General features: G+C 34.7%; 1 protein-coding gene and 2 pseudogenes across 1 annotated transcript; 1 reads left to right on the top strand and 2 right to left on the bottom strand.

Annotated features, from left to right (window-relative positions):
- Positions 1-30448: 30448 nt before the first annotated feature.
- LOC141511937 (membrane cofactor protein-like) lies at positions 30449-137664 on the bottom strand. Its single transcript, XM_074220903.1, has 14 exons — positions 137614-137664; positions 115511-115790; positions 111439-111633; positions 109831-109930; positions 95925-96013; positions 89545-89742; positions 84139-84321; positions 80021-80083; positions 73662-73679; positions 55735-55794; positions 45575-45637; positions 39183-39200; positions 36380-36397; positions 30449-30900 (listed from the first exon to the last, which is right to left on the bottom strand). Exons 1-14 carry the CDS (start codon positions 137662-137664, stop codon positions 30758-30760), a joined length of 1479 nt encoding a protein of 492 aa, XP_074077004.1. The 3' UTR covers positions 30449-30757.
- Positions 111796-112813, top strand: LOC141510842 (spindle and kinetochore-associated protein 3 pseudogene; annotated as a pseudogene).
- LOC141511936 (E3 ubiquitin-protein ligase RNF138 pseudogene) lies at positions 136333-138538 on the bottom strand (annotated as a pseudogene).
- Positions 138539-144179: the final 5641 nt, after the last annotated feature.

Genomic DNA, 144179 nt, shown 5'->3' with positions numbered 1-144179 from the left:
CCTCCAGGGCCAGTGTTCTATCCATTGTGCCAACTAGCTGCTCCTTAATGAATACTTTTGATTGGGTTGATCTGTTTTTTTTATTTTGGTAAGGATGAATTATTTTACAGCTTTTAAAAATGTTTACAGATATATACATACACACACACACACACACACACTCAATTTCTACCTTCTGACCACAGATTTAATCACTATCTTATCACCTTCACCCCCTTTCCAGTATTGAGATGTCCTCATTTGTCTTCCTTTCCTCTTTACTATTTACTCTTGTAGTTTCAAAGTTATTCTAAACTTCTTTGAATAGGTATATCTTAAAATTAAACCAAGAATTAAATGGCCACTTTTCCTGCGAAAGACTTTTCATTATATTCTAATCTTATTTCCCTTTATATTGTTAGAAATCAGGATTTATAACCAGTCAATATGTTGGGGTACAGGATCGTTGCCTGGCTATGTGAGTTGGAGTAGTGAATGAATTCATAGTCTCACAGTCAGTCATTCAGCTAAGCAGACAAGTTTATTAGACACTTACAAGTAGTGACTAGAGAGAGAAGAGTCTTGTAGCTATTCAGCTATAAGTCCGTTCTGACTTTTACAAGCACATACATACAAGTCCTGATTCCTTGTGCCCTATGCTGACGTGGCATCTACTTGGTGGTTATGCAAAAGTCTTGGAACAAATGCTCCTCAGAATGAGTTGATACAATATTTAATATTTTTAGTTAAAGCTAGCTTATACAATATTTGACATTTCTAGTGTAAAGTAACTGAAAACAATATTTGATAAAATTTGCTTACTGATAGAATATTTAGTAATTTTTGCTTGCATTGTAAAAAGGTATCAGTGCACTGCACAAAGGTGTTCTAGTCTCATCCTTTCCCTCCTTACAAATAAGAAAATGAAATTCTTTTCTGGTGGCCAGGAGCAAAGGTCATTCTTCTGAAAATGCTCCAGGCTCAGAATAGTCTCCCCATAAATGTTAAGAGTTTAAAAGATTTGACAGACTTTACCTAGGTGGGTAGTGCTATCAGAGATTTTTAAGGGGACTGGATTTGCTTGTGTCAGGTAAATAAGGAAACTAAGGAATTAAGGTAAGGGGTACAAAGGAGGGTAACTAATAAGAGGCATAAGGGGACAACTAAAGGGACAAATAAGTAAACAATCTATGTCTTCCAAGGGCAAGGGCTGGTGGTGTCATCTTTCCTTTGTTTAGAATTGTATTTGGCTTGATTGATTTATATAGAAAACATAGGTACCACCTTGGGCAGCAGTAAGGACATTCTGCAAAACTACAGCAGCAAGACTTGCTGTTGGAAGTCTGAAATCTTAAGACTAGGAATCAAGTAGTCATTGACTTGCATAATATGGATAGATAGTTCTGCATATGAGAATTGTGTGGGGATCAGTTTCCCAAGGACCCTACCCTGCCAGGGTAGTAAAGTCAGCAAAAAGGGGAAGAAGAGGAAGATCCTATTGCTCTCTATGGATAGACCTGAGACTATAAGATGGCAAGGGGACAGTAATGGAGGTGTTAAAGGTAGATAAAGGGAGCAGAAGATGCACAAGGGTACAGATAGCAGTCCAGAAGAAATATTCATTATAGGTTAGATTCACAGAGAAAGAACACTCCAGAAGACTGAGGTTGGGAAATAGAGCAAGAGAGTGAGACTTAATAGGGATCTTCTGACTGAGTCTGGTTCCATTCAAACTGGCAGTGGGACATTTATAATGCCATTGGGGGGTTTGGAGAAGGGTTGGGTCAATTATGGATAGAGATAAAGGAAATGTTTTCAAAGGCCCACTACCTTATTTGGAATTCCAGACCTTTATGTTTGAGAAAGTTTTTATAAACTTATAACCATTCAGGAGATTAGGAGTTCTATAGGTAGTAAAAGGAGATAAAGGTCAGCATGGGGTCCATTGGGGTATCCAGCACAACATATCCCCCTGTCCATTTGATTTGGGGCATCAAGCATGAAAAAACCAAGAGCAACCTTCATCTGACTATTCCCATCACTTTGCATAGGGGCAGGAGACATAGTAGTGAGGGTGATAGTGTGTTGGCACTAGGGTGAAGTTACAGATTCCTATTAGAGATCCTGAGGTATTGGTCATGTAGCAAAAAGATGAAGTCAGATTATAGAGAAAGATATAATTGTATCAAAAGGACCTGAAAAAATGAAGATGGTCTTAAGAAAATGCCAGTCTTCTGTAATGCAGAGGCAGGGGTGTAGGAGTAGCAATCAAGGGTTTTATGACAGAATTCTTCTAAGGATTCAAAGACATGGAGCACAATGTTGCTCTACTCCTCAGGAGTAGCTGAAACAAACAGGATTGTCCAAAGTTTTGGGGCATAGCTGACAAAATGAAAGATTAAAGAGCTTAATGGTAAGGTTGGCCACTGGAAGGTAGGGATGAGAAATCAAGGAGATGATAGAGTGAAAATAATAAAATGGGGAAAATGTCTTAGCATCTAGAGCAAAGGACGTGGCTCCATCCTGTGGGCAAGAGGCAAAGACCATAAAAAATGAAAGATGACCATGAAAAAACTGAAGGCAAATAGTCAGAGGAAACAAAGGAGCTCACTTCTTTCCATCAGACTCATCGTGGAAGAGAAATAACTCCTGGTTAACAGGAGTAAGTCTGTCCTAGAATAGAAAGATCCTGAGGATTAATAAACTTGATTACAGGAATATGGATCCAGCTAGGTTAGCCCTCAATTTTGACTGCTATAGGTATAGTGAGAATGACTTTAAAGGAGCCCTTCTTCCATTTTGGTTTAAGCTGATCTTCAGCAGCATTCTGCCAGCATTCTATTTTGAGATAGACCAGATCACCAGGATTGACCACAAAATTCAAAGGGAAGTCTCCCTCAAGGTTTAGGGAAATCTTCATTAGCATCTTCTTGAGGGGTAGTGATGATCACAACTGGAGTGCAAACTGGGAGAGGACATTTATCTCAAGATCCAGGATGGCAAAGGTTAGGAAGGGTCTCCTATACAAAAGTTTGACGGGGTTGAGCTTGATGTTCTTGCAAAAGTCCAGTAGGAAACATTTTTACTCAATCCTGTTGTGTTACCTGACAGAGCTATTTAGGGTCCTTTTGAGAGTTTGACTCGCTTTTTCTATCTTACCAGAGGACTGGGGTGCCAGGCTGAGTGTAAATGATAACAACTATTTAGGACCAGAGTTACATCTTGGGTGATCTGGGAGTTGAAAGAGGTACTGCTGTTGCTTTGGAGTAATTTTGGAAACCCAAAGCATAGTATGATTTCCTTAAGTAAGACTTTCACAACCTCCATAACTTTTTCCATTCTAAAGAGAAGGCTTCCTCACAACTGGTTAAAGTGTTCACCAACACTGGGAAGTATTTGAAACTGCAAGAGGGACACACATATATATATAAAAATCAAGCTGCCAGTCCTCACCAGGATAGGAACTTCTTCCCCGGGATAGTTTTAAGAGGAGAGGTTGATGGGTGCACCTTCAGGGTTTACTTGGGCATGGGTAGGACTTGTAGTTCCATTGTGCAGTTTCAGTGTTTCATTTAGCTGTAAGTAATGGCTTAATAAAAGGCATTTTTTCTCAAAATGGATCAAGTTTATAGCTCAGACAAGAATTTCCATTAGCTGTTTGCTGAAACAAAGAGTCTGCCAGATAAGTATTTTAGACACCTGATGGGGTTGGGAACAAAGCCTTTTTCTTCAGTCTCCCACATCTCAGACTCTGTGTAAGTTGCCTGTGGATTGTCAAGTAGTTGGTGAAGTAAAAGCATGGCAAGTGTTGCCACCATAACTGTAATTGGAGGGTGGTTTGTTTAGCAGCGAGGTCAGCAAGATGGTTACCTTTAGAATGAGGAGTACCAGGTAATGGTACTACAATGGATGACAGACACTTCCTTGGATTCATACACAGCTTGGAGAAGTGCTAAAGCTTCTTTGCTCTGTTTGATAGGGAAAATATGGGAAATTAGGTAGCTTCTTTCTCACCAAAATGTTCCATGTGCATGAAGAACATGGAAGGCATACTTAGGATCAATATAAATATTGAGGCATCTCCCTTTTTCTAGTTCTAGAGCTCTGGTGATGAGTTCAGTCTTCTGGGTGAAGGCAGAAGAGAGCAATGGTCTGGCCTCAATGGTTGAGGGAAGTAAAACATGCAATGTATGGATTTTCAGATTCCATTCTCACTAAATTAGACCCAATCATCTATAATTTTTTCATCAAGGTTTTCTAGGGCCTCATCCCTGAGATCTACTCTACTAGAATCCATTACTGGATCTGCAAGATCTATTACTTTATCACAGTCATACTAGAGAGAGCCAGGGTCTGAAGAGGAAAGTAGTGTGACAGATGTGGTTGAGGTTTCAATACATCTGAAGGATCAAATCAAGGATGTCAAGGAGTAAGACTTGATATTTAGTGAGATGGTCTTTAGAAAGCCACTTCCCCTTGGACCCTAATATATCCTGGCATGATGGTGAGTACAGACAGAGGTTAGCCAAGGGTTAATTTGGGGATTCATCAATTAACAGAATGGTAGTTGCCACAGCTTGCAAGCACAAAGGTCAGCTAGAGGCCAAAGAGTTCAGGGCTTTAGAGAAGTAGGTTACTTCTCTAAAGTAGGCTACAGACTGGAGGTCAGGGCCAAGAGTTTGAGTGAGGATGCCTAGTGCTTATCCTCAGTTTTAACACATAGGGTAAAAGGTTTGTACAGGTTAGGCCAGAGCAGGAAGAGATGTAAGAAGGATCTTGAGGCACTTGTAATTCTGAACCCCATTCTAAAGGAAGTGAGTCTGGGCCACATGTGGCATCATAAAGTAATTTAGCTATTACTCCAAAGTTTGGTATTCAAATATGACAGAACCTAGCCTTCTCAAGGAAGGCCAGAGCTCTTTCTTGGTGATGCAGAAATGGAAAGAACGGTTTACTTCTTTTCAGTGGTTAGAGAGACAGATGAGGAGGTAAAGGAATGGCCCAAATATGTAACAACTGAGAAACATATTGCACTTCTGTAGGAGAAACTTTATACCCAGATTCCTTTAGTGGAATAATGGCCTTAAAGGATGAGGCTTGAGAAGGGATGCAAATGAGTCATCCATATATTGAATCAGAGTGGCCTCTTCTTGGGAGAGGTCATTCCTGTAAATTGTGAGAGTCTCTGGGCCAAAAAGATGGGGGCTTTCCCTGAAGCTCTGAGGCAAAGACTGTTCAGGTATATTGGCCAGGGATAGTGTCTCCAGCCAAACATTCAAAGGCTAGAATAAACTGGTATTTAGGGTATATGGGAATACAAAAGAAAGGTCAATGTCAGAGAATCCTTAAGGTCAATGACAGAATCATTGAGAATTTGTGCTAAAATGATAGAAGGGGTTTGGAATAACAGGGTAAATTAGTATAACAGTTTTATGAGCTTCTTGGAGTTCTGAACCATTTCCAATGAACTTTTGAACAAGGAGAATAGGGGTGTTACACAGGGATTGACAAGAAATTAAAAGATCATGTTTAAGAATATTTTCTATGGTGGGTTGGAGTCCTAGTTTAATCTGATTTAATGGGGTATTGTTGCTGATGGGGAAAGAAACAGAGATCCTTAAGGTGAACCACCACCAGATGGATATTGGTTGCTCTTCTAGGGGTGACATCTTCCCAGATCTGGGAGGTCCAACTTGGAGCCAAGGATGAGGGAAGGAGAGGATGGAATGATAAAACAATCATTTAAAACCCAGCAGGTGAGAGCAGCAGAAAACAGCCTAGCTTACCCACCAAATCTCATCCTAGTAAAGGCATAGGACAATTGAAAAAAATAAGAAACTGGTGGGTAAAAAGGCCATTGTTCTGACAATTAAGAAAGTAGTTTCCCAACCTGTTCATGGTTTGCCATCTGTTCCTATGAGGAACTGACTAGAGGTTTGAGTCAGGCTGGAGAAATGGGCAAAGGCAGAGTGACTCCTGTGTCTATGATAAAGTTAGCAGGCTTACCTGCTACATCAATTGTCACCCTTGGCTTGGACAAAAAGATGTTCAAGGAGGAAGCCAGGGCTTTTCTGAGGATCCAACAGTCCAAATCCTGAGATACTGGTCTAGCTGGAAGTTGGGAGACTGGCAGTAGACCTCCTGCCCTACTACGTTGGAGGCAGATGCACTGCCAATATTCTTCTTGGGGACAAAATGGGCAGGGACTTGTGCACTTATGTCAGGAGCTCGGCTTCTGGGTGGGGGGCATTCTTGGGACCAATGACTTGGTTTCTTACACTTGAAACATGTGCCAGAGCCTGCCTGAGGTTCCAATGCCAAGTGGCCAATGCTTAGGTCTTCACTTTAGCCCTCTAGTCCTTCTCTTCCTCCATGGTCCTGTCCGTATTGTTAAAAACCTTAAAAGCAATTTCAAGTAACTCATGAAGAAGAGTTTGAAGACCTTTTCCAATTTTTGAAGTTATCTGCACATATCAGGGACTGATTGACTAATGAAATGCATGCTCAGAACTATAGCCTTGGCCAGGTGATTCATGTTCCAGGTCAGTATATGTCCATAAAGTATCAAATAATCTATCATGGAAAAGAGCCAAATTTTCATCTGGATCTTGACTTATATTGGTCCATTTTTATATTATTATTTCTTGAGAGCCTTCATGATACTCTTCATGATTCAGTTTAGCATGTGGTCTTTTCATTCTCTGTCCCTATCATTATAATAATCCCACCTGGGATCTGCAAGTGGGACAATGACTTCTCTAGTAGAATATCTTAGTTCCAGGAAGTGCCAAACCATTTCATCCCCATATTCGTTTGCTAAATCCCACACCTTCCTCTTTTTTTGTGGTTGTATAGCAAGTGGACATTGTAAGGTAGAGGTTGCCTCAAGATAAATCAAATTGAAGGGGGATCTGTTGGAAAGCTTCCCAAAATTTTGAGAATCTTCCAAATTTTTTCTTGAACTGGAACAGGTTGATGACAGCACTCTTTACAGAGTTTGAAATCAGGATTTTTAACTGGTCATTATGCTAAAGGACAGGCAGGATCTGCCAGACTGTGTGGGGTTGGAATTGGATGAATTCATAGGCACACAGTCGTTCCATCAGGAAGGCAAGTTCATTGGGCACTGACAAGGGGTGGACTAGAGAAAGAAAAGTCTAGCAGCTAAGCAGGGAAAGCTCTACTATATTCATAGCATGAAATAATTAAGTCTGTTCTGGCTTTGCAAGCATATCCCATGCATATCCCAGTTCCTTTTCTCCTATACTAATGTGATATCTATTTGGTGGTAATGCAAGGATCTGGGATCATATGTTCTTCAAAATGAGCTGACATAATATTTACTATTTTTAGTTAAAGATAGCTGACACAATATTTGATATTTATAGTTTAACCTAGTTTATACAATATCTGACAGACTTATTGATACAATTTTTGCTTGAACTATATAAAGGTCTCATTACGTTTTGGGGCTAGTTGTTCTAGCCTCATCAAGTACAATAGAAAGAGTGCAACATTGAAATCAGAAAGAAATGTATTCAAATTCTAGTGTTGCTACGAAAAATCTCCTTAATTGAAAAAATGAAATGATTAGATTAAATAATCTTCATTGCAGAAATTTATTGTACATGTTATTTCCTTTCTTCTGTTTATTTTACTGTGTCAGTTCTTAAAGTTTTCCATGTGTTTCTTTTTAAAAAAATATTTTTCATTCTGAATGTTAACACCAAAATTTGCATATTTGAAAGCACAAGATATGTATCAGCAGTAAGGGAAACTCATAATAGATAGCTGCTGCCTTTCTTCATAGGTCCAACTGCTCCCACCCTCCTAAATTTCTGAGTCCCTATTTCTTTTTTTCTTGGTTTTTCATAGGGTTGGAGTGTAGGAAAGGAAGGTTTAGCAATAGTGATAGAAAAAAATGACAATTGTAACTTTTTAAAAAAAATACAAAGAAGAGTATAGAGGGAAAAACAAAAAATAGAGTTTTGAAGAGAGTGTGTAGAAGTTATTAGGTACTTTTTACAAAAAAGCAAGTAATATGAAATAAATATTTGGGAATTCAGAGAGTTTATGGAAATTTTGGCATTGTGCAAAGCATTTTTTGCAAATATTTTCTCATGTGATGGTCACAAATTCTCCTCAGTGCCTGGGAGAAGAGTGCTACAAGTATGCAAATTCTCCCTTTGTGGTTAAACTCTTTGAGAACACTGTTTCCATTAGGTAGCTCTACTTTCCCTCCCCATGCTGCTTTTTTGTTGTTGTTTTTGTAAAGCAAAGGAGTTAAGTGACTTGCCCAAGGTCACATACCTAATTCAATATTAAGTGTCTGAGATCGGATTTGAACTCAGGTCTTCCTGATGCCAGAGTCAGTGCTCTATCTATTGTGCCAACTAACTACCTCCTTCCTTTCACTTCTTAAATTTCTACAATCTGACTTCTGATCTCCTGATTCAACCAAAACTATTTTCTTCAAAGTTATTGATATCTAAATTGCAAATCAAATGGCCTTTTCTTAATCCTCATTCTTTTTTTTTATATCTTTCAGCAGCTTTTGGTGCTATCATTCATCTTTTTGAGGCTCTCTTCTCTCCTAAGTTTTTATTACATTTCTGGTTCTCTTCTAACCTATCTGACTCCTCCTCAGTCTTCACTACTAAATCTTCATCCATATCATCATGCCCACTAATGGTGGAGGTCCCCAAAGACTTTATCCTGGGTTACCTTTTCCCTCTCTATTATTTCAACTCCTGTATTTTTGGATTCACTTGATACATAGAAAATTTTTTCATTCCCCTGACTTTTATTTCTGTATTTGTGTGCTTTTTAAGTGTGCTTCTTTTAAGCCCATCACTTCATATTATTGCAATTGTCTGATAGGTCTAACTACCTTAATTCTCTCTTCTCTCCAAAGAATCCACCTTCAGTTTCTTAAATAATTTTCCTAAAGCCTAGGTTTGAGTGTCGCATAAACATAACTCATATTTTCAATTCAATATATTCAAATGACATCCCATTGTCTTCAAGATAAAATATAATATGCTCTGTTTAAAACTCATTATAATCTAGCTCTCTTGTATATTTTCAGCCTTCTAATATCTTACCCCCCTCCACCCTTCCACTTTACATACTTTTTAATCCAGTGACAGTGGACTCCTGTCTATTAATGAAAACATTCCATCCTTTGGATCCAGGCATTTATCAACATTTCTGTTTAATTTTTTTCAACCTTATCTCCTAGTGTATATTTAAGCGGGGGGAATCTCATAATGACCTGTCTGTTGTTATTTGACTTTTGTTATTTTCCTTGCTTTCTGTATTTGTTTATCCTTCTTATATTTCTGTTCCTTGGGTATTTGAGAAATGTTCTAGAACATTTCTAGAAATGTTCTGAAACCATCTTTATGAAGAAACATTCATTATGTTTTTTGGTTATGGTTAGGGTTAGATTTTCTGAGAATATAATTTTGGACTTCATAAGCTTCAATGCTCTTTGGAACATACTATTCCATTCTTTCTTACATTATCTAATGGCTACAAAATAATCTTGTATTTTTTAATTTCCATTTTGCATTTGAAGTTATTTTTCTTAACAAAATGATTAAATTTGATCACTATGTATCCTGTTCTAGCCTTGTCTTTTGGTCCCTTATGGAGGTAATCTATGGATTCTTTCAATTGATAGTTTGTTTTCTGTTCTAGAAGTTCTAAGCAGTGTTCCTGTGTTATTGCTTGCACTATGGTATTTAAGTTTTTTATTTGTTGTAGTCTTCTGGGAGAGCTATAATCTTTAAATTGTTTCTATGCCTCCTTTCTTTGAGATCAATATGTTTTCTTTATATGAAGATTATTAAAAATTAAGTGACTTTAGTCTTGTTCAATTAACAAAGCCCAAACTCTCAATCATTTTGCATTGTAGGGGAAATTGTACAGTGATTTCCATCAAGTATATGATGTTTTTTAATATCTGCCTGAATACTGGGAAGTAACAGTTGAATAGATAAGGGAAAAGGTAAAGGATAAATGGAAAGATAGGATTAGTTATCCATTATAACTGTGAATATGAATAGAGTAAACTTACTCTGAAAATCTAAAAAGTTCATTAACCATCCAAACTATCATTAGTCATATAAAATACTCTAAATGACTAACAAGTAGGCAGAAGAAATTTAAAACAAATCTGAAGCATTACCTTAACTCACCAGATTGGAAAAATTGAAAAAAAAGAAAAATGACAACTGCTGCTAGATTATATGTATTTGTAATGGGTTGTTTTTCTTGCTTTCTCAATGAATAAGTTAAGTTTAGTTGAGAACAAGAGTATTTGGAACTGAAAATAATATAAAATTGATTTTGAACAAAAAATAGTCCATCTACAGCCATTTTGGTGACAAAAAGGGGAACAACAATCTTAATACACAGGAGAAATTTCATTTCAGAGGTATCATTATGATTTAGGATGAAACTTAGTGTGAACTATACCTCTGGATTGGCATGCCTTATTCAAAAGAAATGGAGTAGATAAAGGGAGTGATAATATTAATAAGGTATGCTATGTGAGAAAATCCAAGAATCATAGGAGTGAAACAAAATGGAGAATTTTTGAAAGAAGATCAAAAGGAGAAAAAAAAGTTTTCTTATTAGAGTAGACCAAATATTAGCAGTGTCAAACTCAAATAAAAATGGATCCCTATTCGTTGAATATTGACTTAGAAAACTATAAAATAGGATTATTGATGTTGTAGTTTTATTTATTTTGCTAAACATTTCCAACTTACATTTTAATCTAGTTCAAGTTAATGAGATTTAAAGGGGGTTTGAATTTGACACCTTGTATTGAGAATAGAAAAAATTATATTGTTCCCACTAAAAGTTGTCCAAATCTGAGCCTGAGTACATAAACAGGTTCAAAAATTTATTAGACTTGGGTAAAATTGACTATTCTCTCTAAGTATAAACATTCCCTTGAAGTATTTTCTGGCTGTCCAGTTCCTGGGATGCTGAAAACACTTGAAAACAGCATATCACAAAGACTTCTTTGGAGGCAGATTTAAGCTGGAGACCCAGGGGCCATTCTTTGGAATCTCACTAAGTATTGATGTATAACCCAGGAAACTTGTGTCCTTGAGACTCTGGAGGGATATTTCCAGGTCTCCCCAGCCATATGAATCCAGATGTTGCTTTTTACCTCACAAGTGAGGACTGATTGTGGTAAGAAAACTTTATTGCGACAGATTATTGTGATAAGCTGATTTTATTGTGATTTGTGATTTTATTGAGTTTTTTCCTTAACTGAAACATAATTTTAGCCACTTATTAAACCTAATAACTTTCATAATCTGAGACTGGTGGACATTTCGTTTTCAATCCAAACTGAAACTAAATTAAAGCTTCAGCTATGGGTTGCTTTGCAACATATACTTCTGCTACAGATCACCTATATATAGCACATACCTATTATAGATCAGAAAGGGGAAATACATGATGAATATGCTAAATAGATCAAAAGCTGGTACAGAGTATATAGTATTGATAGAGGACTACAGTTAGTCATTTACATTTTGGAGTTCTCTATCAAAAGCAGAATGGCTAATAACTTCATGATTTTCATTAGGGATAATTCATCTTTATTTTTGTAGCTAACTCTAATTTGCTGGTAGAACATCTTAGATTTCTACCAAGGGATAATGGTCAAAATGTGGATCTATCCTTTTTTTCTTTTTTTCTTTTTTTTTAAATTTTCTAAGGAAATGGGGTTAAGTGGCTTGCCCAAGGCCACATGGCTAGATAATTATTAAGTGTCTGAGGTCGGATTTGGACTCAGGTACTCCTGACTCCAAGGCCAGTACTCTATCCACTGTGCCACCTAGCCACCCCCTCTTTTTTTCTTTTTAAAAAATATTTTATTTATTTATTTTTCCAACTACATGAAAAGGTAGTTTTTAAGCAATCTCTTTTTTTTGCAAGGTTTTAAGGTTTACATTTTCTCCCTCCCTCCCTTCCCCTGCCCCCTGACAGAATGCAATTTAATATAGGCTCTACATTTAGGATGATAGGTTCTTATTGATCATATTAGGAGAGAAGAATCAAATCCAAATGGAGGAACAAAAACATTAGAGATGAAAAATGACATAATGCAAAGGAAAACTTTTAAAATTGTATTTAATAAACTTTGTTCTTCATTTAAATTCCATAGTTCCTTCTCTGGAAATGGATGGTATTTTATATCCCAAATGTTTTATCCTGACAATAATTCTATGATATTTGAATTGGGTTTTTTTTGACTGCCTGCAATATTTTTCCTTTACTTGAGAGTTCTGGAATTTGGCTATAATATTCCTGAGAGTTTGCATTTGGGGATATCTTTTCAGGAGGTGATTGGTGGATTCCCTCAATTTCTATTTTACCTTCTGCTTCTAGGATATCTGGGCAAATTTGCTGGAGAATTTCTTGAAAAATGAAGTATAGACTCTTCATAGTCATGTTAGCCCAATAATTTTTGAATTATCTCTTCTAGATCTGTTTTCCAGGCCAGTTTTTTTCCAATGAGATTTTTCACATTTTCTTCTAGTTTTTCATTTTATTGATTTTGTTTTATTGATTCTTGATTTCTCACAAAGTCATCAGCTTCCTTCAGCTCCATTCTAACATTTGAAGCAATCCTGCTTTTTTTAAGGCATTCTCTTCATTGACTTTTTAGACTGTTTTTTTCCATTTGACCTAAACTGGTTTTTAAGATTTTATTTTCTTCAGTATTTTTTTTTTGCATCTCCATCAGGCTGCTGACTTGCTTTTCATGATTTTACCACATTGCTCTCATTTGTCATTCCTCTACCTCCCCTACTTGATTTTCATAATCTTTTTTGAGCTCTTCCATAGCCTGAAACCAATTCATATTTTTTATGAAGCTTTGGATGTAGCTTTGACTTTGTCTTCTGAGTGTGTATTCTGAACCTCCATAGTACCAAATTAATTGTCTATGGTCAAATTTTTATACTTCTTGTATGCTCATTTCCCCAACCTATCACTTGATTTTAAGTCTTTGTTTAAGTGAGGCTCTCCTTTCAGGGTGGAGAATACACTGTCCCAAGTGTTTGTTTGTTTGTTTGTTTTTTAGGTTTTTGCAAGGCAAATAGGGTTAAGTGGCTTGCCCAAGACCACATAGCTAGGTAATTAAAAGTGTCTGAGGTTGGATTTGAACTCAGGTACTCCTAACTCCAGGACTGGTGCTCTATCCATTGTGCCACCTAGCCCCACTGTCTCAAGTTTTTGAGGGCTTTTGTAGTTGTCTTTAGGGACAGCCCCCAGGGACCTCAGTTCCTTCAAGTCTTATGAGTGGCTCCAACTGCTCTCCTGGCATTCATTCCCCTCTGCCCTGGAACTGTGATGAGTATCCCTGCTCCTCTGTGGCAGTAAAGCTCCTTTTCCTGAGACCAGCGCCCAGACTGTAGCCTGGATCTGAGAACAGGCAAAGCCACAGAATCCTGCCTCAGTGCTAGATAGCAGAGAGACCTCTGCAATCTCCCCTGACCCCCTTATCTTCTGTGGGTTGAGCACTCTGGAAGCAGTTGTCAGATGACTCCCTGCCAGGTAACTCCCTTCCAGGTGGCTCCCTACTGTGGTGGCTTCTCCCTACCTTCTGGGTGGCTCTCTATTGATAGCTCCCTGTTGGGTGGCTTTCTGCTGGGTGTCTCCCTGGGCCTGCTCCTAGTCCTGGGGGCTGAGTCTGCGCTGAGATCTGCACTGGACTAGGCTCCCCTCTCACTCTGGTATGGCAAAGCTATTCTGCTGACCTTTCAAGGTGTCCTTGGCAATCTCTGGTCTGAGAGATCTGGAAATCACTGCTGCCACCATGGACCAAGGCACCCCACAGGTTGTTCTTGGATTTCTGGAGCCATTTTGCTCCAGAGCAGCCTGGGCCATGCTGCAATCCTTTCTAACTCTGGTGTAACAGACCTTTCCTGTGCCTCTTCCAAGTGTCTTGGGCTGGGAAATTGCTTCACTGAGTATTTCCTCTGGGTTCCGCCATTCCAGAATTTGGTTACAGTCATTATTTAAAAATATTTGTAGTGGTCTGGGGGAGAGCTTCTGGGATTTCCTGTCTTCACTCCACCATCTTGGCTCTGCCCCATCCATCACAAGTCTTTTAAAATTGTCTTTGATTAAGGTAGTTTTCACTCCCATCCCTTCTTTCCCTCTATTGCAACAGGTCCTTTGCACCTCTTCACGTGACATAATTCACCCCATTTTACCTCCCCCTTCATCTTTTCTCTTTAGAGTTCCTCTCACTTTTTTAATATTGCATTTTTTAATGTCTTAATTTTATTTTATATCATCCCATCAAAGTCATGGACATACCATGGATGTTCATACCTTCAACCTAAGTATATTCCCTCTAATTCTCAAGAATTATGAGGATCTTCCTCCCAGGTAGGGATGTAACCAGTTTAATCTTATTAGATAGTCATCTTTTTCCTTTTCCCATTTGTCCATTCATGTATCTCCTGAATCTCCTATGAGAAGAACAACTTTTCTGTTCAACTCTTGTCTTTTCATTAGGAAAGTATGAAAGTTGCCTATTTCATTAAATGACCATCTTTTCCCTCAAAAGGGAAGGCTCAGCTTTTCTGAATGATTGATGCTTGGTTGTAATCCAAGCTCCCTTGCTCTCTAGAATATCAAATTCCAGGACCTTCAGTCCTTTAATGTTGATGCATTCGTCTAGTCTATATAATCCTGACTATGGCTCCTGGGTATTTGAATTGCTTCTTTCTGGCCACTTGCAGGATTTTCTCCTTGATATGATAATTCTGGTGTTTGGCCACAATATTCCTTGGTGCCCTCATTTTGGAATCCTGTGGGAACACAGGCTATTCTAACGGACTGCCACCTGGACAGTCTCAGGAGCTGGCATGCCACCCTGAGAGATAAGGTGCACTGGAGTCCTTGGGAGCTGGACATTCCGTCCCACAGACCAAGGGCACTAGACACAGCTGTGTTTTACCACCTCCCTACTAATGTACCCCCTTATCCTGTAATGCAATATGCTGCATGTACACCCCGCTTGTGTACCCCCCAATTACCTCATTTTCTTTGTTCTACCCCGGAAGACCTAACAGTATATATGTAAAAGCTAAGCAGTAATAAAATTGAACTGGATGCATAAGGCAGTGGTGGCTTGACTCCTTATTCTCAGCTCCCCTCCGGGAGGGAGGTCATCACTGTGGGCCCCAAGGTGAAGCAAGCCACAACAGAATCCCTTTCAGAAGGGGATCACTGGAGTCTTTCAATGATTATTTTGTTCTCTGGTTCTAGGATATCAGGAAAGTTTTCCTTCATTATTTCTTGAAGAATGCTGTCCAGGTTCTTTCTTATTTTTAATCATGAATTTCAAGTAGTCCTACAACTCATAAATTATCTCTTCTGGATCTATTTTCCAGGTTAGTTGTTTTACCAATGAGGTATTTTACATATTCTTCTTTTTGGGTTTTTTTAAAAATTTGTTTAACAGATTCTTTTTTTTTTTAATTTAAGGCAATGGGATTAAGTGATTTGCCCAAGGTAACACAGCTAGTTAATTAAGTGTCTGAGGCTGGATTTGAACTCAGATCCTCCTGACTCCAGGGCCAGTGCTCTATCCACTGTTCCACCTAGTTGCATCTGGGCCACACTGCAACCCAGGTGCTGGGTTAGGCTGCAGGGCTGGAAATGCAAGAGGTTCTCTCTGGATAATGCTAGCAAAGTCCACAGACCATCCTAGGCCTTTGGGGAAGGCCAGAACATCTGGGACTTTCTTTGTTCTTTGTACTGGGGAATGAGGAATGCCAGAGATTTAATGTTTTGGACAGTCCAGACCAACTGCACTGGCCAAATGGATGTCCTGGGAAGCCAGCTGGCGCTCTCCCAGTCTTCTCACTGTGCACACTGCAAAAGCTTCTGCCCCCACCATCCCCTGCCTCACCCTGCTGCTGGGTCTAGGGTCTCTGCTCTCTGTCCTGGGCATACCCACACTTGCCTAGTTTCAGACCCTGTGGAATATGTTCCCTTCTGTTCTTTTGTGGCTTCTGTGCTCCAAAATCTGTTGAGAGACTTTATTCATGTTGGCTCTGAGAGAAAGTCAGGAGAGCTTAAGACAGCGTTTGGCTTCTCTCTGCCAACTTGACTAAGTTGACTGGTAATTTCATCCTTTAAAAGATGGAGAAACCAAAAATGGCAAATTCTATTTTGGATTTGATAGAAGGGAATTAATTTCTCAGTGGAAATTATGGGAACCATGGAGTTGTGGGAGAATAAATATGCTATCTTAGATTTTATATTAGAAGAAATCTGGCCATGGTTTGTTATACAACCTAGATTTAGTTCTTTTAGAAAAAATTATAAGTGATTATTATCACTCTCTAATTTCCCCCCCAATGCATTATATAAAGATATGTCTAGTCTAACAAAACAAATTCTCATATTAACCATATTCAAAAATATATCTCATTCTGCATCAAAAAGTAGGCACCTTCTTAGTTTCAGGTTTTTAGCTACTATGAAAAGTTATTATTAATATTTTTGTATCTTTGAGGCCCCTTTTTTCTTTCCTTGATCTGTTTAGGGAATAGGCTTAGTAGTGGTACTGCTGGGTCAAAGTTCATATATTGTTTAGTAACGTTTTGGACATCATTTCCAGTTGCTTCCCAAAATGATGGGACCAGCTTCATCAACAGTATATTGCTATGCCTAGTATGGTAATGCCACATACTCTCCAACATTTATGATTTTCCCTTTTTGACTTATTTACCAATCTGATACATGTGAAATGGAACCTCAGAGTTCCTTTAACTTACTTTTCTCTATCTATCAGTGTTTTGGACATTTTTCCCCATATGGCTATTGATAGCATGGGTTTCCACCTTTGAAAACTGCTTGCTTATATCTTTTAACTATTATCTATTGAAGAATACTCAAAAGTCAATAAAAATTTATTAGGTATGTATCATGTGCTAGGCATCATGTACTAGGAACCATGTTAAGTGCTGAGGATACAAAGAAAGATATGACAACCCTTATCCTTAGGAATTTCACAATCTAATGTGATTGTGAAAGATACTGTATTTCCCTGTGTATAAGATGTACCCTTTTTTGAAGGTCTAAAAGGGGTCTAAAAACTGGGACTGCCTTATATGATGGTTGTAGATATTTTACTTGCATTTCCTGCTTTTTTGTGCTTCTTATCTTTGCACTTATTGTTTTCCATTTGTTACCAGTATATTAGGATATATTTTGCCACGTTCTTCCCAGAAATGGCTCAGAAAAGATTTTTGTCCAGTGCTGAATTCTAGTTTAAAGTGATTCAGGTTGCAAAAGTGAATGTAGACTTCCAGCCAAGATGCGGAGAGAAGACAGGCACAGTTCTAAAGTCTCCTGATCTTTCCCCATCTATCATATGAAGCAAACCACTTAACAGTCTGACACACAAAACCCAGAAAGAAAAGCCAGGAGAAAGAACATCTACCTCAGGATTTGTCTCCCTTAGCAGCATTGGATGAATTTGGGTGGGTGAGTCTGGGCACAGAGGGAGGATTGGCTCGGATCAGCCAGATTACTGGCTGAATTGGAGCTGGGGACTCTGAGAGCCCAAGAGACAGAACTGCTGGTTCAGTGGTGGGGCTAGAAGGTGGGAGCTTGAGTCAACTAGGGAGCAGAGGCACGCTGACCCTCTGGAGCTTGCCAACAGGGCTGGGGAGGAGAGTTCTTGTGCAGGAGAGCTGAGGACACCATCCCTGGGCTCCTGTGGTCTGAGGAACTCTGAGTCTGTGGGTACACAGGCTATTCTAACAGCCATGATACAAATCATCTCCAAGTAAACTGCCACCTGGACAATCTCTGGAGCTGGTAAGCCGCCCTTAGAGATAAAGGTGTGCCGGAGTCCTTGGGAGCTGGAGTCTTGGGAGTTGAACATTCCACCCCACCAACCAAGGGCACTAGACACAGCTGTGTTTTACCACCTCCCCCCAACATACCCCCTTATCCTGTAATGTAAGACGCTGCACGTAACCCCATTTTAATCCCCAATTACCTCATTATTTTTTGTTCTACCCCAGAAGACCTAACAGTATATATTATTACTGGCAAAGCCATAATAAAATGGAGCTGGAGGCATAAGGCAGTAGTGGCTTGACTCCTTATTCTCAGCTCCCCTCCGGGAGGGAGGTCATCGCTGTGGGCTGCAAGGAAGCAAGCCACCACATGAGTCCATGACTCCATTGTGGCTGAGGCCTCTACTTCTGCCTCAGGCACAAGTGTGTGAACAGAAGAATCAGCCCAGCTGACAATAGGGAGAGGAATGACCTCACCCCAGGGTAAAGCCCACCACTGACTGAAGGCAAAAGGATTCATTAGCTCCAACCCCTCCCTTCAAGCTAAGGGAGAAGGCTTCAATCAAGGTCACAGACACTCCAGAGAAAGCAACCAGCACCTTCTACTGGCCAGCCATAGAAATTTCACTAAATGAGTAAAGCTTCTAGTGATCCCAAGCCCCTGTGAACCAGCCCCTCCCCAACTCAAGGTCTTAGCAAAATGAAGAAGGGTCAGTGGAAGGTGGATCCATAGAAAAATTCTTGGAAGGGAAAGACCTTAACTCAAAAAGACCTAGAAACTCTGAGGAGAATACGATCTGGGCTTCAGCACAGAAAGACTTCCTTGAAGAAATAAGGAAGGAGTTTAAAAATCAACTGGAAAATTTGGGAGAGACAATTGATACCTTGCAACAAGTAAACAAATCCTTAGAAAATACAATTGGATAAATACAAAATGAGAATAATTCTCTCAGATCCTCAACTGGGCAAATGCAAAAAGAAAATAATTCTCTCAAAACCTCAATTGGTCAAATGGAAAGCTCTTTCAAAAGTAGAATTGACCAACTGGAAAAGGACTTGCAAAAGGTTAATGAAGAAAACTCCTCTATAAAAAAAATAATGGAGTCTGCAGGAACTAATGACTCCATGAGACAGCAAGAGCCAGTTAAACAAAATCAAATAATATAAAAAATAGAATAAAATGTAAAATACCTCATCAGCAACCACTGACCTCAAGAATAGGTCGAGGAGGGGCAACCTGAGAATTATTGGACTTCCTGAAAACATTGAAGAAAAAGCAAAGCCTGGACTTAATATTACAGGATCTAGTGATGGAAAACTTCCCTGATACCATGGGACCAGAGGGCAAAGCAGTTATTGAAAGAATACATTGATCCCCACCAGAAAAATATTATAAAATGAAAACACCAAGGAATGTTGTGGCCCAATTCCAGAACTATCAGATAAAAGAGAAAATCTTGCAAGCAGCCAGAAATAAACAATTTAACTATCAAGGAGCTGCAGTAAGGATTACACAGGAGCTGGCTGCATCAACATTAAGGTATCAAAGGGCCTGGAAGGAGATATTTTGAAGAGCAAGGGAGCTTGGAATGCAGCTAAGAATCCACTATCCAGCAAAGCTGAGCCTTCTCTTCCAGGGGAGAAGATGGATATTTAACAAAAATGGAAGAATTCCAAAAATTCCTGATGAAAATACCAGAGCTAAATAGAAAATTTGGACATCATACAGAAGGTTCAAGAGACACATGAATAGGTAAAAAAAGGGGGGGGTATTAAAAGAAAAAAAACCTGCTATTCAATAAGTAGAAACTGGCTATATTCCAGCATGGGGAAAAAAGATTCTCATAAATCTTGAGAATTGTAACTCTAACAGAGAATCTACCTAGCCAGAAGCGATGGACATTCATGACCTATCCATGAAACTGCCATCCAAAGGGATGTAACTGTCTTTAACCCCACTTGGGAGAAAAACTCTAACAACTCTCAAGAATTTTAACTCTCTTAGAATGTACTTAGCTAGAAGTGACAGACACTCAGAATTTTCTATGACTCAGATAGAATGATCTAAAAAAACAGTACCTCCTCAAAAAAGGGGGATAGGAAGGAGATGGGATAAGGGAGGGGATTAAATAGGGTAAATCTCATTACACTAAGAGGTACAAAATACCTATGGTAATAAAGGATAAGAAGGGAGGAGATGAATAACACCTGTATCTTCTTCTCATCGGACTTGGCTTAAAGTCAAATTATACATACTTAGTTAACTTAAAAAACATCTAACCTTAAAAATATTAAAAGGGGAAAAGGGGAGGGGGGATGGAGAAATGGAGGGGGAGTGGGGAAAGGGGGAAAATACAAACAAAGGGAAGAAAGCATGGAGGGCAATAAAGAATCAGGAATCATAACTTTGAATGTGAATGGGATGACCTCACCCTTAAAATGTAAGTGAATAGCACAATGGAGTAAAAACTAGAATCCTACAATATGCTGCTTAGAAGAAACTCATTTGAAGCAGAGAGACACATATAAAAGTAAAACGTTGGAGCAAAATATACTTTACTTCAGCTGAAGTAAGAAAAGGCAGGGGTAGGAATGCTTATCTCAGAAAAAGCAGTTGCAAAAATAGATAGCATTAAAAGAGATAAGGAAGGAACCTTTATCCTCCTAAAAGGTACCATAGACAATAAAGTTATTTCAATACTGAATATTTATATATATATATATATATATATATATATATATATATATATATATATATGTATGTATGTATATACATATGCAACAAATGGGACAGCATCCAAATTCTTAGAGGAGAAGCTGAAAGAACTAAAGGAAGACATAGACAGCAAAACTATACTAGTGGGAGACCTCAACCTCCTGCTCTCAGATCTAGATAAAGCAAATCATAAAATAAACAAGAAAGAAGTTAAGGAGGTAAATAGATTGTTAGAAAAATTAGATATGGTGGACTTATGGAGGAAACTGAATGGGGATAGAAAGGAATATACCTTTTTCTCTGCAGGACATGGAACTTATACAAAAATTGACCATGTACTAGGATATAAAAAACTAATGATCAACTCCAGAAAGGCAGAAATAGTGAATACATACTTCTCAGATCACAATGCAATAAAAGTCATATGCAATATTGGGGCAAGGAGATATATAGACCCAGAACCAATTGGAAACTGAATAACCTTATTTTAAAGAATGAGTGGACCAAAACAAATTATAGAAAGAATTAACCATTTTATCCTAGATAATGATAATACAGAAACAACATACCAAAACCTATTGGATTCACTCAAAGTGGCTTTCAGGGGATATATTATAGCTTTAAATGCTTACATGAATAAATTGGAGAAAGAGGAAATCAATGAACTAAACATGCAACTAAAAAAATTAGAGAAGGAACAAATTAAAAATCCTCAATTAAATACCAAATTAGAAATTCTAAAAAATTAAAGGAGAAATTGATAAAATTGAAAGCAAAAAACTATTGAATTAATAAATAAAACCAAAAGTTGGTATTATGAAAAAACCAATAAAATTTATGAACCTCTAGTCAATTTGATTTAAAAAAGAAGAAAATCAAATTGCTAGTATCAGAAATGAAAAGGGTGAACTTACCACCAATGAGGAGGAAATTAAAGTATTAATTCAAAATTAGTTTGCCCAACTCTATGACAATAACTTTGATAATCTGTGTTAAATGGATGAATATTTACAAAAACATAAGTTTCCCAGGTTAAATTAAGAGGAGATTAAATACCTAAACAACCCTATCTCAGAAAAAGAAATTCACCAAGCCATCATTGAACTCCGTAAGAAAAAATCTCCAGTGCCTGATGGATTCTCAAGTGAATTCTACCAAACATTTAAGGGAAGATTGGTGACAATTCTATATAAACTCTTTGGTAAAATAGGGAAATATGGAACTCTGCCTAACTCTTTCTATGAAACCCATATAGTGCTGTTACCTAAAGCAGGAAGAGTTAAAACAGAGAAAGAAAATTATAGACCTATAATATAGCAAAATGATTACAACAAGTTATCACTGGGATAATACATTATGATCAAGTAGGATTTATCCCAGGAATGCAGGGTTGGTTCAATATTAGGAAAACTGTTAGTATACTCAATTATATCAACAACAAATCTATCAGAAATTATATGATCATATCAAGAGATGCTAAAAAAGCTTTTGACAAAATACAGCATCCATTCCTACTAAAAACACTAGAGCATGTAGGAATAAATGGACTGTTCCTTAGAATAATTAGCAGTATCTATCTGAAACATGAACAAGCATTATATTCAATGGGGAGAGGATAGAGACATTCCCAATAAGATCAGGAGTGAAAAAAGCGTGCCCATTATCACCACTACTTTTCAATATGATATTAGAAATGTTAGCATCAGCAATTAGAGAAGAAAAACAAATTGAAGGAATTAGGATTGGGAAGGAAGAGACAAAACTCTCACTCTTTGCAGATGACATGATGGACTACCTAGAGAATCCCAAGAAATCATCCAAAAAACTACTGGAAACAATTAGCAATTTTAGCAAAGTTGCAAGTTATAAAATAAACCCTCATAAATCCTCAACATTTATATATATGTCTAGCAAGATACAGCAGGAAGAGCTAGAAAGAGAAATCATATTCAAAGTAACCTCAGACAATATAAAATACCCGGGAGTCTATTTACCAAGACAGACTTGGAAACTTTTTGAAAATAATTATAAAACACTTCTCACACAAATTAAATTAGATTTAAATAACTGAGAAAATATCAACTGCTCATGGATAGGTAGAGTTAATATGATAAAAATGACAATTCTGCCAAAACAAAACTTCCTGTTTAGTGCCCTACCAATCAAAATTCCAAAAAATTACTTTAATGAGTTAGAAAAAATTGTAAGTAAATTCATATGGAGAAATAAAAAGTCAAGAATTGCCAGGAGCTTAATGAAAAATGTGCAAAAGAAGGGGGCTTAGCCCTACCTGATCTAAAATAATATTATAAAGCATCAGTCACCAAAACTGTTTGGTATTGGCTAAGAAATAGAGTGGTGGACCAGTGGAATAGACTAGATGCAAAAGCAGGAGCCAATTATAATAATCTGCTGTTTGATAAACCCAGAGTCTAGCTATTGGGATAAAATCTCCCTTTTTGATAAAAACTGCTGGGAAAATTGGAAGTTAGTATGGAAGAAACTTAGATTAGAACAACACCTCACACCCTTTACCAAGATAAGATCCAAATGTTTACAGGATTTAGACATAAAAAACAATAGCATAAGCAAATTAGAAGATCAAGGACTAGTTTATCTGTCAGATCTATGGAAAGGGGAGCAGTTTATGACTAAGGAAGAGTTGGAGAACATCACCAAAAACCAACTAGATGATTTTGATTACATTAAAAAGCTTTTGCACAGATAAAACCATTGTAACCAAGAGCAAAGGAAATGTAGTAAAATGGGAAAAGATCTTTACAACTAATGATCCTGACAAAGGACTCATTTCTAAAACACACAGAGAATTGAGTCACATTTTTAAAACAAAAAGCCATTCCCCAGTTGACAAATGGTCAAAGGATAGACAAAGGCAATTTACAGATGAGGATATCAAAGCAATCCACAGCCATATGAAAAATTGCTCTAAACCATTAATTATTACAGAAATACAAATTAAAGCTTCTCTGAGGTACCACTTCACACCTCTCAGACTGGTCAATATGACCAGAAAGGATAATGATCATTGTAGAAAGGGTTGTGGGAAATCTGGAACACTATTCTATTGCTGGTGGAGCTGTGAACTCATCCAACCTTTCTGAAGATAAATTTGCACCTATGCCCAAAGGGAAACAAAAATGAGCATACCCTTTGACCCAGCAATACCACTACTGGGTCTATACCCTGAAGAGATGATGAAAAAAGGTTAAAACATCACTTGTACAAAAATAGTAATAGCAGCCCTGTTTCTGGTGACAAAGAATTGGAAATCAAGTAAATGTCCTTCAATTGGGGAATGGCTTAGCAAACTGTGGTATGTATATGTATGTCATGGAACACTATTGTTGTATTAGAAACCGGGAGAGATGGGATTTCAGGGAAGCCTGGAGGGATTTGAATGAACTAATGCTGAGTGAGATGAGCAGAAGGAGGAAAGCATTGTATACCCTAACAGCAACATGGGGGTGATGTTCAACCTTGTAGGACTCGCTCGTTCCATCAGTGCAACAATTGGAAACAATTTTGGGCTGTGTGCAAAGGAGTGTGCCATCTGTATCCAGATAAAGAGCCATGGAGTTTGAACAAAGTTCAAGGACTATTCCCTTTAATTTAGAAAAAAACAGATATCTTATTGTCTGATTTTGTTATCTCTTAGACTTTTTGTCTCTTCCTTAAGGATATGATTTCTCTCATCATACTCAATTTGGATCAATGTACAACATGGAAACAAAGTAAAGACCGACAGATTGCTTTCTGTAGGGGGTGAGGGAGGGAAGTAAGATGGGGCAAAATTGTAAAACTCAAATAATATCTTTAAAAAAATTTTTTTTATGTGAATGGAAGGGGCAGTAGGTGGTGCAGTGGATAGAACACCAGTCCTGGAGTCAGGAGTACCTGAGTTCAAATCTGGACTCAGACACTTAATAATTACCTAGCTATGTGGCCTTGGGTTAACCCCATTTGCCTTGCAAAAACCTAAAAAATAGTGAATGGAAACCATGCTGCTGAATATCAATTTGGGCCTCCTCCAACTGAGAAAATAATCCAAGACTGGCCATGGGTAAGAGAAACCCTGCTGAAAATGCCCTGGCAGAAAGTGGCCAAGAGAGGCAAGATAGTAGAATGACCAAGTTAGAGTGGAAATTAAAGGATGGAAGCGATGGAAGGGCAAAAGGCCTTGATTCAAATTCCTGTGTCCACAAAGGTGGTTCAGCACAAGGCAAGAAGGATTGCTGAGTTGGTGGCAGTGGATAGAGTACCTGCTCTGGAGTCAGGAAGATCTGAGTTCAAATCCAGTCTCAGACATTTAATAATTAACTACTTATGTAACCTTGGGCAATTCACTCAACCCCATTGTCTTGCAAAAAAGAATTGCTAATGAAAAAGAAGTTACTGGTTTGCAAGGAGGACAAAATTGATGCTTCAAGTTCATGAAATGGAATAGACTAGGAATCTCTCCACACACCACAGTTGCCCAAAAGATGCCTGAAGTCTGTGAGCAGAAGGTCCTTGAATTTCATGATGAATAAAACTTGAGTTCAATAACATGATACAATACAGGATTTTTCAAATTTTGGGCCCCAAAATTAAGGTGCATCTTATATATGAGGGAAATATGATATATAAACATATTTATGCACATATCATATAAAAAAGTTGAAAAGGGTGTGATATGAGAAAAAGATCTAGGGCTTTAATAAATTGTTAATTTCATTATTCTTTGCCAAATAGAAATGCTAATGAGATGTTGAGATACATAAGCAGCTTTAAGAATAGCATGTCCTGTGCGTAGTTCTGAGCAATCGAGTTTAGGAAAGACATTGATAAGCTGCAGACTGTTCAGAGGAGAACAACAAGCATGGTTAAAGGACTTTGAGTCCATGAAATATTATTCAGATCACAACATTATGAGGATAAGTTGAAGGAAATGAATTTATTTAGCTGGAGAAACAAAAATTCCATTTTTTTGGAGGTCTTCAAGCTGATATATGATTACCATGTGAACTTTCTTGTAGAGAAAGTTCTTGGTCAGATACTAGTTAGACTAGATGGTTTCTGAGGGTGATTCAGGTGCTGCATGATAAGCACAGGGGATGGTCTTGATTCCTTTCTTCTCAATATATACTCCCAAACAAGACAGCCTTGTCAGCTGTCTTCAAGTATTAGAATGGTTGTCTTGTGAATGAGGGATTAGACCTCTCCCAGAGGATAGAACTAGTAGAAGATTGGACTTCCCAGGAGATGATAAGGCCTTGCTCCTTGTAGGTCTTCCGAGAAAAGTTGAATGGGCATTACTTGTCAAGTATAATTTAGTGGAGGTTCCTTTCCATTATGAGTTGGACTAGATGGCCACTAAGGTCCTTTGATTTCTATGATTCTGTAGTACTAAGTCTCTCTTAATGTAGTCTCATTTTGCACTAGTTTTGGGGGCTGCCATATTACATTGTTTAATCATATTGAATTTATAGCTCATTTAAAGTCCAGATTCTTTTTCTCCTAAACTTCATTCTAATGCTTCCTCCATTTTGTACTTGTGAAGTTTAAAATTCAAAAATAAGACTTTAAATTATACATTTAATCATATTAGAGTTGGCCCATAATAGTGGTTTATTGAGGTATTTTTGGATCCTGAATTTCTCATCTGATTAGTTGTTGCTCCCAGTGTTACAATAATCTGGAAAATGAATTAGTATGCCTTCTATTCTTTTATACAGATTTTTTTTTTAGGTTTTTGCATGGCAATGGGGTTAAGTGGCTTTCCCAAGGCCACACAGCTAGATAATTATGAAGTGTCTGAAGTCAGATTTGAACTCCAGTACTCCTGACTCCAGGGCCAGTGCTCTATCCACTGTGCCACCTAGCTGCCCCTATACAGATATTTTCAACAGTGAATTCCACTGAAGTATTTATGCAAATGCAGATTGAATAAAATATCTCCCTTGATTTAAGATATATAATGACCATTGCTTGAACTCAAACACCAGAATACCCTTGTTTGTTCTCATAAGTTGTATAATATATGAAACTCTTATGTAACACTTGTTCTTGACTCAATTTCCCAGTGTATTCTTAGACAAAAGATTCAATTTGACATGAAAAATAATGATCTTCTCCAGTTCAGTGAGATTTCTAGCCATAGTATTCCATATGATCTTGAACTAGAATTCCTTGTGATTTAGAATGAACTGTCAGTTAAAAATGCTCAAGTAATGCTCCCCTGGGGATCATTTTCTGGGTTCTAAATTCACATAAATTACTATCGTCTGATCTACATGTCTTCATTTTGTTCAGAGGAACAACAGTAGGGACAAACTATTTAAAAGCTAGGCAAACAGTATCTACATCTCCCTAATATAAACTGTCAAAAAATGAAATTCATCTGATGTGAACTAATCCTAATGAAGCCATTGTTAAAGACTTGTGATTACCTTTATTTTTTTAATATGTTTCATTAGCCATTCTATTAAATACTGTTTTCAAGTTTCAGGAATGAAATTAATATTGTACTATACTAAATATTCATTTCTACCTTGAGTACTCCTCCTACCTTTCTTACCATTCACCATGCTTGTCCAGGTCCTCATTACTTTTATTTAGACTATCACAGTAATTCCTAATTTATTTCCCTGCCTCCAATTTTCACATGTTCATACAAATTATTGACTGATTAATCTTCCTAACACACAACCAACAGTTGCATTCAATTCCTCACGTTTACTGTTTCTATGTGAATGAATTTCCAGACTTTTCCTTTTTGACTTCAGTGTACAAAACTAGGAGTAAAAAGTGGACATTGCAGAAAGATATTTCATTTTCATTTAAGTTTTAAGTTTCTAAAAAATTAATGTTTATCACTTTTAAAAGTGAAATGAGCTGTCTCAGTAGGTAGTTGGTACAATTTCATTGGAGGTTTTCGATCAGAGGTAGGATTGCCACTTGTCAACTTTATTGTAGAGGAAGTTCTTGGTCAGATGCTAGTTAGACTAGATGGTTTTTGAGGCTGAATCTTAGATGCTGTGATAAACACAGGGGGTGGTATTATTTCTTTCTCACCAAGATATACTTGCTTCAATAATGGCTGTGGAGGGAGACTAGAAGAAAGGTTGTTGGCTTTTATAGTCACCAGTACTATTCTTCCTCAGTTTTAGGAGTGCTGATGAATCAGTGTTGCTCTCTTTAGAAAATACTTATGCACATTCATACTATATATAATCATATCAATAGGGAAGTTATTTCTCTATGATCATCTTTATGTATAAGTTGGTTCCCCTTTAGTTAGAATTTCACATAGAAGAAAAACAAACAACTCTATGAAATTTGTGATCTCTCATTCAGAAAAATAACACAATGATATTTCTGATATTTGCTAAATAATTTAAAAGACAATTACCAGTGATAATCTTTACCCATGACTCTTGGTAGACACTTTCATCTCTAAAGGTAGCCAAAACAGTCTCTTCTTCTTTCCTTAATAATAACTTCATAAAGTATCCATCTGGTTCCAGATAACCCTATAGTTGTATGAATGAAGTCTTACAGATGTTCCTTGTTAGCCTGCCTTGAATCAGATAATATTACATTTTTATACGTAGTTCTTCTTCAACCTACTGTTGTGTTCAAAGATGATAAAATGTAGACGAGAGCAAAGACAGTAGAGAACACTTGGAGTTCACTAGTTACCATCCTGGAATGTCCAAAAGGAAAAAAAATCTTAAAAAAAGCTGCCCCATCATCACCCCAATTTAGACAAAGATTTGGAGGACTTCCTCCCATTTATAATACATCTGACGTATGTCAGCTGTACAGAATATCCTTTATTAAATTTTTTGATGGAATATCTTGTGCTTGACTCTTTTCCCTTTCCTACTATTTGCATACTTTTGAATTTCCACTCAGTCACTCATTGTTAGAAACTTTTGTTAATAGATGTAGGAATTCACAGAGTCTATGAACCAAGTTATCAAATTAATTATTCCCATATAATCATCCTTTGAATAGTGAGAATTTAGAACAAGTTGTAGGATTGTAACTTATGGATATAACAAATGTTTCACTTGTAGAGAAAGAAAATAATTTTAACATAATTCCAGTGGTAACATTGATAATCTTTACCCAAATATGAAGGTAAAATATTTCTGCATATATTAATATTTTCTTAATACCACAAATTGCTGTATTCATTTCATCTAAAATCTTTTTAAAACAATATTTACTTGACATGTTGGATTTTTATATCAGCCTACATAGATAAGGTGTAATTCCAGTTATTTAATGCCAGGCATCTGGGGTGTCATCTACATCCACAGAGTCCTCTACTGCAATGATTTTCTAATTAATTCACAGCCTTGGAACTTCAGATAGAGCCCATCCTTGAGAAGACTGACTATAGAGAGGGTGTCTACTTTCCTTTTTTCCTTCTCGCTTTTTTTTAGTTTTTTTTTTACAAGGTAATGGGGTTAAGTGGCTTGCCCAAGGCCACACAGGTAGGTAATTATTAAGTGTCTGAGATCGGATTTGAACTCAGGTACTCCTGATTCTAGGGCCAATGCTCTATCCACTGAACCCCTTAGCCGCCCCCTGCTCTCTTTTGAAGTCTTTGCAGCCTAGCTTCTGACCTTATCATTCCACCCATATCTAGCACTCTAAGATCAACACTGATTTTTTCTGCTAAATCTAATGGCATCATCTCAGTTCTCATTCTTTTTTGTCTCTCTGCAGCCTTTGACACTTTTAAGCAGAGTGACCTTGATATTATCCTTGGCATTATCCTTTTCTGGTTCTCTCCTACTTGTCTGATTGGACCTTCTCTGTCTCCTTGCTTAGACACTCAGCCTTGTAATGCTTCTCAAGAGTTCAAGTTCCCCAGATCTTTATCTTGGGCCTTCTCTTTCAATTCTATTTCATTTAATGATCTCTTCAGCTCCCATGGTTTTATCTCTAGGCAGACAATTCTCACACTTACCTGTCCAGATCCAACCTCAATTCCAATCTTAGTCTCACATCTCTACCTTTTAGATATCTCAAATTGGATATTCCTTAGACATCTTTAACTCAGCATGTATATAAATGAACTCATTATCCTTTCCCAAAAATTTTCTTTTGTCTTAATTTTCCTATTAATATTGAGGGTACCACCATCTTCTTTCTTAAGATCAAAAATTTAGGCGTCATTCTTGACTCCTCTTTCTCATTCCCCAAAACCAATCAGTGGTCATAATATGTCATTTGTGCCTTAATGACACCTCTCATATATATGCTATTCTCTCCTATGACACATCCACCACTGTGAGTCAGGCCCTCATCACCTCCTGCCTGAACCATAGCTATAGCTATTTCAGTCTATCCTCAACTAAGCTGTCAAATTGATCTTCCTTTAAAAATGTAGCTCTGACCATATTTCTTCCTCTTAAATAAAATGTAGTGACTCCATATTGCCTCCAGTATCAAATATAAAATCCTCTGTTTGGCTTTCAAACAGCCTTTATAACCAAGTCCTTTCCAATCTTCTGATACTTTATTCCCCCTGTTCTTCCTCTTTGATCCAGTGACACAGGTCTCCTCACATTTTTTCTTTAATTTACATAAGACATCCCATCCCCTACCTCTGAGCATTTTTACTGGTAGGGTGTCCCTACTGCCCAGAATACTTTCCTCATCTTTGCCTCCTAGTTTCCTTGGCTACATTCAGATCTCAGCTAAGACTCCACCTGCTACAAGAAATCTTTCCTAGTCTCTATCAGTCTTAGTTCCTTCTCTTTTAGATACTCAAAACAGATCAGGATTTTAAGACCTAAGAAGAGACTTTGACAGAAGGGACAAAGAATGAAACTCAAATTAGTTATATGAAAGACATGTTTAATTTTAATTTACTGTCCCATTGAAGGAGAAAAGTTTAATGAGTAAAATAAACCATTCAAAGCTTCTTCAAATTAAAGAACAACAATAGAGTCCAGTTTGAAACCAAAAATATAATTTAATATTTTAGCATCTTGCCTGCTTTGTTTTCCCAGTTAGGGTGCAAGAATGCCTTTCTCTTTACCTAAGTTACCTTTAAGTTTTTTTAAATGATATAAATAGATAAATGGAAACACAAGTTAAAATACTTCATATATTAAAAAATTAACATCTTTATCCCTCCTGCAGAGGGATTCTCTGAAGTCATGAAATGTCGACACCATCAAAAGTCTGACGCTCTTATAAGGGCAATATGATCCATTCTCCTGAGTTCACCATTATAGGCAATTAGCAAATGATGAATTAAATACCTGATGTAGATTTGATTCTTGTATCTATAGATACTTAATTTTTCATGACCAACTTCTGAAAATGAAAACAAGAGTATAAAAATATTTAATGATGACTGGAGCAAGTCTTTAAATTAGAAATACATAATTTTTATATAACTTGCATGTATATTTTAATTGGGGATAGCCAGATAACACAGTGTTGGGTCTTAGAGTCAGGAGGACTCCTCTTTGAAAGTTCAATTCTGGCATTAGATACTAACTAGCTGTTGACCCTGGGCAAGCCACTAGACCTATTTGCCTCAGTTTCCTAACCTGTAAAGTGATCTAGAAAAGGAAATGCCAAACTGCTTCAGTATCATTGCCAAGAAAGACTCAAATGAAGAGTAGAATATTACTGAAATGGCTGAACATTAACAAATATAATTTAATATATTTAAATAAACCTTTATATAATTAACTTTTAGTTGTTCATATGTATATACATTTTATGTGGAACATATATTTCATATATTTAACTTTTATTAAAAATAACATAATTGAAGTGCATACTACCAATGAGACAATATTTGTAAAGCACTTTTAAACCCTCACAGTGCCATTATATTACAGTATTAAATGTTATCTGTTAAATTGTTTCATTTTATGAATAACTAATGTGGATAGTATTGTTCTTTTAACAAATAATATAAAAATTGTCAATGAGTAGCCATCTTCTAAAACCAAAGGTTGTTGAAAAGATGGAAATATACTTAGATGTATACACCAAAGGTCTTGGTCAGTACCCATAATCTTTCTCTCCTCTCCTGCTTCTACAAGCATTCTGGATACAGTTGTCTGAAGCAGGCAGTCCCTGTCTCTTCTAATCCCAAAGCGATTTTGAGATTATCAAAGTCTATATGCCTATATTAGGAAGGGTAGAAAGGACAAATGCAGAAAAGCTAAAGAACATTCTTGAACCTTTTGATGAATGAGAGAATTGAGTATTGATTCATTAAGAGGAAATATAGTGACTGAAGATAAGCTGGCAGTTCTAAATATAAATGTCCATGAAAAATGGAAAAGGAGAATATAAGAAGGTACTCAAAATTCAAAATGATACGCACAGGAACCTCAATTTTTCGATGACACCCCAGAGGCCTGGCATTAAATAACTGGAATTACATCTTATCTATGTAGGGTGATATAAAAATCTGACATGTCAAGTAAATATTGTTTTAAAAAGATTTTAGATGAAATAAATACAATAATTTGTGGTATTAAGAAAATGTTAATATATGCAGAAATAATTTACCTTCATATTTGGGTGAAGATTATCAATGCTATCACTGGAATTATGTTGTTAAGTTGATTTTCTTTCTCTACAAGTGAAACATTTGTTATATCCATAAGTTACAATGATTCACAATGGAAGTATTCTTTCTCGTCCCACAACTTGTTCTGAATTCTCACTATTCAAAGGATGATTATATTGGAATAATTAATTTGATGACTTGGTTCATGTTTCTTTAATTCTTCCCTTTATGGAGTCATAGTATGTAAAAAGCAAGAAGGTACATCATCTAGAGGAGCAGTTCTCAAATTTTAGAAAAAGGATTGCATACCCTAAAAAACTTTGGTTTATGTGAGTTATTTCTATCTATATCTGCTATGTTAGAAATTTAAATTGATAAATTTTATTAATTCATTTAAAAATTAAAAATAATAGATCAATTAGGAGTATTTAAATATATTTTCCAAAACAAGGAAATTACTAAGAAGCCTGGCATTGTTCTATGTATTTTTCAAATTTCTTTAATGACTGATTTAATAGAGGATATATTTATTCCCCTATTTCTACATTCATTCCTTTGTAATGTTATTTTATTTGAAGTCCATAAAGAAAATTCAGTTTCACATGAAGTTGACATGTAGTTGAAAAAAGATGTGTGAAGGTACATTTTAAATGTCAAATTACTTCCTAGTAGTATTAAGAAAATAATTTTGGCCTTTTGAGACCCCCTAGGACCCCTAGGAATCCATGAACCAAACCTGAATTTAATTCAGTTCTCTAACTAGAAACCATGTAGCCCAACATTATATAGATGGTAAAATAAAGAGCACGAAGGGAAGTTGGATTGCTTAATGTCAACATTAGAAGGTGAGTGGCAACATGGATATTCTTAAGTCAACTTCTTGACTCTGAAGTGTACTACTCTTTTCACTAAACTTCTGCTTCAGAAGCCTCAGTTTCTTCAGTCTGTGGAGGTCTATTTTTCCATTTTAGGGCAGACTAGGTTAAACAAGAAAAAATTGTAGAGTCAACATAAAACAACTTCTTAGAAACTCAAGAGAAGTAATATGAAGTTTGAATTTTGTACTCATTCATTTGTCTTTCCAAATCTAAGTCATTAATATATACATACCATTTTAAGAAGAATTTCTCATTGAGCCCATTAAACCTATATCTAAAAAAATAATTTGTTGATGGATTTATGATTTCTACCCCAACAGAGCAGATAGCAACCCATTCACAGCTTCTTATCCTTATTTAGAACCTAAAAATCAGAAGGCAGCTTTGAAGCTGCTGACCAGAAATCTCCTACATAATACAACTGATCAATAATAATTTAGCTTTTCCTTGAAGACCTCCAGTGAGTGGGCATTTAATATATAAATAGTTTAGGTAAAGTTGTCACTTTTATTATCTTGATCATGCCTACCCATGATCCGGTATACTTATATCTCTCTTCAAAAACTCTGTTAACTTATTTTTTTAACTTATTTTTTCTTTACATTACTTTTTAATGTTTTATGAGACAGTACTAGTTAATCTAGCATTCAAAGTATTTAAATATCAAACATATTCTAAACTAGTATTGTTTATGGCTAAAATATCTTTTCACATAGCAAGAAATGTTTGTTGAGTAGGACAATTTCGAGGCTCCTTTGTTCTCCTCATTATGGTAATTTATATCAGCTAAACTTCCCTAAGAAATAGTGATGCTAACAATGTCCTCTCAATTTCTAATTTTTCAGTGTCAGCTGCTTGTTTAAGTAGGTTATTCAATTATATACCATATCACCTTATTTTTTTCTTTAGTGTTTATTTTTATCTTTCTTCTAACAAGATGATGGCTTGAGTTTTATTGTTTTCTTAGTGCATAGCACACAATAAAACCTTACTGACTTGATAGATTTAAAATTGATTCTCACTTGGGTTACTAGTTGTTTCCTGACTTAGAATATAGTAAGTTTAGTTGTGTTTTCATTGTTCATTACATCCCTTTCAATTTTTCTTGAAGCAAATATTCACCTTATACAAGGCTAATGTATGTTCTACAAATTTTTTCTTCTTTTATTTTTTATATCTGAATCATACTTTCCAATTTTCCCCACTGTCATCTATTTCATTAAAGTCTATTGCTTTAAAGTCACCAAATATTAAAACATATGATAACCTAATTTGTAAGTTCTTAAAATTCTTCTCATTCTTTGCAATAAATAAGTTTCATTACATAGTTATAGGAGTCATTTTTCAAATGCTTATTATGAGTAATCTTAAACAGATTAAGTATATTTCTTCTTGCTTTTAGATGTCAAATAGGAACAATCATTACAATTCTTTTACTTGTATCTCTAAGGAGAAACTAAAAGCCATTCTTCCAATTATCATTTCATTCCAAATATTCATAGTGAAAATTTCAAAATTGATGTGATTCAGTTCTTTCAATCTTTTCAAGATTGATGTGATTTCAGTTGTATGTCATTCACTGGTCACTGAACAAAAGATCTTCATTTAGAGAACAAATAGCTTTGTGGTCTAAAACTGTGTTTCTTGGTTCTCTTTGCCTCTTTTCTGTTACTCTTCTGTAATCAGTTTACAAGTAGAATGATGTCACACAGGACAGAGGACTATTTTATGTTTTTGTTATTTTATGGATTGCCACAAAATTTTTTCCAAGCTATCAATCTCCTTCTTTAAGTCTTTCTTTGTATTTAGCTAACCTGAGCTTCAAAACTATATGATCTGTAGTCAAAACCATGCTTGAAGCATTTTCATCATGAAATAATCTAAGCAAGTGTGTACTTTGCTGGCATAATCCTCAAAACCCAGTGTTAGTTACTCAAATACTGTAAAGTAGTTTCAAAGTGAGACATTTTGGAGGGACAATAACATAGAAAAAATAAAAGGAAAAAATTACAATCCTAGAAAAAATAATAGACAATTTTATCAGCAGAATAGGCAGATTGGAGAGACTAACAGACAATGGCATCAACTTTTAAACAAACCCAACAAAGGGATCTATAAAAGAAAATGTATTTTGTGACTACAAGATATGTCAATAAAACCTACATTGCTTCCAAGAGGGATGGGTATAAGCAATATGGGCCAGCACAATTTTTATAGGAACAAATTCTTCCACGATTTATGTGTTTGGAAAGAGCATACTAAATTCATGAAATGACCTCAAACAAATTCTATATTAATAATTAATAATCCAAGATGACCTTTCTAATTAAAAAACACTGGAAAAAGGCAATTTATTTAGACAGATGTAGTTTAAGAGCAGGACAGGTAGGTGGATAGAATGTTGTACCTGGAGTCAGGAAGACTCATCTTCCTTAGATCAAATCTGGTCTCAGCCATTAGTTATGTAACTCTGAGCAAGTCATTTAATGCTGTTTGCCTCAGTTTCCTCATCTGTAAAATGAACTAGAGAAGGAAATGGCTCTAGTATCTTTACCAAGAATAGTCCAAATGGAGTCCTGAAGAGTTTGATATGATTTTTTTCCCTTTAGGTTTTTTGCAAGGCTAAGGTTAATTGACTTTCCCAAGGCCACACAGCTAGGTAATTATTAAAGTGTCTGTCTGATGCTGGATTTGAACTCAGGTCCTCCTGACTCCAGGGCCAGTGCTCTATCTAACTGCGCCACCTAGCCACCCTGAGTTTGGCATGATTGAAAAATAATGGAATAATAACATTTTAAGGGTAATAGTCTATAGTTTAAATATGTTTACATTTTTTTTTTTAAAAATGATTCACTATCTCTATGTCACCCAAGCCACAAGTGTGGTGGCTGCTGACAGGTCCAATTTGACTGCTGATCAGTATAGGAGCTTTGATTTGTTCTGATTTTATATTAATTCTAGCAACCCTCCTTAGTCTGGGTCCTTGCTGCATTTCCCTTTTACCCCAGAGCTCCATATGTTAGTGCCACACTTTGTGCGGATCAGCTTAATATCTGATCAGCTTGGCAGATTGCAACTCGTAATTCCCAAGGTGAAAGGATTCACCACCTTCAAGATTCCTGAAACAACAGATTACAGGTCTGTGTGATCATGACCTAGCTTTTAATTTTTTGCAGATACTTTGTTTTGGTGGAGTTATAAATATTTGCTAACCTTTCATTAAAAACTTCCTAGCTAAAAGTAGTTAATATGAGAGGCAATTTCTAAATGATATAAACAAAATTTTCTCTTAGTGCTAACAAATATAAAGGAAAAAATTCTGTAATTGATTACTAAGAATAATTCTCATCAAATATGTTCTATACTTAATAGGAACACTTACCACTGGTAGAAGTAGGACCTGAGAAGAAAAAAAAATGGCAAAATAAAATATCACTTTTTTTTCCTAAGCACAAGTCAGTTATTTCTTAGTTTGTATTTTGTGGAGCAGTTGTGTGGAGCCATCACAATATGGCATCAGGGGACTTGCAACTGAAATAGCTTCTTTATCTGTGTGGGCTGCATCATCTATGATTTCTGTAAATTTCTCATGTGTACTTTTTGGGGAGAGTATTTTTTAAATTTTTAGGGGACATGTACTTTGAACAAGAATTGACTTGTTCAATTAATTACAATGGTTTGTTCATTTAAGTCAATAACATCTGATAACCTGTCTTATTTTCTAGAACAGGATGAAGAGGCATTATAATATTTGGGTCAATTTGGATTGCTTAGTTCATTATCTAGTGAAAAAGATAATGAAAATGAACTGCATAAGTCTGATTATCACTCCAGTAAAAATTTAGTATTTTGTGTCACATTAAGAAAACTATTTTAAAGTATATTAATTTAAAATTAAGTTAAATTACATTTTATTTTCTTTAGTTCGGTGAATAAAATATTTGTGATTGAATATTTATCAAATGTTCACAGTTAAAAAAAAACCCTACCTGGGTACACAGTCTAACAACACATATTATGAATGACTAGAAAGAATTCTGAAGGCTGACAACTACATTTGTGACCCTGGGAAACTCACTAAACACTGTTTGCTTCTGTTTTCCCATTTCCCCATCTGTAAAATGAGCTGGAGAATAAAATGGCAAAACACACTAGTATCTTTGCAACAAAAAACCCCAAAACCCAGATTGGGTCCAAAGAGTTGCACATGCCTGAAAAATGACTGAACAACAATTGCGATACTCCATAAGAATAGGATAAATTAGAAAGAGGAATTTTAATCAAGTATTGGAGACTAACTATAATAACTCTTAAATTATTAAAACAAAAACAAATGGAGAAGATTGTCAATTACCTCTTAATTATCTCTTAAAATGTTCTCTCTTTGTCTATGATTTAAACCTGGAATTTCGTAATAATATTTAGAGCTAGCTGTTTTAAGTAAGTATTCTATTTAAAGGTTAACTATCTTCATCTCAGGTAGAGCATGTCAACAGCTAAATTTTATTTTTTGCCCATTTGCCTATGAGACACAGCTATCATCTGTTGACAACACATCCTAATTGTGATACTTTTAATCGATGAAGAATGTGATGATAATAATAAAATTCTTAAAAGCTAAATCTGGAAACCTAATATATAAAGTTATAACAATAATCTCATAATTGCACAATCTAAGGAATAAATGGTGTATAAGCAGTGGTGAGATTCAGCTAATTTGCACCATTTCAGCAGAACTGATACCTAATTTTACGTTGAGTTCAGTGAAGCAGCTGTTAAAATAGCACTTGTAATCAAGGTTCTCTAAGGTGGGGTGCCTTGGCAGGCATCCAATATGAAAATCACAAGTTTACATCTCTTACTTTTTTTAATGTTTTCTAAGTGCCCATAGTAATGTTTATTCTATCCATGTGTGGAAAAAACTGATGGAACTATGCTTGTAATATTTATTTATTCATTTCTTAAAACTCTTTTTTACCTTTGATGAAATACTATATTTTAATTCCCTCATTTTTGTTACTTCAGTAAACAAGCATATAACATAAAGAGAAAAAAAATGGTAATTAACCAGGGGGCGACAAGCTGTTTGTTTCTGCTTTGTGTTAGGCCCAAAGGTCCCCCAAAATATTATGAGTGTGTTGATGAATCAAAAAAATTTAAATTTCAAGGGTTATTTTATTGCCCATTTGGAAGCCAGGTAAGGAGAAGAAAAAAAGAGAATAGGTAGAATGAGTTTGGGTTCTGCATGTGTTCCAAAATTGGCTGCTATAGTCATGTAGCTGCTTTTGCTCCATGAGGCTATATTTGCTTACTGTGAATAATATTACATAATCTAGTTTTGTGTACCTATTTTATTGTTCTTATTTATTATTAAATGAATAAAATATTAAACTACCTTTCATTTTATCTATTTTTTTTTTGGCAAGGCAAACGGGGTTAAGTGGCTTGCCCAAGGCCCCACAGCTAGGTAATTATTAAAGTGTCTGATGCTGGATTTGAACTCAGGTCCTCCTGACTCTAGGGCTGGTGCTCTATCTAACTGCGCCACCTAGCCACCCTGAGTTTGGCATGATTGAAAAATAATGGAACAATAACATTTTAAGGGTAATAGTCTATAGTTTAAATATGTTTAAATTTTTTTTAAAAAAATGATTCACTATCTCTATGTCACCCAAGCCACAAGTGTGGTGGCTGCTGACAGGTCCAATTTGACTGCTGATCAGTATAGGAGCTTTGATTTGTTCTGATTTTATATTAATTCTAGCAACCCTCCTTAGTCTGGGTCCTTGCTGCATTTCCCTTTTACCCCAGAGCTCCATATGTTAGTGCCACACTTTGTGCGGATCAGCTTAATATCTGATCAGCTTGGCAGATTGCAACTCGTAATTCCCAAGGTGAAAGGATTCACCACCTTCAAGATTCCTGAAACAACAGATTACAGGTCTGTGTGATCATGACCTAGCTTTTAATTTTTTGCAGATACTTTGTTTTGGTGGAGTTATAAATATTTGCTAACCTTTCATTAAAAACTTCCTAGCTAAAAGTAGTTAATATGAGAGGCAATTTCTAAATGATATAAACAAAAATTTCTTTTAGTGCTAACAAATATAAAGGAAAAAATTCTGTAATTGATTACTAAGAATAATTCTCATCAAATATGTTCTATACTTAATAGGAACACTTACCACTGATAGAAGTAGGACCTGAGAAGAAAAAAAAAGGCAAAATAAAATATCACTTTTTTTTCCCCAAGCACAAGTCAGTTATTTCTTAGTTTGTATTTTGTGGAGCAGTTGTGTGGAGCCATCACAATATGGCATCAGGGGACTTGCAACTGAAATAGCTTCTTTATCTGTGTGGGCTGCATCATCTATGATTTCTGTAAATTTCTCATGTGTACTTTTTGGGGAGAGTATTTTTGAAATTTTTAGGGGACATATTGTACTTTGAACAAGAATTGACTTGTTCAATTAATTACAATGGTTTGTTCATTTAAGTCAATAACATCTGATAACCTGTCTTATTTTCTAGAACAGGATGGAGAGGCATTATAATATTTGCATCAATTTGGATTGCTTAGTTCATTATCTAGTGAAAAAGATAATGAAAATGAACTGCATAAGTCTGATTATCACTCCAGTAAAAAATTTAGTATTTTGTGTCACATTAAGAAAACTATTTTAAAGTATATTAATTTAAAATTAAGTTAAATTACATTTTATTTTCTTTAGTTCGGTGAATAAAATATTTGTGATTGAATATTTATCAAATGTTCACAGTTAAAAAAAAAAACCCTACCTGGGTACACAGTCTAACAACACATATTATGAATGACTAGAAAGAATTCTGAAGGCTGACAACTACATTTGTGACCCTGGGAAACTCACTAAACACTGTTTGCTTCTGTTTTCCCATTTCCCCATCTGTAAAATGAGCTGGAGAATAAAATGGCAAACCACACTTGCAACAAAAAACCCCAAAACCCAGATTGGGTCCAAAGAGTTGCACATGCCTGAAAAATGACTGAACAACAATTGCGACACTCCATAAGAATAGGATAAATTAGAAAGAGGAATTTTAATCAAGTATTGGAGACTAACTATAATAACTCTTAAATTATTAAAACAAAAACAAATGGAAAAGATTGTCAATTACCTCTTAATTATCTCTTAAAATGTTCTCTCTATGTCTATGATTTAAACCTGGAATTTGGTAATAATATTTAGAGCTAGCTGTTTTAAGTAAGTATTCTATTTAAAGGTTAACTATCTTCATCTCAGGTAGAGCATGTCAACAGCTAAATTTTATTTTTTGCCCATTTGCCTATGAGACACAGCTATCATCTGTTGACAACACATCCTAATTGTGATACTTTTAATCGATGAAGAATGTGATGATAATAATAAAATTCTTAAAAGCTAAATCTGGAAACCTAATATATAAAGTTATAACAATAATCTCATAATTGCACAATCTAAGGAATAAATGGTGTATAAGCAGTGGTGAGATTCAGCTAATTTGCACCATTTCAGCAGAACTGATACCTAATTTTACGTTGAGTTCAGTGAAGCAGCTGTTAAAATAGCACTTGTAATCAAGGTTCTCTAAGGTGGGGTGCCTTGGCAGGCATCCAATATGAAAATCACAAGTTTACATCTCTTACTTTTTTTAATGTTTTCTAAGTGCCCATAGTAATGTTTATTCTGTCCATGCGTGGAAAAAACTGATGGAACTATGCTTGTAATATTTATTTATTCATTTCTTAAAACTCTTTTTTACCTTTGATGAAATACTATATTTTAATTCCCTCATTTTTGTTACTTCAGTAAACAAGCATATAACATAAAGAGAAAAAAAATGGTAATTAACCAGGGGGCGATAAGCTGTTTGTTTCCGCTTTGTGTTAGGCCCAAAGGTCCCCCAAAATATTATGAGTGTTGATGAATCAAAAGAAATATAAATTTCAAGGGTTATTTTATTGCCCATTTGGAAGCCAGGTAAGGAGAAGAAAAAAAGAGAATAGGTAGAATGAGTTTGGGTTCTACATGTGTTCCAAAATTGGCTGCTATAGTCATGTGGCTGCTTTTGCTCCATGAGGCTATATTTGCTTACTGTGAATAATATTACATAATCTAGTTTTGTGTACCTATTTTATTGTTCTTATTTAGTATTAAATGAATAAAATATTAAACTACCTTTCATTATATCTATTTTTTTTTGGCAAGGCAAATGGGGCTAAGTGGCTTGCCCAAGTCCACACAGATAGGTAATTATTAAGTGTCTGAGACCGGATTTGAACCCAGGTACTCCTGACTCCAAGGCCGGTGCGTTATCCACTACGCCACCTAGGCGCCCCATACCACCTCGTTGCCCCAGGTCATTTCTACTAATATGATATGTGAGGTAGAGCTGTTTTCATTTGCATTTTTAGTATTACTAGTGATCTGAAACATTTTCATGTTGTTGTTGATAGCTTATTTTTCTTCTTTTGAGAACTGCCTGTTCACATCCTTTGACCATTTATCTCTTAGGGTTCGTGTAGGCAGCCTACAAATGGGTTCGTGTAGGAAGCCTACAATTCTCAGGCTGTTATCAACTCTACTTGCCAACAGAAATGGATTGTTTTGTATTCCATTCTGACTTTCACGATAGTTCTATTGCACTCATACACGGTAGTGAGATTCAAATAAACAACTGGTTCTCTGCGTTAATGATTGTTTTAAGTATACAAAAAGATATACCGGGGGCGGCTAGGTGGCGTAGTGGATAAAGCACCGGCCTTGGAGTCAGGAGTACCTGGGTTCAAATCCGGTCTCAGACACTTAATAATTACCTAGCTGTGTGGACTTGGGCAAGCCACTTAACCCCATTTGCCTTGCCAAAAAAAAAAAAAACCTTAAAAAAATGACCCATGTGGGAGAGAATAGGAGCTAAATATTTATTGGCTCGCTGACACTAGTTTTGTAAGTAGTTATTTCATACACTGATTCATAGTAAACTTGGAAAAAACTCAAAAGGTTTTTTGTCAAGTAAGATATCCTTCATTTCAATTTCATGTAGCTCATTTAAAATATTATATATATATATATATATATATATATATATATATGTATATGTATACATATATATATGGAAGAGCAGAGTTCAAATATGACCTCAAATACTTATTACCTGTGTGACCTTGGGCAAATCACTTAGCCCCATTGCCTTGCAATATGTATCTCTCTCTCTCTCTCTCTCTCTCTCTCTCTCTCTCTCTCTCTCACACACACACACACACACACACACACACACACACACACAAGCACGCAAACAAACAGATCAAGGGGTTTTACATTTTTCTCAAAAAACCGAATCTTTTTATTCTTGCCTATTTTTAACTCTTAAACTCACCAAACCCTCAGGTTTTATCCTCTGAGAATGCAATTAGCTTATCTTCTATTTTTTTAGTCCAAATCATTGATACAAATGTTGAACATATAGGTCCAAGGAACGAATCCTTTGTGTTGCTTCAGTAAGCTCTCTCTCAACTCCCTCCACATTGATATTTATCCAATAGCCAATAGTCTCTGGAAATAGCCATTGATCCAGTTTTATATTCATCATTATCCATTATCATCCTTCAGGACATTTTTCTCTTCCTTGAATTGACATATTGAAAAAGTAATGTGGCAATTTTTATTTGGTAATGGAGCAGAGAAGGAAGGAGAATTAATGATTAGAAAGGGAACAAAGTCTCACAGAGAGCTACTGATTAGGGAATTAGAAGTATTATGTTAATTAATGATTTCTAGCACCTCGATAATTATCAATTGCTAATCCAAGAATGGGAGAGAGTCTCAGGGAAAACTGCTCCAATCCATAATCAAATACCTACCGGTGACCAGGATCCTGGACTTACTTAGCAAAGAAACACTTTAAGCCTTCTGTTCCCCACTGGAGATACTGAAGAGCAACAAGGAACAACAGAATTGTGATTCAAGATATAAAGATAGTAAGGAAACAGAATGACTACAAGGGATTGTGTTTCAATTGTATTTCTTTTGGAAGAAATCAACAGCTACATATTTAATAAATGTTAGTATCCCTGAAAATGGAAAAAGGAAAAGGCCTGAAGGAATACTTTCTGCCTTTCAGCATGTTGGAGAGGAAGAAAGGTTCCTATATAGAATTCAAGAAAAAATCTAAGAAAAATATTCCAAGGAGGCAGAGAAAAATCTGAATCTGTTTAAGAAATTAAACTGATGGAGAATTTGTTATAGAAGAAAATTCAAATTGTTAAATTTTTTATGTTATTGAAATGAAGAGTTGGAAAGTACCTAAGATAACATCATTCAATCTATCAACGAATTAAGTATTTGTCAGGTGCTCTATGCCAGCCCTGTAAGGTGCTGTGTTATTTATCCCAACCAACTAAGACAAATGATCTCTACTTAAAGATTTTCAATGAAAGCAAAAAGTTCTCTATCCCTAAGTAGCCATGTATTCCATATTTATAGAAGTTTTTTAAATGAGTCTCCTGTGCGTCCCTCTGCTAAAAATAAATACTTGATTTGGATTATTGATAAAGCATTGTCTAGATGTTAAAGGAAGTGAGAGGAGAAAATGCTGAAATTCTGTACTTCATTTTGACTAACTAAAAGTAACTGTGAATTTGCTGGAATAATACTAAAGGTAGAAAGTTTTTGTGAAAGTAGACATGAAATTAAAAAATTTTAAGTGATAAAGAAGAGGAAAGGCTCAACATAGTTTTCTGGGTATTCTAATTTTATGAGATTTTGTTTTAAAATTCAGGAAGAAGGTATATGTTATTCTATGAATCTGAAAGAGAACTCAGCTTAATAAGAATGAGAGACAGAGGAGTTATGACTGCATTGTGCCATCCTGTCTTGTATGATTGCATCATGAAATCAATCCTTTGTCTTCTTGTGTTGGTTATTATACCCCCCCCCCCAGTCCCTGGGGCAAATATCCACCAAATTGTCGCCCTTGCCCTTTTTCTCATGCTGATCTTACTTCCATAACTTTAGTTTATTCATGGATTTGATGCCAAATCTACATAGTTGGCCCAAATATTTCCCGAACTCCAGTCTCTAATTTGCCCCTACTTATTGGGTAACACCACTCAGATGTACCTCCCACACCTCAAATGCAATATATTTTTTGATGCTTTTGCTAAGAGCTACTGTGGCCCAAGTTCTTTGAAGAATTACTGTGACAATCTTCAGAGTTAAACAGTGGTCACTAGGGGGCAGCATGTTTTCATAAAGAACATGTCATTTCATATTATTTGTTCTCAAACAAGTCATTTAATAAGTATTTGTTAATTTGAATTTCAACAAGAATATTATACTGATAGCTAGATTTCAAAAAAGGTACCCAGATGATAAAGGTGGATCTGATGGTAGAACTGTTAGGTAGATACTTAATGGATTGGGAACAATACAAATAATGGAAATTCATTCATTTAACCTTGAAAGTAGGGGTCTGGTGTACTCTAATGGTTCTTTATGGCTCTTGTTTTATACAAAATTAAATTTTGTCATTGACTTATTTTAATTACAGATGATATTTTTATAAAAAATATGATGGTATGAAACCAGGAGGAATCTCTAGTATGTTGGAAAACAATCTCATCAATATGTACTGATTATCCGAATCAAAAAAATACATATAAACATTCCTCAATTATGATTAAAAAATTCTCAATGGGCAATACAGTTAAATAGAAATTCATTTCTACATTTTTTTATTTTTTCAAGGCAATGGGGTTAAGTGACTTGCCTAAGATCATACAACTAGGTGATTATTAAGTGTCTGAGGCCAAATTTGATCTCAGGTCCTCCTGACTCCAGAGAAATTCATTTCTATATAACTTCAGGGTTTTCGTGGTGACACGTACAATATAATTTGTAAGTATACTAGAAATCAAAATTTTGGTTATACTCTAAGGTCATATCAAGAAAAATATAATTTTATTGTACTCTGATGTTTCATTGGAAAATGGAAATGATCTCAAGTCTTTAACAATAGGGATTATCTTCTACCTCTCTTTGTATCTTCAACATTTAATGTAGCATCTGGCACATGGAAAGTAATTAATAAATGTTTATTGATTGAGTGAAAACTACTGCAGGAGACTAGAAGTTCTGGAAGTTCTAATTTGTCAAAACCAATTAGAATAAGAGTCTGGCAAAACACTTATCTGAGTACCAGTCTAAGTATGTTTGGAGAGACAAATCACACTCAAAAAAATTTTAGTTAGCCACAGGGTAATTTTTTTTGCCACTGTAGCTCAAAACCATTTACAAAGTTAGTATGCAACTGTTATTTGTGTTAATAGATGAAGATTTCACATTAGTGAAGTTTACAGCTATTCTGAATTATTGAAGATATATCTAGAATAAAGGCGGTTCTAGACCTATTGCATATTGTTCTAATTAGATCACATAAGACTATTCAGGTCTGGAGATCATCTAAAAGTTGGCAAGTATAATGACAAGGGCTCTGTGCAAAAATATCTGGAAGAGAAAAAAGAAAATTAAACTTGACATTTCATGACTTGTAAAATACTTACAAGTTTTTCTTCTTGTGGTGGAGGAGCTGGTGGTGGTGAAAGTGGAACTGGCAATGGTAAGCCCTAAGAGCAAAAATAAACTTAGTGAAAAATATGATATTTTATTCCTTCTCTGTATATATTCTACTTTGTTGATCTCATTTCATCCTATCACTTGTGTACAGATGGCCCCACAATCTACATAGTTTTTATCCATAAATTTTCCGGATCAGGAATTTTTAATGATGTTATTGAGAAAGAGGGTAAATTTCTTAGTTAATAAATCAAATTAATACATTAGTTAATAAATTAAAATGTGTTAAGTTAGTCCTAACAGTTTAATATTTAGGGGCCTCTCTTGAAAAGGTGACAGATGTAGCAAAGTCAGAAAACTTGTGTTTAAATCCTACAACAGACACATCAACTGGGTTACTGAGCAAATCACTTCACTAATTTGAGCCTCAGTTCCCTTATTTGTAAAACAGTCGTAGGAGAGCTGACCTTGATGGACTCTAAGAACCTTTCCATCTCTAAATTCATGATCCTGTGTTCTTCATGGGATTAAGTAGAAAAAAGAAATTGTGTTTTAGCAGTAAAATATACTAAATATAAGGAAGATGGAACAAAGATTGCCAAGACCCATAGTGAAGCACGACACTCATTTCAAAATATAGCGGTGAAAAATACAAGATGTATGCATTGCATGCATTAAATGGGGTAGATGTCAATGTACCTCTGACCATTCAGATTCTGATTCTCTGAAAATTAAAAGTATTATCATTTACATAAAAAGGATAGGCATTAGAAGGGAGAAAATAGAATCTTCAGAAAGCTTGGCCTGAGACCTGCAAAGTCAGATAAATCATCCTGGGAGCTTGGATGCTTCTTTGGTATCGAAAAAATATAAAAGAATCAAAGGAGGTCTATGAATTGTTGGATAGATTATATAAGATTTATGGAAGATATGAGGAAGCATCATGTAGGATGAGAAGGCATAAATTAATTGTAAAATAGTGGTAGTATATGTGGTACATGTGAATTCATGAATTTATTTAAGTATTAAAGTATATGCACATTCATGAGGAATGGTAGAGTTAGCTCCCTTATTAATAGTCCTCTATCACTAAATTATTGCCAGGAATTAGTTCATCAGAAAAACCTAGTCAACTTGAAAAGGCACCGAGAAGGGACAAAAAAAAGCAAAAATATTTCACTGGTGAGGTAAAAAAGTTAAGGGAATAAACTGAGTTACCAAGATGAGAAGGTGATCTGAACTTATGCTACTCAGTGAGGAATCTATCTTACCCTATGGAAAATGAGAGAGGAAAGGGACCAGAGAAGGGGGAGGTGATAGAAGAGAGGGCAGATTGGAGGAGGAGGTAGTCAGAGACAATTCCATTACAGTATTGGTTTATTTTACTGAAGTGTTTTTCTATTTTTCTCCCCTTTCTTTTGTTTGCAACAAGGGTTGGATTTCTGGGCAGATGATCTAAAAAAAACAGTACCTCCTTAAAAAAGGGAATAGGAAGGAGATGGGATGAGGGAGGGGATTAAATAGGGTAAATCTCATTACACTAAGAGGTACAAAATACCTATGGTAATAGAAGGGAAGAAGGGAGGAGATGAAAAACACCTGTATCTTCTTCTCATCAGATTGGCTTAAAGTCAACTTATACATACTAGGTTAACTTAAAAAACATCTAAGCTTTCAAATATTAAAAGGGGAAAAGGGGAGGGGGGAGTGGGGAAAGGGGGAAAATACAAACAGAGGGAAGAAAGCATGGAGGGCAATAAAGAATTAGGAATCATAACTTTGAATGTGAATGGGATAACCTCTCCCTTAAAATGTAAGTGAATAGTTCAATGGAGTAAAAACTAGAATCCTACAATATGCTGCTTAGAAGAAACTCATTTGAAGCAGAGAGATACATATAAAGGTAAAACGTTGGAGCAAAATATACTTTACTTCAGCTGAAGTAAGAAAAGGCAGGGGTAGGAATCCTTATCTCGGACAAAGCAGTTGCAAAAATAGATAGCATTAAAAGAGATAAGGAAGGAACCTTTATCCTCCTAAAAGGTACCATAGACAATAAAGTTATTTCAATACTGAATATATATATGTATATATATGTATATATATATGTGTACATATATATATATATATATACATATACATATACATATGAAACCAATGGGATAGCATCCAAATTCTTAGAGGAGAAGCTGAAAGACCTAAAGGAAGACATAGACAGCAAAACTATACTAGTGGGAGACCTCAACCTCCTGCTCTCAGATCTAGATAAAGCAAATTATAAAATAAACAAGAAAGAAGTTAAGGAGGTAAATAGATTGTTATAAATATTAGATATGGTGGACTTATGGAGGAAACTGAATGGGGAAAGAAAGGAATATACCTTTTTCTCTGCAGTACATAGAACTTATACAAAAATTGAGCATGTACTAGGACATAAAAAACTAATGATCAACTCCAGAAAGGCAGAAATAGTGAATACATCTTTCTCAGATCACAATGTAATAAAAGTCATATGCAATATTGGTCCAAGGAGATTTATAGACCCAGAAATAATTGGAAAACTGAATAACCTTATTTTAAAGAATGAGTGGACCAAAATGAATTATAGAAAGAATTAACCATTTTATCCTAGATAATGATAATACAGAAACAACATACCAAAACCTATTGGATTCACTCAAAGTAGCTTTCAGGGGATATATTATAGCTTTAAATGCTTACATGAATAAATTTGAGAAAGAGGAAATCAATGTACTAAACATGCAACTAAAAAAATTAGAGAAGGAACAAATTAAAAATCCTCAATTAAATACCAAATTAGAAATTCTAAAAATTAAAGGAGAAATTAATAAAATCGAAAGCAAAACACTATTGAATTAATAAATAAAATGAAAAGTTGGTATTATGAAAAAACCAATAAAATTTATGAACCTCTAGTCAATTTGATTTAAAAAAGAAGAAAATCAAATTGCTAGTATCAGAAATGAAAAGGGTGAACTTACCACCAATGAGGAGGAAATTAAAGTAATAATTCAAAATTATTTTTCCCAACTCTATGACAATAACTTTGATAATCTGTGTTAAATGGATGAATATTTACAAAAACATAAGTTTCCCAGGTTAAATTAAGAGGAGATTAAATACCTAAACAACCCTATCTCAGAAAAAGAAATTCACCAAGCCATCATTGAACTCCGTAAGAAAAAATCTCCAGTGCCTGATGGATTCTCAAGTGAATTCTACCAAACATTTAAGGGAAGATTGGTGACAATTCTATATAAACTCTTTGGTAAAATAGGGAAATATGGAACTCTGCCTAACTCTTTCTATGAAACCCATATAGTGCTGTTACCTAAAGCAGGAAGAGTTAAAACAGAGAAAGAAAATTATAGACCTATAATATAGCAAAATGATTACAACAAGTTATCACTGGGATAATACATTATGATCAAGTAGGATTTATCCCAGGAATGCAGGGTTGGTTCAATATTAGGAAAACTGTTAGTATACTCAATTATATCAACAACAAATCTATCAGAAATTATATGATCATATCAAGAGATGCTAAAAAAGCTTTTGACAAAATACAGCATCCATTCCTACTAAAAACACTAGAGAATGTAGGAATAAATGGACTGTTCCTTAGAATAATTAGCAGTATCTATCTGAAACCATCAACAAGCATTATATTCAATGGGGAGAGGATAGAGGCATTCCCAATAAGATCAGGGGTGAAAAAAGCGTGCCCATTATCACCACTATTTTTCAGTATCATATTAGAAATGTTAACTTCAGCAATTAGAGAAGAAAAACAAATTGAAGGAATTAGAATTGGGTAGGAAGAGACAAAACTCTCACTCTTTGCAGATGACATGATGGACTACCTAGAGAATCCCAAGAAATCATCCAAAAAACTACTGGAAACAATTAGCAATTTTAGCAAAGTTGGAAGTTATAAAATAAACCCTCATAAATCCTCAACTTTTCTATATATGTCTAGCATGATACAGCAGGAAAAGCTAGAAAGAGAAATCCTATTCAAAGTAACCTCAGACAATATAAAATACCCGGGAGTCTATTTGCCAAGACAGACTTGGAAACTTTTTGAAAATAATTATAAAATACTTCTCACACAAATTAAATCAGATTTAAATAACTGGGAAAATATCAACTGCTCATGGATAGGTAGAGTTAATATGATAAAAATGACAATTCTACCAAAACGAAACTTCCTGTTTAGTGCCCTACCAATCAAAATTCCAAAAAATTACTTTAATGAGTTAGAAAAAATTGTAAGTAAATTCATATGGAGAAATAAAAAGTCAAGAATTGCCAGGAGCTTAATGAAAAAAAGTGCAAAAGAAGGGGGCTTAGCCCTACCTGATCTAAAATTATATTATAAAGCATCAGTCATCAAAACTGTTTGATATTGGCTAAGAAATAGAGTGGTGGACCAGTGGAATAGACTAGATGCAAAAGCAGGAGCCAATTATAATAATCTGCTGTTTGATAAACCCAAAGAGTCCAGATATTGGGATAAAAACTCCCTTTTTGATAAAAACTGCTGGGAAAATTGGAAGTTAGTATGGAAGAAATTTAGATTAGAACAACACCTGACACCCTTTATGAAGATAAGATCCAAATGTTTACAGGATTTAGACTTAAAAAACAATAGCATAAGCAAATTAGAAGATCAAGGACTAGTTTACCAGTCAGATCTATGGAAAGGGGAGCAGTTTATGACTAAGGAAGAGTTGGAGAACATCACCAAAAACCAACTAGATGATTTTGATTACATTAAATTAAAAAGCTTTTGCACAGATAAAACCATTGTAACCAAGAGCAAAGGAAATGTAGTAAAATGGGAAAAGATCTTTACAACTAATGATCCTGACAAAGGACTCATTTCTAAAACACACAGAGAATTGAGTCATATTTTTAAAACAAAAAGCCATTCCCCAGTTCACAAATAGTCAAAGGATACACAAAGGCAAATTACAGATGAGGAGATCAAAGCAATCCATAACCATATGAAAAATTGCTCTAAATCATTAATTATTACAGAAATACAAATTAAAGCTTCTCTGTGGTACCACTTCACACCTCTCAGACTGGTCAATATGACCAGAAAGGATAATGATCATTGTAGGAAGGGTTGTGGGAAATCTGGAACACTATTCCACTATTGGTGGAGCTGTGAACTCATCCAACCTTTCTGAAGATAAATTTGCACCTATGCCCAAAGGGCAACAAAAATGAGCATACCCTTTTGATCCAGCAATACCACTACTGGGCCTATACCCTGAAGAGATGATGAAAAAAGGTAAAAACATCACTTGTACAAAAATAATAATAGCAGCCTGTTTGTGGTTGCAAAGAATTGGAAATCAAGTAAATGTCCTTCAATTGGGGAATGGCTTAGCAAACTGTGGTATGTATATGTATGTCATGGAACACTATTGTTGTATTAGAAACCAGGAGGGATTGGATTTCAGGGAAGCCTGGAGGGATTTGAATGAACTGATGCTGAGTGAGATGAGCAGAACCAGGAATGTATTGTATACCCTAACAGCAACATGGGGTGATGTTCAACCTTGTAGGACTCACTCCTTCCATCAGTGCAACAATTGGGAACAATTTTGGGCTTTCTGCAAAGGAGAGTGCCATCTGTATCCAGATAAAGAGCCATGGAGTTTGAACAAAGTTCAAGGACTATTCCCTTTAATTTAGAAAAAAACAGATACCTTATTGTCTGATTTTGTTATCTCTTAGACTTTTTGTCTCTTCCTTAAGGATATGATTTCTCTCATCATACTCAATTTGGATCAATCTAAAACATGGAAACAAAGTAAAGACTGACAGATTGCTTTCTGTAGGGGGTGGGGAGGGAAGTAAGATGGGGGCAAAAATGTAAAACTCAAATAATATCTTAAATAAAAAAAAATTTTCTGTGAATGGAAGGGGCAGTGATAGAACACCAGCCCTGGAGTCAGGAGTACCTGAGTTCAAATCTGGACTCAGACAGTTAATAATTACCTAGCTATGTGGTCTTGGGCAAGCCACCTAACTCCATTTGCCTTGCAAAAACCTAAAAAAAAGTGAATGGAAATCATGCTGCTGAATATCAATTTGAGCCTCCTCCAACTGAGAAAATAATCTAAGACTGGCCATGGGTAGGAGAAACCCTACTGAAAACACCCTGGCAGAAAGTGGCCAAGAGAGGCAAGACAGCAGAATGACCAAGTTAGAGAGGGAACTGAAGGATGGAAGGGATGGAATAGCAAAAGGCCTTGATTGAAATTTCTGTGTCCACAAAGGTGGTTCAGCACAAGGCAAGAAGTATTGCTGAGATGGTGGCAGTGGACATAGTACCTGCCCTGGAGTCAGGAAGATCTGAGTTCAAATCCAGTCTCAGACACTTAATAATTACCTAGTTGTGTGGCCTTGGGCCAGCCACTTAACCTCATTTGCCTTGCCAAAAAAAAACCTAAAAAAAAATGACCCATGTGGGAGAGAATAGAAGCTAAATGTTTATTGGCTAGCTGACACTTGTTTTGTTAGTAGTTATTTCATACACTGATTCATAGTAAACTTGGAAAGAACTCAAAAGGTTTTTTGTCAAGTAAGATATCCTTCATTTCAATTTTATGTAGCTCATATAAAATATATAATATATATATATGTATATATATATATATATATGGAAGAGCAGAGTTCAAATATGACCTCAAACACTTATTACCTGTGTGACCTTGGGCAAATCACTTAGCCCCATTGCCTTGCAATATGTATCTGTCTCTGTTTCTGTCTCTGTCTCTGTCTCTGTCTCTGTCTCTGTCTCTCTCTCTCTCTCTCTCTCACACACACACACACACATATACACACACACAGATGAAGGGGTTTTACATTTTTCTCAAAAAACCGAATCTTGTTATTTTTGCCTATGTTTAACCCTTAATCTCACTGAACCCTCAAGTTTTATCCTCTGATAATGTGATTAGCATATCTTCTATTTTTTTAGTCCAAAGCATTGATACAAATGTTGAACATATAGGTCCAAGGAATGAATCCTTTGTGTTGCTTCAGTAAGCTCTCTCTCAACTCCCTCCAGATTGATATTTATCCAATAGCCAATAGTCTCTGGAAATAGCCATTGATCCAGTTTTATATTCATCATTATCCATTATCATCCTTCAGGACATTTTTCTCTTCCTTGAATTGACATATTGAAAAAGTAATGTGGCAATTTTTATTTGGTAATGGAGCAGAGAAGGAAGGAGAATTAATGATTAGAAAGGGAACAAAGTCTCACAGAGAGCTACTGATTAGGGAATTAGAAGTATTATGTTAATTAATGATTTCTAGCACCTCGATAATTATCAATTGCTAATCCAAGAATGGGAGAGAGTCTCAGGGAAAATTGCTCCAATCCATAATCAAATACCTACCGGTGACCAGGATCCTGGACTTACTTAGCAAACAAACACTTTAAGCCTTCTGTTCCCCACTGGAGATATTGAAGAGCAACAAGGAACAACAGAATTGTGATTCAAGATATAAAGATAGTAAGGAAACAGAATGACTACAAGGGATTGTGTTTCAGTTGTATTTCTTTTGGAAGAAATCAACAGCTACATATTTAATAAATGTTAGTATCCCTGAAAATGGAAAAAGGAAAAGGCCTGAAGGAATACTTTCTGCCTTTCAGCATGTTGGAGAGGAAGAAAGGTTCCTATACAGAATTCAAGAAATAATCTAAGAAAAATATTCCAAGGAGGCAGAGAAAAATCTGAATCAGTTTAAGAAGTTAAACTAATGGAGAATTTGTTATAGAAGAAAATTCAAATTGTTAAATTTTTTATGTTATTGAAATGAAGAGTTGGAAAGTACCTAAGATAACATCATTCAATCTATCAACCAATTAAGTATTTGTCAGATGCTCTATGCTAGCCCTGTAAGGTGCTGTGTTATTTATCCCAACCAACTAAGACAAATGATCTCTACTTAAAGACTTTCAATGAAAGAAAAAAGTTCTCTATCACTAAGTATCCATGCATACTTCCATATTTATAGCAGTTTTATAAATGAATCTCCAGTGAGTCTCTCTGCTAAAAATAAATACTTAATTTGGATTATTGATAAAGCATTGTCTAGATGTTAAAGGAAGTGAGAGGAGAAAATGCTGAAGTTCTGTACTTCATTTTGACTAACTAAAAGTAACTGTGAATTTGCTGAAATAATACTAAAGGTAGAAAGTTTGTGTGAAAGTAGACATCAAGTTAAAAAATTTTAAGTGATAAAGAAGAGGAAATGATAAACATAGTTTTCTGGGTATTCTAATTTTACAAATTTTTTTTTAAATTCAGGAACAAGGTATGTGGAATTCTATGAATCTGAAAGAGAAATCAGCTTAATAAGGATGAGAGATAGAGGAGTTATGACTGCATTGTGCCATCCTGTCTTGTATGATTGCATCATGAAATCAATCCTTTGTTTTCTTCTGTTGGTTATTATACCCCTCCCCAGTCCCTGGGGCAAATGTCCACCAAATTGTCACCCTTGCCCTTTTTCTCATGGTGATCTTACTTCTATAACTTTAGTTTATTCATGGATTTGATGCCAAATCTACATAGTTGGCCCAAATATTTCCCGAACTCCAGTCTCTAATTTGCCCCTACTTATTGGGTAACACCACTCAGATGTACCTCCCACACCTCAAATGCAATATATTTTTTGATGCTTTTGCTAAGAGCTACTGTGGCCCAAGTTCTTTGAAGAATTACTGCGACAATCTTCAGAGTTAAACAGTGGTCACTAGGGGGCAGCATGTTTTCATAAAGAACATGTCATTTCATATTATTTGTTCTCAAACAAGTCATTTAATAAGTATTTGTTAATTTGAATTTCAACAAGAATATTATTACTGATAGCTAGATTTCAAAAAGGTACCCAGATGATAAAGGTGGATCTGATGGTAGAACTGTTAGGTAGATTCTTAATGGATTGGGAACAATACAAATAATGGAAATTCATTCATTTAACCTTGAAAGTAGGGGTCTGGTGTACTCTAATGGTTCTTTATGGCTCTTGTTTTATACAAAATTAAATTTTGTCATTGACTTATTTTAATTACAGATGATATTTTTATAAAAAATATGATGGTATGAAACCAGGAGGAATCTCTAGTATGTTGGAAAACAATCTCATCAATATGTACTGATTATCCAAATCAAAAAAAGACATATAAAAAATCCTCAATTATGATTAAAAAATTCTCAATGGGCAATACAGTTAAATAGAAATTCATTTCTACATTTTTTTTTATTTTTTCAAGGCAATGGGGTTAAGTGACTTGCCTAAGATCATACAACTAGGTGATTATTAAGTGTCTGAGGCCACATTTGAACTTAGGTCCTCCTGACTCCAGAGAAATTCATTTCTATATAACTTCAGGGTTTTCATGGTGACAAGTACAATATAATTTGTAAGTATACTAGAAATCAAAATTTTGGTTATACTCTAACGTCATATCAAAAATAATATAATTTTATTGTACTCTGATGTTTCATTGGAAAATGTAGATGATCTCAAGTCTTTAACAGTAGGGATTATCTTCTACCTCTCTTTGTATCTTCAACATTTAATGTAGTATCTAGCACATGGCAAGTAATTAATAAATGTTTATTGATTGAGTGAAAACTACTGCAGGAGACTAGAAGTTCTGGAAGTTCTAATTTGTCAAAACCAATTAGAATAAGTGTCTGGCAAAACACTTATCTGAGTACCAGTCTAAGTATGTTTGGAGAGACAAATCACACACAAAAAATTTTAGTTAGCCATAGGGTAATTTTTTTTCCACTGTAGCTCAAAACCATTTACAAAGTTAGGATGCAACAGTTATTTGTGTTAATAGACGAAGATTTCACATTAGTGAAGTTTACAGCTATTCTGAATTACTAAAGATATATCTAGAATAAAGGCAGTTCTAGACCTATTGCATATTGTTCTAATTAGATCACATAAGACTCTTCAGGTCTGGAGATCATCTAAAAGTTGGCAAGTATGATGACAAGGTCTCTGTGCACAAATAACTGGAAGAGAAAAAAGAAAATTAAACTTGACATTTCATGACTGGTAAAATACTTACAAGTTCTTCTTTCGGTGGTGGACCTGGTGGTGGTGAAAGTGGAACTGGCAGTGGTAACTCCTAAGAGAAAAAATAAACTTAGTAAAAATATAATATTTTATTCCTTCTCTGTATATATTCTACTTTGTTGATCTCATTTCATCCTATCACTTGTGTACAGTTGGCTCCACAATCTACATAGTTTTTAGCCATAAATTTTCCGGATCAGGAATTTTTAATGATGTTATTGAGAAAGAGGGTAAATTTCTTAGTTAATAAATCAAATTAATACATTAGTTAATAAATTAAAATGTGTTAAGTTAGTCCTAACAGTTTAATATTTAGGGGCCTCTCTTGAAAAGGTAACAGATGTAGCAAAGTAAGAAAACTTGTGTTTAAATCCTACAACAGACACATCAACTGGGTGACTGAGCAAATCACTTCACCAATTTGAGCCTCAGTTCCCTTATTTGTAAAACAGTTGTAGGAGAGTTGAACTTCATGGACTCTCAGAACCTTTCCATCTCTAAATTCATGATCCTGTGTTCCTCATGGGATTAAGTAGGAAAAAGAAATTGTGTTTTAGCAGTAAAATATAATAAGTATAAGGATAGAACAAAGATTGCCGAGAACCATAGTGAAGCACCACACTCATTTCAAAATACAGAGGTGAAAAATACAAGATGTATACATTTCATGCATTAAATGGGATAGATGTCAATGTACCTCTGACCATTCAGATTCTGATTCTCTGAAAATTAAGAGTGTTATCATTTCATAAAAGGATAGGCATTAGAAGGGAGTAAATAGAATCTTCAGAAAGCTTGGCATGAGACCTCCAAAGTCAGATAAATCATCCTGGGAGCTTAGATGCTTCTTTGGTATCCAAAAAATATAAAAGAATCAAAGGAGGTCTATGAATTGTTGCATAGATTATATAAGATTTATGGAAGATATGAGGAAGCATTATGTAGGATGAGAAGGCATAAATTAATTGTAAAATAATGGTAGTGTGTATACATGTGAATTTTTGAATTTATTTAAGTATTAACTATATGCACATTCATGAGGAATGGTAGAGTTAGCTCCCTTATTAATTGTCCTCTATCACTAAATCGTTGCCAGGAATTAGTTTATCAGAAAAACCTAGTCAACTTGAAAAGGCACTGAGAAGGGACAAAAAAAAAAACCAAAAATATTTCACTGGTGAGGTAAAAATGTTAAGGGAATAAACTGAGTTACCAAGATGACAAGGTGATCTGAGCTTATGCTACTCAGTGAGAAATCTCTCTTACCCTATGGAAAACGGGAGAGGAAAGGGACCAGAGAAGGGGCAGGTGATAGAAGAGAGGGCAGATTGGGGGAGGAGGTAGTGAGAGACAATTCCATGACTGTAATGGTTTATTTTACTGAAGTGCTTTTCTATGTTTTTCCCTTTCTTTTGTTTGCAACAAGGGTTGGATTTCTGGGCAGATGATCTAAAAAAACAGTGCCTCCTTAAAAAAGGAGATAGGAAGGAGATGGGATGAGGGAGGGGATTAAATAGGGTAAATCTCATTACACTAAGAGGTACAAAATATCTATGGTAATAGAGGGGAAGAAGCGAGGAGATGAAAAACACCTGTATCTTCTTCTCATCAGACTTGGCTTAAAGTCAACTTATACATACTTAGTTAACTTAAAAATCATCTAACTTTACAAATATTAAAAGGGGAAAAGGGGAGGGGAGATAGAGAAAGGGAGGGGGAGTGGGGAAAGCAGGAAAATACAAATAGAGGGAAGAAAGCATGGAGGGCAATAAAGAATCAGGAAGCATAACTTTGAATGTGAATGGGATGACCTCTCCCTTAAAATGTAAGTGAATAGCACAATGGAGTAAAAACTAGTCCTACAATATGCTGCTTAGAAGAAACTCATTTGAAGCAGAGAGATACATATAAAGGTAAAATGTTGGAGCAAAATATACTTTACTTCAGCTGAAGGAAAAAAAGGCAGGGGTAGGAATCCTTATCTCAGACAAAGCAGTTGCAAAAATAGATAGCATTAAAAGAGATAAGGAAGGAACCTTTATCCTCCTAAAAGGTACGATAGGCAATAAAGTTATTTCAATACTGAATATATATATATATATATATATAAATATATATAAATATAAATATAAATATATATATATATGTATACATATGCAACCAAATGGGACAGCATGCAAATTTTTAATGAAACTGAAAGAACTAAAGGAAGACATAGACAGCAAAACTATACTAGTGGGAGACCTCAACCTCCTGCTCTCAGATCTAGATAAAACAAATCATAAAATAAACAAGGAAGAAGTTAAGGAGGTAAAGAGATTGCTATAAAAATTAGATATGGTGGACTTATGGAGGAAACTGAATGGGGATAGAAAGGAATATACCTTTTTCTCTGCAGTACATGGAACTTATACAAAAATTGAACACGTACTAGGACATAAAAAACTAATGATCAACTCCAGAAAGGCAGAAATAGTGAATACATCTTTCTCAGATCACAATGCAATAAAAGTCATATGCAATATTGGGCCAAGGAGATTTATAGACCCAGAACCAATTGGAAACTGAATAACCTTATTTTAAAGAATGAGTGGACCAAAACAAATTATAGAAAGAATTAACCATTTTATCCTAGATAATGATAATACAGAAACAACATACCAAAACCTATTGGATTCACTCAAAGTGGCTTTCAGGAAATTTATTATAGTTTTAAATGCTTACATGCATAAATTGTAGAAAGAGGAAATCAATGTACTAAACATGCAACTAAAAAAATTAGAGAAGGAACAAATTAAAAATCCTCAATTAAATACCAAATTAGAAATTCTAAAAATTAAAGGAGAAATTAATAAAATCGAAAGCAAAACACTATTGAATTAATAAATAAAATGAAAAGTTGGTATTATGAAAAAACCAATAAAATTTATGAACCTCTAGTCAATTTGATTTAAAAAAGAAGAAAATCAAATTGCTAGTATCAGAAATGAAAAGGGTGAACTTACCACCAAAGAGGAGGAAATTAAAGTAATAATTCAAAATTATTTTTCCCAACTCTATGACAATAACTTTGATAATCTGTGTTAAATGGATGAATATTTACAAAAACATAAGTTTCCCAGGTTAAATTAAGAGGAGATTAAATACCTAAACAACCCTATCTCAGAAAAAGAAATTCACCAAGCCATCATTGAACTCCGTAAGAAAAAATCTCCAGTGCCTGATGGATTCTCAAGTGAATTCTACCAAACATTTAAGGGAAGATTGGTGACAATTCTATATAAACTCTTTGGTAAAATAGGGAAATATGGAACTCTGCCTAACTCTTTCTATGAAACCCATATAGTGCTGTTACCTAAAGCAGGAAGAGTTAAAACAGAGAAAGAAAATTATAGACCTATAATATAGCAAAATGATTACAACAAGTTATCACTGGGATAATACATTATGATCAAGTAGGATTTATCCCAGGAATGCAGGGTTGGTTCAATATTAGGAAAACTGTTAGTATACTCAATTATATCAACAACAAATCTATCAGAAATTATATGATCATATCAAGAGATGCTAAAAAGGCTTTTGACAAAATACAGCATCCATTCCTTCTAAAACACTAGAGAATGTAGGAATAAATGGACTGTTCCTTAGAATAATTAGCAGTATCTATCTGAAACCATCAACAAGCATTATATTCAATGGGGAGAGGATAGAGGCATTCCCAGTAAGATCAGGGGTGAAAAAAGCGTGCCCATTATCACCACTACTTTTCAATATCATATTAGAAATGTTAGCTTCAGCAATTAGAGAAGAAAAACAAATTGAAGGAATTAGAATTGGGAAGGAAGAGACAAAACTCTCACTCTTTGCAGATGACATGATGGACTACCTAGAGAATCCCAAGAAATCATCCAAAAAACTACTGGAAACAATTAGCAATTTTAGCAAAGTTGCAAGTTATAAAATGAACCCTCATAAATCCTCAACTTTTCTATATATGTCTAGCAAGATACAGCAGGAAAAGCTAGAAAGAGAAATCCTATTCAATGTACCCTCAGACAATATAAAATACCTGGGAGTCTATTTGCCAAGACAAACTCGGAAACTTTTTGAAAATAATTATAAAATACTTCTCACACAAATTAAATCAGATTTAAATAACTGGGAAAATATCAACTGCTCATGGATAGGTAGAGCTAATATGATAAAAATGACAATTCTACCAAAACGAAACTTCCTGTTTAGTGCCCTACCAATCAAAATTCCAAAAAATTACTTTAATGAGTTAGAAAAAATTGTAAGTAAATTCATATGGAGAAATAAAAAGTCAAGAATTGCCAGGAGCTTAATGAAAAATGTGCAAAAGAAGGGGGCTTAGCCCTACCTGATCTAAAATTATATTATAAAGCATCAGTCACCAAAACTGTTTGGTATTGGCTAAGAAATAGAGTGGTGGACCAGTGGAATAGACTAGATGCAAAAGCAGGAGCCAATTATAATAATCTGCTGTTTGATAAACCCAGAGTCTAGCTATTGGGATAAAATCTCCCTTTTTGATAAAACCTGCTGGGAAAATTGGAAGTTAGTATGGAAGAAACTTAGATTAGAACAACACCTCACACCCTTTACCAAGATAAGATCCAAATGTTTACAGGATTTAGACATAAAAACAATAGCACAAGCAAATTAGAAGATCAAGGACTAGTTTATCTGTCAGATCTATGGAAAGGGGAGCAGTTTATGACTAAGGAAGAGTTGGAGAACATCACCAAAAACCAACTAGATGATTTTGATTACATTAAATTAAAAAGCTTTTGCACAGATAAAACCATTGTAACCAAGAGCAAAGGAAATGTAGTAAAATGGGAAATGATCTTTACAACTAATGATCCTGACAAAGGAATCATTTCTAAAACACACAGAGAATTGAGTTATATTTTTAAAACAAAAAGCCATTCCCCAGTTGACAAATGGTCAAAGGATACACAAAGGCAATTTACAGATGAGGAGATCAAAGCAATCCATAGCCATATGAAAAATTGCTCTAAATCATTATTACAGAAATACAAATTAAAGCTTCTCTGAGGAACCACTTCACACCTCTCAGACTGGTCAATATGACCAGAAAGGATAATGATCATTGTAGGAAGGGTTGTGGGAAATCTGGAACACTATTCCACTAATGGTGGAGCTGTGAACTCATCCAACCTTTCTGAAGATAAATTTGCACCTATGCCCAAAGGGCAACAAAAATGAGCATACCCTTTTGATCCAGCAGTACCACTACTGGGTCTATGCCCTGAAGAGATGATGAAAAAAGGTAAAAACATCACTTGTACAAAAATAATAATAGCAGCCCTGTTTGTGGTGGCAAAGAATTGGAAATCAACTAAATGTCCTTCAGTTGGTGAATGGCTTAGGAAATTGTGGTGTATATATGTATGTCATGGAACACTATTGTTGTATTAGAAACCGGGAGGGATGGGATTTCAGGGAAGCCTGGAGGGATTTGAATGAACTGATGCTGAGTGACATGAGCAGAACCAGGATAGTATTGTATACCCTAACAGCAACATGGGGGTGATGTTCAACCTTGTAGGACTCGCTCGTTCCATCAGTGCAACAATTGGGAACAATTTTGGGCTGTCTGCAAAGGAGCGTGCTATCTGTATCCAGATAAAGAGCCATGGAGTTTGAACAAAGTTCAAGGACTATTCCCTTTAATTTAGAAAAAAAACAGATATCTTATTGTCTGATTTTGCTATCTCTTAGACTTTTTGTCTCTTCCTTAAGGATATGATTTCTCTCATCATACTCAATTTGGATCAATGTACAACATGGAAACAAAGTAAAGACCGACAGATTGCTTTCTGTAGGGGGTGGGGAGGGAAGTAAGATGGGGGCAAAAATGTAAAACTCAAATAATATCTTTAATAAAAAAATTTTTTATGTCAATGGAAGGGGCAGTAGGTGGTACAGTGGATAGAACACCAGCCCTGGAGTCAGGAGTACCTGAGTTCAAATCTGGACTCAGACACTTAATAATTACCTAGCTATGTGGCCTTGGGCAAGCCACTTAACCCCATTTGCCTTGCAAAAACCTAAAAATAAGTGAAAGGAAATCATGCTGCTGAATATCAGTTTCGGCCTCCTTCAACTGAGAAAATAATCCAAGACTGGCCATGGGTAGGAGAAACCCTACTGAAAATGCCCTGGCAGAAAGTGGCCAAGAGAGGCAAGATAGTAGAATGACCAAATTAGAGAGGGAATTAAAGGATAGAAGTGATGGAAGGGCAAAAAGCCTTGATTGAAATTCCTGTGTCCACAAAGGTGTTTCAGCACAAGGCAAGAAGGATTGCTGAGTTGGTGGCAGTGGATAGAGTATCTGCCTTGGAGTCAGGAAGATCTGAGTTCAAATCCAGTCTCAGACATTTAATAATTAACTAGTTATGCAACCTTGGGCAATTCACTCAACCCCATTTCCTTGCAAAAAAGAATTGCTAATGAAAAAGAAGTTACTGGTTTGCACGGAGGACACAATTGATGCTTCAAGTTCATGAAATGGAATGAACTAGGCATCTGTCCACACAAGAGAGTTGACCAAAAGATGCCTGATGTCTGTGAGCAGAAGGTCCTTGAATTTCATGATGAATAAAACTTGAGTTCAATAACGTGATACAATACAGGATTTTTCAAATTTTGAGCCCCAAAATTAAGGTGCATCTTATATATGAGGGAAATATATATAAGCATATTTATGCACATATCATATAAAAAGTTGAAAAGGGTGTGATATGAGAAAAAGATCTAGGGCTTTAATAAATTGTTAATTTTATTATTCTGTGCCAACTAGAAATGCTAATGAGATGTTGAGATACATAAGCAGCTTTAAGAATAGCATGTCCTGTGCGTAGTTCTGAGCAACCGAGTTTAGGAAAGACATTGATAAGCTGCAGACTGTTCAGAGGAGAACAAGCATGGTGAAAGGACTTTGAGTCCATGAAATATTATGCAGATCACAACATTATGAGGATAAGTTGAAGGAAATTAATTTATTTAGCTGGAGAAACAAAAATTCCATTTTTTTGGAGGTCTTCAAGCTGATATATGATTACCATGTGAACTTACTTGTAGAGAAAGTTCTTGGTCAGATACTAGTTAGACTAGATGGTTTCTGAGGGTGATTCAGGTGCTGCATGATAAGCACAGGGGATGGTCTTGATTCCTTTCTTCTCAATATATACTCCCCAACAAGACAGCCTTGTCAGCTGTCTTCAAGTATTAGAATGGTTGTCTTGTGAATGAGGGATTAGACTTCTCCCAGAGGATAGAACTAGTAGAAGATTGGACTTCCCAGGAGATGATAAGGCCTTGCTCCTTGTAGGTCTTCTGAGAAAAGTTGAATGGGCATTACTTGTCAAGTATAATTTAGTGGAGGTTCCTTTCCATTATGAATTGGACTAGATGGCCACTAAGGTCCTTTGATTTCTATGATTCTGTAGTACTAAGTCTCTCTTAATGTAGTCTCATTTTGCACTAGTTTTGGGGGCTGCCATATTACATTGTTTAATCATATTGAATTTATAGCTCATTTAAAGTCCAGATTCTTTTTCTCCTAAACTTCATTCTAATGCTTCCTTCATTTTGTACTTGTGAAGTTTAAAATTCAAAAATAAGACTTTAAATTATACATTTAATCATATTAGAGTTGGCCCATAATAGTGGTTTATTGAGGTATTTTTGGATCCTGAATTTCTCATCTGATTAGTTGTTGCTCCCAGTGTTACAATAATCTGGAAGATGAATTAGTATGCCTTCTATTCTTTTATACAGATTTTTTTTAGGTTTTTGCATGGCAATGGGGTTAAGTGGCTTTCCCAAGGCCACACAGCTAGATAATTATTAAGTGTCTGAAGTCAGATTTGAACTCCAGTACTCCTGACTCCAGGGCCAGTGCTCTATCCACTGTGCCACCTAGCTGCCCCTATACAGATATTTTCAACAAGGAATTCCACTGAAGTATTTATGTAAATGCAGATTGAATAAAATATCTCCCTTGATTTAAGATATATAATGACCATTGCTTGAACTCAGACACCAGAATACCCTTGTTTGTTCTCATAAGTTGTATAATATATGAAACTCTTATGTAACACTTGTTCTTGACTCAATTTCCCAGTGTATTCTTAGACAAAAGATTCAATTTGACATGAAAAATAATGATCTTCTCCAGTTCAGTGAGATTTCTAGCCAAAGTATTCCATATGATCTTGAACTAGAATTCCTTGTGATTTAGAATGAACTGTCAGTTAAAAATGCTCAAGTAATGCTCCCCTGGGGATCATTTTCTGGGTTCTAAATTCACATAAATTACTATCGTCTGATCTACATGTCTTCATTTTGTTCAGAGGAACAACAGTAGGGACAAACTATTTAAAAGCTAGGCAAACAGTATCTACATCTCCCTAATATAAACTGTCAAAAAATGAAATTCATCTGATGTGAACTAATCCTAATGAAGCCATTGTTAAAGACTTGTGATTACCTTTATTTTTTAATATGTTCATTAACCATTCTATTAAATACTGTTTTCAAGTTTCAGGAATTGAAATATTATACTATACTAAATATTCATTTCTACCTTCAGTAATCCTCCTTTCGTACCATTCACCATGCTTGTCCAGGTCCTCATTACTTTTATTTAGACTATCACAGTAACTCCTAATTTATTTCCCTGCCTCCAATTTTCACATGTTCATACAAATTATTGACTGATTAATCTTCCTAACACACAACTGACAGTTGCATTCAATTCCTCACTTTTACTGTTTGTATGTGAATGAATTTCCAGACTTTTCCTTTTTGACTTCAGTGTACAAAACTAGGAGTAAAAAGTGGACATTGCAGAAAGATATTTCAATTTCATTTAAGTTTTAAGTTTCTAAAAAATTAATGTTTATCACTTTTAAAAGTGAAATGAGCTGTCTCAGTAGGTAGTTGGTACAATTTCATTGGAGGTTTTCGATCAGAGGTAGGATTGCCACTTGTCAACTTTATTGTAGAGGAAGATCTAGTTAGACTAGATGGTTTTTGAGGCTGACTCTTAGATGCTGTGATAAGCACAGGGGGTGGTATTATTTCTTTCTCACCAAGATATAGTTGCTTCAATAATGGTTGTGGAGGAAGACTAGAAGAAAGGTTGTTGGCTTTTATTGTCACCAGTACTATTCTTCCTCAGTTTTAGGAGTGTCGATGAATCAGTGTTGCTCTCTTTAGAAAATACTTATGCACATTCATACTATATATAATCATATCAATAGGGAAGTTATTTCTCTATGATGATCTTTGTGTATATGTTGGTTCCCCTTTAGTTAGAATTTCACATAGAAGAAAAACAAACAAACAACTCTATGAAATTTGTGATCTCTCATTCAAAAAAATAACACAATGATATTTCTGATATTTGCTAAATAATTTAAAAGACAATTACCAGTGATAATCTTTACCCGCGACACTTGGTAGACAATTTCATCTCTAAAGGTAGCCAAAACAGTCTCTTCTTCTTTTCTTAATAATAACTTCATAAAGTATCCATCTGGTTCCAGATAACCCTATAGTTTTATGAATGAAATCTTACAGATATTCCTTGTTAGCCTGCCTTGAATCAGAAAATATTGCATTTTTATACTTAGTTCTTCTTCAACCTATTGTTGTGTTCAAAGATGATAAAATGTAGACGAGAGCAAAGACAGTAGAGCACACTTGGAGTTCACTAGTTACCATCCTGGAATGTCCAAAAGGAAAAAAAAATCTTAAAAAAAGCTGCCCCATCATCACCCCAATTTAGACAAAGATTTGGAGGACTTCCTCCCATTTATAATACATCTGACGTATGTCAGCTGTACAGAATATCCTTTATTAAATTTTTTGATGGAATATCTTGTGCTTGACTCTTTTCCCTTTCCTACTATTTGCATACTTTTGAATTTCCACTCAGTCACTCATTGTTAGAAATTTTTGCTAATAGATGTAGGAATTCACAGAGTCCATGAACCAAGTTATCAAATTAATTATTCCCATATAATCATCCTTTGAATAGTGAGAATTTAGAACAAGTTGTAGGACAAAGAAGAATACTTCCATCATGAATCATTGTAACTTATGGATATAACAAATGTTTCACTTGTAGGGAAAGAAAATAATTTTAACATAATTCCAGTGATAACATTGATAATCTTTACCCAAATATGAAGGTAAAATATTTCTGCATATATTAATATTTTCTTAATACCACAAATTGCTGTATTCATTTCATCTAAAATCTTTTTAAAACAATATTTACTTGACATGTCGGATTTTTATATCAGCCTACATAGATAAGGTGTAATTCCAGTTATTTAATGCCAGGCATCTGGGGTGTCATCTACATCCACAGAGTCCTCTACTGCAATGATTTTCTAATTAATTCACTGCCTTGGAACTTCAGATAGAGCCCATCCTTGAGAAGACTGACTATAGAGAGGGTGTCTACTTTCCTTTTTTTCCTGCTCGCTTTTTTTTAGTTTTTTTTTTTACAAGGCAATGGGGTTATGTGGCTTGCCCAAGGCCACACAGCTAGGTAATTATTAAGTGTCTGAGATTGGATTTGAACTCAGGTACTCCTGACTCTGGGGCCAATGCTCTATCCACTGAACCCCTTAGCCGCCCCCTGCTCTCTTTTGAACTCTTTGCAGCCTAGCGTCTGACTTTATCATTCCACCCATATCTAGCACTCTAAGATCACCACTGATTTTTTTCTGCTAAATCTAATGGCATCATCTCAGTTCTCATTCTTTTTTGTCTCTCTGCAGCCTTTGACACTTTTAAGCAGAGTGTCCTTGATATTATCCTTGGCATTATCCTTTTCTGGTTCTCTCCTACTTGTCTGATTGGACCTTCTCTGTCTCCTTGCTTAGACACTCAGCCTTGTAATGCTTCTCAAGAATTCAAGTTCCCCAGATCTTTATCTTGGGCCTTCTCTTTCAATTCTATTTCATTTAATGATCTCTTCAGCTCCCATGGTTTTATCTCTAGGCAGACAATTCTTACACTTACCTGTCCAGATCCAACCTCACTTCCAATCTTAGTCTCACATCTCTACCTTTTAGATATCTCAAATTGGATATTCCTTAGACATCTTTAACTCAGCATGTATATAAATGAACTCATTATCCTTTCCCAAAAACTTTCTTTTGTCCTAATTTTCCTATTAATATTGAGGGTACCACCATCTTCTTTCTTAAGAACAAAAATTTAGGCGTCATTCTTGACTCCTCTTTCTCATTCCCCAAAAACCAATCAGTGGTCATGTCATTTGTGCCTTAATGACATTTCTCATATATATGCTATTCTCTCCTATGACACATCCACCACTGTGAGTCAGGCCCTCATTGCCTCCTGCCTGAACCATAGCTATAGCTATTTCAGTCTATCCTCAACTAAGCTGTCAAATTGATCTTCCTTTAAAAAATGTAGCTCTGACCATATTTCTTCCTCTTAAATAAAATGTAGTGACTCCATATTGCCTCCAGTATCAAATATAAAATCCTCTGTTTGGCTTTCAAACAGCCTTTATAACCAAGTCCTTTCCAATCTTCTGATACTTTATTCCCCCTCTTCTTCCTCTTTGATCCAGTGACAGAGGTCTCCTCACATTTTTTCTTTAATTTACGTAAGACATCCCATCCCCTACCTCTGAGCATTTTTACTGGTAGGGTGTCCCTACTGCCCAGAATACTTTCCTCATCTTTGCCTCCTAGTTTCCTTGGCTACATTCAGATCTCAGCTAAGACTCCACCTGCTATAAGAAATCTTTCCTAGTCTCTATCAGTCTTAGTTCCTTCTCTTTTAGATACTCAAAACAGATCAGGATTTTAAGACCTAAGAAGAGACTTTGACAGAAGGGACAAAGAATGAAACTCAAATTAGTTATATGAAAGACATTTTTAATTTTAATTTACTGTCCCATTGAAGGAGAAAAGTTTAATGAGTAAAACAAACCATTCAAAGCTTCTTCAAATTAAAGAACAACAATAGAGTCCAGTTTGAAACCAAAAATATAATTTAATATTTAGCATCTTGCCTGCTTTGTTTTCCCAGTTAGGGTGCAAGAATGCCTTTCTCTTTACCCAAGTTACCTTTAAGTTTTTTTAAATGATATAAATAGATAAATGGAAACACAAGTTAAAATACTTCATATATTAAAAAATTAACATCTTTATCCCTCCTGCAGAGGGATTCTCTGAAGTCATGAAATGTCGACACCATCAAAAGTCTGACGCTCTTATAAGGGCAATATGATCCATTCTGCTGAGTTCACCATTATAGGCAATTAGCAAATGATGAATTAAATACCTGATGTAGATTTGATTCTTGTATCTATAGATACTTAATTTTTCATGACCAACTTCTGAAAATGAAAACAAGAGTATAAAAATATTTAATGATGACTGGAGCAAGTCTTTAAATTAGAAATACATAATTTTTATATAACTTGCATGTATATTTTAATTGGGGATAGCCAGATAACACAGTGTTGGGTCTTAGAGTCAGGAGGACTCCTCTTTGAAAGTTCAATTCTGGCATTAGATACTAACTAGCTGTTGACCCTGGGCAAGCCACTAGACCTATTTGCCTCAGTTTCCTAACCTGTAAAGTGATCTAGAAAAGGAAATGCCAAACTGCTTCAGTATCATTGCCAAGAAAGACTCAAATGAAGAGTAGAATATTACTGAAATGGCTGAACATTAACAAATATAATTTAATATATTTAAATAAACCTTTATATAATTAACTTTTAGTTGTTCATATGTATATACATTTTATGTGGAACATATATTTCATATATTTAACTTTTATTAAAAATAACATAATTGAAGTGCATACTACCAATGAGACAATATTTGTAAAGCACTTTTAAACCCTCACAGTGCCATTATATTACAGTATTAAATGTTATCTGTTAAATTGTTTCATTTTATGGATAACTAATGTGGATAGTATTGTTCTTTTAACAAATAATATAAAAATTGTCAATGACTAGCCATCTTCTAAAACCAAAGGTTGTTGAAAAGATGGAAATATACTTAGATGTATACACCAAAGGTCTTGGTCAGTACCCATAATCTTTCTCTCCTCTCCTGCTTCTACAAGCATTCTGGATACAGTTGTCTGAAGCAGGCAGTCCCTGTCTCTTCTAATCCCAAAGCGATTTTGAGATTATCAAAGTCTATATGCCTATATTAGGAAGGGTAGAAAGGACAAATGCAGAAAAGCTAAAGAACATTCTTGAACCTTTTGATGAATGAGAGAATTGAGTATTGATTCATTAAGAGGAAATATAGTGACTGAAGGTAAGCTGGCAGTTCTAAATATAAATGAAAAATGGAAAAGGAGAATATAAGAAGGTACTCAAAATTCAAAATGATACCCACAGGAACCTCAATTTTTCGATGACACCCCAGATGCCTGGCATTAAATAACTGGAATTACATCTTATCTATGTAGGGTGATATAAAAATCTGACATGTCAAGTAAATATTGTTTTAAAAAGATTTTAGATGAAATAAATACAATAATTTGTGGTATTAAGAAAATGTTAATATATGCAGAAATAATTTACCTTCATATTTGGGTGAAGATTATCAATGCTATCACTGGAATTATGTTGTTAAGTTGATTTTCTTTCTCTACAAGTGAAACATTTGTTATATCCATAAGTTACAATGATTCACAATGGAAGTATTCTTTCTTGTCCCACAACTTGTTCTGAATTCTCACTATTCAAAGGATGATTATATTGGAATAATTAATTTGATGACTTGGTTCATGTTTCTTTAATTCTTCCCTTTATGGAGTCATAGTACGCAAAAAGCAAGAAGGTACATCATCTAGAGGAGCAGTTCTCAAATTTTAGAAAAAGGATTGCATACCCTAAAAAACTTTGGTTTATGTGAGTTATTTCTATCTATATCTGCTATGTTAGAAATTTAAATTGATAAATTTTATTAATTCATTTAAAAATTAAAAATAATAGATCAATTAGGAGTATTTAAATATATTTTCCAAAACAAGGAAATTACTAAGAAGCCTGGCATTGTTCTATGTATTTTTCAAATTTCTTTAATGACTGATTTAATAGAGGATATATTTGTTCCCCTATTTCTACATTCATTCCTTTGTAATGTTATTTTATTTGAAGTCCATAAAGAAAATTCAGTTTCACATGAAGTTGACATGTAGTTGAAAAAAATGTGTGAAGGTACATTTTAAATGTCAAATTACTTCCTAGTAGTATTAAGAAAATAATTTTGGCCTTTTGAGACCCCCTAGGACCCCTAGGAATCCATGAACCAAACCTGAGTTTAATTCAGTTCTCTAACTAGAAACCATGTAGCCCAACATTATATAGATGGTAAAATAAAGAGCACGAAGGGAAGTTGGATTGCTTAATGTCAACATTAGAAGGTGAGTGGCAACATGGATATTCTTAAGTCAACTTCTTGACTCTGAAGTATACTACTCTTTTCACTAAACTTCTGCTTCAGAAGCCTCAGTTTCTTCAGTCTGTGGAGGTCTATTTTTCCATTTTAGGGCAGACTAGGTTAAACAAGAAAAAATTATAGAGTCAACATAAAACAACTTCTTAGAAACTCAAGAGAAGTAATATGAAGTTTGAATTTTGTACTCATTCATTTGTCTTTCCAAATCTAAGTCATTAATATATACATACCATTTTAAGAAGAATTTCTCATTGAGCCCATTAAACCTATATCTAAAAAAATAATTTGTTGATGGATTTATGATTTCTACCCCAACAGAGCAGATAGCAACCCATTCACAGCTTCTTATCCTTATTTAGAACCTAAAAATCAGAAGGCAGCTTTGAAGCTGCTGACCAGAAATCTCCGACATAATACAACTGATCAATAATAATTTAGCTTTTCCTTGAAGACCTCCAGTGAGTGGGCATTTAATATATAAATAGTTTAGGTAAAGTTGTCACTTTTATTATCTTGATCATGCCTACCCATGATCCGGTATACTTATATCTCTCTTCAAAAACTCTGTTAACTTATTTTTTTAACTTATTTTTTCTTTACATTACTTTTTAATGTTTTATGAGACAGTACTAGTTAATCTAGCATTCAAAGTATTTAAATATCAAACATATTCTAAACTAGTATTGTTTATGGCTAAAATATCTTTTCACATAGCAAGAAATGTTTGTTGAGTAGGACAATTTCGAGGCTCCTTTGTTCTCCTCATTATGGTAATTTATATCAGCTAAACTTCCCTAAGAAATAGTGATGCTAACAATGTCCTCTCAATTTCTAATTTTTCAGTGTCAGCTGCTTGTTTAAGTAGGTTATTCAATTATATACCATATCACCTTGTTTTTTTTCTTTAGTGTTTATTTTTATCTTTCTTCTAACAAGATGATGGCTTGAGTTTTATTGTTTTCTTAGTGCATAGCACACAATAAAACCTTACTGACTTGATAGATTTAAAATTGATTCTCACTTGGGTTACTAGTTGTTTCCTGACTTAGAATATAGTAAGTTTAGTTGTGTTTTCATTGTTCACTACATCCCTTTCAATTTTTCTTGAAGCAAATATTCACCTTATACAAGGCTAATGTATGTTCTACAAATTTTTTCTTCTTTTATTTTTTATATCTGAATCATACTTTCCAATTTTTCCCCACTGTCATCTATTGCATTAAAGTCTATTGCTTTAAAGTCACCAAATATTAAAACATATGATAACCTAATTTGTAAGTTCTTAAAATTCTTCTCATTCTTTGCAATAAATAAGTTTCATTACATAGTTATAGGAGTCATTTTTCAAATGCTTATTATGAGTAATCTTAAACAGATTAAGTATATTTCTTCTTGCTTTTAGATGTCAAATAGGAACAATCATTACAATTCTTTTACTTGTATCTCTAAGGAGAAACTAAAAGCCATTCTTCCAATTATCATTTCATTCCAAATATTCATAGTGAAAATTTCAAAATTGATGTGATTCAGTTCTTTCAAACTTTTCAAGATTGATGTGATTTCAGTTGTATGTCATTCACTGGTCACTGAACAAAAGATCTTCATTTAGAGAACAAATAGCTTTGTGGTCTAAAACTGTGTTTCTTGGTTCTCTTTGCCTCTTTTCTGTTACTCTTCTGTAATCAGTTTACAAGTAGAATGATGTCACACAGGATAGAGGACTATTTTATGTTTTTGTTATTTTATGGATTGCCACAAAATTTTTTCCAAGCTATCAATCTCCTTCTTTAAGTCTTTCTTTGTATTTAGCTAACCTGAGCTTCAAAACTATATGATCTGTAGTCAAAACCATGCTTGAAGCATTTTCATCATGAAATAATCTAAGCAAGTGTGTACTTTGCTGGCATAATCCTCAAAACCCAGTGTTAGTTACTCAAATACTGTAAAGTAGTTTCAAAGTGAGACATTTTGGAGGGACAATAACATAGAAAAAATAAAAGGAAAAAATTACAATCCTAGAAAAAATAATAGACAATTTTATCAGCAGAATAGGCAGATTGGAGAGACTAACAGACAATGGCATCAACTTTTAAACAAACCCAACAAAGGGATCTATAAAAGAAAATGTATTTTGTGACTACAAGATATGTCAATAAAACCTACATTGCTTCCAAGAGGGATGGGTATAAGCAATATGGGCCAGCACAATTTTTATAGGAACAAATTCTTCCACAATTTATGTGTTTGGAAAGAGCATACTAAATTCATGAAATGACCTCAAACAAATTCTATATTAATAATTAATAATCCAAGATGACCTTTCTAATTAAAAAACACTGGAAAAAGGCAATTTATTTAGACAGATGTAGTTTAAGAGCAGGACAGGTAGGTGGATAGAATGTTGGACCTGGAGTCAGGAAGACTCATCTTCCTTAGATCAAATCTGGTCTCAGTCATTAGTTATGTAACTCTGAGCAAGTCATTTAATGCTGTTTGCCTCAGTTTCCTCATCTGTAAAATGAACTAGAGAAGGAAATGGCTCTAGTATCTTTACCAAGAATAGTCCAAATGGAGTCCTGAAGAGTTTGATATGATTTTTTTCCCTTTAGGTTTTCTGCAAGGCTGAGGTTAATCGACTTTCCCAAGGCCACACAGCTAGGTAATTATTAAAGTGTCTGTCTGATGCTGGATTTGAACTCAGGTCCTCCTGACTCCAGGGCCGGTGCTCTATCTAACTGCGCCACCTAGCCACCCTGAGTTTGGCATGATTGAAAAATAATGGAACAAGAACATTTTAAGGGTAATAGTCTATAGTTTAAATATGTTTACATTTTTTTTTTTTAAAAATGATTCATTATCTTATGTCACCCAAGCCATAAGTGTGGTGGCTGCTCACAGGTCCAATTTGACTGCTGATCAGTATAGGAGCTTTGATTTGTTCTGATTTTTTATTAATTCTAGCAACCCTCCTTAGTCTGGGTCCTTGCTGCATTTCCCTTTTACCCCAGAGCTCCATATGTTGGTGCCACACTTTGTGCGGATCAGCTTAATATCTGATCAGCTTGGCAGATTGCAACTCGTAATTCCCAAGGTGAAAGGATTCACCACCTTCAAGATTCCTGAAACAACAGATTACAGGTCTGTGTGATCATGACCTAGCTTTTAATTTTTTGCAGATACTTTGTTTTGGTGGAGTTATAAATATTTGCTAACCTTTCATTAAAAACTTCCTAGCTAAAAGTAGTTAATATGAGAGGCAATTTCTAAATAATATAAACAAAAATTTCTTTTAGTGCTAACAAATATAAAGGAAAAAATTCTGTAATGGATTACTAAGAATAATTCTCATCAAATATGTTCTATACTTAATAGGAACACTTACCACTGGTAGAAGTAGGACCTGAGAAGAAAAAAAAAAAGGCAAAATATAATATCACTTTTTTTTTCCTAAGTACAAGTCAGTTATTTCTTAGTTTGTATTTTGTGGAGCAGTTGTGTGGAGCCATCACAATATGGCATCAGGGGACTTGCAACTGAAATAGGTTCTTTATCTGTGTGGGCTGCATCATCTATGATTTCTGTAAATTTCTCATGTGTACTTTTTGGGGAGAGTATTTTTTAAATTTTAAGGGACATATTGTACTTTGAACAAGAATTGACTTGTTCAATTAATTACAATGGTTTGTTCATTTAAGTCAATAACATCTGATAACCTGTCTTATTTTCTAGAACAGGATGGAGAGGCATTATAATATTTGCATCAATTTGGATTGCTTAGTTCATTATCTAGTGAAAAAGATAATGAAAATGAACTGCATAAGTCTGATTATCACTCCAGTAAAAATTTAGTATTTTGTGTCACATTAAGAAAACTATTTTAAAGTATATTAATTTAAAATTAAGTTAAATTACATTTTATTTTCTTTAGTTTGGTGAATAAAATATTTGTGATTGAATATTTATCAAATGTTCACAGTTTAAAAAAAAAAACCCTACCTGGGTACACAGTCTAACAACACATATTATGAATGACTAGAAAGAATTCTGAAGGCTGACAACTACATTTGTGACCGTGGGAAACTCACTAAACACTGTTTGCTTCTGTTTTCCCATTTCCCCATCTGTAAAATGAGCTGGAGAATAAAATGGCAAACCACACTAGTATCTTTGCAACAAAAAACCCCAAAACCCAGATTGGGTCCAAAGAGTTGCACATGCCTGAAAAATGACTGAACAACAATTGCGACACTCCATAAGAATAGGATAAATTAGAAAGAGGAATTTTAATCAAGTATTGGAGACTAACTATAATAACTCTTAAATTATTAAAACAAAAACAAATGGAGAAGATTGTCAATTACCTCTTAATTATCTCTTAAAATGTTCTATGTCTATGATTTAAACCTGGAATTTGGTAATAATATTTAGAGCTAGCTGTTTTAAGTATTCTATTTAAAGGTTAACTATCTTCATCTCAGGTAGAGCATGTCAACAGCTAAATTTTATTTTTTGCCCATTTGCCTATGAGACACAGCTATCATCTGTTGACAACACATCCTAATTGTGATACTTTTAATCGATGAAGAATGTGATGATAATAAAATTCTTAAAAGCTAAATCTGGAAACCTAATATATAAAGTTATAACAATAATCTCATAATTGCACAATCTAAGGAATAAATGGTGCATAAGCAGTGGTGAGATTCAGCTAATTTGCACCATTTCAGCAGAACTGATACCTAATTTTACGTTGAGTTCAGTAAAGCAGCTGTTAAAATAGCACTTGTAATCAAGGTTCTCTAAGGTGGGGTACCTTGGCAGGCATCCAATATGAAAATCACAAGTTTACATCTCTTACTTTTTTTAATGTTTTCTAAGTGCCCATAGTAATGTTTATTCTATCCATGCGTGAAAAAAACTGATGGAACTATGCTTGTAATATTTATTTATTCATTTCTTAAAACTTTCTTTTACCTTTGATGAAATACTATATTTTAATTCCCTCATTTTTGTTACTTCAGTAAACAAGCATATAACACAAAGAGAAAAAAATGGTAATTAACCAGGGGGCGACAAGCTGTTTGTTTCTGCTTTGTGTTAGGCTCAAAGGTCCCCCAAAATATTATGAGTATGTTGATGAATCAAAAGAAATATAAATTTCAAGGGTTATTTTATTGCCCATTTGGAAGCCAGGGAAGGAGAAGAAAAAAAGAGAATAGGTAGAATGAGTTTGGGTTCTGCATGTGTTCCAAAATTGGCTGCTATAGTCATGTAGCTGCTTTTGCTCCATGAGTCTATATTTGCTTACTGTGAATAATATTACATAATCTAGTTTTGTGTACCTATTTTATTGTTCTTATTTAGTATTAAATGAATAAAATATTAAACTACCTTTCATTATATCTTTTTTTTTTTGGTAAGGCAAACAGGGTTAAGTGGCTTGGCCAAGGCCACACAGCTAGGTAATTATTAAGTGTCTGAGACCGGATTTGAACCCAGATACTCCTGACTCCAAGGCCGGTGCTTTATCCACTACGCCACCTAGCCGCCCCCGGTATATCTTTTTGTATACTTAAAACAATCATTAACGCAGAGAACCAGTTGTTTATTTGAATCTCACTACCGTGTATGAGTGCAATAGAACTATCGTGAAAGTCAAAATGGAATACAAAACAATCCATTTCTGTTGGCAAGTAGAGTTGATAACAGCCTGAGAATTGTAGGCTTCCTACACGAACCCATTTGTAGGCTGCCTACACGAACCGTAAGAGATAAATGGTCAAAGGATGTGAACAGGCAGTTCTCAAAAGATGAAAAATAAGCTATCAACAACATGAAAATGTTTCAGATCACTAGTAATACTAAAAATGCAAATGAAAACAACTCTACCTCACATATCATATTAGTAGAAATGACCTGGGGCAACGAGGTGGTATGGGGCGCCTAGGTGGCGTAGTGGATAACGCACCGGCCTTGCAGTCAGGAGTACCTGGGTTCAAATCCGGTCTCAGACACTTAATAATTACCTAGATGTGTGGCCTTGGGCAAGCCACTTAGCCCCGTTTGCCTTGCCAAAAAAAAAAAACCTTAAAAAAATGACCCATGTGGGAGAGAATAGGAGCTAAATGTTTATTGGCTCGCTGACACTAGTTTTGTAAGTAGTTATTTCATACACTGATTCATAGTAAACTTGGAAAAAACTCAAAAGGTTTTTTTGTCAAGTAAGATATCCTTCATTTCAATTTCATGTAGCTCATTTAAAATATATAATATATATATATGTATATATGGAAGAGCAGAGTTCAAATATGACCTCAAGTACTTATTACCTGTGTGACCTTGGGCAAATCACTTAGCCCCATTGCCTTGTAATATGTATCTCTCTCTCTCTCTCTCTCTCTCTCTCTCTCTCTCTCTCTCTCTCACACACACACACACACACACACACACACACACACACACACACACACAGACACAAGTACGCACACAAACAGATCAGGGTGTTTTTTTATTTTTCTCAAAAAACCGAATCTTGTTATTTTTGCCTATTTTTAACTCTTAATCTCACCAAACCCTCAGGTTTTATCCTCTGAGAATGCAATTAGCATATCTTCTATTTTTTTAGTCCAAATCATTGATACAAATGTTGAACATATAGGTCCAAGGAACGAATCCTTTGTGTTGCTTCAGTAAGCTCTCTCTCAACTACCTCCACATTGATATTTATCCAATAGCCAGTAGTCTTTGGAAATAGCCATTGATCCAGTTTTATATTCATCATTATCCATTATCATCCTTCAGGACATTTTTCTCTTCCTTGAATTGACATATTGAAAAAGTAATGTGGCAATTTTTATTTGGTAATGGAGCAGAGAAGGAAGGAGAATTAATGATTAGAAAGGGAACAAAGTCTCACAGAGAGCTACTGATTAGGGAATTAGAAGTATTATGTTAATTAATGATTTCTAGCACCTCGATAATTATCAATTGCTAATCCAAGAATGGGAGGGAGTCTCAGGGAAAACTGCTCCAATCCATAATCAAATACCTACCGGTGACCAGGATCCTGGACTTACTTAGCAAAGAAACACTTTAAGCCTTCTGTTCCCCACTGGAGATATTGAAGAGCAACAAGGAACAACAGAATTGTGATTCAAGATATAAAGATAGTAAGGAAACAGAATGACTACAAGGGGTTGTGTTTCAATTGTATTTCTTTTGGAAGAAAGCAACAGCTACATATTTAATAAATGTTAGTATCCCTGAAAATGGAAAAAGGAAAAGGCCTGAAGGAATACTTTCTGCCTTTCAGCATGTTGGAGAGGAAGAAAGGTTCCTATATAGAATTCAAGAAATAATCTAAGAAAAATATTCCAAGGAGGCAGAGAAAAATCTGAATCTGTTTAAGAAATTAAACTAATGGAGAATTTGTTATAGAAGAAAATTCAAATTGTTAAATTTTTTATGTTATTGAAATGAAGAGTTGGAAAGTACCTAAGATAACATCATTCAATCTATCAACGAATTAAGTATTTGTCAGGTGCTCTATGCCAGCCCTGTAAGGTGCTGTGTTATTTATCCCAACCAAGACAAATGATCTCTACTTAAAGATTTTCAATGAAAGCAAAAAGTTCTCTATCCCTAAGTAGCCATGTATACTTCCATATTTATAGAAGTTTTATAAATGAGTCTCCTGTGCATCCCTCTGCTAAAAATAAATCCTTGATTTGGGTTATTGATAAAGCATTGTCTAGATGTTAAAGGAAGTGAGAGGAGAAAATGCTGAAATTCTGTACTTCATTTTGACTAACTAAAAGTAACTGTGAATTTGCTGGAATAATACTAAAGGTAGAAAGTTTGTGTGAAAGTAGACATCAAGTTAAAAAATTTTAAGTGATAAAGAAGAGGAAATGCTAAACATAGTTTTCTCGGTATTCTAATTTTATGAGATTTTGTTTTAAAATTCAGAAACAAGGTATGTGGAATTCTATGAATCTGAAAGAGAAATCAGCTTAATAAGGATGAGAGATAGAGGAGTTATGACTGCATTGTGCCATCCTGTCTTGTATGATTGCATCACGAAATCAATCCTTTGTCTTCTTCTGTTGGATATTATACCCCACCCCCCCCAGTCCCTGGGGCAAATGTCCACCAAATTGTCGCCCTTGCCCTTTTTCTCATGGTGATCTTACTTCCATAACTTTAGTTTATTCATGGATTTGATGCCAAATCTACATAGTTGGCCCAAATATTTCCCGAACTCCAGTCTCTAATTTGCCCCTACTTATTGGGTAACACCACTCAGATGTACCTCCCACACCTCAAATGCAATATATTTTTTGATGCTTTTGCTAAGAGCTACTGTGGCCCAAGTTCTTTGAAGAATTACTGTGACAATCTTCAGAGTTAAACAGTGGTCACTAGGGGGCTGCATGTTTTCATCAAGAACATGTCGTGTCATACTATTTGTTCTCAAAGAAGTCATTTAATAAGTATTTGTTAATTTGAATTTCAACAAGAATATTAGACTGATAGCTAGATTTCAAAAAGGTACCCAGATGATAAAGGTGGATCTGATGGTAGAACTGTTAGGTAGATTCTTAATGGATTGGGAACAATACAAATAATGGAAATTCATTCATTTAACCCTGAAAGTAGGGTTCTTGTGTACTCTGGTGGTTCTTTATGGCTCTTGTTTTATACAAAAGTTTGTCATTGACTTATTTTAATTACAGATGATATTTTTATAAAAAATATGATGGTATGAAAGGAATCTCTAGTATGTTGGAAAACAATCTCATCAATATGTACTGATTATCCGAATCAAAAAAAGACATATAAAAAATCCTCAATTCTGGTTAAAAAATTCTCAACGGGCAATACAGTTAAATAGAAATTCATTTCTACATTTTTTTTATTTTTTGAAGGCAATGGGGTTAAGTGACTTCCCTAAGATCATACAACTAGGTGATTATTAAGTGTCTGAGGCCACATTTGAACTCAGGTCCTCCTGACTCCAGAGCAATTCATTTCTATATAACTTCAGGGTTTTCGTGGTGAAAAGTACAATATAATTTGTAAGTATACTGGAAATCAAAATTTTTGTTATATTCTAAGGTCATATCAATAAAAATATAATTTTATTGTACTCTGATGTTTCATTGGAAAATGGAAATGATCTCAACTCTTTAACAATAGGGATTATCTTCTACCTCTCTTTGTATCTTCAACATTTAATGTAGCATCTGGCACATGGTAAGTAATTAATAAATGTTTATTGATTGAGTGAAAACTACTGCAGAAGACTAGAAGTTCTGGAAGTTCTAATTTGTCAAAACCAATTAGATTAAGAGTCTGGCAAAACACTTATCTGAGTACCAGTCTAATTATGTTTGGAGAGACAAATCACACACAAAAAATTTTAGTTAGCCACAGGGTAATTTTTTTTTCCACTGTAGCTCAAAACCATTTACAAAGTTAGGATGCAACAGTTATTTGTGTTAATAGACGAAGATTTCTCATTAGTGAAGTTTACAGCTATTCTGAATTACTGAAGATATATCTAGAATAAAGGCGGTTCTAGACCTATTGCATATTGTTCTAATTAGATCACATAAGACTATTCAGGTCTGGAGATCATCTAAAAGTTGGCAAGTATGATGACAAGGGCTCTGTGCACAAATATCTGGAAGAGAAAAAAGAAAATTAAACTTGACATTTCATGACTGGTAAAATACTTACAAGTTTTTCTTCTTTTGGGGGTGGGGCTGGTGGTGGTGAAAGTGGAATTGGCGGTGGTAAGCCCTAAGAGAAAAAAATAAACTTAGTGAAAAATATGATGTTTTATTCCTTCTCTGTATATATTCTACGTTGTTGATCTCATTTCTTACTATCACTTGTGTACAGATGGCCCCACAATCTAGATAGTTTTTAGACATAAATTTTCTGGATCAGGACTTTTTAATGATGTTATTGAGAAAGAGGGTAAATTTCTTAGTTAATAAATCAAATTAATACATTAGTTAATAAATTAAGATGTGTTAAGTTAGTCCTAACAGTTTAATATTTAGGGGCTTCTCTTGAAAAGGTAACAGATGTAGCAAAGTCAGAAAACTTGTGTTTAAAATCCTACAACAGACACATCAACTGGGTGACTGAGCAAATCACTTCACCAATTTGAGCCTCAGTTCCCTTATTTGTAAAACAGTCGTAGGAGAGCTGAACTTGATGGACTCTAAGAACCTTTCCATCTCTAAATTCATGATCCTGTGTTCTTCATGGGATTAAGTAGAAAAAAGAAATTGTGTTTTAGCAGTAAAATATACTAAATATAAGGAAGATAGAACAAAGATTGCCGAGAACCATAGTGAAGTAGCACACTCATTTCAAAATATAGAGGTGAAAAATACAAGATCTATACATTGCATGCATTAAATGGGGTAGATGTCAATGTACCACTGACCATTCAGATTCTGATTCTCTGAAAATTAAGAGTGTTATCATTTCATAAAAGGATAGGCATTAGAAGGGAGAAAATAGAATCTTCAGAAAGCTTGGCATGAGACCTCCAAAGTCAGATAAATCATCCTGGGAGCTTGGATGCTTCTTTGGTATCCAAAAAATATAAAAGAATCAAAGGAGGTCTATGAATTGTTGGATAGATTATATAAGATTTATGGAAGATATGAGGAAGCATCATGTAGGATGAGAAGGCATAAATTAATTGTAAAATAATGGTAGTATATGTGGTACATGTGAATTTATGAATTTATTTAAGTATTAAAGTATATGCACATTCATGAGGAATGGTAGAGTTAGCTCCCTTATTAATAGTCCTCTATCACTAAATCATTGCCAGGAATTAGTTTATCAGAAAAACCTAGTCAACTTGAAAAGGCACTGAGAAGGGACAAAAAAAAGCAAAAACATTTCACTGGTGAGGTAAAAAAGTTAAGGGAATAAACTGAGTTACCAAGATGACAAGGTGATCTGAGCTTATGCTACTCAGTGAGAAATCTATCTTACCCTATGGAAAATGGGAGAGGAAAGGGACCAGAGAAGGGGGAGGTGAAAAAAGAGAGGGCAGATTGGGATTGGAGGTAGTCAGAGACAATTCCATGACTGTATTGGTTGATTTTACTGAAGTGCTTTTCTATTTTTTTCCCTTTCTTTTGTTTGCAACAAGGGTTGGATTTCTGGGCAGATGTTTAGCAATGGATTCATTTCAGCAGCAGAATCTCTAAGATACCAAAAACCAAAATATATCAATGAAAATTGAAGACTAACAAAAACTCGCTAGTCAACCAACAATAAAAACAATAGAAAAATGTTCCTTTGTTGATGCTTGCTGGAATTTAAGAAACTTCATTGTAGGGATGAATCCAAGAGGAGGAGTGGAAGATGTCTCCCCCCTTATAGTTTTGAAAGGCATTCCTTTAGATTAGAGGAAAAAATTTAATAAAGAATCTAATTAATTTGGAAGTACTGAAATGGAGCTTGCCTGAGATTCATGAAACCTAACTTGCTGCTGATAGAATCTTTTCCCTTTATATTCCCAAACTTGTTCGTGGCTCTTTGATATTTATGTAAGTAAATTGATATGAAAAGCTATTAGATATCTTGATTTTTATTATATTTGCTTATCGATATATATTAACTCTCCTACAATATTGTAAATGCTACGAGAGAAACAATAATAATAAGTGTTTAAGCATGTGGTTTAAGAAGACAGTAGGCTACTTATGCTTACCAGCTGTTGTAAATACAGGAAAGTACCTGAGTTTTTCTGAGCATCAATTTTCTTACATGTAAAATAGGAGGAGGGATTTTAACATCATTGAAATTGAACTCATATATGAGGAAGCACTTTCACTCCCAAAAGGTCCTGGAGCACCTGGACCATTGAGCCAATGTATATTGGGGGCAGGATTTTAACCCACAATCTCTGACTTTGAGGTCTGTTGTCTATCTAATACTTTAGCATACAGCCTTTCATATGTACTTTAATTACTAAGAATAATGTCATTATTCTTGATAATATAACCAACCTCAAAGAGTTGTGATGATATTTTTTAAATTGGGAAACATATTCAATTATATAGGTATATATAGTATATATTTATATATGTATAGCAGCTCAGAACTATATTATTAAGAATAATTTATTATATCACATATTAATGTGAGCTATTATGTTATGATGAAATATTTGTTGAATAGAATTGTATTCTGGACAATAAAAAGAGGAGCAAACACACACACCTATATATATATATATATATATATATATATATATATATATATATATACATATTATATATATAGTATTTTTTAGAAAAGATATAAAATGTGTCTTCATCACATTTTGTTTAATTGCAATCAATGAAGAAGAAAAGTTTTGGTTTGAATTTCATTATTACTATCCAACAAGATTTCTGTATAGTTCTTGGGATGATGGCTTTTTGTTTTTTTTTTTCCTTTTGCAAGGCAATGGGCTTAAGTGACTTGCCCAAAGTCACACAGCTAGGTAATTATTAAGTGTCTGAGGGCAGATTGGAACTCGGCTCCTTCTGACTTCAGGGCCAGTGCTCTATCCACTGCACCACCTAGATGCCCCAGGGATGGTGGTTTTTAATTTAAAACTTGACTGAATCTATTTCAAGAAGTTCATGAAGCCCATTCTAGGATATTAGAGTTTAATATAAATATGGACTAGAAAGGAAATGGGAGAAAAGGGGTGGTAAGATAGTGGGAAAAGTGAAAAGAAGGCTTATGAGCCCAGATAGACTTCCCTTATTCCACCTCCCCCATTTCAAAAGTCTTCTGATCAGTAATTTGGGGATTCAGCAAAGATAAGGAAAACAGAAGTGCTAAGCAGAGTACCAGTTCTACTGATCACAAAGAAATAACAGACTCATATTTTAAGGTGTAGATGCTATTGAAATGGTTCCCCAAGTCTCCACCTGTTGTGATGAATAGACAGTGATAACTAATACCAAAAATACAAACTGCTTATTGGCACTGGGAGTTGTTTGTGCCAAGTCAATTGATTGATTGTTGTCCTTCATAATCAAAGAACAACATGACAACTCAGGTTGGGAGTGGGTAATTTCGTCGCCTTCTTTTTTGGATGTGGTAGCTGTTTCTCAGGTTCCCCCTCCATAATAGAATCCTGATTGCTTTTGAAAATTGTATCCTAGTGTAAGCCTCCTACATTTTTTTGAACTACTAGTTCAAATAGATAGATCCTGTGATCCCTAAAAAATGTTCTAGGCTTGCAGTTTCTACATCTATTCCTTTTGCTTCTTAGGGAAAGCTAGAAGAGAGATGCAGAGGAATTTGCCTCATTTTTATTTTATATGCTGAAATGCCTACAGGGTACAGAAGCTGTATAAAATATATTAGTCAGATTGAAAAAAAAATCTTCCCAGGATATGGGATGGAGATGGAAGCATGGAAAATATTATGTGGAAATTTCCATCATTTTAACATTTCACAACATAATTCTTCCCTATTTTTTCAATCTGGTCAGTGATCCCTCTGCAGGTGACAAACATTTAGTAAATGCTTACTATATAACAGTTCCTTGTGCAGCACATTTCAAATGTCACATTTGATCCTCATAACAGCCCTGGGAGGCAGATACTATTATTATCACCCTTTTACTGACAAGGAGACTGAAGCAGACAGAGGTTAAGTGACTTGGCCATCATCACAGAGCTACTAAGAGTCTGAAGCTGGATTTGTATTCAGGTCTTCCTAAGAATCCCAATTTACAAAATCCAATGTGAAACACAGCTGTGTTCATTGTGGATATTATTGTTTTTATTAGATATTCTTGTTTATAAAGAACAGATTACCTGGTAAACATTCTGGAAAATCAGGAACCCACTTGTTGTTCTCTTCACAGTAAACTGTAGCCTCACCTTCCAGGTAATATCCATAATTGCATGCAAAGGTAACAAATTCTTTATATATGCTAAGCCTCTTTTCTCCAACTAGCAGGTATCCATTTGGGAGAACTGGTTCTTCACAATAGATTTCTGAAAATTATATGAATCAAATCATTTTACTTTGAAGTGGGGGAGGTATTGAAACTAATCAAATAAAAAAGATTAAAAACAACCCCTTAAAACAATTATCTTTTTTCTATTAAAAGAATACTCATTACAGTCATCTTTTCATTTTGTGTCTTTTTTGTTTATATCACATTTTAATGTAAAATTGTCACTGGGACAGAAATGAACAACAAAAATATTTTCAGACCTAATTTCATTTGTAAAGTTAATAAAAAGTTTAGTAGCCTCATCAATTAATAAATTAATAAAGTATATGGAACTGCATTAGGTGTTATGGGGTAGTGGTTAGAAGACTGTTTAAAAAATTCCTACGAGTCATTTTTTTCATGCACTTTTTATTTATTTTGAATTTTACAATTTTTGCCCTAATCTCATTTCCCTCTCCCCACCCCACCCCCAGAAGGCAGTCTGTTAGTCTTTACATTTTTTCCATGGTATACATTGACCTAAGTTGAATGGGATGAGAGAGAAATCATATCCTTAAGGAGGAAAAATAAAGTATGAGAGATAGCAAAATTATATAATAAGATAACTGTTTTTTTTCAAATTAAAGGTCTTTGGTCTTTGTCAAAACTCCACAATTCTTTTCTGGATACAGATGGCATTCTCCTTCACAGATAACCCCAAATTGTGCCTGATTGTTGCACTGATGGAATGAGCAAGTTCATCAACGTTGATAATCACCCCCATGTTGCTGTTACTACAATGTTCTGGTTCTGCTCATCTCACTCATCATCAGTTCATGCAAATCCTTCCAGGCTTCAAGTCATTTTTAAACAAAGTAAATCCAAAGCTATTCATAGATATTAATAGCAAATGTGACAGTGGTGGTTGCTGTTGTTAAGTTATTTTGGTCATGTCTGACTCTTTGAGACCCCATTTAGGATTTTCTTGGGAAAGACACTAGGTTACCTTGCCATTTTCTTTCCCAGTTCATCTTTACAAATGAGGAAACTAAGGAAAACAGAGTTAGGTGACTTGCCCAGAGTCACATAGTTAGAAATGTCAGAGACCCGACACGAACTCAGGAAGATGACCACTGTACCACCTAGCTGTCCATATGGGGTGGAAATGCACATAAGTCTCTATAACATGCAGACTCCCTTATCTTTCTCAGGCTAGCACTGGAGGGGCTGGAGACAAGGATTACAGAGGAGACAAGTTTTTCCCTCAAGATCTCCAAGTGCTCCATTTATTCACCAAAACAACAGTGCCTAAATACCTTTCCAGTCTCTAATCCACTCCCACTCCCATGGTACTTAGCAAAAGAAGGTACTGTTGCTCAAAGGCACCAGGTGATGATAATTTACTGTATTCTCATACACAATGGTTCCCAACAGGTACTCATATGAATATCAGAAGAAGTGGTACAAGGACAGTCTTGAGGTCTCTCTGAAGAACTTTGGAATTAATTGTGAGACAAGGGAGACACTGGCACAGGAGCCCCCCCAACATGGTGTGCCCTAATTTAAAAAAGCTCTATAACACTCTGTGAATAAAGAAAAATTGCAGTAGCTCAAAAGAAATGCGAGATTTGTGAATTTAGACACATCTCCACTTAAAATATTCATGTGGAATCCATGTCTGACTTGTGGTAAAGCCTCCTGAGCTTGTATTGTTCTGATCAGTCATAGGCAAACACATTATATCTTGACTTCCACATCATGATGACATTTTGGTCTTCAGTATGAAAGGACAAACAGCAACATCCCACACTTTGTACATTTGTATATGAATATTTAAGGACATGGGTTTTAATTTTTACTTTTTGAAAAATATGTATTTTATTTGTTTTCTAATTATATAGAATAAGTGTTTCTACCTATCATTTTTGCAAGGTTTTTGAATTTTACAATTTGCCTCCCTCCCTTCCCTCCCCCAGCCCCCCCCCCACAGAAGGAAGTCTAATATACTTTACATTGCTTCCATGCTGTACATTGATTGATCAAAATTGAATGTGTTGAGAGAAAAAACATATCCTTGATGAAAAAAATAGTAGAGATAGCAAAATTATGTAGTACATAGGATAAGTTTTTTTTTTAAATTGAAGATAGTAGTCTTTGGTCTTTGTTTCAACCCCACAGTTCTTTCTCTGATATATAAATGGTATTCTCCATCACAGTTACTCTAAAATTGTCCTTGATTGTTGAACTGATGGAATGAGCAAATCCATTAAGTTTGGTCACCAACTCCATGTTGCTGTTAGGGTGTACAATGTTCTTCTGGTTCTGCTCATCTCACTTGGCATTCATTCATGCAAGTTTTTTTACTTCTTTCTTAGACCCTTGTCTCCAGGGCATTTCTAGACTTCTTTGCTGCTATTCAGCCTCCTATCCTTTAGGTATTTGGATATATTTATGTATGTCTATATGAATATCTATATCTATTTATATATTTTATATATATATACATATATATATTACATATATAATGTATATATATGTATATATATATGAAATTTCTTCCATTCTCCTTCCATTCTCCTCCCTTTTCAATTAAAAGGCTTCTTGAGCAGCTTTGTAAGAATTCAAGTAAGCATAATTTTTTACCAGCCCTTATGTGTATTTCATTCCCACTTTATGTACATTTTATCCTACATTGAAATGATGGTCCCCAAATCCAAATACTGTTCAAATCACCAATTTCTTAACCAGTTGTTTATTTCTCAAATATACCTTTCTCTTCTGAAGTCCTTTAGGTGGCATCACTGAGAAAAATATTACCCTTAGTCCTAAAGTCTTCAATTTCTCGCCTAGGGTTTCAGTATCTTTAAGAATACTTTCTAGATATTTTCTGACATTATGATTTGTCTTTAAATGAATCATCAGAAATTGGTAGTGGTTGTCAGGTTAAACAAGTTTCTGGAGGTTCTCCATCGTGTTTTCAGTATGGGTCCTAGAAAAACAAGACTTTTCTACTGTTAGGTTGACAAATAAGTGATTCTTCATTGCTTATCTGCATTGTATTACCTGTCTCATTTACTTTGTACTTCAGTGGATAATGTTTTCCTTGAGACTTTCTATGGATTCGTACCATGTATGAATATAAAAAGTTGCTTTCTCTGGAAAGTCCACTTTCCTCCTCTACAGGAAAAGCCTCATATCTTTAACTTATCTCCAAATACTTAGTGGTCCTTCTTCCCCTTTCTTCTTTGAATCATATTTTTCTACACTTCAGTCTTCTAATCAGGATTTCTTTTGTCTCTTCAGGTTATTTTTCTTCTTTGTTTTTGAACTGTAAGTTCTTTGGTTTCTTCAATTTCAAAAAAATCCATTCAGCAAATGACTATTAAGCACCTACTGTATGCAGACCAGGAGAATAGAAAGATTTTTTTTCAACGCTTTCATCTTCTCCAGGTGGGAGACTAAACTACACTTTGTACAAATACAGCAGCTATTCAATAGAAGCAATATCATATTCTTAAGGCCAGTGTAAAATTAATAATATAATAATAAAATAAATTTAATAATAAATGACAATAATAGTAATAGCAAGATCCTATAGACTGCCTTTTTAATTGGCATCTCTCATAGTTAATTCTTCTGGCAAACTGCCTGCTGGCTGTGCCTTTTCACTGAACTCGGGGTTCAATCTCTGGAGGCTCCAGTTGAAACATTTCCCTCAGATTCTCTTGAGATGATACTAATTTTCTTAATCTCCTTTGAATGGCAATTAAACTGTTTTTAGTCATGGAACCAATATAACAAGAACTTTTTGAAGTACTATGTTTGAAATGGGGTTGTCATGAAGTACATCAGCATTCAATTAATGCTTCCTTCCTACTCTTTTTTTTTCTTCCTGTATTCAGGCTATACAGATTTCCTTTGATCTTCTTATTCAAGTTTCTGTTCATGCTCCTTTGCCTGTAGGATCTAATTCTTTACTTTGTTTTCTTCTTTTGATTGACATGGTTAGGTTTATAATAAACATTTTTAAAAGATATAGTTGTACTGCCTTTTGAATCCCAAATGTAAACAACTCTACTAAGTAAAAAATATAGAAAATTTCAATTTCTACAGTTTTGGAAGATATGAGTTTAAAATAATTAATTTCAATTAATATGCTGCTGGTGAACAGATGATCTAGTTTTTAAAAGATAAAATATAGGGAACTAGAAAGTATAGTGGGTAGAGTTCTGGACCTAGAGTAAGGAAGACTTGAGTGCAAATTAAACCCCAGATGCTTACTTGCTGGATGAATCTGGACAAATAAATTAATATCTTCCTCAGTTTCCTAAACTGTAAATAAGAATACTAGGAGCACTTACCTCTCAGGATTGTTGTGAAGAGAAAATAAGATCGTATTTGAAAAGAACTTTGCTAATCTTAAAGAACTACATACATGCTAGTAATTATTATTATTATTATTATTATTATTATTATTATTACTATTATTATTATTAAAAGGATGGATTTATATTTCATGTTAAACTAACAACATGGTGAACATGAAAATGAAGAAGGTTGGAGTTGTTTTTATTTAGAGATATTTAGCTACATATATTCCACCCAGACATTAATCTTCCTTAACTTCCAAAGTTTGAGCACAGTAACATAATCTTTTCTGAGGAAACTAATCAGGAGAAAGGTTTGTCTTTATAGCTTTTGGAATGTAAACAATATAGTTTTAATATATGTATATGCACATACACATATATGTACATGCATACACTAATATTTTCTCATATACAGAATTATTAGTACGTTTCCTTCTAAGGCTACTTCATATTTGCTTCCTAAATATCTTATATGTACATGTTATCTACTGTTAGAAGGTAAACTTCTTAAGAATAATAAGTAAACTTCTTATCTCATTTTGTCTTTATCTCTCTCAAATCTGGCAGAGCTAGACTTATAATGAACTCTTAGTAAATGCTCATGAATGAATGGTTACATCTATGTATGAGGAATGATTTGAACTCAGCTCATCAAAGGTGGAGGCTACAAATGAAACTGATGATACACCATTTATACAAGCATATTTAAAGTAAAGGAATTCACAAAGAGAAATATATAAACATGCAAACTTATCTATAGGTAATCAAATATTTAGTTAATTTAAGAAGCATAACAGCAGTAGTATTAACTTTTAAAACAATAATTAGCATCTCCCTTAATGGCTAAAGTCATTTTTTCCTTATTTTTCTGTGTATATAAATCATGAATCATATTCATGAAAATAGGTTACCTTTGCATACAGGGGGAGAACCATTCCATTCTCCATTTTTCATGTTCTTAGTAGTACAATTAATGAGTTCATTTCCAACTAGTGAATATGGTTTATTACATACATATTTCACTGATGATCCATAACTGTAAGGATCATCTGTGTCACTTTCTTCGTATTCCCCATTGATAATATGTGGAGGTGGACCACAGTGCATGACTAAAAAACAAACAAATATACAAGTAAAAAGGTAGTTTAATAGTACTTTGAATAAAGTTTCAGCATCTTCAAGATTCTTTTCTTCCCTCCTTCCTCTTCTCCCACCTTCCCTTGCCCCCCCCCCCAAGACATTATGACATAGCAGAAAGGCTTCCTCATAGTCTGGAAGACCTAGATTAAGTTCTATGGGGTCCTATGCATACATGTATCCTAAACAAGTTACTTAATCTTTCAGAGTTTTAAACAACTCTTAGATTGTAAGTATTCAAATCAATAGAGAACCTCATAAAGACAGAGGAAAATTGAGGAAAAATTGAGAGATACTATAGCATATTATATATTATAATAAGAATATTGTCTTATGATGGAAAATAGATCAAAATGAAGAATAGAATTTTAGAATCCATAGAAATTATGGAAATAAAAAATAAACTTTTAGCATGATTTAAAGAACTTTGAAAAAATATTAAGCTAAAAATGGAGTTAGAAAATAGAACTCTCAATATTGAATTAAAGACAACAGGTACAAAATTTAGAACACATAATGAAGGATCTCTACAGAGGATTTGAAAAAGAGACTCTCAAATATGCAATTAAAAATGCAGAAGTGGAAGAAAAAAGGATACTTGAATTCTATTACAAGATCTTGAAGATACACTGAAACATAATAGCCACCCTAGAACAAAAATCCTTAATACCATAATGCAAGAAACTAAACAAGGTAACAAGTCTTAAAAATTAATCATAGACAGTGTCAATCCTTGCATAAATGCAATACTTCTCTTAGGCTAACCTCTACTCTCTGGCAGGGTGAGCATATATGAACTCACTGTCTTGTGTTCTGGCATACACTTAGGGATCTCCTTTCCCACATCTGGCACTCTCCTCTCCTCCACTCTGTTGCAATAAGTATTAGGCATTGCTCAGTAAAGATGACAAGGTGTGTAAGAGGGTAAGGAATAGAAAATTGGGTAAATGAGGCTTCTGTTTACCTAGGGTAGTCCTTAGGTTTCAAAATCTCTAGGAAGTAGAAACTGCACTGAACACTCATTCTTATCCCCTTCCTCCCTACTCTACCCCCAACTATGCTAAAACTGGCAGACTCTGATATAACACAGCTAGAGAAACAAAGAACAGAGTGAATTGGAACAGAAGCAGCAAGTATAACTGTAGCAGTTCTTAAAGAAAGGTGACTAAAATCCAGGTAGGGTCAATTCTATCCCTTTCAAACTACTTGGGGTAGTGAAAAGGTAAATAATTCAATTTGAAGGAGACTGAAACAGTATTCCAAGGGAATATCTACTATCAAAGGGGAAGTAGTCACAAAGTAAAGGGCAGAGGAATATGAGGGGGGGAAATGGCTAAAACCACCAAAGATTTCAAGATGAAGATAACTCAATTTGAAACTTATATAAACACAAGATATTAAAATTAGAAAGTAGGCTGCATAGCAAAACATCGAAAAATTATAAACATCTATATATAAAAATTACTGTACAAAGAAAGTTGAACTAATGCCTGATGGAAACATGGATCCACAACAGATTGTCCCAGAATAGGTCCAAAAATAAAAGGAAAATCTTAAGAAATTAAAAGAGATAACATTAAAAATTTCATTCTACTCAAAAATAATTAGCAGAATAGAAAGACTTGAAGCCATAGTAGTCTCTTCAAAGATTGCAAAAGACATAACAATAGATTTGAAATGCAAATAAACATACCAAAGTGATCTGTTTAGAAGAGAATCACGAAGCAATAATACTAAAAGAAAAGTCTTTATATAAGAAAGTCACAGGACACCAGATTTGGAGAGATAACATAGGAACCAAAAATCTTCCAGAATGCTATGACAAACTCAAAAAACAAAAGCCCAAAACAAAACAAAACTGAATACCAGAATGAAATAAATAATAAATGAAAATGTTCAAGAATTATTGTATTCAAAAAACAAAGTATCAGTTAATAAGATGGCATTCAGAAAATAATAGAAAAATTTATGCTTCCAACTCTAAGATTTGGGTGCTTAAATTGATCAATTCCAATGAGAACATATTACTCAAGTAGTCAGAAGAATGGCTTCCAAGTATAAAGGAAAGGAAGCTCAGATTTCTGTAAAATTATTCTTCAGAATCCCATAAAGGATTAGAAAAATATATTCTGAAAAGGAAAGGTCAAGATTCAACTTCAGAATATATTTTAATATCTAAGCCTAAACAGGAAAAGGAAAGAATTTAAATTTAATAAGAAATTATTATTTAAATATAATAAGAAAAGAATCTATTCTTACAAAAACTAGATATGAAAAAAATCATTTGATTTGCCAACATCTAGGGATAGAGTCAAAATAGTGGAATGAGAGAGAGAGAGAGAAATTTTGCCTTTCCCCCTTCACATCCTTCTCCACAATGACCCTAGAAAACATGTCAAACCAATTTTTAAAAAAAAATTATTTATTTAAGGCAATGGGGTTAAGTGATTTGCCCAAGGTCACACAGCTAGGAAATTATTAAATGTCTGAGGCTGGATTTGAACTCAAGTTCTCCTGACTTCAGGTCAGTGCTCTATTCCCTGTGCCACCTAGCTGCCCCCCCCCCCCAAACCAATTTCTGATTGGGAAAACCAAGACAAAATCACAATAATGCAGTTTTCCATCCCAGAAAGATAGAAAGATATAGGGTAGGAATTGTTCAGGAAAATAGTGAAGCAGCAGTATTATGGCAGCAGAAGCATCCCAGTACTGTGGTTGCAGTAGAAATGCAGCAGATTTGCTGACAAAGACAGTACTGGGTTACAGTTCCAGTGTAAAGAAGAATGCATGTAGCTGCTCACAAAGGAGCCGGGACTCTCTTCACAGTTCCAGGGCAAAGAGGAGCGACCAAAACTCTCCCCAGTTCATACCTTCTTGGAAGCAATAAAAAAACTAGCAGTCCCTTAGAACTAACTCTGAATTCAGCAGCATGAAAAAAAGTCTTAAGTTTGGGACAATCCCTCTTCACTCCCAAGTGAACAGAGCCCAACTTTAACATAAAGTTTAAGGTCAAGGAAAAGGTGGAAAGATGAACAAAGGACAATAAAAAAGAACTTGACCTCAAAAGCTACTGCAGAGGCAGAGACCAAGATAAAACCTTAGAAGAAGACAATATTGCAAAAATAGCTATAAGTAAAACCTCAAATGCTGATTGGACATTTCTGGAAGAGTTAAAGAGATAAAAATGCTAGCTAAAAAAATTGGTAAAAGAAATGAGAGTGATGCAAGAAAAGTATGAAAAGAGTTAACATCTTAGTAAAAAGATACATACAAAAATATAGAAAAAAAGTAACATCTTAAAAAAAATTATGACCTAACCTTAAAAGAGGCATAAAAATTCACTGAAGAAGAGAACACTTTAAAAAGCAGAATTGGTCAAATGGGAAAAAGTACAAAAGCTCAATGAAGACATAATTTCTTAAAAATTAGAATCATACAACTCCAAGAGATGTAAAGAAACAATAAAAAATGTTAAAAGAATAAAAAATAAAACTGACCTGTAAAATAGATATGAAAGAGATTATTTAAAGAATTATTGAAATATATGAAAGCCATGATCAAAAAACAAAGCCTTGACATCATATATATTTCAAGAAATTGTAATTAAATCTTAGATCTAGAGTTAAAATATAAATTGAAAGACACACTGACAGACTCCTGAAAGAGATCCAAAAATGAAGTCCAAGAATATTATAACCAAATTTTATCATTTTCAGATCAAAGATGAAATACTTCAAGTAGCCAGAAAAAAATGATTTAAATATCATTGAGTCACAGAAGAACCACACAAAATTTAGTGTCTTCTATATTAAAGCATTAAAGGATCAAGAGAGCTTGGAATATGACATTCTGGAAGGCAAGGGAGCAAAGTTACAACAGTGAAGAATAACCTACTCACTAAATTGAATATAATTTTTAGGGGAAAATAAATGTTTATTGAAAAAAAAGAGAACTTTCAAGAATTCTTGACTAAAAGTCCAGGGCTGAATATAAAATTTGACATTGAAACGCAAGTTTCAAGAGAAGAATATATAGATAAACATGAAATAGCAATCATAAGGGACTCAATAAAGTTAAACTGTTTACATTTCTATATGAGAAGAGATGTAACTCCTAAGAATATTATCATTATTAGGGCAGTTAAAAGAAGTTAACATAGACAGAGGGAATTGAGTAGATGTAGTAGTGTGAGTAGATGTTTAAATGATCACTAAGAAAAAAAAGGAGGGATAAAAAAAGAGAAGACAGAGGAAAGAGAGAGAAGGAAAGAAAAGATAGAATGAGGAAATTTTCTCACAAAAAAGTGCATTAAAAACTTTTATGGTAAAAGATGAGGAGGTTGGAAATATCAAATCTCTTACTCTCATCAAAACTGGTTCAAAAAGGGAAGAATATATAAATTTATTCAGTTGTGGACAGGATAAAAAGAGAGAGAAAAGAATAGAAGAAAGTGGGATGGAAACAAACACACAGTAATCATAACTGTGAATGTGAATGGGATGACCATACCCTCAAAACTAAAGCAGATAACAGAATAAATTAGAAGCCAAATACAACATATGTTATGAGAGACACTTTTGAAACAGAAAGACAAATACAGAGTCAAAATAAAAGACTGGAACAGAATCTAAAATGCTTTAGTTGAAGTAAAAAAAAAAAAGGTAGAGGTAGCAAGCATGATTTCAGACAAACCAAAGCAAAAATACATCTAATTAAAAGAAGTAATCAGAGCAACTGCATTTTGCAGTGAGGTACCATAGGCAATGAAATAACATCAAACATTTATAGCAAATTTCTCCAATAAAAGTCTCTTTTCTCAGTCAAATTTATAAAAATAAGAGCTATTCCCTACAAGATAAATGGTTAAAGGAAAAGAATAGGTAGTTTTCAGAAGAAGAATTCAGAGTTATCAATTGTCATATTAAAAAATGTTCTAAGTCCCTACTGATTAGAGAAATGCAAATTAAACCAATTCTGAGATACCATCTCATATCTATTAGAAATGATAAATCCTGGTGGGGATGAGGAAAAATAGATGCACTAATTATTGGTGGAGTAGTGAACTAGTCCAAATAATGTAGAAAACAACTGGAAGCTATTCCCTCAGCGCTATAAAACTGTGCATGTCCTTTGATTCTTGCTAGGTCTGTATCCCAGAATTCAAAGAAAAAAGAAAAGCACCTTTATGTGCAAAAATATTTATAGCAACTCTTTTTGCCATGGCAAGGAATTGGAAATCAAGGGAATTTGCTCATCATCAATTAGGGAGTAGTTGAACAGGTGATGACATATGATTGTGATGGAGTATTATGGTGTTGGGAGAAATGATGAAAAGGTTGGTTTCAGAAAAACATTACAAGACCTATATGAATCTACACAAAGTGGATTAAAAAGAACCAGGAGATCATTGTGCATAGTAAGATTGTGAGATAGATCAATAGAATGATCCAAGACAATTCCAAAGGATTTATGATGAAAAATATGATTTATCTCTGTTGGATCTTGGATAAACTCTGACCAAAAATTTAAGTATAGTTTTCAAAATTATTTTTTTGCAATATGGCTAATATGGCAATAGATTTTGCATGATTTCACATGTAGAACTGATATCATAGTGCTTACCTTCTCAGTGTAAGAGAGATATGTGGGAGGGAGGGAGAGAATTTGAAAATCAAAATTGAAAATAAAGAATGTTCATTTTTTCAAATATCAGAACTGACAAATTTGAAAATAAGTACAAAACCTCAATGAAGAAAATAACTTCTTAAAAATTAGAATCACCAAGTGAAAACCAATGATTTCATAAAGAAGCCATAAAATCAAAAGACTTAAAAAATAGAAGAAAATGTGACCTAAATTATAGGAAAAACAACGTGGAAAGTAGATCAAGTAGACATAATTTAAGAATCATTTGGACTATCTGAAAATTGGGTTTATGTAGCCTTAAAAAAATAAATTTTTATGTTGTCCATCTCAGAATGAATCAAACATTCATTCTTAAAACAAGTACTCTGAGTGTTTAAGATTTAAGTAAAAGTTAATCCAAATGCAAGATATGCATCATTCTCTCTTGACAACACAATTTGAAACTGTATATACTATGCACACTACAAAGTTCACACTGAACTTTTTGTGGTTTTGGTTAACAACTTACTTTCGCATTTTGGAAAAGGCTTAGTCCAACCAACTATAAATTCATTTACAACTTCACATCGGCTCACAGTAGGACCAATTAATACGAACCTAAATGTAAGAGTAAAAAACAATTCTGTTTACTCCTGTGTGAATTGTGGAAAAGTTCAGAAAAACTGAGGAATTAATATCAAAGAAAAGGGAGATATGAAAGAAAGTCCTGCTGGTAATTGGAAAGAATGCTATAAATAAATGAGGTCATGAAAAAATGGTGGATGGATTTGATTATCTCAAAATAAAGGTTTCTTCAAAACCAAAGGTAATATCAGAATTCTTGAAAAAGAATGATGAAAGTAAAATCTTCATGAAAAATATTGTTTATAACAATCCAATAATAATTCAAAAACTATCCTTTGGGGAATGGGTAGCATCTTTTAATTTTTTTTCCTTGTGTAGATTCCAAGTATTTTCCAAAGGATATTAAAAAAAAATCCTATGAAGTTGGTAATTTTTTGTTCTGAAAGAAGACTATGATATCAAGGGGGTGCTGCCAGGACAAGCAAGTGAATTGGGTTTGAATGAAGGGGTTGCTATGTTAAGTAACCCACCTCACTTTCTCTTCCAAAGCCATCTGAGTCCAGTTACAGATATTAATCAAGACGACTGGAGATGGCCCTGGATGAGAGACAATCAGGGCTAAATGTCTTGCCCAAGGTAATACAGCTAGTATTAAGTGTCTGAAGCCAGATTTGAACTCAGGTCCTTATGACTTCAGGACTGGTGCTCTATGCATCATACCACCTAGGAAGAAAATATTATTATCACTTGAATTTTTTTTGAATTACACAGTTTACATACAACTATATCAGCAACAACAACACATTTAAAACTATGTAAAATAACAACAGCATTAATAGTAAAGCATCCAGAAAATCTTATAAAAGAAACAATACCAAAAAAAAACCACAGGAAGAGACTATTTTTTTATTATTATTATTATTATTATCTTGTGAAAATAAGGGACTGTCTTTTTCCTATGAGAGCAGTCTGATTACTGAAAGAGCAAAGAACTGTTGAGCACAAAAACCCTAAATGAGTTTGAAAATTAATTTTAGGAATAGAGATTAAACTACCAGGCCAAGAAAAAGGATTATATCATTTTGTGAAGAATGCAAGATACTACCCCACCCCCACCCCCACATTTAAATGTGAGTGGTTGGATTATCCAAAGGGCCATAAAGGGTACCTTTGTGAATTAACCATTATAGTGATAAATATTTTTTTATTATGTATTTGACAAATATCAACAAACTCACACCTTTCTCTACACAAAGAATAGATATGGAAGACTATATCTGAAATCATGAATTTCCTCTATGGCATTTTTAAATAAATATTTCTAACTTAACATGGTAATTCTAGGTATTCTGAGGAGCTTATAGATTCATTTCTTAATCTTGAACCATATTTTCCAACATATGAATCAGTAGTCAATAAACATGTATTAAGTGCTGATTCTCTCAATCACTGGGAATATGAAACTAGACAGAAGACAGTCTTGACTCAAGGAGCTTACAATCTAATGAGAGAAACAATGATCAAAAGAAATATACATCCTCAACTTCTCTATATATGTATAGCAAGATACAGCAGGAAAACCTAGAAAGAGAAATCCTATTCAAAGTAACCTCAGACAATACAAAATACCTGGGAGTCTATTTACCAAGACAGACTCAGAAACTTTGAAAACAATTATAAAACACTTCTCACACAAATTAAATCAGATTTAAATAACTGGGAAAATATCAACTGCTCATGGATAGGTAGAGTTAATATGATAAAAATGACAATTCTGCCAAAACAAAACTTCCTGTTTAGTGCCCTACCAATCAAAATTCCAAAAAATTACTTTAATGAGTTAGAAAAAGTTGTAAGTAAATTCATATGGAGAAATAAAAAGTCAAGAATCTCCAGGAATTTAATGAAAAAATGTGCAAAAGGGGGCTTAGCCCTACCTGATGTAAAATTACATTATAAAGCATCAGTCATCAAAACTGTTTGGTATTGGCTAAAAAATAAGAGTGGTGGACCAGTAAAATAGACTAGGTGCATTAGCAGGAAATGATTATAGTAATCTGCTGTTTGATAAACCCAAAGAGTCCAGCCATTGGGATAAAAACTCTCTCTTTGATAAAAACTGCTGGGAAAATTGGAAGTTAGTATGGAAGAAACTTATATTAGATCAACACCTCACACCCTTAACCAAGTTAAGATCCAAATGGTTACAGGATTTAGACATAAAAAACAATACTATAAGCAAGTTAGAAGATCAAGGACTAGTTTACCTGTCAGATCTATGGAAAGGGGAGCAGTTTATGACTAAGGAAGAGATGGAGAACATCACAGAAAACAAACTAGATGATTTTGATTACATTAAATTGAAAAGCTTTTTCACAGATAAAACCACTGTAACCAAGATCAAAAGAAATGTAGTAAATTGGGAAACAATCTTTACAACTAATGATTCTGACAAAGGACTCATTTCTAAAATATACAGAGAACTGAGTCATATTTTTAAAACAAAAAAACATTCCCTAATTGACAAATGGTCAAAGGATATGCAAAGGCAATTTACAGATGAGGAGATCAAAACAATCTATAGCCATATAAAAATTGCTCTAAATCATTAATTATTAGAGAAATGCAAATTAAAGCTTCATTGAGGTACCACCTCACACCTCTCAGACTGGTTGATATGACCAGAAAGGATAATGATCATTGTAGGAAGGGTTGTGGGAAATCTGGGACACTATTACACTGTTGGTGGAGTTGTGAACTCATCCAACCATTCTGGAGAGAAATTTGGAACTATGCCCAAAGGGCAACAAAAATGAGCATACCTTTTGATCCAGCAATACCACTACTGGGTCTATACCCTGAAGAAATGATAAAAAAGTGTAAAAACATCACTTGTACAAAAATATTCATAGCAGCCCTGTTTGTGGTGGCAAAGAATTGGAAATCAAGTAAATGTCCTTCAAATGGTGAATGGCTTAGCAAACTGTGGTATATGTATGTCACGGAAAGCTATTGTTCTATTAGAAACCAGGAGGGAATGGGAATTCAGGGAAGCCTGGAGGGATTTGCATGAACTGATGCTGAGTGAGATGAGCAGAACCAGAAAAACAGCAACATGGGGGTGATGTTCAACCTTGATGGACTCACTCATTCCATCAGTGAACCAATCAGGGAAAATTTTGGATTGTCTGCAATTGAGAATACCATCTGTATCTATATAGAGCCGTGAAGTTTGAAGAAAGTTCAAGGACTATTCCCTTTAATTTAGAAAAGAAAACCAGATATCTTATTGTCTGATCTTGTTATCTCTAAGACCTTTTGTTTCTTCCTTAGGGAGATGATTTCTCTCTCACACTCAATTTGGATCAATGTACCACATGGAAACAAAGTAAAGACTGACATATTACTTTCCATGGTGGTGGTGGTGAAGTAAGATTGGGGGGGGGGGGAATTGTATAACTCAAATAAAATCTTTGATAAAAAAGAAATATACAAAGAAGCTACATAAGGATATATGAGAAATAATTAACAAAGAATTGGCACTGAAATTAAGAAGAGTTGGGAAAGTTGGGAAAGAAGACAGGATTTTGGCTGCGACTTCAGGGAAGCCAGAAGGCAGAGAAATGGAAGGAGAGCATTCCAGACATGAAGGATGCTAGAGGTTACCTGAGAGATGGAGTGTCTTATTCATGGAACTAAAAGGAGGCTAGTGTCACTAGTTCAAAGTGTATGTTGTAGAGGGTAAAATGTAAAAGACTGGAAAGATGTATGTATGTGGGGAGAGAGCAGAATGCATGGGTTGGTTCTAAAATTCTTTGAAAACCAAAAAAAGGATTTTTGTATTTGACCTTGGGGAATTATAGACATTGGAGTTGATTGAGTAGAGAGAGGAATGACATGGTTGAACTTGTACTTTAGAAAAATATTTTCAGTGGCTAAATAGAAGATGATTTGAGCTGGGGAGAGACTTGAGGCAGGCAGACCAACCAGCAAACTATTGCAATAATCCAGATATGAAGTGATGAAGACCCACATTAGAGTGGTGGCAGTGTGAGTGTGAGAGGAGAGAAAGGGGTGTATTGCACAAAAGGGTGTATTTGAGAGATGGTGCATATATTTTACTGTCCTGTGTTCATCAAGATTTGACTTGATTTGGAGGATACTGTCAAGGTTTTTTTTTTTTATGAATTTTCTATTGCTTATTCCTCCTCTATGTCAACTGGTATCAATCAAGCCAAAATCTCTCTCGTGTTCATGTTTTTGCTCAAACTTAACATGATGAGCAAGACAATATGACTAATGAAATGATTTTTCATGTTGTCTTGGGGAGTAAATAAAACCAATTCTGCAAATTCATTCATATCCTTGAGGAAAAAATTATGAGCTATTTCTTCATTTAGCTATAATTTATGTCTTCATTTATGATGAAACATTATCAATATGGATATGGTTTGCTTGCTTAAGAAGCATCTCAACTTAGACCCTGGACAAAGATTTCATTTCTAGAGTACCAGACAAAGCATGTTTATACATTGTCTAAAAACTATGGTACTTGGTGGGATTTGCCCTCTTTTGTGTCAAACCATTGTCATCATTGAAGAATGAGAAAGCCCATGAAGAAATGAAGGCCTGAATATGTTATTTAACCTTTATCTGTTTCAGTTTCCTCAGTTACAAAATGACAATCATAATAGCATGCATTTACCTCCTAGGGTTGTTGTGAGGATCAAATGAAATAATATTTGTAAAGAAATTAGCACAATTCTTGGTCCATAGAAGGCATTTAGTAAATCCTTCTTGCCCTTCTTTTTTTAAGCTCCTTCCCTTATACTCCTTCCTTCTTTTTTCTGTTTTTTTTTTGAAAGGCAAATGGAGTTAAGTGGCTTGCCCAAGGCCACACAGCTAGGTAATTTATTAAGTGTCTGAGACCGGATTTGAACCCAGGTACTCCTGACTCCAGGGCCGATGTTATCCACTGCACCACCTAGCTGCCCCTACTCCTTCCTTCTTTCCTTTCTTCCTTTCTTTCTACTTTCTTTTGTTTCTCACTTCCTTCCTCCCTCCCTCTTTCCTTTTCTTCTCCCCCTCCCTTCCTACTTCTTTCCTTGCATTTTGCACTAGTATGTTTCATAGGTCTCTGTGAAATTATCACTCCAAAGAAATTATCACCTAATCATCATGTCACTACTGATACCTTTATAATTATCTAGCCTGGCCCTCAATCAGCACTATTGCCAAGACTATAATTGAAGCTGTTCTACCCTGAAAGAACTTGCTACAATTTTTGTATCTTTGGTTTTAGTCTTCAAGGATGCAAAGTCACTTCTAAACCACAAAAAGGCATTGTAATTAGATTTTTGCTGAGTATCCATCAAAAGGACACAATAAATAAAAGACAAAAATTAATAGACTTCATAATGCAAATATGAAAGAATTTTATGTGGTAAAATACATTCCCTATAGAGGAAAATATGGAAATGGAGTGGGGAAAACATTTGTAATAAATATATGAGATAAAGATCTGATATCCAGAATTTATAAGGAAAGTGTATGTACATACACATATATGAAACTTGTAATAATATAATATTTTTTAAAACTGTACCATATAGAAAATGGGGATGATTATCCTAGAGAAGAAATGATTTTCCAAGAACATGACTGCAGTCTCCCAACATTTCAAATTCAGTTATAGGGGTTGTCACAATAAAAATCTGAAATCAGATTAACTCTGTTTGGCTACAGAAGATAGAACTAATTAGTGGAAGTTAAAGAGGTAAATTTAAGCTCAATATAAGAACATTTTTAAAAAAAATTGTAATTGCCCAGCAATGGAGTAGACAGCCACAGAATATAGTGATTGGTAGTTTGGTATTGTAAAGAACTCTGGACTTGAAGCACAGTCTTAAATAGTTGGGAGCACTGGGGATGACCAAGGGTGGAATCAAAATAGAAGCATGAAACTAAGAAGCTCCTAGAGCTTTTCCTAAAAGAACTTTAATTGAAGCATCTAAACAGACCTTAAAGCAACAGAACCCACAAAAAATTCTCAACTCAAGATATCATGGAGGAACTTCAGTAAAGGTCTATCTCCTGTGGGTAAAAGGGGAATATCACAAAGCATAGGGAGGAGAGCCGGAAAGTTAGTGGGAAGTTCCTAGCTGTAGCACAGCTCAGGTCTGGGTTTAGCAAGTCTGAGATGTAGCAGGTTAGCAGTGGGGATCCCAACCCTAGTTCAGAAGACAAAGTGCAAATCCCAGGAATGCTGGTATAACAGGCAGGATTGGGTTGGGCCACCCTAACCCCAGGAGCAAACCTCTGGCACTTGAAACTCCAAATGCAAGTGGCAAGTCAGGGACTAGATGCCAGGTGCCAGCACAAAAAAGTTTGTGACTGTGCCCCCTTTGTTTCAGAGACCAAACTCAACTATCAAAATGAGTAAAAAAATCAAAAAAAGTGTTAACCATAAAAAAACACTATTCTAATAAAGATGATAAAAATGTCATCTCAGAAGAGGACAGTAGTAAGAAAATGCCTATTTGTGATGCCTTAAAGGTTTTTTGAATTGGTCTCAAATTAAAAAAGATGTAATGGAAGAGCTCAAAAAAAGATTTTAAAAACCAAATGGAGAAAAGAAATGAGAGTCATGCAGAAGAATGTGGAAAATTGATTGAAGAAATCAACTCTTTTTAAAGTAAAATTGACTAAATGGAAAAGAAAAACAACTCATTTAAAAGTAAAATTAATCAACTGAAAAAGGAAACATTGACAAAAATAAAACTCTAAAAATTAGAATTAGACAAATGGCAACTAAATGATTCTATGAGACTCCAAGATTCCATTAAACAAAACCAAAAGGCTGACAATATAGAAGAAAATGTAAAGTACTTCTTAGGGGAAAAGCCTGATTTGGAAAATAGATCCAGAAGAGATAATTTAAGAATTATTGAGCTATCTAAAAGCCATGATCAGAAAAAGATCCTGGGCAATATCTTTCAGGAAATCATCATGGGAAATTGTTTGAAACTTCTGGTACAAGAAGACAAAATGATGCTTGAAAAAAATCTATCTAGCATTCCCAGAAAGATATTCCAGAATAAAAACTCAAAGGAATATTGTAGCCAAATTTCAGAATTCTCAGCTAAAGAAGAAAATATTGCAAGCAGTCAAAACCAAGCAATTTAAATACCAAGGAGCAATAGTCTGGATTATACAGGATTTATCCACTTCAACGTTAAAGGATTGAAAGGCCTAACATATGATATTACTGAGGGCAAATAAGCTTGGATTGTAACAAGAATCAACTACCCTGCAAAAGTCAGCATATTTTTCAGGGAAAAAGGTGAATTTTCAATGAAATAGAGGACTTTACAACTTAACTGTTAAAAAGACCAGAACCAAACAGAAAATTTGATCTTCAAATACAAGACTCAAGAGGTGTGTAAAAAGGTAAACAGAAGGGGAGAAAATCAATAAGATTAAACTGTCCGCCTCCCTACACAGGGAGACAATACCTATAATTCTTGAGAATTGTATTTCTCTTAGGATGATTAAAAGTAGTATATCTTAATGGAGGGTATGGGTATAAATTGAGCATGAAAGTGATGATGCTTTAGCTGGTACTTGAACTCATGTTGGGTAGTTTGGGGTGGAGTGTTCCTTGGATATAAATGAATCTTGAAGTGATGATACTTTACATGATACTTTAGCCTAGAGGGTTGTATTTCTTTAGGGATAATCAGAAGGAGTGTACTTGGAAAAGGGTGTGGGTATAAATTGCGCATAATTTGATTATGCTTATAGCTCTTGAAAATTTTAATTCTAATGGAACATTTGAAGGCAATGTATTTGACCAGAGGCTGTAGCTATGAAATAACTATGAGGTAATGATGCTTATAAGTCAATCAAACAATCAATCAACCCTTGAGAACTGTACTTCTATCAGGACAGATAAAATGGAATACTCTTTGACAAGAGGATACAAGACAGGTATAAAACAAGACTAGGGGGAAAAAAGGATTATAATGAAAGAAGTAGTCAGAGGCATTAGAGGATAAATAAGATCATGAGAAGGTTCACAAAAAAGGGAAAAGGAAAGGTTTGAACACTGAGTAAATCTTACTCTCAATAGATTTGCCACAAAGAGGCAAGAACATATATTCCCAATTGAGTTTAGAAATTTATCCTATCCTAGGAAAATGGGAAGGGGAGGGGAAAATGAGAAATGAGCATGGGGGAAAAGCAAAAATAAAAATAAAGGAAAAACTAAAGTAAAAGTTAAAAAAGTAAAGGGTAAAGGGAGAAGGAAAGGGAAGAGGGCTAAGAGAAGGGAGGACTAATTGAGAGAGACAGTAGACAGAAGAAAAACACTGATGAGAAGGGATAGGGGAAAGGAAAAAGAAAAGCACAGACAGGGAAAAATTGTTCTGTAAGAAATCATAAGCAACTGGACTTTAGAAAGGCTTGAAGAGTCTTGTATGAATTGATGTTGAGTGAAATGAGCAGTACTAGGAGAATGCTGTGAGATAGATCAACTATGATGGCTGTAGCTCCTCTCAACAGTTAAATAATCAAAGACAAGAGGGGCCTGTTATAGAAAATGATATCCACATCCAGAAAAAAAAACCCAATATGGTGTTTATATGCAGAACAAAGCCTGCTATGTTCATTGTTTTAAAACTTTCTAATTTATCACTTTTAAAACTATCTTTTGGGGAGGCTAGGTGGAGTAGTGGATAAAGCACCGGCCTTGGAGTCAGGAGTACCTGGGTTCAAATCCGGTCTCAGACACTTAATAATTACCTAGCTGTGTGGCCTTGGGCAAGCCACTTAACCCTATTTGCCTTACAAAAAAAACCCTAAAAGAATGAAGGATAAAACATCATCAATATGGAAACAGGTTGTACATGTACAACTTTTACCAGATTGTTCACTGCCATGGGGATGGGGAAGGGAGAAGGAAGGGAGAGTGGTAGAAAAATGTGGAACCCATAAAGTTGCAAATGGATGAATGCTGTTCTCAGCATTTTACCTTTGCATATAATTGGGAAAAAAACAAAGAAAATAAATAGAAAAAGAAAAAAAGAGTTGGAAGCTTCGAAGTCAATTTAGAACAATTCATTGAATTGTTAAATTCCTAAACAGTTCACTTCTCTAAAGTATATCTTATGAGTGAATAGCCAGACTTTGCTAAAGACAAATGAAACTTCTATTAAGAAGAACCTTAAATGAAGCCAAATTTAATAATTTAAAAATGAAGCCAGATGTAATAATAGCTAATAATAATAATAATAATAATAATAATAATAACCACCTAGTGGCATGGTGGATAGATCATTGGGCTTGAAATCAGAAAGATTCATCCTCAAGAGTTCAATCTGGCCTCAGACTCTTACTAGCTGTGTGACTCTGGGCAAATCATTTAACTCTATTTGCCTTAATTTCTTCATTGATAAAATGAGTTAGAGAAGAATATTTTAAAGTACTCTAGAATGTGTGGCAAGAAAACACCAGAATTGGATTGCAAAGAGTTAAACAGTACTAAACAATAGCAAAAAAATTATAGATAGTATGTATATAGCACTTTAGGGTTTGCAAAGCAGTTTACAATGTTATATCACTTGAAGGGAAGAAAATGGAGTAAGAATTTACTATGTATCAAATATTGTGCTAAACACATTTACAAATCTATATCTCATTTGATGTTCACAACAACCCTACAAGGTAGAATGGATAAAAAAATTGAAGAGTTTACTTGTCCAGGATCATATATTCAATATAGTCTGTGGCAGGACTTGAATTCAAGTCTTCCTGACTCCAGGGCTAGTACTCTTATTTACTGCACTACCCAGTTTGCCGATTCACTTCTTGCCTTCTGGGGTCAAACAGAACAAGTCCAATCCTTCTTTGCAAATGACTAACAACCATGGGAGCTATATTTCCTTTTCCCCCAAGTTCTTTATTTTTCATAATCAACCAACATTTATTTCAACATTCATTTTTGTAAATTTTATCTGTTCCTGCCTTCCTTCCACTCTCTGCATGACAGCATGCAATCTAATATAGGTTATGCATGTACAATCATGCTAAATCTATTTCCATGTTAATCATGTTGTGAAAGAAGAATCAGAACAAAAGAGAAAAAAACCACAAGAAAGAAAAAAACAAACAAAAGTAAAAATAGTATACTTTGATCTACATTCAGACTCCAAAATGTTTTTTCTGGATAAGGATGATATTTTCCATCACAAGTCTTTTAGAGTTGTCCTTGATCAGTCAACTGCTGAGAGGAGCTAAGTCCATCTTACTTCATCATCATACAATTTTCCTGGTACTATGTACAATGTTCTCCTGGTCCTGCTCACTTCATTCAGTATCAATTCATGCAAGTCTTTCCAGGTTTTTTCCTGAAATCTGCCTACTCATCATTTCTTCTAGAACAATAATATTTCATAACATTCATATACAATAACTTGTTCAGCCATTCCCCAACTGATGTATATTCACTCAATTTCCAATTCTTTGTCACCACAAAAAACAACAACCATTTTTTCATATGATTACAGATAATTTTAATTTCTTCATCTGAAAACTGCCTTTTCATATCCTTTGGCCATTTGTCAATTGGGGAATGACTTGTATTTTTATACCAAATTCAACTGACTGGGAAATTACTCTTTCTTCCTTGAAATCAATAGATTATCTGAGGACTCAATGCATTTTATAAATTCTATTTGCAATTTGTTTTTTAATTCTGGAATTTAGACCTTGAACCTAGATTAAAACCTTCACCAGAAAAAACTTTCACAAGCTAATCTCATCATTTCCAATTAGACATACTACTTCTCAACAGGGTTTTCTTATACCCATTGAAGAGAGGAGGAAGAGGGAGTTGTGACTTCAAGAGGTCACTTCATGAGCATACCACAGTGACCACTCCAGGACAACACTTAGAAGATTGTTACCATACTGCCCTTCTCCACCCTTTTTCCTCTTCCTATGCTCTCAGGTTTTCTTTTCTCCATATAAATACCCTCCAATGCTTTTTTTCTAATTGTCTTTTGGTGTGATTTAAGGTCCTTCATTATTTTGGTCATCCTTTTTTGAATGTTCAATAAAAATAATTAATATCCTTCCTAAAATGTGGCAATTAAACTAAACAAAATATTCTCCATAAGGTCTGACTTAGGCAAAGAAACCACAATTTGAGTCCTGACCTGAAACTAAGTAGTTGGTTATCCATAGGTAAATCACCTGATTTCTCTGATCTAAGCTTCCTTTTCTTCCTTATTTATTCAATAAAATGACAATAGCAGATTTTTATTTTTTTAACAAAAGAATTGGCCTGTTAGTGATAAAACACAGTAGAAATGTGAGTTGTTATTACTAGGAGTTCCTGTACATTTTCAAAGTGAGGATGGAAGATCATTTGAAGAGATTCACTCTTCAAGTATGGCTTGAGCTATGTGATCTCTGAAGGTATGTGCAGCAGTAGGCATATACAGCAGTTAGTCTAAGAAGATCAGAGTTCCTGAATGCTAAACCTGAGACTGAGAAAACCAAGTTGAATGGTGCCAGAAAAGACATTTGACAACAAAAAAGTTTCAAAACATTGTATATTTCTTTATTTTTTAATTATAAAGATTTTATTTATTTTGAGTTTTACAATTTTTCCCCTGATCTACTTCCCTTCCCCCACACCTCCCACAGAAGGCAATTTGCCAGTCTTTACATTGTTTCCATGGCATACACTGATCCACATTGAATGTGATGAGAGAGAAATCATATCCTTAAGGAAGAGACATAAAGTATAAGAGATAGTAAGACCAAACAATAAGATATCAATTTTTTTTCTAAATTAAAGGTAGTAGTCCTTGATCTTTATTCAAACTCCACAATTCATTCTCTGGATACAGACAACCCCAAATAGTCCCTGACCGTTGCACTGATGGAATGAGAGAGCCATTGATCATCTCCCCAGCCCCATGTTACTGTTAGGGTGTACAGTGTATTTCTGCTCATTTCACTCAGCATCAGTTCATGCAAATCCCTCCAGGCTTCCCTGAATTCCCATCCCTCCTGGTTTTTAATAGAACAATAGTGTTCCATGACATACATATACCACAGTTTGCTAAGCCATTCCTCAATTGAAGGACATTTACTTGATTTCCAATTCTTTGCCACCACAAAGAGGGCTGCTATGAATATTTTTGTACAAGTGATGTTTTTACACTTTTTTATCATCTCTTCAGGGTATAGACCCAGTAGGGGTATTGCTGGATCAAAGGACATGCACATTTTTGTTGCCCTTTGGGCATAGTTCCAAATTTCCCTCCAGAAAGGTTGGATGAATTCACAGTATCACAGATTTCCCACAACCTTCCAACAATGATCATTATCCTTTCTGGTCATATTGGCCAGTCTGAGAGGTGTGAGGTGGTACTTCAGAGAAGCTTTAATTTGCATTTCTCTAATAAGTAATGATTTCAAGCAATTTTTCATATGACTACAGATTGCTTTTGATCTCCTCATCTGTAAATTGCCTTTGCATATCCTTTGACCATTTGTCATTTGGGGAATGGCTTTTTTTAAAAAAAATTGATGCAGTTCTCTGCATATTTTAGAAATGAGTCCTTTGTCAGAAACATTAGTTGTCAAGATTGCAAAACATTTATTTTTTAGTTTTTGCAAGGCTTGCCCAAGGCCACACGGCTAGGTAATTATTAAGTGTCTGAGGCCAAATTTGAACTCAGGTACTCCTGATTCCAAGGCCAATGTTCTATCCACTGTGCCACCTAGCTGCCCCTGCAAAACATTTTTTAAAGAAAATTTAGTTTATTTTTCTTTTGCAAATTCTCCCAATGAGGGAGTCTGTTCCCAAAGCATATTGGGAGGTATAATTCAGCTCCATTTCCTAAGGACAAGCTCCTTGACATGAAAACATTTTAAGAAAGTGGTGAACTCAAAATAGGGTTCTCATGAAAGCTTATTCTTTAAGAATTTCTACAAGGCTAGCTAAGTTTCCAAGATTTAGCTAATGAAAATCTATCCAATTGTCCTTTAAATGTAGAACTTTCCCATGCTATCTATTCTCTAAAAGCTGGACTCAGTCACAAAGAAGTGGAAACAAAATACTCAATGATTGGCCTAATGGTTAAATAAACTATAGAACATGAATATAAAGGAAATTACTATCACACTACAAAAAAAAGAATATGAGGACCTCAGAAAAACTTAGGAAGACATATAAATTGATGAAAAGCAAATTATCAGAACAGGAAAACTATATTATGCAATGACAATATAAATGAAATAATTGACATTATAATATACAATTTTAAACTAAAAGATGATATGAAAAAGAACTTTCTTTGAGTCTTTGCAAAGGCATAGGACCACAATTATAGAATACTGTATAAAATATACTTGATGTTTTAGTTTTGCTGAACTCTTTTCTTTATCTCTTAATTCTTTGCTATAAGAAGGAGTTCTCATGTGGCAATGGGGGAGGGATGGGAAAGGAAATAATGCAAAATGTAGGTGATATAAAAACACAAGATCAAGAACAACAAAAAATGAATTAGATGAAATCTTTTTGTACCAGTTCAGATCAATGAAATGTATAATATATAAATACTTGAAATCACAACAATAATAGACAAAGAAATTTGGGTTGCCCTAATATAAAAACAAATAACCACTAACTGATTCCTTCACATTTTTGGTAAAGGTTTTAGAATTTTTAAATAAAGAATCATTATTAGTTCTAGACTATACAAAATTAGATATAGTAATTTCAACCTTATTTTGGTTCTTCATTTATTAGTGATTCATCAAAGCTAGCAACTCACCCCATATCACATTGAAAAGTAATGGTTGCACCAAGTAAAATGCCCTCCTTGATATTGATACGACCATTCTTTATGTCTTCAAAGAGATTGCAGGTTTTTTCTAGAAAGACATAGTTAGAGTTAGAGTTCATTTCATATAATATGAAGCACATGTAATATGAAGTCTTTAAATCAGAAGCATAATTAGATGAGATATTTGTGATCATTGAACCACAAATGAAAATTCTTTCTCATGTCTATCTATTAGAAAATGGTTGGACAAGTTGTGTGAATGCAATGGAATACTACTATGTAGTAAAAAATGTGAGCAGGCAGATTTCAGAAAAATCTGGAAAGACTTGTATGAAATGATGCAAAATAAAACAAGCAGAACCAGGAAAACATTGTACAGTATTAGCAACACTGTAGGATGATCATCTATGAATGACTTTCTAATCATAGGCTAGATCATAGGTCCAGAGGTGGTAGACACCTCAGAGTCCATTCAATACAATTCCCTCAAATTATAGTTGAAAAAGTGAGTGTCTTGAAAATTAAGACTATTTGACTTGAAATCCCTTGACTCCAGAGCCAGTGCCCTTTCTACTGTATTGCACTGGATCATCTTCTTCTCTCTTCCATGGGTTCAATCATGATCTCTATATTACTTACTCTTAAACCCATATACATATATATATGGAAGGTGGACTGGGAGAACAGTGATGGGATAAGGTAATGGGTTCAAACTTAAATAGGAATGGGTGTGCTGAACCATATATATATATATATATATATATATATATATATATATATATATATATATATATATATATATTTATATATATAGTGAGGGCAGCTAGGTGATACAATGGATAGAGCACTGGCCCTGGAGTCAGGTCAGGAGTACCTGAGTTCAAATGTGACCTCAGACACTTAATAATTGCCTAGCTGTGTGACCTTGGTCAAGTCATTTAACCTCATTGCCTTAAATACATTTTTAAAAATACTATATATGTAGCCCTAAGCTTTCTCCTGAACTTCACCAATTGTCTGATAGACATTTCCATCTAAATGTTCCTTAAGCAGTTCCAGTTTAACATGATGAAAACAGAACTTGTGTTTCCCTCCAAATCCACCCTTCCATACTTCCTTATTGAAGGCTCCTCCCATTCATTAGGTTCATTCATTCTCAGAAATAATTCCCAGAATTGTTAGTTTCCTTCAACATTCAACCTAGGAGATCATAGAGAAGCCTTTCTTGATTTCCTGATTGTCTTGTATTTCATTATCTGTATTAAGTACTGTCTCTCCCCAGAAGAATGTGTCCCCAAGGCCTTGCTAGTGAAGTTCTTATTTGATGTTTATTGAATTTAATTGAAGTTCTGTTTCAATTTTCTGGTAAAAAAATCAGTAAATTCCAACATATTAACACACTCAGTGACTTTTTCAGAATGGTTCAATCTCATGTTTTCATCTGGAAAATCTGCCTTAATTCATCTATTTGCTGAAAGTAAATTACTCTAACACTTAAAAGAAAACAAAAGGATTTAGATGTAGAAACAGAGGGAACAAAAGTTTCTTTTGAAAATTAACTGGAAAGGGAAGAATAAAAGTTTTAAACATACTTACTTTTACAAAATTCAGATGCCCATGACCATGTTCCTTCCAATGAGCAAGTACGCGTAGGAAGAAAATAAAGGTCATTTTGGTAACCTGATTTACAGGTATATGTCACTACGGAGTAAGGAGCAAAGGAAGTCTTAGTTACATAAGCCCTATCCAGCCAAGCAAAACTCAAATTCCCTGGATTAGGGCACTGATTACCTATATGGAAAAAGAGAGAGAGAAAAAAAGAAATGCTGGGATATATATACCAATAATCAAGAGCCACTTGTAGGTTACTTTGGGTACCAAAAAAAAATCTCTTTTGGAAGACATTCCATGCTTCACCAATTCACACCAATCGATCTTTTAGCCATTTAGTTAATGTGTCATAATTTCACCCTTTTGGTAAATTGTGTTGAATTCTTAGAATGCTCTCTTAGTTTCTGGAGAGACTCTCCTGACCCTCCCCAAACCCAATCTTTGTACAACATTCTCTAAAGAAGGAAATTCCATGCTTGAAAATAAAGCTTCAACTAGCTCCCTACCAATATTCCAGTTCTAACTTAAACCTGCTAGTGGGAACCTGTCAGAAGAATTGTCTGATGGTACTTGCAATTCCTGCTGCCCTCTCTGAGCAGAAAGGTGGGCGTTTAACTTGAACCTCTGACTTTCTCAAAGAACCCCTTCTGAAAGTTCTGTAGGAAGCTGTATTACCTGGTCATGACCCTGGAGAGGGGAAACAATTCAACTGCAGCAAGTGCTAAATGGAAAAGAGGTAGACTTTGAAATTTCTCCAATTAGAATTTTGCATGACTTAGATTTGGAAGAGAAGAGCCTATGGAATGATGTTAACATTTTTCTAGATGAAAATCATTCAGGGAGGCAGGAATCAACAATTTATACATAACACCAAATTATTGATGGAAAGGAATAAAATGGATATCTCAAAAGTAAGAGATTTATTCCAGAAATATGGATATTACGCCAAGTATTGTGGAAGATCCAGTGAGAAAGGAGCATGTTGGTAGTGTTAAACCAGAGGAAGAAAAATGCTTTCCAAAATCTGAAACAGATTTGCTGTTCATAGTCCTCAGAGGTCTCCAGATTCTGGACTGAAAAGGTATATTTTCCAGAAATTTGAATATTCATCTATCAGCAATGAATATTCAAAAGCAAGAGCAAATAACTATGAATATGCCTTTTTAATAATCCTCCCATAAAGTTTTGAGAATTCCAAAATGTACCTTAAAGATGGAGAAATATGCAGTGGTTATTCAAGTTAGAACACTTTGGTACTTCAAAACATACCATGTATTTAAATAATGATTACATAATGGTGCTTAAAAATGCCCATCAAAATAAAAGTTTATCTAAGAATAAAATCAATGAAACAATGTAGAAGCAAAATTAGGAGGCAACAGTCCCTCTTGGTTCCATACTTAACAAGGTGAAAGGGGCCTGTATACTTACTTCATTCCTGCTTGAAAATCCAATCTAGAAATAGCAATCAGTTTTAATTGTCCCTAAAACTATAGAGCTTAGTCTCTCCACTAATGACAAAGAAATCTTACTTCAAACTTTAAAATAGATGGTTCAAAAAAGAAACAAGAGATAAGCATCAAACTCAAATATTTTGCCAAGTAATTTGGATTTAGAAGATTGTACTTCATTGGTTTCACAATCTGCCAAGTATTTTGAACATCATGGAGAACTCTCTCCTAAGATTTGTCAGTAAAATCCTGCTAAGAATAGTCACCTCACCAGAAGTAACTATAATTCCAGATAATATTTTCCAGGTATTATCAAAGCATAAATCAAAATTAGCAACATCAGGAGTGTTTTAACCAGATCCTAGCAAAACACTTTTCCCCAAATTTAAATGAAAGAGTACTCAAGGGGCAGCTAGATGGCACAGTGGATAGAGAACCAGTCCTGGAGTCAGGAGGACCTGAGTTCAAATCCATCCTCAGACATTTAATAATTGCCTAGCTGTGTTACCTTGGGCAAGCCACTTAACCCCATTGCCTTGCAAAAAAAAAATAAACAACAAAGTAAAGTATTAAAAAGATTGAAGGGGAAAAGACATTCATATCCAGTTTTGGTGTCATGAATATGCTTTTTCCAACTGACTGAACAAGATGGATTTTTTTTTATGATGTTGGGAAAATGGGCACCATATTTAGTGAAAAATCATTTTAAATCAGTTTGCCCTGAGCACAGAATACTCTTCATGTTCTAGGGCTAAGCCCACAAAAAAGCCATCTTTAGTCTACAGGAGATAACTGTAGGGGGAAATTGAGGAAAGTAATTTTGGGGAAAATAATCCCACAATTTCACTTCAGAGAAGATTTTAAAAAATAGCTTTTAGTACAAATATTCCCATTTTCTAACTTGCAGTATAAAAATCCATGAGTAAAGTTAGAGAAACTTCATTTTGAAATCCTGTATAAATTTAATTTGGTATCCCTTGTTATTTTTATGTCCTTTATTTGATTTCAGATTGGCTGCATCTCAGGACAGAAGAAATCTATCCAAATTGGGGAAATTTCCATTTTCTTTTAAAACTGATTCCGTTTTTTAAAATCCTTTTTCACACATGGGTAAATAAATGTGTGTGTGTGTGTGTGTGTGTGTGTGTATGATGGAGAAAGAAGTCAAATTTGTACTCTTCCATTTAAAATGATTGGACAATAGTTAACTTTTTCTGGAAAGATTCTAGTTTTGCTTTTGGTAGACTCTCGGTTTTAATCTTTGTCACACCACAGAAATATAACTTTATGCTTACTTTTTAATTTCTTTTTTGTAGTTTTATTGTTCAAGGGACTTATTTTTTATCTTTTCCTCTTCTATAATCATCCTGTGCCCCAAATTCCACTTTTCTGAAACTGACAAACCCTAGAACAATGGAGGATACACAAACAATAAGCCAGGAATTCCTTTAGAAGAGTCAGGGTATCTTAGAGCACCACTACTCTTCCCCTTTTGTGTCAGATCATACTTATATCATATTTAAACCAGTGGTTAAAGTGGAAATGGCTAGCAGTTAGAGAAAACTGTATACTGAACAGATAAGGGGAGTCAGTCACTAGGACCTGAAAAAAAATTCTACCATAGCTGTATAGAATTAGAAACAAGACAAAAGAGTATGCAACTAGGATCTTGGGGAGAAAATGCTTTCGATTTTTCAGAACAGCTGACAACACAACCTTGCCTACAAGAAGTCTGCAACAAAAATAAGTGCCAGGCATTGGGTAGTAACAGCATAAAGGCATGATTCTTTCAAACCATAAATACAACATATCAGATAGTGACACCAGAAGTTTAAACTCAGGAAGATCAGCCTCAAAACTAGAAAATTTTGTCAAACCCCTTGACAAAGATTTTTCCTACCCATAGACTTTTGTGATAATGTCAAAGTCTCTGAAAAGCACAATAAAAGAAAAAAGACATAGAAACATGATCCATATACTTTCATTAGGGCCACAGAATAATTCAAGTGTCATCAACCATTTGTCGATATTTAATTAATTCCCCTTTAAAATTTATGTGGAGTAAATCCAGTTTTCCTGTTAGTGGTAGACCTTATATTTAAGAGTGCTATGAGAAAGCATCTCAGTTTCATCATAAATTTTAACTATCTTATTTTGAAATTCCACTTTATCATTCAATCCTTGTATTCAATTTTTATATGGACCATAAAAATGTTGAATGTTCAGGAAAAACAAAAGAACCAAATAAACAACCCACCCCCCAAGAGACGAAACTCTATTATTCCTTCACAACTAACCAAGATGTTTTTTGGGGTCCTTTTGGGATGAATTTCGCTTGTTTGTTTATTTATTTTATTAGTAGTATTTGGTTGGTTTCCTAACTCCTTTATTCAGTTTACCTCTCCTAGGGAGACCAGTGGGAGTCCAGAAGGCTCCGGGACCAGGACCATCAGTCCATTCATCCTCTCTCATCCCGGGTCTCTCCGTTGCCATGACAATGGACCGTTTCCCTCCTCTTCCTCCAAGCCCGGCTCTGTTCCTCTGTTTCATCTTCCTCTTTCTCTCTCTCCCCCCCCTCAGAGCCCCGCACCCCCAGTACCACTCACCGTTCGCCAGGGGCAGGTCCAGCAGCTGCAGCAGTAGCTGAAGCGACAAAGATGACAGCGCCGTAGAGGCGCTCTGGGGCAGTCGGCTCATGACAGGCCCCAGCTGAGATGCACGTTGACCTGCTCCGAAGTGGCCAGTGAGGAGCTGTGCCGGGATGGAGAGGGCAGAGGCTGCTGGAACGCCCACAAGGTGCGTCGTTGGTCCTTGACCTGAACCGTTAGCCGGACACTGCGGAAGTGGGGCGGAGGCCAAGGCAGTAGCGTCACTCTTGCCTAAGTCCTAGGGGACACACGATGGGGGGGTGAGGTGGGGCACGATGTCCCGCCCCTTGCTGGCCATGGACTTCCACGGGTCCCCGCTATCCAAGGAAGCATCTGCAGCCAGCCGGGTCCTCCACTTCCACCTGGTCCAGAAAACCAAATCCTGAGTCCAGTTTCTTTCTCTAAGAGGACCTCCTGGCTTTATCTTGATTGACCATAGTGTCTGCAAGCTGTTTCTCGAATTAGACTTTTAAAAATTTTGAGGGCAAGATCTTTTTTTTTAATCTTTTTTTTTGTACTTCACCCTCTTCATAATTACTTCTTGATTTGAATACATTATAATCTAATTGTAGAAACCTTAGATTTAATGCCTGGTAACACAAGTAGGAAGGAAGAAGAATTTTTTTTTTTTTAAGTAGAAAAGTATCTTTGATGGGAAGAAATGACCAGAAGAGGGCATTTTAGGCATAGGGGACAGTCATTCCAAAGACTGGGGCAGGAAAAAGAATGAATTGTGTGAGGAACAGCAAGAAAGCCAACCAAAGAAATTTAATATCTCTAAATGCTTATGTGAATAAAATAGGGAAAGGAGGGTATCAATGAATTGGGCCTGCAACTAAAAAAATCTAGAAAAAGAACACATCAAAAATTCTCAATTAAATATTAAATTAGAAATTCTGAAAATCAGAGAAGAAATTAATAAAATTGAAAGTAAGAAAACTATTGAGCTAATAAAATTAAAAGTGGGTTTTATGAAAAACAATAAAATATATAGGCCTTTGGTTACTTTGATTTAAGAAGAAAATTACCAGTATCAAAAATGAAAAAAAAGTGAATTTACCCCCAATCAGGAGGAAATTAAAATAATTTTAATTTTGGAACTATTTTACCCAACTATATATCAATAAATTGGGCAGTCTAAATAATATGGATGAATATCTACAAAATATCAATTGCCCAGATTAACAGAAGAGGAAAAATACTTTAATAACCCAATTTCAGAAGAAGAAATTGAGCAAACTATCAATGTATTCCTTAAGGAAAAAATCACCAGGGTCAGATAGATTACATATGAATTCTACCAAATTTTTAAAGAATAATTAATTCCAATACTAGATAAGCTATTTGAAAAAAATAGGTGTTCTAGCAAATTTCTTCTATGGCATCAATATCATGCTGATGCCTACATCAGGAAGAACAAAACCATATAAAGAAAATTATAGACAACATCCCTAATGAAAATTGATATGCAAATTTAAAATAAAATATCAGAAAAGAGATTACAGCAAGTTATCACTAGGATAATACAATATGATCAGGTAGTATTTATCTCAGGAATGCAGGGATGGTTCAAAATTAGGGAAGATAATCAGACTGATAAGCAGTATTTTTCTAAAACCATTAGGAAGCATAATATGTAATGGGGATAAACTGGAAGCATTCCCAATAAGTTCAAAAAGGAAACAAGGACAACATAATCACCTCTATTATTCAATATCCTATTAAAAATGTTAGCTTTAGCAGTAAAAGAGGAAAAAGAAATTGAAAGAATTAAAATAGGTAATGAAGAAACAAAATTCATACTCTTTTTAAATGATATGCTAGTATATTTAGAAATGATCTAAAATATTCCTTGAAACAAGAAGTTCAGCAAAGTAGCAGGATACAAAATAAACTCACTTAAATCATCAACATTTTTATATATTACCAGCAAAGCCCAGCAACAAGAGATAGAGAAATTAAATTTAGTTTAACTGTAGACAACATAAAATACTTGGGGGTCTGCCTGCAAAGAAAAATTCAGAAAGTATATGAAAAGAATTACAAAACACTTTTCATACAAATAGAACTAAACAATTGAAAAATGTCAATTGCTAATGAGTAGGCCAAGCAAATATAATACAAATCACAATTCTACCTAAATTAAATTATTTATTCAATGTCATATTAATCAGACTACCAAAAATTATTTTATAGAACTAAGAAAAATAGTAATAAAATTCATCTGGAGGAACAAAAGGCTAAGTATATCAAAGGAATTAATGAAAAAATATACGAAAGTGGCCTATTATAGTCACCAAAAACTACAAAAATAAAAATTACCCAGATTAATAAAAGGGGCTAAGAAATAGAGTGGTGGATCAGTTGAATAGAAGAGACCTAAAAGAACAGTAAATGATTCTAGTAATCTGCAGTTTGATAAACCCAAAGACTCTAGTTTTGGGTATAAGAACTCAATATCTGACAAAAATTGCTGGGAAAACTGGAAAATAGTATGGTTCAAATTAGGCCTTATATCAAGATAAGGTTGAAATGAGTACAGGATTTGAACATAAAGGTTGATGCCATAAGCAAATTAGGAGAATAATGAATAGTTTATCAGATCAAGAAAGAGAGGAGTTTATGTCCAAACAATGAGAGAGAAGTATAATATGCAAAATGGATAATTTTGATTACATTAAATCAGGAAGTTATTGCACAACTAAAAACAATGCAACCAAGATTAGAATGATTGCTGAGAACTGGGAAGCAATTTTCACAGTGTTCCTGATAAAGGACTCATTTCTAAAATATATAGAGAATGAAGTTAAATTTATAAGAATACAATCCATTCCCCAATAAATAAATGGCCAAAGGATATGAACAAGCAGTTTTAATAGAAGAAAGTAAAGTTATCTACATTCATATAAAAATTTTCTATATCATTATTAATTAGAGAAATGCAAATTAAAACAACTCTGAGGTACCACTTCACACCTATCATATTGGTTAAAATGACAAAAAAAGGAAATTATAAATGTTGGAAAGGCTGTGGGAAAACTGGGACACTAATGCATTGTGAACTGATCCAATTATTCTGGAGACAATATGGAATTATGCCTAAAGGACAAAAAATTGTGCATATCCATAGAGAACACTATAGTTCTATAAAAAAACATGAGGGGCCAGATTTCAGAAAAGCCTGGAAAGACTTGCATGATTTGATGCTAAGTGAAATGAGTAGAATCAGAACAACATTGGGGGCACACTAATAACATGATGGGGTGATGAACAACCATGAAGGATTTGTTCATTTCTGCAGAACAATAATCAAAGACAATTTTAAGGGACTTATGATAGAAAATAACATCCATATCCCGACAAGGATCTATGGAGTTTAAATGAAGAACACCTTATTAGCTTCACTTTTAAAGTTACCTTATTTTGTAGAATTTTGTTATCTCTAATATTTTCTTTGTTCCTTTGCAATCTGATTCTTTTCTCACAATACATTGTTTCCATCTAAGTTTAGCATGGTTACAAATGTAAAGCCTATATGAGATTGCTTTCTGGGGGGTGCAGAAAGGAAGGAAGAGAGAGAAAAATTGTAAAACTTGAAACCTTGCCAAAAAAGATTGGTAAAAACTACCATTGGAAAAAAAATATATTAGGTAAAAACATAAATTGAGCAAGAGAATTTCAGAAAAGCCTGGAAAGACATGTATGAATTGATGCTCTGTAAAGTGAGCAGAACCAGGAGAACATTGTATACATTTACAACAACAATGGATTTAGGTCCTCTCATCAGTTCAGTGATCAAGGACAACTCTAAAAGGCTTGTGATAGAAAATGCCATTCACATCCAGAGGAAAAATTATGGAGTCTGAATACAGACTGAACTATATACTATTTTTAATGTTTAATACTTGTTTTATGTTTTTTTAATTTTCTCATTTTTCCCCTTTAGTTCTGATTCTTCTTTCATAACATGACTCATATTTATGTTAAATACCACCCATGATAGCTCTAGTGTGGGTCTAGACATTAACATATGAGAGTCAGGTTGAGTAGAAATGTACCCAAACATGCAAGGTTGTGATGCAAGAATCTACTAAATTTATTTTTGGAAACTTAGACTTTTTATAACAAAAACTTATCTCGGGACTGATTCATCAAAGGAGACATAGTTTCACATTTTCCTGAGCAAATTTACAATAATTGTTCTTAGAAATCTGCATACTTCCCTATCAGAAAAACTTTTTACTTTCCACCTCCACAGCCACAGATTATCCCTGTCAGAGTTCACTGGAAAGCCAACAAATCCATACAGTGAGCAATAATACATATGTATCTCTGATGGAAAAGGTCACCAAGGATATGTGAAAATCACTCCCAGGAGCTGACCCTCTACAGTTAAATATGGTTGTACTTGTGTATCAGATAACTTATTTTATTGGAGAGGTGGAGACAAAGGAATGGTGGAAACAAGAGGATGAGATAGAAAAAATGTGGAACTCCAAAGCTAACAAAAAAGGTGAATATTGAAAATTATCTTTGCATGTAAATTGAAAAAATAGAATAAATTTCAAAAAACAGATAGTTAATCATAAAGTGCATAAATAATGGCATATAAAAATTAAAAATTAAAAAAAAGAAAAAATAAGGGGTGGCTAGGTGGTGCAGTGAATAGAGCACCGGCCTTGGAGTCAGGAGTACCTGGGTTCAAATCTGACCTCAGACACTTAATAATTACCTAGCTGTGTGGCCTTGGGCATGCCACTTAACTCCATTCCCTTGAAAAAAATCTAAAAAAAAGAATGGCATATATCAGGGCAGCTAAGTGGCACAGTGGATAGAGCACTGACCTTGGAGTCAGGAGTACCTGAGTTCAAATCTGACCTCAGTCACTTAATAATTACCTAGCTGTGTGGCTTTGGGCAAGCCACTTAATCCCATTGCTTTGCAAAAAAAAAAAAAAACCTAAAAAAAACAAAAAAAAAGAATGGTATATCAAATGCATCTATGACCAGATAGTACAGAGCTTTAAATATCAAACAAAATGTACACAGTTTGAGAAGGCTCCCTTGTTCCAATACTGTATCAGAGTTAATCTTAGAATTTTGCTCAGCAGAGCAAGATCATGATTTAGTTTTAATTTGGTGGGTACATGACCCCTTGGAGAGAAAGAGCGACCCCACTCTGTAAACTATATGAACTCTTTGCATTGAAAGCACATTTTATAGTAGGCTATGCTACACTTTAAACCATATTTGCCAATCAGAAAAAACAGGTTATAGGATTACAAAAATGGAAAATAAAGAATTGAGATGTTCTACTATGTGTACCTTAGGATACAACCATCTAAAAATGATCTTTTCTTTGAAATAATTAAAGGTTATTTTTAGTTTTTCATATGACACTGAATTTTGCTCTATTGAATAGAATAGAATGCTCATACTCCATTCTTGAAAAAGTCCATGACATCAGGGAAGTGATACCATGACAAACACATGAATTGGATTTGAGTGAGGGGGGCTGTGCTAAGTCACAAGCCTCACTTTCTCTTCCAGAGTCAGTTGGATCCAGTGGCCAGATATGGATCAGGATGATTGGAGATGAACCTGGATGTGAGGCAATCAGGGTTAAGTGACTTGCCCAAGGCTACATAGCTAGTAAGTGTCAAGTGTCTAAGGTCAGATTTGAACTTACATCTTCCTGACTCTAAGGTTCTATCCACTGCATCATCTAGCTGCCCTCTACTTTTGCATAGACAAATAAAGATTCTGAGATATTGGATTTGATTTGCCTCAATAATCACTGGAGTTTATTGAATAGGGAGCTAACATGTCTAGACCTGCACCTTAGAAAAATTTATTTTGTCACTGAAAGTATAAATATATATATTGGAATGGGAAGAGACTTGAGGTAGGCAGACCCACAATCCAACATTGCAAAAGTCTAGGCAATGAGATGAGGAATGGGTATGTCAGAGGAGAAAATGGGGCATATGAAAGTTGTTGCAAAGTTGAAATCACTTGTCTTGGCAGTAGATTGGATATGAACAGTGAGAGATAGTAAGAAGTGGAAGATGACATGAAGATTGTGAGGCTGAAATGGAGCATGCTGATGTCCACTAGGGTAAAGGGGAAGATAGGACATGGGGAACATTTAGGGGAAAGAGAATGAATTCTGTTTTGGACATGTAGAGTATAAGATATCTTAGTTTAAAATGTCTGAAAGGCAGTTGGAGTTGTGTGATTGAAAGTCTTGCACTATTGTATTTCCTGTTTTTCAATTAATCATTCATTTGTTCCTGAGTGACATAAATTATCTTTGTGCACTTACTCATTTAGTTTGACTTTTATAGAATTCATGTTTTTATAATGGGTTTTTTATTCCTATGTCAATTTTTTTCTTCATTTATATCTTTGAATTCTCAACCTGTTGTTCTCTAATTATTGTCCCCCAGAGGTTAGAGAATCTCCATTGTTTATCAACTGATATCATCTTTTTTAGTATTATTTTTTTTTCTTTAAAACTTTTGGTCTTCCCAAATTTCCATTATTGTTTCTTCTTTTAATCATTCTTTTATTTTTTATTTTCCTTATGAATCATTATAGGATTCCTTGCTATTCTCCTATTATTTCTAGAAATCTCAGAGAATTTTTTTATATTGGGTTTTCAGATAGTCATTAATCATGTTCTCTCTTTTTCTAGACCAGTTATGCATTTTTCCTTCTCCCTTTATGTGTTTGACTGATGGACTATGGTACTGGGCTCATATCCCAACTTTTCTGTCTTGGTATTCTTGACTTATCACCTTTTTTATTCTGTTTCAGACCCATTATTGATTGGTTGCTCCTACATTCACTGTCATATACTTTCTCCTGTCCACAAGTCACTGCAGCATTGAAACTCCATTGGTACATAACTAGAATTGAATTAATAGGATTACTTTTCCTTGGGGTAAATCTAGAGGCAGATATAATATCAGAGGTCATTTAGTTCAATGACCTCATTCTATATATGTAGAAATAAGACTCAGGAAAGATAAGTGACTTGCTCAAGGTCAAAAGTGTGATAAGCCTCAGGGAGGTAGTGTAAATACAATGGAAACAGCTCTGACTCTGGAGTTGAAATACTTGGATCCTGATTCTGAGTTTGCAGGAAATGAAGCATTTAAATATGGAATAACTTGAGAGCACTTAGAAACAACATGAAGTTTAAAGGACTCATTTTGTTGTTGTTGTTGAGTCATTTTTCAGTCCTGATTCTCTATGATCCCCATTTGGCAAAGATACTAGAGGAATTTTCCATTTTTTCCTCTGCATCATTTTATAGATAAGGAAACTGAGAAAAAAGGATTAAAAACTGCACAAGGTCACACAGTTACTAATTGTCTGAGACCATATTTGAGCTCATGAAGATGAGTCTTTTGGACTTCAGACTGGTTGACTGGATCCACTGGGTACCTAGCTGTCCAAGGTACTCGTTCCAAATGTGTATGAGAGTCTTTTGCCTTGGTAATCTCATATTTTCCAGTTTAGGGATATTCTTTCTATCAGACAACCATGTAGTCATTTGCTTTTTCATGGGTTAGTTTAATATTGGACAAAAATATATTCTCATAAAAAGAAGGTTCATCCTTAGAACTCCATCATTGGTTACAGTGTCCCACTAGAACAGACCTATGGTCTAGCCCAGAGGTGTTAAACACTGAGCAGACAACATTCTCAAGCACTGCCTATACCAAACTGAAATGTAATTGGGAAATATTTAATAAAATAAATAATCCAATAAAACATAAATAATGTGGTTTTTCTAAGTTAACATGTGACCCACAGGGATCCTATTTCTATATGGCTTAGTAGACCCTGTTTCTATTTGAGTTTAATACAACTGGTCTAGTCAATCTAGGATTGCTTCTGATAAAAGCACCAAGTCATGAACATGTTTAATGTCCTTCATTGGCATATTACTCAAATATTTGCAACAAATGTTTGGCTTCAATTATTCTATTTTTAAGGAAAATTGTTGTCTGAACCCAGGAAAAATTCTTCCCTGGTTACCAATTTTCTAATTCCTGATTTCCCTAATTCCCTATCAATTTTGTGTTGGTGGGGGAAAAGACTTCAATCTTGAGCCAACTTTTCTTTAAAATTCATATCTTTCTGATGTTTGTTCAGCATGAGATTAAAGAGGTTAACCTAGAGAGGGCAACACCAGTAATCTCTCTGGTCCTCTCTCAGTTTTATTGTTGACTCTCTTTGTACTTTAAGTCATGCTTCCATAAGGATAAACCTTGTAATTCCTAGAATCTGAACAGTAAATTAAATAAATTGAAAAGCTTGAAAATATTATGATATCAAAGCATTTTCTGTCAAATATGTCATTTATTTTACATGCAAAGAAATTGAGTCCTAGCCAAGGATCGCTGACTGTTTGAATATCTCATAGCTAGTTCATATTAGAATGAGGATCAGAACCCAATTCTCCTAATTCCTTTTCCAGTGTCCTTCTGATGTATTAACTATCTTGCTTCCCTGGGGAAAGACTAACAATAATTCATGATATATTTGTCATTCATTAATTTAACTAAAACTTTTCTGAAGATAATTATGTTTTCAGTTTGTTCAGGCTTTTGAGGTCATGAGTTTAACATGTTGACATATTATATTGTATCATACTTCTTTCAGATTTACCCTTTTATATACATAGCCTTAATCTAGTAAACTTGCAGTTTTGGTGAGCATGTTTATTTACCTTATCATGCTCTTCTTAATTTCATAGTATATCATATTCCATTCTAACCACTTTGGTCTGAAGATTATAAATTTTTTTTAGCTTTTCTCATACCAGTCATCTGACCTTCTTGAATTTGACATTACTTGAATCATTGTAGCTGGCCTCCTCTAGTTCTGTTTCATATTTAATGAAGTAGAGAATTCAGTACTATACACAATATTTTTAGATGTGGACTAATCACAGCTTTGTGCAAGAATGGGATATTGTTTCCTGTCTTAATTTTTGTTGTCTATCTCACTTCCCTCAGTGTCTCTGTCAAATCTTCTATTCACTCCTGAAATCAACTACATTGCTCCAATCTCTCAGAATCTCTCATATCAAAAGATTTTCCCTCTTCTACCCAGATCACTTCAATATCATCTCCCTCTCTATCTTTCTTTCTTCCTTGTTTTATTCCAGTCTTAAAAGGAGATATGGACTTTCTCATGTCCTTGTGGTCTTGAGCCCATCCCTTTCTGTTTCTTCTAAAACCTTGCCTTTTTGATCATCCCCTGTTGCTCTCTCTAATGATTATTTCTTCTTATCTACTGACACCTTCCCTTCTGCACACACACACACACACACACACACACACACACATATATATATATATATATATATATATATATATATATAAAATCTCCATCCTAAAAATTTTTTTAACTTAATTTTGTCATCCCTCCAAGCTATCATTCTTTATCTTACCTTCCAAACTTAGGGGGAAAATCAACACAAAACAAAAGTGTTTACCTGAATTTGTCTTAATTTTATAATCTCTCACTCAATTCTCAACAGGCTTCTAATCCCATTTTACAAATGAAACAGTTCAATCTTAAATAATAATAATCAATTAATTGTTAAATCCAATGGCCTTTTTTGATTCTTAGCCTTCTGCATTACCCTACAACATTTAACATTGTATCCCTGAGTTTTCATGCCATTTCTTCCTCCTAAAACTCCTCTTAATTGTCTTGCATTCTTTCTCAGTCTTGCTTTGCTTAGTAATTATGCTCTTCCCAGCCCAAACACAGAGATGTACTCCAGGGTTCTGCTCTGGAAATTCTTCTCGTATAGGCCCTCTTGGTGATTTCATAAGCTCCCATGCTCTCCATAACCACTTCCATACAGATAACTTCCAGTTCTGTATATCCATGACTATTTTCTCTCTAGTGCTACAGTCTCACATGAATTTAATGTCCTGAAGACATCCTAAACACATTCCAAAACAGAACTCAGTATCTTTTCCATAAAACCCTGCTCTTTCTAAAAATTAAACATTCTTATTTCTTAATTTCCTAGAATTTTTCTTTTTAAATTTTGAGTTCCAATTTCTCTCTCCCTCTCATGCCTTCTCTCTCATTCACTGAGGAGGAACATAATATGATGTTAATTATACATGTGAAATCATGCAGAACATAATTCCATATTAATCACATTTCAAAAATAAGCAAGTAAAATACAATGAGAAAATTATACTCATAAATGAGCATCATTGCAATATTGGAGTTACTGTGCATAATGATCTAATTCTTCTCACTTCATTTTACATCAGTTCATATAGGTCTTCCCATGTCTTTCTAAAAACACTCTCCTTGCAATTTCATATAGCATAATAATACTGCATTAAAATCATACACTACATCTTGTTCAATCATTTCCACATTGAGGAACATCTTCTCAATTTCCAATTTCTTTTCATTACAAAAAGAGTTACTGTAAATATTTATGTATTTAGAGGCCCTTTTTCCTTTTTCTTTAATGTCTTTGGGATACAGATCAAGTAGTTGCAAAGCTGACTCAAAGAATATGCAGATTTTTATAGCCTTTTGGCCCTAGTTCCAGATTACATTTCAGAATGACTGCATTAGTTTGCTACTTCATCAGAAGTTCATTAGCATACCTATTTTCTCCTTATCTCCTCTAGCATTAGTCTTTTCTGATAATTACAGGGGTATCTCAAAATTATTTTTTTTAAGATTTTATTTTGAATTTTACAGTATTCCCCTTACTATTAGCTGGACCTATCCATGAGCAGTTGATATTTGCCCAGTTATTTAAATCTGATTTTATTTGTGTGAGAAGTGTTTTGTGATTGTTTTCAAAAGGATTCTGAGTCTGCATTGGCAGGTAGACTCCCAGGTATTTTATAAGGTCTGAAGTTACTTTGAATGGGATTTCTCTTTCTAGTTCTTTCTGCTGCATCTTGCTAGTCATATATAGAAATACTGAGGATTCATGAGGGTTTATTTTATGTCCTGTGACTTTGCTAAAGTTGCTAATTATTTCTAGTAGTTTTTATGTGTTTTGGGGGGTTTCTCTAGGTATACCATCATGTCATTTACAAAGAGTGAGAGTTTTGTCTTTTCTTTCCCTATTTTAATTCCTTTGATTTCTTTTTCTTCTCTTATTGCTGAAGTTAACATTTCTAATACAATATTGAATAGTAGTGGTCATAATGGGCATCCTTGTTTTATCCCTGATCTTTATTGGGAATGCCTTTAACTATCCCCATTGCATATAATGCTAGTTGTTGGTTTCATATAGATACAGCTTATTATTCTAAGGGACAATCCATTTATTCCTAAATTTTCTAGTGGTTTTTAGTAGGATTTGGTGCTGTATTTTGTCAAAAGCTCTTCCAGCATCTATTGACATAATCACATGATTTCTGATAGGTTTGTTATTTATATAATTAATTATGCTCTTGGTCATAATGTATTATCCTAGTGATAACCAGTAGTCATTTTGCTAAGATTTTATTTAAGATTTTTGCATCTTCATATTCATCAGGGAGATAGGTCTATAGTTTCCTTTCGCTGTTTTAAGTCTTCTTGGTTTAGGCCATATTGGTGTCATAGAAAGAGTTAGGCAGAATTCCGTCTTTACTTATTTTTTTCCAAAGAGTCTATATAGAACTGGAACCAATTGTTCCTTAAATGTTTGATAGAATTCACTTGTGTATCCATCTGACCCTGGAGATTTTTTCTTAGGGAGTTCATTAATGGCTTGTTGAATTTCTTTTTCTGAGATAGGGTTATTTAGGTATTTAATTTCCTCTTCATTTAACTTGGGCAACTTATATTTTTGTAAATATTCATCCATTTCACTTAGATTATCAAATTTATTGGCATAGAATTGGGCAAAATAATTCCAAATTATTACTTTAATTTGCTCCTCATTGGTGGTGAGCTCATCTTTATCATTTATGATACTAGCAATTTGGTTTTCTTCTTTCTTTTTATTTTAAGCAAATTGACTAGAGGTTCATCAATTTTATTGGTTTTTTTTCATAAAACCAACTCTTGGCTCTATTTATTAGTTCAATAATTTTCTTGCTTTCAATTTTATTAATTTCTCCTTTAATTTTTAGAATTTCTAATTTGTTATGTAACTGGGGGTTTTTAATTTGTTCTTTCTCTAACTTTTTTTAGTTGAATATTTAGTTCATTGATTTCCTCTTTCTCTAATTTATTCATATAAGCATTTAAAGATATAATATATCCCCTGACAGCCACTTTGAGTGTATCCCATAGGTTTTGGTTTGTTGTTTCATTATTGTCATTATCTAGGATAAAATAATTAATTCTTTCTATAATTTGTTGTTTGATCCACTCATTCTTTAAAATGAGGTTATTTGTGCATTGGATCCAGCAATACCACTACTGTGTCTATACCCTGAAGAGATCATGAAAAATGGTAAAAAACATCACTTTACAAAAATATTCATAGCAGCTCTGTTTGTGGTGGCAAAGAACTGGAAATTGAGTGAATGTCCATCAATTGGGGAATGGCTGAACAAATTCTGGTATATGTATGTTGTGGAACACTATTGTTCTATTAGAAACCAGGAGGAATGGGATTTCAGCGAAGCCTGGAAAGACTTGTATAAACTGATGCTGAGTGAGATGAGCAGAACCAGAAGAACATTGTACACCCTAAAAAAACATGGCCGGGGTGATCAATTAATGACCTTTCTCATTCCATCAGTGCAATAATCAGGGAAAATTTTAGGGTATCTATGATGGAGAATACCATCTGTATCTTGAGAAAGAACTGTGGAATTTAAGCAAAGAACAAAGATTATTACCTTCAATTTTTAAAACAAAAGGTTTTCTTATGTGCTACATAATTTTTGGTATTTCTAATATTTTATTTCTTCCTCAAAGATATTTTTTTTCTCTCTCAACACATTAAATTTTGATCAATGCATGGAAATACTCTGATTTCCTTCTGTGGGGAGGCAGGGAGAAGGAAGGGAGGGTAGAGGAAAAATTGTAAAATTCAAAACCTTTCAAAAATGATAGGTAGAAACTGCTATTGTATATAATTGGAAAACAAATAAAATATTAATATAAAAATAAAATAAAATGAGGTTATTTAGTTTCCTATTAGTTTTGGGTCTGTATCTCCCTGGCCCAATATTGCATGTGATTTTTATTGCATTATGATCTGAGAAAGATGTATTCACTATTTCTGCCTTTCTGCAATTGATTATTAGATTTTTATGTCCTAGTACATGTACAGAAAAGAAAGTATATTCCTTTCTATCCCCATTCAATTTCCCCCATAAGTCCATCATGTCAAGGTTTTCTTCCTTAATTTCCTTCTTGTTTATTTTATGGTTAGATTTATCTAAATCTGAGAGTGGGAGGTTGAGGTCTCCCACTAGTAGAGTTTTGTTGTCTATGTCTTCCTGTAACTCCTTCAATTTCTCCTCTAAGAATTTGGATGCTATATCATTGGGTGCATACATATTTAATATTGAAATTACTTTATTGTCTATGGTACCTTTTAGGAGGATATAGTTTCCTTCCTTAACTCTTTTAATAATATCTATTTTTGCAACTGCTTTGTCTGAGAAAAGGATTGCTACCCCTGCTTTTTTTCACTTCAGCTGAATCAAAATTGACTTAGGAGTTTTGAAATTTGATTATAATATTTTGGGAGTATTCATTTTGAGAATTCTTTCAGGAAATGATTGATAGAATTTTTGTTTTCTATTTCACCCTCTGGATATAAAATGTCAGGGATAATTTTCCTTGAAAAGTGATTCCTAGTCTCTTTAATCATGGATTTCTAGTAATCCAGTTATTCTTAAATTCTCTCTTTGATTTATTTTTCAGATCAGTCATTTTTTGATGAAATATTTCACATTTTCTTCTATTTTTTTTAATTCTGTTGATTTTGTTTTGTTTCTTGATGTCACAAACTCATTAGCTTCTAATTGCTCAATTCTAACTTTTAAGGAATTATTTTCTTCAGTGAATTTTTAAACCTCTTTTTCCATTTGACTAATTCTACTTTTTAAGGAATTGTCATCAGTGAATTTTTATGCCTCTTTTACCAATAGACCAATTCTATTTTTTAAAGTGTTATTTTTTTCAGTATTTATATATGAGTATATCTCTTTTTTACCAAGCTATTAATTTTCTTTTCAACATTTTCTTTCATCACTCTCATTTCCCTCCAATTTTTCCTCTACAATTCTTAGCTCTTTCTTTAACTCTTCTAGGAATTCTTTTTGACTTGGGTCCAATTACCAGTTTTCTTTGAGTCTCTTTGTAGTTTTTTCCTTATTCTTGTCTTCTGAATTTTTGTTTTGATCTTCCTTGCTTCTATAATAGTTTTTTATGGTTAAATTTGATAGCTGTTTGCTCAATTTTCCAGTCTATTCTTGGCTTATGTTAAAGTTGTGTTCTGTTCATCTTAGGGTGGGAAGTACTATCCCAAACTTCAGGCTTTTTTGTGCTATTGTTTTCAGAGCTCATTCTGGGGATCTGCAGGTATTTGATGGTTGCAAGGAGGTGTGATCTAGAGAAATGTGGTTACTGCTCTTTTGGTCTATACTTTGGCCAGGAAGAGCTCCTGGTCCTTGGTGGCTACAAGTGCTACCACTACTATTTTCTTTGAAAGTGTGACCATAAAAAACAAAGTGTCGAGGGGGCCAAGATGGCGGAGAGAAGACAGGCACAGTTCTAAAGTCTCCTGATCTCTTCCCCATCTATCACATGAAACAAACCTCTTAAAAGAAATCCGAACCAGGAAACCCAGAAAGAAAAGCCAGGAGAGGAAAATCTACCTCAAGATTTGTCTCCTGCAGCAGCCTTGGCTGAGTACTGGCAGGTGAGTCTGAGCTCCCAGGGAAGATCAGCCAGACCAACAGCTGAATCAGAACCGGGAGTCTGAGGGCCCGAGAGCTGGACCTGCTGGATCAGCAGTGGGACTGGACAAAGGGGGCTTGGGTCCGCGGTGAAGCATAGGTGCTGGTGTTGGGGCTGTCCCCCTATAGCTTGGGGAAGGGGCTGCGGGGAGAGGTCTGGTGCAGGACAGCTGCGGACACCATCCCTGGGCTCCTCAGGTCTCAGAAACTCTGAGCCCATGCCTCTATTGCACTGAGGTCTCCTCCCAAACAAATGCAAATTATTTCTGACTCAGGCCCAGGTGTATGAGCAAAAGAACCAGCCCAGCTGAGGAATCACCTCAGGCCAGGGTAAAGCCAACCATTGATTGAAGGCAAAAGATTTCAATAGCTCCAATTCACTCCCTCAAGCAAAGGGAGAAGGCCTCACAACCAAGGTCACAGACACCCCAGAGAGGGCAACCAGCACCCCCTACTGGCCAGCCAGGGAAACTGCACTCAGTAAAGCCTTTAGAGATCCCAAGCCCAGGTGAACCAGCCCCACCCAACTCAAGGTCTTAGCCTAATGAAGAAGGGTCAGCAGAAAAGTGGATCCATAGAAAAATTCCTGGAAGGGAAAGACCCCAACCCAGAGAGACATGGAACCTCTGAGGAGAATACAATCTGGTCTCCAGCACAGAAAGACTTCCTTGAAGAAATAAGGAAGGAGTTTAAAAATCAACTGGAAAATTTGGGGGAGACAATACCTTGCAAAATGAGAATAATTCTCTCAGATCCTCAAATGAGCAAATGCAAAAAGAAATTAATTCTCTCAAAACCTCAATTGGTCAAATGGAAAGCTCTTTCAAAAGTAGAATCAACCAATTGGAAAAGGTTAATGAAGAAAACTCCTCCCCCCAAAAAATAATGGAATCTACAGAAACTAATGACTCCACGAGACAGCAAGAGTCAGTTAAACAAAATCAAAAAAATAGAAAAAATAGAAGCAAATGTGAAATACCTCATCAACAAAACCACTGACCTCAAGAATAGATCAAGGAGGGGAAACCTGAAAATTATAGCACTTCCTGGAAACATTGAAAAGAAAAAAAGCCTGGACTTAATATTACAGGATCTAGTGATGGAAAACTGCCCTGACATCATGGAATCAGAGGGCAAAGTAGTTATTGAAAGAGTACATCGATCCCCACCAGAAAAAGATCCTAAAAGGAAAACACCAAGGAATGTTGTGTCCAAACTCCAGAACTATCAGATAAAAGAGAAAGTCCTGCAAGTAGCCAGAAAGAAACAATTTAAATATCAAGGAGCCACAGTAAGGATCACGCAGGACCTGGCTGCATCAACTTTAAGGGATTGAAGGGCCTGGAACGAGATATTTTGAAGAGCACAGGAGCTTGGAATGCAGCCAAGAATCTATTTTCCTGCAAAGCCGAGCCTTCTCTTCCAGGGAAAAAGATGGACATTTAATGAAATGCAAGAATTCCAAAAATTTCTGATGAAAAGACCAGAGCTAAACAGAAAATTTGGATATCAAACAGGAGGTTCAAGAGACACATGAAAAGGTAAAAAAAAGGGGGGTGGTAAAAGGAAAAAAATGCAATCCAGCAAGTTGAAACTGGCTATATCCCAGCATGGGGGGGGGGGGGGGGGTAGAGACTCTCATAGATCCTGAGAATCCTGAGAAATGTAACTCTAACAGAGAGAATATACCTAGCCAGAAATGCTGGACATCCATGACCTATCCATGAGACTGATATCTAATGGGATGTAACTGGCTTTAACTCCACCAGGGAGAAAGACTCTAATAACTCTCAGGAATTTGGACTCTATTCAACAGAATACAGTGAACTAGAAGGGTCAGACACTCAGAATTCTCTATGACTTAGATAGAATGATCTAAAAAAAATATACTACCTCCCTAAAAAGGGGGACAGGAAAGAGACGGGAGGAGGGAGGGGATTGAATGGGACAAATCTCATTACACTAAGAGATACAAAAAACCTATGGTAATAGAGGGGAAGAAGGGAGTAGAAGAGAAACACCTGAATCTTCTTCTCATCAGACTTGGCTTAAAGTCAACCTACACATACTCAGTTAACTTATAAAACATCGAACCTTTCAAGAAGTAAAAGGAGAAAAGGGGAGGGGGGACAGAGAAAGGGAAGGGGAGTGGAGGAAATAAGGGGAAATAACAAAAGGAAGGGAAGGGAACAGGGAAAGGGGAAAGAAAGGGGAGGGTGTGATATAGGAGGGCAAACACACTGAATGGGGTGGTATTCAAAAACAAAATACTGGGGAATATGGATAAAAGGGGGGAAGGGGAAAAATACAAACAGAGGGAAGATAGCACAGAGGGCAATAAAGAATTAGTAATCATAATCTTAAACGTGAATGGGATGAACTCTCCCTTAAAACATAAGCAAATAGCAGAGTGGATTAAAAACCAGAATCCTACAATATGCTGCTTACAAGAAACTCATTTGAAGCAGAGAGATACATATAGAGTAAAGGTAAAAGGTTGGAGCAAAATATATTTTGCTTCAGCTGAAGTAAAAAAAAGCAGGGGTAGCAATCCTTATCTCAGACAAAGCAGCAGCAAAAATAGATAGCATTAAAAGAGATAAGGAAGGAAACTTTATCCTCCTAAAAGGTACCATAGAAAATAAAGTCATTTCAATATTGAATATATATGCACCCAGTGGGACAGCACCCAAATTCTTAGAGGAGAAGCTGAAAGATTTACAGGAAGACATAGACAGCAAAACTCTACTAGTAGGAGACCTCAACCTCCTGCTATCAGATCTAGAGAAATAAAATCATAAAACAAACAAGAAAGAAATTAGGGAGGTAAATAGATTGTTAGAAAAATTAGATATGGTAGACTTATGGAGGAAACTGAATGGGGATAGGAAGGAATATACCTTTTTCTCTGCGGTAAATGGAACTTATACAAAAATTGACCATGTACTAGGACATAAAAACCTAATGATCAACTGCAGAAAGGCAGAAATAGTGAATACATCTTTCTCAGATCACAATGCAATAAAAGTCATATGCAATACTGGGCCAAGGAGATATAGATCCAGAGCAAATTGGAAACTGAATAACCTCATCTTAAAAAATGAGTGGGCCAAAAAACAAATTATAGAAAGAATTAACCATTTTATCCTAGATAATGATAATAATGAAACAACATACCAAAACCTATGGGATTCATTCAAAGCAACTCTCAGGGGATATATTATAGCTCTAAATGCTTATATGAATAAATTGGAGAAAGAGGAAATCAATGAACTAAACATGCAACTAAAAAATTAGAGAAAGAACAAATCAAAAATCCCCAATCAAATACCAAATTAGAAATTTTAAAAATCAAAGGAGAAATTAATAAAATTAAAAGCAAAAAAACTATTGAATTAATAAATAAAACCAAAAGTTGGTATTATGAAAAAACCAATAAAATTGATAAACCTCTGGTCAATTTGATTTAAAAAAAGAAAGAAGAAAACCAAATTGCTAGTATTATAAATGAAAAAGGTGAACTCACCACCAATGAGGAAATTAAAGTAATAATTTGAAATTATTTTGCCCAACCTTATGCCAATAAATTTGATAATCTAAGTGAAATGGATGAATATTTACAAAAATATAAGTTGCCCAGGTTAAATGAAGAAGAGATTAAATACCTGAACAACCCTATCTCAGAAAAAGAAATTCAACAAGCCATTAGTGAACTCCCTAAAAAAAAATCTCCAGGGCCTGATGGATTCACAAGTGAATTCTACCAAACATTTAAGGAACAATTAATTCCAATCCTATATAAACTCTTTGGAAAAATAGGGAAAGATGGAACTCTGCCTAACTCTTTCTATGAAACCAATATGGTACTGCTACCTAAACCAGGAAGAGTTAAAACAGAGAAAGAAAATTATAGACCTATTTCCCTGATGAATATAGATGCAAAAATCCTAAATAAAATCTTAGCAAAACGACTACAACAAGTCATCACTAGGGTAATACATTATGATCAAGTAGGATTTATTCCAGGAATGCAGGGTTGGTTCAATATTAGGAAAACTGTTAGTATACTCAATTATATCAATAACAAACATATCAGAAACCATATGATCATATCAATAGATGCTGAAGAAGCTTTTGACAAAATACAGCATCCATTCCTAAAATAATGAGCAGTATCTATCTGAAACCATCAACAAGCATTATATTCAATGGGGAGAGGCTAGAGGCATTCCCAATAAGATCAGGGGTTAAACAAGGGTGCCCATTATCACCACTACTATTCAATATTGTATTAGAAATGTTAGCATCAGCAATTAGAGAAGAAAAAGAAATTAAAGGAATTAGAATTGGGAAGGAAGAGACAAAACTCTCACTATTCGCAGATGACATGATGGTCTACCTAGAGAATCCCAAGAAATCATCTAAAAAACTACTGGAAACAATTAGCAATTTTAGCAAAGTTGCAGGTTATAAAATAAACCCCCCATAAATCCTCAACTTTCCTATATATGTCTAGCAAGAAACAGCAGGAAGAGCTAGAAAGAGAAATTCCATTCAAAGTAACCTCAGACAGTGTAAAATACTTGGGAGTCTATTTGCCAAGACAGACTCAGAATCTTTTTGAAAACAATTATAAACCACTTCTCACACAAATTAAGTCAGATTTAAATAATTGGGCAAATATCAACTGCTCATGGATAGGTAGAACTAATATAATAAAAATGACAATTCTACCAAAACTAAACTATCTGTTTAGTGCCCTACCAATCAAAATTCCAAAAAAATTACTTTAATGAGCTAGAAAAAATTGTAAGTAAATTCATATGGAGAAATAAAAAGTCAAGAATTGCCAGGAGCTTAATGAAAAAAAATGCAAACGAAGGTGGTTTAGCACTACCCGATCTAAAATTATATTATAAAGCATCAGTCATCAAAAACTGTTTGGTATTGGCTAAGAAATAGAGTGGTGGACCAGTGGAATAGACTAGGTGTAAAAGCAGGAGAGGATTATAGCAATCTGCTGTTTGATAAACACAAAGAGTCCAGCTATTGGGATAAAAACTCCCTCTTTGATAAAAACTGCTGGGATAATTGGAAGTTAGTATGGAAGAAACTTAGATTAACCAACACCTCACACCCTTTACCAAGATAAGATCCAAATGGTTACAGGACATAGACATAAAAACCCATACTATAAGCAAATTAGAAGATCAAGGACTAGTCTACCTGTCAGATCTATGGAAAGGGGAACAGTTTGTGACTAAGGAAGAGTTGGAGAACATCACTAAAAACCAATTAGATGATTTTGATTACATTAAATTAAAAAGTTTTTGCACAGGTAAAACCAATGTAATCAAAATCAAAAGAAAAGTAGTAAATTGGGAAACAATCTTTACAACTAATGATTCTGACAAAGGACTCATTTATAAAATATACAGAGAACTGAGTCATATTTTTAAAACAAAATGCCATTCCCCAATTGACAAATGGTCAAAGGATATGCAAAGGCAATTTACAGATGAGGAGATCAAGGCAATCCATAGCCATATGAAAAAATGCTCTAAATCATTAATTATTAGAGAAATGCAAATTAAAGCTTCATTGAGGTACCACCTCACACCTCTCAGATTGGCCAATATGACCAGGAAGGATAATGATCATTGTTGGAGGGGATGTGGGAAATCTGGGACACTATTACACTGTTGGTGGAGCTGTGAGCTCATCCAACCCTTCTGGAGAGCTATTTGAAACTATGCCCAAAGGGCAACAAAAATGTGCATACCCTTTGACCCAGCAATACCTCTACTGGGTCTATACCCTGAAAAGATGAGGAAAAAGGGTAAAAGCATTACTTGTACAAAAATATTTATAGCAGCCCTGTTTGTGGTGGCAAAGAATTGGAAATCCAGTAAATGTCCTTCAATTGGGGAATGGTTTAGCAAACTGTGGTATATGTATGTCATGGAATACTATTGTTCTATTAGAAATCAGGAGGGACGGGATTTCAGGGAAGCCTGGAGGGATTTGTGTGAACTGATGCTGAGTGAGATAAGCAGAACCAGAAAAACACTGTGCACCCTAACAGCAACATGGGAGTGATGTTCAACCTTGAAGGACTTCTCATTCCATCAGCGCAACAATTGGGAACAATTTTTGGCTGTCTGCAAAGGAGAGTACCATCTATATCCAGATAAGGAGCTGTGGAGTTTGAACAAAGTACAAGGACTATTCCCTTTAATTCGGAAAAAAACAACCCAGATGTCTTATGGTTTGATCTGGTTACCTCTGAGAATTCTGTTCTCTTTAAGGATATGATTTCTTTCTCATCACACCCAATTTGGATGGAGGTACAACATGGAAACAAAGTAAAGACTGACCTGACAAAGTGCTATCTGTGGGGTGGGGGTGGGGGGAGGGAAGCAAGATTGGGGGAAAACTGTAAAACTCAAATAATATCTTTAATAAAAATTAAAAAAAAGAAAAAAAGTGTGACCATGGCCCCTGGTCCCTTGTGACTGACTACCAGTACTTTTCTCTTTCCTAGAATTCAACCCAGAACCACATATGGGCAATAGAGCTGCTAATCAGTAGCAGTTATACCCAGTGCCACCAAAGGGTCCTCTGTAATCTCTTTCTAATCAGTTGTTCAACTCTCTTACAATCTCAGGACCAAGAGTTCCTGACATTGCTGCTGCAGACACTGAAGTTGCTTTAAGGTTTTGGGACTTGCTTTTACCTGGTGCCACAGATTTCTACTGATCTCTTAAGTTTTCTTAGGTAAAATAAAAAGTCTCCCCTGACTTTTTGTTAGCCTTGTTAAGAAAATTGATTTGAGACATTATTTTACAGTTAGGTGAAGGAGAATGTTGGTTGAGTTCATCCTCCTAATTTCCTATTTTAGTTGCACCACCAAAACTCACTTTTTCCCCTAGCTTCTCTATTTCCCCCCCCCTTTGTTTGACTTTTAAAGTTCTTTACAATCTGATTCCAGTTTACCTTTGCCGACTTATTGTGTAATATCCTTCTTTATGTACTCTACAATTCAGCCAAATAAAACTCATAACTCCTAAAAAGTTACATTTTAGCTCTTTAACCCTGTATAGGCTATCTACATTCTTAGAATTCAGTCATTCTTCACCCCAGTCTTCTCAAATCCACCACTTCCCTCAAAGCTCAGCTCAAGAACCATGCTTGCTATAGGAAATCTTTTCCCATCTCTCTAGTTACTAATGCCCTCTACCTTGAAATGATTTTGTCTATTTTATATTATATTTTGTTTTAGATTGAATTTATTTTTATTAATATATGTAGTGAATTTTTGAAACATGAATTCATGTAGTTTTTCACTTAAAGATGGGACTAGCTGACAGAAGGTATAGATAAAACCTTCTGAAATTTACTTCTTCAGTATCAATTTGATATTGTGTTTCTTCATTGAACTAAAAATTTATAAATTTTTCATATTTAGAAAATCTTCACAATCTCCATAATCTAAATCAGATTGATTTAGATAGTTAACAAAATTTCCAGTAATCTGTCTCTCTATGGAAGAGATACACAACTAGGACATGTCACCAGCAGGAATGATTGAAAGGAGCAACAACTGTAATATAACCCAGTAAATTCTCTTGTAAAGTTTGCTTCTTGTGACAAGGGGCACTTAAATGTGGGATGCCTAAGAGAATTTGTATTTCCTTGATAGGTCTCTATGAGATGTAGATATCTCACTCTTCATACTATTACCTACTGAATCTTGAGAGATCTAAAAGTTTGAAATTATGGAAGACAAACCTTATTCATTCTGATACTATTTACAATGTTTGTAATGATGTCTTATACAATATAATTTTACCTATTTTGCATAGCAGCTGAAACTACCAGAAAATTTCTTCATGACATTATCAATGGCTAGGCTTGTTCAGCGCACATTCATTCTCTTCTAGGTGCATTTCTATGAAAGATGGGACAGCATATCCCACTTTTCCTTACAGCAGTCAGAAAATATTTTCTACCAAAAAAAATCCAATGTGCTGATAGGCTACAGTCTGCACTGGGGCTTTGAAAATTTAATAGACTGAGGAGAAGTTATCTTTAGTATAGGATATGGCAATGGAGAGCATCTGAGCATCGTGCAGGACTGGGAATGGCACCCAGGATATGTGTGTGTGTGTGGGGGGGGATGCAGAGGATGTTATTTTGTATAAAGTATTTAATTTTCTTCACATATATTGTCTCCTAATAGAATTTAAGCTCCTTGGAGGTGTATGGGGTGTTCAGGAAACACTAACAACCCTGTTGTGAGGGTTCACCAAACGCTTTCCAGGGCTCTTCATCAACCTTTGTTGCCTCCTTAAATAGTGCAGTGGAGAGAGCACTTGCCTTGGAGTCAGGAGGAGAGGAGTTCAAATATGACCTCAAACACTTGACACTTACTGGCTATGTGATCTTGGGCAAGTCACTTAAACCTGATTGCCTCACACTCAGGACCATTTCCAATTGTCCTGATTCATATCTGACCACTGGATCTTGATGGCTCTGGAGGAGAAAGTTAGAGTGGTTACTTAGAACAGAACACCTCACTCAAATCCAATTCATATGCTTGTCATGGCATCACCTGATGTCACAGTCTTCTTTGAGAATGAAAGACAAACATCATCACTTTTTGCATGCACACCAGGCCACACCCTGATAAAACCATCTTAGAAGACAAGCCAAACAAGGTTGAAGGTAAATAACAGGCCTCACACTTATCAGAGCATTAGGGGGTTTCTACCTCAAGGATGTGAAGACTTTTCCCAGTGGAAAGGGCAGATGGCAACAATTTTTTTTTTCCAACAGCCAAGAAAGTGGTTGTGGAGTGCTTAGCGCTTGGTCAGACATTGAAGATGCCAGGGTCAACCACTATATTCCATTGCTTGTTATTTTCATTTTTGTCCTGACATTTAATTTTGAAGATTCTGGAAGAAAGACGAGACTGAAGACTGTGCAACTTTACCTCCCTTAAATCCAATTTACTCACAAGTCAAGACATCATCACTTGATGACACTGATCCTCTTTGAAGGGAAGGACAAACAATAACCTCCTTGAGGGTGGAGACTATTTGTTTTCTCCCCTTTGTATCCTCAGTAACTAACATAGTACCTGAAAAGTTGTCAGAAGTAAATAAATGCTTATTCAGTTAGTAAACAGTCAAGAGACATTTATTAAGTGCTCCATGTGCCAGGCCTTATGGTAGGGATACAAATGCAAATAAAAAGAAAAACAATACCTGGCTCTAAGGAGCTTACATTCTAATGAGGGAACTGGGGAAATATAATACATAAAAGGGGAGCTAAAAATGAATATATGGTGTGAAGGGGATGTAGCATGGTGGTGGTGGTGAATGAAGGATGGCTGATCTATGCCCTTCCCTTTTCAGAAAGGAAGTTCCAGGGGACAGTTCAAATTTGCCCTCAGACACTTAATACTGATGAGGTATGTGATCTTGGACAAGTCACTTAGCTGCATTGTCTCACAAAAACAAAATGGAGGTTCTGGAATTATTCACCAATGAAAGAAGGGAATTTGAAGGGAAATTGAACCAAATTTCCAGTGCTCTTGATGATCCCCTTGGATTTTGTTGATCATTTTAGATGTGGCAGCACATTAGACCAATGAATTAAAAAACTGGCTAAAAATTATTGCAAATTTCCTTTCTTGTCTAATGCTGATCGTATGAGTAATATTATCTTATAAGTTTGGTTTTTATTGTTTTTCTTTGGGGAGGAAGGGGTAGACATATTTTTCTTTAAATATATAATATTTATATTTTCACACAGTGAAACTCAAAAGATTTTCTTAGTTTTTAATTTTCTTCTAAAATGCCAAGATTAAATCTAAATTTAAGCCAGGTTAAAATTCCACTATCTTAAGTCTTATAAACTTGGAGATTTTATTGTGCATACAATCTTTTGAAAACATTAAATAAGACCCTGGGAAACCTAACTCTTTATCTAAAGAAATGACCTATGTTTTATAACTTTTTTTTCCTATAATCCATGTCTTTTAGATGGCAATCTCTCTAATCACATAGTGATTCAATTTCTCAAAAAAAAAAGTTTGGTTCTATTTCTAGGAAATCTGGCCATTGAAAGTCTTTGTAACATGCCTTTGAAGGACTGTCTTTCACAGAGCAACATACCTGTGCTCTTCTTATCAACATCTACATTCTAACTTCTTGGAATTGCTCCTTCCTTGTGCTTGTATTTTACATCTGGTTCTGATAAGACCTCCACCACAAGACAGTGGTTAAGGATGCTTTATCTTCTCTATTCTAGATGTGTTTAATGTTCATATACACTTACATATAAAATTTCTGCAATATCATCTAAAGGTTCCATTGGAGAACTCCAAAATACTTGATTCTGTATTGAAAGTTTTTACAATTATTTTGTTTAGGAACAATAAAGATAAAGGCAATAAAAGGTAAAGTCAATTCTCTCCTCCCAAATGTGTTTACTTTCTAGGGGAGATTTATGAGCTATTTAAATATTTTATGTTTCACTGTGTTTTCATAGACTTAAGTAAGTCATTTGAATCTTACACATTTTCTATAAGGGATAAAATTAAGCCAATAACCCTATTTGATTACCCACATGATATATTGAGTTCTTATAAGGGAACTGGGGATTCTATTACTCATATTTGAGAAAATCTAGGCAAAACTATATTTAATTTTTTTCAGAGATTTTTTCTGGAATAAATGATGGAATCAGCAAGCTAAAGAGGAAAAATTGATGTTGGAGCAGGCAGACTTCAAGGATTGAATCTTGTCCCTGAGAGCCCAGAGTCCTTTGGAGGATCCTAGGCCTCAGCTCGTAAAATATTTAGGTAGTCCTACAGAGCTAGATCAAAGCCAGAGACATTCATAGACCCTAGATAGAACTGTAACTCTTAACACTAAGCTGAGAAGTCATCCAAATGAGTTTTTGCCTATCTCCTGTATGACCATAGTTTAGCTTCCTAAGGTTAAAAAAAAAGAAAAAGAAAAATTTAGTTTTGATCATAACAGGTGGGTTTCAGTGTGTTTGGGAAACTATAGTTTAGAAATGACTATGAGGGAAGTGTATCTGTTTCTCCTAACTATACTTGTGATATCAACCAGGTAATGAATGTAAATCCTTTTTGTGTGCAAAAATAGATTATATTTAAAGAGATTAAGAGTGGTATTACATTTTGTTTAAAAAAACAGGCAATGAATTGATTTCAATGGTTGACATATATTCATCAAATGTTATAACATCAAAATGCTTAGCAAAATAAACAAATAAATAAATGCATTATAAGAAAAAATTGGCAACAGAACTATAACGGTGTGTGTGTGTGTGTGTGTGTGTGTGTGTGTGTGTCGCCTGAAATAATATTATTAACCCTAAATGATTCTAGTAAAACAAAATAAAAAGGTAAGAATGTGAATAGAATTTTAGAGAGATAAGAGAACTCTCTGACAATTATTTAGTAGAAATAATAAGTATTAATATTTCTCAGATGTGCATGGCATCTTTGTAAAAATTAGATCATAAAACATGACAAACTAATACAAAAATACATAAAATATGCACAATTAACTGATATTATAATTAAAAACTAGATTATATGAAGATTACTGAAAAAGAATATTAAAAGTCAACTGGAGACTAAATAATTTAATTCTAAAGAATTGATGAGACAAAAAAATATCATAGAGATGATAGATAAGTTCATTAAAGATAATGACAACACTGAGAAAACATAACAAAATTTGAGGGAGAGAGCCTAAGTAGTTTTTAAGAGAATATTTATATATCTAAAAATCTTTATCAGATACATGAAAGAAAGAAAAAAAGAAACAAAGAGATACAAGACTGAGAGAGAGAGAGAGAGAGGTAAAGAGCAATAAATTGTGAATGCAACAAAGAATACTAGAAAAACAAAAATAAATAAATAAATTCAATTATCTACCAAAATCAGAGAACAGATTAATGAAATGGCAAACAATAAAATTAAATTAACAAATAAAATAGGAGGGTTTTTAAATTTTATTAACATTTTTATTTAAAGTTTTGAATTCCAAATTCTATCCTTCCATGCCCTCTTCCCTCCCTTGGTAAGCAATCAGATATAGCTTATACATGTTCAATTATGTAAAACATTTCCATATTAATCATTTTGTTTAAGAAAAATTAGTGTGGATTTTTTTCCCTTGGCTCAATGCCCAGACTTTGAATAAAATTCCTGTTGAATTGATACAATTAGTCCTCCACTGCTCTTGACAGAATGGCTTATAATGTTGATGTCTTTTAGAAGGTCTAAATAATTATCTATGGGCTGTCCATTGTCTACATATATTAACTGCCTCCTTAGAAAACATTGTCAATAGGCATGATTTCTCTTTATAAAAACCATGTTGCCTTTCTCCAAATAAATTACATCCAATGTTATTACCCTTTGTTGTGGATTCTATCGTGCTGTCTGATATGTCAGACTCTCTGGGGGTAATTCCAGTGTCCCTGCTGGAATAGGTTTCATGGTCATTCTCTAATTCTATAGAAAGTATTCAAATTGCTTTATAGCTTTGGAAGTCAAGTGAGTGGATAAGATCATTAAAGAACAGACTGTATAAAAGGAGAGAACTATGATGGAAATTTGGGATGGTCACAAGTGATGAAATTGTTGTATTGTTCTGCATGGTGGGCTTGTTCTGGGAAGATCACTTAAGCCCCAAATCAGATTGTTCTATGATCCACTTGCCCACTTGTGATCATATATAAAATATCTGACTTCACAAGAGCAAGATGGAACTTCAAAGATTTGAAAATTGGTTGCTTCCAAAGAAAGCAATTAATAAACCAAAATAAGATTTACTGATACTCTGTCTCTGACCTATTTTGTCATGATCAGGTTAGATTTGCCTCAGTAAAAAACTTGGTTTAACAGAGGAAAACTAAGAGAAAACAGGATCACAGAAACCAAGGGAAAGAGAGAAAACATGAAAGGTAGCTGCTTAATGATGTAAAAAAAAGGTAAAAAAATCATGAAGCCTAGGGAAAGGACATTAAATTTAGCAAACAAGGTCTTTGGGAAACTTTCAGGGAACAATTTTGGTAGAGTAGTGTGTTCAGACATCAAACTGCAAGTGACTGAGAAGCAAATGGATGATAAAATGGATCATTGAACATAGGCTGATTTTTAATAGGAATTTGGCAATAGAAGGGAAGAGAAATATAGACAATTCTTGGAGGTCATAAGGACAAAGGAAGGTTTATTAAAGATTAAGGAGTTGAAAACTTATTTGTAGGCTTAAAGGAAGGTGCCAGAAATGGTAGATTATTTTGTTTGAAAAAGGTTGGCACACAAAGTGCTAACTCTGGAATCAGGAAATCCTGAGTTCAAATCCATCCTCAGACACTAACAAGTATGACCCTGAGCAAATTATTTAACCTTGTTTGCTTCAGTTTCTTCATTTGTAAAATGAGCTAGAGAAGAAAATGGATATCTTTACCAAGAAAACCACATTCTTTTTGATAACAATCTCCTAGCAGAAAATTTATGGAAATCATAACTACACAGAAAAAAACAGCAAAGGTAAGCCATTACTAGAGACTAATTCTAGTTTTCTGAATCCAGAGGTCATTGACCAGTTTTTAGCTAGTCTGAGTGTAATTGCTGAGTTCCCATTTTTGTGG

The sequence above is a fragment of the Macrotis lagotis genome, chromosome 2 (genome assembly GCF_037893015.1).
Source record: "Macrotis lagotis isolate mMagLag1 chromosome 2, bilby.v1.9.chrom.fasta, whole genome shotgun sequence".
Lineage (NCBI taxonomy): Eukaryota > Metazoa > Chordata > Mammalia > Peramelemorphia > Peramelidae > Macrotis > Macrotis lagotis.
The sequence above is the reverse complement of the archived record's forward strand: the minus strand, read 5'-3'. Positions and strand labels throughout refer to the sequence as shown.

What these genes read in the sequence shown, in the direction of transcription:
- LOC141511937 (XM_074220903.1), bottom strand. Translation starts at nt 137,664, where the DNA reads ATGGTTCTTGAGCTGAGCTTTGAGGGAAGTGGTGGATTTGAGAAGACT. An exon ending in TTTTCCAGAATGTTTACCAG is followed by an intron (nt 80,084 to 84,138) that starts GTAATCTGTTCT and finishes TTTTTCTCTTAG; the next exon opens with GGCTTACCACCGCCAATTCC. An exon ending in CACCACCGAAAGAAGAACTT is followed by an intron (nt 45,638 to 55,734) that starts GTAAGTATTTTA and finishes TTTTGCTCTTAG; the next exon opens with GGCTTACCATTGCCAGTTCC.